Here is a 144,179-nt window from a genome sequence, read left to right on the forward strand (position 1 = left end):
TGAAATCATGTGTTCAGAAAGGTTAATCAATTCAGCTTTAAAAGGTGCTTGGTCAACGCCTGTAGCTATTAGTAAACTTCTTTCATTAATTCTTCTAATCATTTTGGGGTAGTTCAATAAATTCCTAGTTAATGCATCATGTAAATATTACAATGATTATATGTTTCACAGAGTTTTTGTAAAATGGTTTGCGCCCCATATATATTCTTGTAAGGAGAAGGCAGCTCAGCTGATCTTATCAAGTTGGAAAAGGTTAAATTAATGAATGATTCAGTCAGTCTTCCACCCTTCATTAGCACTGAATTAATTTCTTAAAGAAATGAAAGATCTTCAATTGTTTAATGTGTAAATTTCATTTTAAACATGTACAAGTCCTGATCTATTTAGAGAATGACACAGTTATGATGACGTAAAAAACTCAAATGGCTAATCAAGTCTAAATGGCAGAATTTCACTTGACCTTGGCTGTTGTAACAAAGCTATACCCGTGCATAGGCTTGCAAACCTGATTGTCATAGTTCTGAGGGAAGACACTGAGCTTGGACTAAACATTTCATATGTAAATAATGTGTAAATAGGAGCTAGAATTTCATTGTGAATTATGGATAGAATCATAGCGTTTAAGGCCAGAAGGGACAACTAAATCATTGACTCTGACTACGTGTGTAGCACAGACCACCAACAGCACCCAACTTCCATACACTAAACCTGGCAACTAAAATTAGATCAAAGTATTACAGTAAACAGGAGACTAAACTATTATGCTGCAAAGGGAGAGAACAAGAGGGACTGAGGTGCTGCAATTCCTGAACCCTCGCAGTGGTAGTAAAATGATTAAGTGAGATATACTCAGATAATCCTAGCTAGTCACCCACATGCTGCAGAGGAAAACTGCCAGTCTGACCTGGGAGAAAACTCCTTATTGCCCCACATATTGGTTAGTCCCTGAGCATGTGACTGGGAACTAGCCAGCCTGGCCCTTGAGAGAGAGAATGCTTGGTGCCACTTCAAATCCTTGGTTCATCCCATCCAATGGCACATCTCCAGCCATTGCCATCCCTGATGTTTCAGAAGAAGGAGGTGGGGGAAAAACCTTGCAGAATATACTGGGCAGGGGAGTGGGAATCCTTTCTTGACCCCTGCTTGTGGCTGGCTGAAATGCTGATATTTAAAAAGCTTCTAATTTGCAGACTGAATTTGATAGTGGCCAGTTTATATCTGTATGTTTTTTGTGCCAACATTGTCCTTTGGCTTAAACAGCTCTTCATCCTGCCTGGTATTTGCCTCCCTAATATATTTATAGGGAGCAATCATATCCCCTCTCAGCCTTCCTTTTAGTAGGCTAGTCAAGGCAAGTTATTTTAGTATGCTGTCATAAGATAGGCCCTCCATTCCCCCAGATCATCCTAGTGCTCTTCTCTGCACCTATTCCAGTTGAAATTCATTCATGGGTGACAGAATTGTACACAGTATTCAAAATGAAATCTTACCACTCTTTTGTACAATGGCATTCATACTTCTCTGTCTCTACTGGAAATGCCTCACTTAATAGATCCTAGGATCACATTTGCCTTTTTTAAAGCTGCATCACATTTCTGGCTCATAGTCATCCTGCAATCAATCCAAACACTCAGGTCTCTCTCCTGTTCTGTTGCTTCCAACTGATGAGCCCACAGCTTGCAGCAGAAATTCTTATCATTAGACCCTATATGTGTTGCTTTGCATTTTGTACTATTGAATTACATCCCTTTTCTGTCACTCTCGTCTTCGAGACCATCCAGGTCTTCCTGTGTATTAAGACCAATCCTCTATGTCAACCATGCCTCCCAACTTTGTATCATCAGCAGATTTCATTCCACACTCCTATTTTTTGTGCCAAGATGATAAATAAAATATTGAATGTTCCTTGAGGAACTCCACTAGTAACCTTCCTCCAGTATGATAATTGACCTTTCAGCACAACCCTTTGCTTTCTTCCCTTTATCCACCTTATGTGGTTCCCTAATTTAACTAATAGTTTCCCATGTGGAACTGTGTCAAATGCTTTACTGAAGTCCAAGTATTAGATCCACTGCACTTCCCTTATCTAAAAAGTCAGTTATTTTCTCGAAGGAAATCCAGGTTAATATTTCATGATCTACATTGGGTAAATCCATGTTGCATTACATCCCCATTCACCGTTTACCTCTCTGGATTTAATTACTCCACAGTTTGTTCTAAAGTCTTGCATACTTCTGAGGTCAGACTAACAGGTCTGTAATCACCCAGATCACTTTTATTCTGTTTTGTAAATATAGGTATGACATTAGTTATTCTCCAGTCATATGGTACGACCCCTTAATAGATAGATTTATTACAAATCCTTGCTTCTGGACTAGCAATCTCATGTACCAGTTCTTTCCATATTCAGGAATGGAAATTGGCTGTTTCCTCCAATCAGAGTGCATTAAACTCTGTTTTTGGGGTTTTTTTCAACCTCTAATGTGGTAATTTCCATTTCTGACACTCATTTCCATCAGCCATATGCCTTCTTGCACGTCTTCCATGTTATCATCCCTAGCAAAAAGCCGAGGCAAAATATTCAGTTACTTTTTGGGCCATATGAGATTATCTGTAATCTCCTTCCCATCTGCACTGCATAGTGGCCCAACCTGATCTATCCTTATTCTCTTTTTATTCACATAACTAAAAACCTCTTATTTATTTTAATTTCCTTGGCAAAAGCTAATTCAGCTTTACTTTTAGCATTTCTTACTTTATTCCTACATTTTCTAACCTACTTTATGTAGCTTTCTTTGCTTATCAACTCTTTTTTCCATTCCCTATAGGCTCCCTGCTTATTTCTAATAACCCTCTTAAGGTGATTATTTATCCAACTGGGGCTGGAACCTTTCCCTACAAGTTTTTTTCCCCTTGTGCTTGGAAAGCAAATTTCAGATAGCTTGTGTACAGTCGATCTGAAGAAATTCCAAGCCTCCTCTGCATTTAAGTCCTTGAGCTCCTCAGTCCAGCAGACTTCTTTAATGAATTCCCTTAATTTCCCAAAGTCTGGCCTCTTGAAATAAAAAAAATCATAGATGACAACCTCATTGTTTCAATTTTATTTAAACTGAATCAACTCATGATTGCTCAATCCCAGGTTATTTCCTAGAGCCAATTCTTCTGTGATGTTCTCACTACTTACCAAAACCAAGTCTAAAATTGCCTCACCTCTTTTTGGTTTAATGAAGAAAACGGTTATCTATCACATCCAAGTATTACTAGCTGTCATAAAAATAAAGGGAAGGGTACACCCCTTTAAAATCCCTCCTGGCCAGAGGAAAAATCCTCTCACCTGTAAAGGGTTAAGAAGCTAAAGGTAACCTCGCTGGCACCTGACCAAAATGACCAATGAGGAGACAAGATACTTTCAAAAGCTGGGAGGAGGGAGAGAAACAAAGGGTCTCTCTCTGTTGGTATGCTGCTTTTGCCGGGGATAGAACAGGAATGGAGTCTTAGAACTTTTAGTAAGTAATCTAGCTAGATATGCGTTAGATTATGATTTCTTTAAACGGCTGAGAAAAGAATTGTGCTGAATAGAATGACTATTTCTGTCTGTGTGTCTTTTTTGTAACTTAAGGTTTTGCCTAGAGGGATTCTCTGTTTTGAATCTAATTACCCTGTAAGGTATCTACCATCCTGATTTTACAGAGGTGATTTCTTTACTCCTATTTTCTTCTATTTCTATTAAAAGTCTTCTTGTAAGAAAACTGAATGCTTTTTCATTGTTGTCAGACCCAAGACCTATGCAAATTGGTGAGGATTTTTACCAAACCTTTCCCAGGAAGTGGGGTGCAAGGGTTGGGAGGATTTTGGGGGGAAAGACATGTCCAAACTACGTTTCCCAGTAAACCCAGTTAGAGTTTGGTGGTGGCAGTGGATATTCCAAGGACAAAGGATAAAATTAATTTGTACCTTGGGGAAGTTTTAACCTAAGCTGGTAAAAGTAAGCTTAGGAGGTTTTCATGCAGGTCCCCACATCTGTACCCTAGAGTTCAGAGTGGGGGAGGAACCTTGACACTAGCCTTTATTCTCCAATCAATATCTGGGAAGTTGAAGTCTCCCATCATGACAATTCTCATAGCAGGACTAGAATTTCAAAAGAACATTTCTTAAGGAAATATAATTAATACCAAAAAAGGGCATTGCTATATGTCTGAAAAATAGCTTACCTAGTACCAAAGAATAGGGTTGTAATAGGGCTCCTGGGGTGCAACCTGGAGTCTGAGACCACTGAACCCTCCAAACCCACCATCCTGGGCTGTTTCTCTCACCATGATGCTGATGTCAAGCTACAAGCCTCTGATAGGCACTGCTCTTACACAGCCATCCGCAGTAGAGACTCACCCAACTGACTTATATGAGTGATCTCCCAGCCACTCATGAACCATCAACAGAGAGGCTTCAGCCACTTCCCCCTTGTGCCAGCCCTATACCCCAGAATTGTACTGTCTTTTATTGGTCAGAAGCTTGAACAGTGTAAGCCCATTACTTAGTTCACCACTCCGACAAAGGGTCGTGGACGTGCAACAGCCCTTTTTAACCTGAGCTGAGATTCCTCAAGCACTTCAACCAAAAACACACTGTTTTAGATAAAATTTAAAACAGATTTATTAACTACAAAAAGATACGTTTTAAATGATTATAATTAGCAGGCATAGAGATCAAAGTTGGTTACCTAAGAAATAAAAATAAATGTGCAGTCTATATTCTCACTTAAACAGATTAAGCAAGATTTGAATCACTCTCACCTTAACAAATGGTAAAGATAGCTTAGAGTTCCTCAGTACACACACTGGACCCCCTTCCAGCCTGAGACCAATGTCCCTAGTTCAAAATCTTTGTCTTCCAAACAATCTTCCAGGTGTTGAAATGGGGGTGGGGGGAGAGAAGCCAAGTGATATGTCGGTCTTTCTCTTCGTATACCTTCTTCAAGCTGCTAGAAAGTTCCTTTCTGTGACATGTGGGCGAGGCAGACCCCATTGGTCAAGTGGTAGTGGTGAATATGGGGGTTCCAAGTGCTACTTTGAAGTACAGAGTGTAACAAAGGGCTCTCATATATTTTCATTATAAATGTAGAAAATATGTATTTTTATATAGCACATACTAAAAAGTAGCAATATATTTTAAATTATTTAAACAAATGTATTATGCAGTCATACCTCCTCAGGCTGTGATCTTATGAGCAGGGTCAAAACAAATAGTAGGGGAGGGGCTTCCAAGGAAATACACTGATGTTTCATTAAGTGCTATTGATGACTTAGTATGTCATCCCGTTGAATCCGTTCTAAACAAGCAGCCTAGTACAGTGTTAATAAGGAAATGTGCTGCAGAAGAGCTCTTTCAAATGAGACCATATGTGGACATAAAAGATTCCATAGCTTAATTTCATTTTGCCAACTGCACCTAGAAATATCTCCTCTAGTTTCAATTAGAGAGCCCATTATTTGTTCCCATCTAACAAAACAAAATCTTTTGTAGTATTTTCTTATCCTACAACTGCCATGTTGCAGTGTAGAAGTGACTGTGTTTTTGAAGTGAGTGATTCATCCCTATATATCCAGTCTATAAAGTGCTTTTGGTTCCATAAGGATGAAAGGTGCTGCTGTTTTTTACTTGTATCATTCTTAACAATCATATTAAAGTGGAATATATGATAATCTCAGCTTTTTTAACAAAGTTAATATAAAGGTGGGTTTTTTTGTTGTTAATGGAAAAATGCTTCCATACCTATAACTTATCAGGAAGTATTGGAAGATAATAAGGAAACACTGACTCTTAAATCTTTTTATTTTTCTGTGGTAGGATTAAATATGCAAATATTGTACCATTAGGCATCTGAATAGATAAAAATGCTGTCTAATGTCACACTTACCTGGTTAAAATTCAGCTGTTCCATCTATCAGCATATTCTGTTCAACACCATCTGGCAGCTACAAGAAGAAGAAAAAATCCAACTATTTACAGATATTATTCCTGGTATTTCACTAACATAATCCGATATACTATATGTGAAATGCCTTTCACTTTTAATGCATTGCCACTGTACCACTTATGTAATTCATTTGGCATTTGAGATTTAATATTTCTGAGGACCTTGATTTAAAAGCATGTACATGAAAGTGGGGGGGGCACCGTCAAACATATTGTAGTAAAAGAAAAATAAGGTGCTAACGAATAGACATGAACTATATACAGTGTACACATAATTACTTGCAGGCAAAATGCAATTTATAGAAGACTTGGAAGGAGCATTAAAATATACAGAAGAATCAAAAACTTTGGGGCACATCTTAGACCAAATTATGGTGGTAGAATCAGCTGGCAGCTGGAGAAAAAATTCTGTGAATAGTTGCTTGGAGTTTTAAATGTTATGTATGTCAGTCACATTCCACAGTGGAATGTGGGGACTTGTTGAAGTGTGTGAGCATGTAGACTGAACAGCATCCTGTTAACTATTCTTTTTTGATGGGTCAGTTCTGCTTTGATCATTAACACCCATCATGTTGGGTTTTGGTTTTGTCCTATTCTAAGCAAAAAGATGTATACTATTTTGGTTGAACATGGGTTTTTCTTCAAATAGAATTTTGATTGCTTCAAAGGGAAGGACAGTTTCACAGAAAAGCACTCCGAAAGGCACATGGCCAAAATAATTCATAGATCTTTTTTCCTGATTCAGCTATAACATATTTCAGTTGTGACAAACATGTTTTGTATGTACTATAATGTGCATTAAAATAAATGGCCAGTGCTTTGAACTACAAGGTGTAAAGTTGGGCTATATTTAATACTTCCTGCTTCCATTGTTTTTAAAGCCTTTCATCTGTAATTCCTCTCTCCATATTCACCACAACAAGGTGTCTTGGAAAAAACAACAACAAAAAGTATGTGCATGCCTTGTGCTCATTAATGCTAACAGGAAATGGTCCTTGGCACATTACTCTTCCAACACTTGACCCAAAGTGGTCTCAGCCTGGCTTTCCAATTTGTGTTTGTAATTTTGCACACTAAATGGTTTTGATTGCCCAGTCTTTTGTATGAATGCAAACCACAGATTTGTATGCAAACAGAAAACATCAGTGTAGGAAAAATGCATGTGCTTAACTGTGCATTTGCAAAACTTTGACTACTAGTTTGGAGATTGCTGATTTATATAAAAAGCTAGATTCTGTGCTCTCAAGAGGGACAGCATAGAAGAGGGTGTATTTCACAAGGAGGAGCTGGCAGGAGACAAGGGTGGCTTTAAGCCACTCTTGCACCTCTCGGGTGGAGTCCTGGTCCCATTAAAAATCAACTGCAAAACTCCTGTTGATTTCAAAGGGGCTGGGAATTTCACCCCTTGAATCCAGTGCCTGGTGGGGCATAAAGTGCTACTCTACTTTACAGCAGCCTTGTTATGATTGCTAATAGGTTGTTCCACAGACCAAAAATAGTGCTAGTACAAAGCACAACAGTCACTCCCCCAGGCCCTTCCATTTGCCTCATCCCAGCTCACCTCTATACTATGGGCAGTGGGGGAGAGGCAAATGCACAGCCAATGTAAGTCAGCCCAATTACTTACAGCTCCATTATTATATCAGAGGAGGAAGAGCAGCAGAGCATAGGCCAGAATCTGATCCTAAGCCTTTGTTAATTTTTAATTTTTAAAAAGTGAGAGGCAATTTTGTGGTGACTCAGTTCTTACCCCTGGCATCAATAACACCTTCATGTAAGTGAAGATTCCAGTGTGATGATCACTAGTGTAGCTGAAACATCAACATTTTTGTTTGTCTCCTCCTGGATCATAAATATCCATTGACGATGGTTTGAAATCATGAAGTTGTTCTCTGGATTTTAATATGGCATTTAGCAGGAAGTGAGAGAGAACAGAGAAACAACATACCACTATGCACTTTAATCAAAGGCCCTTCTTCCCCTAATGTGGTTGTATAATGCAAGATACTTAATTGGAATGCAATGTTTATATCAAATATTTAATCAGGATTCAATGATTAAATAGGCAAATTTAATTTTTCTGTCATGATTTTTTCCCTAGGTAATCAATGCAGATGTGATTTAATGATACAGGCTAACTGAGTACTTTCGTTTTGTTAAAGTAAAATCAAATGGAGAAAATTTACCTTTTAAATTAGCATTAATGATGAAGGCACAAGACAGTTCCTGGGGATTAATGACTAGCTGAGAAAGTTGATGGCCTAAAGCTTTGCCTTGGGCCATTAACCCGAGGTGGTCATTAATTCTTCAAGTAATGCCCTGAGCCTTCATCATTATTTCAATTGAATATCAAAAGTTCAGTACCAAAATGTTAAAATGTGCATCTGAAGATATGTTTTTCCTCCTCTCCTGTTTTGGTTCCTGTGGCACAGAACAAAGAATGAATCAACCCCTTGCTTATAGCATCCCATCAAATTTTTATTTTTTTTATTTTTTTTCAGTGTTGGACTCTGTCATTTAGGTGAAAATGTGTGGTGTTCTGTTTTTATAGAACTTTTTTGAGTTTTATCTTATTAGGCTCATTTACATTAATGCAAAAGTCAGTGTAATAATAGAATAAATTATTTTCAAATTAATGTGAAACACTAAGGATTCTATTGCAGGTTTGATTAAAGTTGATTATAATAGCTAAATGTTGACAATATAATATATTCTCCAATTATTCCACTGAATTGTAAATCTTACGTTGCAATTCTCTGCTTGTCAGGATGGCATTTTTTATTTTAAAATAGTCTCTATTAAAATATGTATTCATGAGTCATATCTTCTGTAGGTACCACACAGAGGAAGAAATTGGATCCCCACACATTTTGGCAGTCCATCAGAATATCATCAAGTCTATTTATATGAGACATAAACATTAATGGTGGTAGTGCTGAAGAGAGATTGTTGATGAACATAAGAATGGCCGTACTGGGTTAGACCAATTGTTTCTCTAGCCCAGTATCCTGCCTTCCATCAGTGGCCAAAGCTAAATACTTGAGAGGGAGTGAACAGAACAGGGCAATTATTGAGTGATCCATCCCCTGTCGTACACTCCCAGCTTCTGGCAGTTAGAGGTTTAGGGCACCCAGAGTATGGTGTTAGATCTCTGACCATCTTGGCTAATAGCCACAGATAGGTTCATGGAGGATAGGTCCATCTAATTCTTTTTTGAACCCAGTTATAGTTTTGGCCTTGACAACATCCCCTGACAATGAGTTCCAAAGGTTGACTGTGTGTTGTGTGAACTAATGCTTCCCTTTGTTTATTTTAAACCTGCTGCCTATTAATTTCATTGGGTGACCCTGGTTCTTGTGTTGTTTGAAGGGATAAATAACACTTCCTCCACACCATTCATAATTTTATTGACCTCTATCATAACACGCCCCGCTTAATCATCTCTTTTCCAAGCTGAACAATCCCAGTCTCTTTAATCTCTCCTTATATGGAAGCTGTTCCACCCCCAACCATTTTTGTTGCCCTCCTCTGAACCTATTCTATTTCTAAACTATCAGTTTTGAGATGGGCTGCCTGTAGTATTAAGGTGTAGGCATACCATGGATATTTAATGTTACGATATTTTCTGTCTTCTCTATCCCTTTCCTAATGGTTCCTAACATTGTTAACTTTTTTTTTGACTGCTTCTGCACATTGAGTACGTATTTTCAGAGAACTATCCACACTAACTCCAAGATCTCTTTCTTGAGTGGTAACAGCTAATTTACACCCCATCATTTTGTATGTAGAGTTGAGATATGTTTTCCAATGTGCATTACTTTTCATTTATCAACACTGAATTTCATCTGCCATTTTGTTGCCAAGTCACCCAGTTTTGTGAGGTCCCTTTGTAACTCTTTGCAGTCTGCTTTGGACTTAACTATGTTGAGTAGTTTTGTATCTTCTGAAAATTTTGCCACCTCACTGTTTACTCCCTTTTTCCAGATGATTTATGGATATGTTGAACAGCACATGTCTCAGTACAGATCCCTGGGGGACACTCTCTCCATTCTGAAAAATGACCAACACTTTGTTTCCTATCCTTTAACCAGTGTGACAAAACTTCCTCTCCGCCTCGGTGGGTCCTGCTCTTCCATTTAGGCTGAGGTATTCCTCTTTTCCCTCAGGATTCCCCCTGCCCCCCCATGCACCTGGGTTTACTGTCCATAACCTGTAGGAGCAGTGTTCCTCCCGGCCTCCCTGACGGGCCCTGCGTGTGCTAAGAGTACCTGAAGACGATCATGTAGACTTCGTAGAGGAGCACCTCAAGGACCAGGCCAAGACCACAGTAAAGTTCATGGCAGTGGCAGACAAAAAAGATGTGGAAAAGGTATTTGAACTCTTCCGAGAAGTGTATGGAGACAAGGTACCTATTGGAACCCGACTAAAGAAGTTCTTTGAGAGAAAGCAGGAGCCTGGTGAAACTGTCCGGGCATATGTATATGACCTTCAGGAGAGAAAGAGCAAAGTGGAGCGGCGAGACTCTCAACAAGTTCCAGACCCAGATATGGTTCTGAAAGAACAGTTAGTGCTGGGGCTTCAGGATGATTACCTTCGCCGCGAAATGAAAAGAAGGTTTAAGGAAGAGCCCAGTAAGAAGTTTCATGAACTCATGCAGGCTGCCATTATGTGCTCAGAAGAAGAGGAAGTTCCTGTGACAGAGACAGGCAAGCCTAACCCCCGTACACGAAGTAGGGGCCTAGTGAATGCAGCTGCTGGGGAAAGTCCCTGCCCCAAACACAGTTAACACTGGAAAGTTTAAGTGAGGCTGTCCAAAAACTGGCGGTCCAACAGGAGGAGATGATAAAAGGGATGACTGAGTTAATGAAAGAAAAAATCCCATTGGTATGTCAAAGTATCCAAGGGCACCAGGATCCCGAAGAGCCCCACTAAAGGATGAGCTGGGAAGGTACATCTGTTACACTTGTGAAAGGCCAGGGCATACTAGCCGGGAATGTCCACTGAGAAGGAGAACAGAGTCCCAGGCACTGAAAACCAATGGGGCACCAGGAGCGAGTGGTAGAAGGCCAAGCAGTGGCAGAAGGATTCCTAGGCCTCTCCTTGGTGGAAAATCACTCTGCATACAGTGTTGAAAGGAATGTGGGCAATGCCAGCATATCTAGTAACTTCTGTAAGCAAGCATTTGGAGACTGTCTAACCGCTGAAGTTATGTATAGCAGGGGTGAAGACCAGATGTTTGTTAGATACTGGCTCAGAAGTCACCACCATTACTGAGTCACATTTTCAAAATTATTTGAAGGACAAGGAGCTGACCATGCACAGCATGCAGTTTGTACGTCTAATGGACTGGCAATCCCAATGCCTTGAAGCAGATGTAGACTGCATGGGCCACACACTGCCAGGGAAATGCATCTTCATCCTGAAAGACAAAGACTCTGAGGGGAGCCATATGGGAGAAGGAGTCCCAGGGATTCTAGGGATGAACGTCATTAGTGAGCTGAAGGAGCTACAGTTGCCAGTAGAAGGAACCCGGAGTATGAACCGTCATGGGCACTCTAAGAAGAATGCTGTGTTGAGTAGAGTACTGGCTTGAGCCCAGAGACAAAACCATTTATTGGGCCCTGCAGAGCAGATTGGAAATGTTAAAGTGGGCAGAAAACAGAAGACTGTTATTCCTCCTCAGAGAGGGACGATCCTTGATGAACACTGCTGTGTATCGGAAAATACCAATAGATATCGAGCTCTTGTAGAGCTTACATCTGGGGTAAACCTACCTAATGGACTTCAGTCGGCCAATGTACTGACTAGTGCCATCAAAGGAAGAGTACCAGTGAGTCGTCTAAACTCAAGCGTGAAGGCTATGGAGTTGCAGCCTGAGGAGGTGATCCCTCAGGTGAAGGTAACATTTGGGGAGAGGGAGAACAAGTTACCTTTCCTCAGTAAAGATGTGGTGGGAGACTGCCAGTTCCAGTTCAAGCGGCATGCCAAGGGCTAATTCCTGCACAGGTGGCTAACTTAAGAGTGTTGCCAGAGAAGCATCAAGAAGCCTTTTCAAAGGATGAGGTGACCAATTTCGATGACTGGTCAAAGGTGTCCATGACAGGCCAAAGATAGCCAGCGAAGTTGCTCTCAGTACAACTAAAGACACAGCCCACAGTAGGAAAAGGACTTATGATCGCAAGTCCGGTGGGGCTCTCATCAGATCTGGTGACTGTGTACCAGTTCGTAGCCACAGACACCAGAGACGTAATAAAATACAGGACGAATGGGATACAAATCCTCACACTGTGGTCACCCACAACAATCCCAAATTTCCAGTGTACGCTATCCAGCCTGAACAAGGAGGTCCTGAGAGAGTAGTACATAGGGACCAGCTAAAGCATTGGACTTTTAGTCTTACCAGGGCTCGTAGGAGGCATAGAGCAGCATTTCCCGAGGAGACTAAAACCAATGGGGTAAACCCAAAGCAAAACGAGAATGGCCAGATCCCTCAAGCTGCTCCAGTATTACCCCAGGATAGGGAAATAGAAAATATGAGTAACGAACCACCAGTTTTAAAAAGGTCCCAGAGGGCTAATAAGGGTGTACTTCCTGTTAGATTTAGAGATAATTATGTTATTGGTTCTATGTAGTGTTTTAGTGAATATTGTTATGTATAGTATGAAGAAGTAGATGTGGAATGTTAAATGTTCTTTTGATAATTGTTAATGGATTTTTGATATGATGTGGGTATATGTTGTTACTATGGGGCCCGGATGTACTGGTGTGAACATTGTGGCTGTGGCAGAATTTTAGCAAAGGGGAATGTAAGGGGACTGTTGCCCCTTACTAACGTTCAATGGGGGTGTTTTAGTTCCTAGCTCCCAGTACTAAAAGGGGGAAGGGTCGATGGGGAATCAGGACCCTGAGACTGCTAGTCCCTAGGAGCAATGGGAGAGGCCAATGCTCCAGGTCAGCCTGACAGGGCAGGCAGGCTAATCAGAGAGTCAGGAGGCCAGGGGGGTCCCGTCCTCCGTGTGAGCTGGAATTGCCTGGGTCAGACAGAGTGGGGCTGAGCTAAGGAGAAAGCAGGGGACCAAGCTGAGCTGGGGAGCAGAGCTGTGCCAGATCCAGAGGGATCCGAAAAGCAGCCTGCAGAGCAGACGTGTCCTGGGAGGAGAGCTGTAGCAACCAGAGCCAGAGGGGCCAGAGAAGCAGCCCAGGGAGCTGGAGGCAGAGCAGCAGCCGTGCTGAGGCAGAGTGGAGCTGGAGCTGGAGCAGTCCGGAGCCGGGTGTCGTGAGCAGCTGGGGAGAGCAAGTGGGGACCCTGGGCAGTGGGCCCAGCGCAGGGAGATGCCTCAGCCAGGAGGCTCTGCAGGCCAAACTCGGAGGGGGATTGGTAACCCTGACCCGGCTCAGCACCCTGTGCCCAGCTCCAAGGTTCCTGGCCCGGCTCCAGAAGCTGGTTCTGGAGTTCTTTTGGCCAGGGCTGCACTGGGTCTCTGCAGGTTTCTGCATCTTCTTTTGGAGGAGGGAGGACAGGGCCCGGTGTGCCTGCGCACTCAGGTCCATGTCTCCTGCCTCCAGGCCCTACAGAGATGCCTTTATAGTGCAGGTAGCTTGGCGTGGAGTACATTGGCGCATGCCTTCTTCTGCCACTTCTGAGGGCTCCAATATGAGTGGCAGGTCTCTTTTTTTACATCTGAGAGGTCTTCCGCGAGACCTTTCCAAGATGCCAGTCTTCTACCAGGACCTCCTCCGGACCTGGAAGCTGGTCTCAGTGACCAGGTCTGCAGCGGCCACACAGGGGGCAGATATCCTCTCTGAGCCCCTGCTACACAATCTCCTTCATGGAGCCGTGAGCACAGGAGTGTACCTGGCATGGTTCACTCCTATTCCTGAAGCCTGACCTTTTTGCAGCATGAGGGAGACCCTGGTGTATGTCTATCTGCAGTGCGCCGGGTTGCAGCCTCTCTTCCAGCTCCTCCAGAACCTCTTGTTGAGGTTCTGGCTGCGCTTTTCCCCACACCTTTTTATATATGCACACCCCATCCGTGGCCCCACGAAGTCGTGGGACCACCTCATCAACCTCCTCCTAGCCATGGCCAAAGCCATTTACAACACTAGGGAGAAGAGGTTGGCTGAGGGTGGCGCGGGCGACTGAGGGACCTGTTTTCATTCTTTCATCCATTCATGCATCCGGGCAGAGTTCCTCTCGGCAGTGTCCACTGGCTCCTTGATTGCTTTTGAGGAGCAGTGGGCGCTGTTCAGGTTCTCTGCTCGGTGTCCCCTTCCAGTTCCCTAGTTTTAGCACTTTGATCGCCTGCCTGTTCCTGTTTTTTTTCTTCGTTGTCCCTCATACTTAGTTGAGTACTGGGTTCAGTACCTCCTCCCAAGGCTTGCACCCACCCACTTCCCAGCATCCAATATGAGCACTCTCCTGTAGCCATCTGGCCTGACCCCGTAACACCAGTTACTGATCCATGAGAGGATCCCATGTCTGCTCACATTGCTTAAGAGCCTTTGGTGAAGGACCTTTTAAAAGGCTTTCTGAAAGTCCACATATGCTATACTCACTGGATCGCCTTTGTCCATGTTTGTTGATCCCCCTCAAAGAATTCTAATAAATTTCTGTGGTATGATTTCCTTGTAAAAAAGCCAAGTTGACTCTTTCCCAACAAATCGTATTCATCTATGCTTGACAAATTCTGTTCTATACTATAGTTTCAACTAATATGCCTGATACTGAAGTTTGGCTTGCTGGCCTGTAATTACCAGGGTCTCGTCTGGAGCCTTTTTAAAAAATTAATGTCACATTATTTATCATTCAGTCATCTGGTACAGAGGCTGATTTAAGCAATAGGTTACACATCACAGTTAGCAGTTCTGCAATTTCATATGAGTTCCTTCAGAACTCTTGGGTGAATACCATCTGGTCCTGGTGAATTATTACTATTTAGTTTATCAGTGGGTTCCAAAACCTTCTCTATCGACACCTCAATCTGAGACAATTCTTCAAATTTGTCAGCAGAAAAGAATGGCTCAGGTGTGGGAATCTCCCACCCATCCTCTTCAGTGAAGACTACTGCAAAGAATGTATTTAGCTTCTCCACAATTGCTTTGTCTCCACTGAGTGCTCCTTTAGCACCTTAACTGTCCTGTGGCCCCACTGATTGCTTGAAAGGCTTCCTGCTTCTGGTGTACTAAAAAAAAATTTACTATTAGTATTTGTCTTTTGCTAGTTGCTCTTCAGATTCTTTTTTGGACTGCCTAATTATACTTTCACACTTGATTTGCCATAGTTTGTGCTCTTTTCTATTTTCCTCTCTAGGATTTGATTTCCAGTTTTTAAAGATGCCTTTTTGCTTCTAACCACTTCTTTTACTGTTTAGCCATGGTGGCACTTTTTTGGTCCTCTTACTCTTTTTCTTTTTTTTCTTTTTTTTTTAATTTGAGGATGTACATTCAATTTGAGCCTTTTATGATGGTGTTTTTTGTTTTCTTTTTTTTAAAGTTTCTTTGCAGCTTGCAGGCATTTCAGTCTTTGGACTGTATTTTTAATTCCTCATTTTTGAGTAGTTCCCCTTTCTGAAAGTAAATGCTACTGTGTTGGGCTTCTTTGGTATTTTCCCTCCCACAAGGATGTGAAATTTAATTCCATTATGATCATTACTGAGCAGTTCAGATATATTCATCTCTTGAACCAGATCCTGTGCTCCACTAAGGACTAAGTCAAGAATTGCCTCTCCCATTGTGGGTTCCAAGACTAGCTGTTCCAAGAAGCGGTCATTAATGGTGTCTAGAAACTTTATCTCAGCATCCTGTCATGAGGTGACATGTACTCAGTCAATATAGGGATAGTTGAATTCCCCCATTATTATTGAGTTTTCTATTTTTATAGCCTCTCTAATCTCCTAGAGCATTTCACAATCCTGGTCAGGTGGTTGCCAGTATATTCCTACTGCTATACTCCTATTATTCAAGCATGGAATATTATTCTATCCATGGAGATTCTATGATGTAGTTTGATTAATTTAAGCTTACTATACTTGACTCTATGCTTTCTTTTGCATATAGTGACACTCCCTGATCAGCATGACTTGCACTCATTCCATATATTTTGTACCCTGGTATTACCATGTCTCATTGATTACCATCATTCCACCAAGTTTCCTTGATGCCTATTATATCTATATCCCGATTTAATACCAGGCACTAAAGTTCATCTATCTTAGTATTTAGACTTCTAGCATTTGTGTACAAGCACTTTAAAAAGTCACTTTTTAGTTGTCTGTCATTATGTGATGTAATTAAGTGGAACTCTTTTTCATTTGACTGTGACTCTTCATTTCATACCTGTACTCTATCTCTGATGGGTTTGGTCACAGAGACCCCTTTGGCACTGTCACCTGACATGCTGAAATTACCTCTAAGCTCGTTTTCCCTGCCAGCTTGGGACTCCAGAACGCTGCCTTGTTGAGCCAGACATGCTAGCCTGCTGCAACACAGACCCAGGGTCTAGGCCATGCCCCCAAAGCTGCAGACTTTAACCAAAAACTGCTCAGCAGGTCACTTATTTCCAGCACCTATACACCCAGTTCCAAATAAGATCCAAACCCCAGATAAATCCGTTTTACTCTGTATAAAGCTTATAAATTGTTTGCCCTCTATAATACTGAGAAAGAGAGAGAGAAAGATGCACAGCTGTTTGCTCCCCCAGGTCTTAATCACTTACTCTAGGTTCAATAATAAAACAAAAGTGATTTTATTAAGAATAAAAAGTAGGATTTAAGTGGTTTCAAGTAATAACAGACAGAACAAAGTATGTCACCAAGGAAAATGAAGCAAAAATACGCAAGTCTAAGTGTAATACATTAAGAAACTGATTACAGGTAAAATTTCACCCTCAGAGATGTTCCAATAAGCTTCTTTCACAGACTAGACTCCTTCCTAGTCTGGACTCAATCCTTTCCCCTGGTACAGTCCTTGTTAGTTCCATTTTAGGTTAAGCTTGGGCTTTCTCATGACTGGCCCTCTTTGTCCTGCTCCACCTCCTTTTAGAGCTTTGGAACGAGGTGGGAATCTTTTGTCTCTCTGGGTCCCCACCCCTCCTTCTAAATGGAAAAGCACCAGGTTTAAGATGGATTCCAGTATCAGGTGACATGTCCTGTGAGACCCCAGCCTCCATTCTTCCTAGGCTGGCCTGCATGTATGAAGAAAAGTTTGCAAGTAAACCATGCCATTTACAGGTCATTGATTCTGAAGTTCCCTTAATGGCTTCCACTTAATATGTTTACATCAGTAATATGAGTTTATATCTTATACTCCTAACACCAAACATAGAAATAATACCTGCAAACAAATGAGATGAACACGCTCAGTAGATCATAAGCTTTGTAATGATACCTTACAAGAGACCTTTTGCATAAAACATATTCCAGTTACATCATATTCACATTCATAAGCATATTTCCATAAAACGTTATGGAGTGCAACGTCCCACTATCAACTTGTGTTATCTCCTCTTTACTAGGATGTGATCTTCAGTTTTACATACCAGCAATCTGGTTCTGGTTTGGTTTAGGTGGAACCCATCCTTGCTGAATGGTGCCTCCTTTCCCAAAAGGTTCCTCAATTACTAATAAACCTACAACCTTCCTCCCTGCACCATGTCATCCACACATTGAGACTCTGCAGCTTTGCCTGTCTAACGGCCCTGTGCATGCAACTGGAAGCATTTCAGAGAATATCCATGGAGGTCCTGGACTTTCACCTCTTATCTAGTAGCCTAAATTTGGCCTCCAGGACCTCTCTCCTACCTTTCCCTATGTCACTAGTACCGATGTGTAGCATGACTTCCAGATCCTCCCCAGCAAGTCCTCAATGCAATACTTTTTTGGATCAGGTCCTAAACTACCATAAAAATAATGTGCTGATCACTCTTAATTCCAATTGACTTAGCCTTTTAGAGGATGAAACTTTTAATTTGCACATTGACTTATAATAAGATTGTCTGCTATCTCTGATTGTAGCTTAAGGTTCTCACAGTACTTTAGAACTATAGCAGCATGCTGGGATATACCAGACAAGTGCATGATGTGGAAACAATAGACATTTCAAAATAGAATTGTCTAATGTAGAATTGTGACTGGCTGAATTTCACCAGTGGAAGACCAGTTACTCTCTATCACTGAAAAGGTATTTACTCAGTTTAAAAATCAAACACAGCAAAACAGACTTAAATAAATCAGTGTAAGTTTTGATTTTTGTTTTTTATTTTGTCCTGGATTGACAGCCTTTGTAAGTCCTCTCCTCTCTTTCAGCACATAGCAGGTTCAGAATTCCAGGCAAGATTTTCAGAAGTACCTAGTGATTTTTGGGTACCCAACTTGAGAAATCCTAAAGGATCCTACGTTTCAGAAATTGCTGAGCCACCCTCCTCTGAAAATCCAGCCATTCCAAGGTATTTCAATTTGGGCGTCCAAAATCTCTCATCGCTTTTAAAAATATTGTCCCATGACATTTTAGAATTGCTAAAAGAAAAGGAATTCTTCCTCTCTTTTCCATATCCTTCATACCTTGTATGACGTACTTTCTTCATCCATTCCCATCCTGTGAATGCAACTAGCTGGGATGTACCTGATTATAATTTCTAGATAATCACTGACACAGGTCTCATGTAAGTGGGTCTGTATTCTAACCAGATGCTTAGCCATGTATTAATATTTACATACCCACTTTTTCATTGTTCTTACTGCAGTCTTCCAATGAGTTTCAGGAGGAATTAGTTACAGCTCATAGTTATGTGCTGGCACCTCCGGTGAGATTTATCTTCATAAAGGAGATAACAGTTAGACTACATAAGCCTGGCAGGAGGTCTGTATCTGTTCCATGTCATGGATACCTCCCAGCTTCAGAGGAGTTTGCAGAGGGGAGATTATATGCCTATAGAGTATTTTCTTTGCACAGACATTAAAACTCTGTAACAACAAAGAAGAATGTTTAGGTTGTTTTTTACTTGCAGATCCATTTAAATATATGCCTTAAGGCTACTTTCTTTGAAATCAATTAATGTGCTTTTAAGTCTTTCAGAAATCTGTTACCTGCTGAATATATTTGAGGACTGACTTTAGTGAAATTGGCTGACATTGATGATTGGAACCATTTGTTTAGCTGAAGGTAACTTAGAATGACTTCTTGGAAACATGACAACAATATATGGCATAAACTGGAAGTTAAAAGTAGGTGAAAAATTGAAGGGTAAATAATAAATGGAAAACAATTAGTTATAATTCAGTAAATTTACAGAAGGTTTAGGAAAAAAGAGGACAAGATTCTTGCTTTAAATATCTCAGTCCTGCAGAGACTGACCAAAAAAAAAAAAAAAAAACCCCAAAAAACCCCATGGAAACAGTTCAACCATGAGAGGATATGAACACACTCTGCGAGAATTGATCAGTTTAGGAATGATTTGACGAAGACAAAGGGTTCAAGGAGGCATTTGAAGGAGGGTGTATTGTATACAAGAGGTTGGAGATTTCTACCATGGGAGGCAGCATAGAAGAAGGCCAAAAAGAGGTGGGGTAAAGGGTAAGGGGTGGTAAAGAGGGAGGAGTAAGAAGGAGATAAAATTAGGTAGGGTTTTGGAACAGAGGATGGGAAGGTTGTATTTCACATAGTAATACACAGGGAACCAGGCAAGAGGGAGGTCAGGGACACATTGTGATATGGTTAGAGCAGCAGATAAATAAATAGTTCATGCTCAGACTGTATTTAAAACAGCACATCAGAGATCTGATACATCTATAGTGGTGTTGATCCCATTTGTAATGTAACCTGGGTCTTTTTATTTTGTACGTGTTAAAAATGAATTATTATGATGGTGTACAAATGACAGAAAATAAACTAAAGCTTAAAATGAGCTTGCTAATCTACATGGGAAAAGACTAAAGAAAACAAGTTACTCTTCTTAGAGTGATTGTTCATGTCCATTCAACGTTAGGTGTGCACTCGCTGTGTGCACCACCGCCGGAAATTTTTCCCTAAGTGATATCCGTCAGGCCGGCTCTTGTGCCCTCTGCTGCTATGTGGTCATGCGCCAGTATAAGGAGCATGGCTGGCCCTGCACCCTCTCAGTTCCTTCTTATCATCCGTGACAGTCACTGTAACAGTCACTCATGTTTCAGCAAGGCTTTTATTCAGTGTTTACTCTCTAGTTTAGTTATATTTAGTCTTAGTTTTAATAGTAGTATATTTAGCGTATATAGTTAGACCTTCCCACCCTCACCCCCACCCCATTAACTTAGAGGGGCTTCCTTTGCACATGGGGCTGGGCATGCCCTAGTCTCTGGGCTTCAAACCCTGTGCTTCCTGCAGCAAGCCTATGCAGGTGAGTGACCCACACTCAGTTGTCTGAAGTGTCTTGGAGAGGCTCACATACGAGAGCGTTGCCAGATCTGTCGAGACTTCAAGCCTCCTACAAAGAGGCTATACTAAGGGCTATACTAACGAAAGTCACACTTAGACCGGTGTCTGAGTCAAGCCAGTGGGTCTCAACACCCAGGACCGCATGTTTCTCAGCACCATTCTCCATCTTCGGTACTGAGAAAGAAACATAAGAAGCAATGGTCTAAGAGGGAACTGTGATGGGTTGGATCAGAGAAACCCCCTGGGAGCTGCCACCTGATGTGCCAAGACTACTTCTGCCCCTGCTTTCCTGCCCAGTCAGCTTAGGACTTCAGCGCCCTGCCTGGTTTGAGCCAGACCCTCAAGCCTGCTGCAAACCCAGACCCAGGTCTGAACCACATCCCCTAACAGCTGTAGGTTCAATTGAAAGCAGCTTGCAGAAGTGTTCCTGTCTTTAACACTCAGATCCCCAAATCCCAATGGGGCCCAAACCCAGAATAAATCCGTTTTACCCTGTGTAAAGCATGCATGACTCTCAGTTTTTACAGGCAGAAGACATTGCCCACATGGTATCTTGAATGTCTCCAGGAAGACTTCTTATGTGGATTGGAGCATTCCAAGATGCATTGTTCCTTAAGTGCTTCTTGATTGGGTACTTAACTTTGCAAATTCCTTTTTCCAGGAACTGACCAAATGCTCTACTAAGGTTATTTAGAAATCAAGCCAGTACACAGCCAATATTCATAACTTCAAATACAAAAATGATACATGCATATAAATAGGATTAATAGATTCAGTAGGTCATAACCTTTACATAGATATGTTACATGGCATATGTAGCATAGAACATATTCCAGTTATATCATATATATTCATAAGCATGTTTTCATAAAACCCTATGGGGAGGCACCATCACAGGATCACTCCCCCTTACCGAGGAAGGACAAACAAGGGGAGTGGAGTGGAGTGAAACCTGCATCGGGCCACTCCTCTATCCCCTGTCTGATAGTGCACCGTCGACTCTGCTTGTGGTTGCCATTGAGGCCATTGCAGCACCCTCCAATGCCAAGGAGTCATCAAGGCACCAGCAGAATCATGGTGCCTTCCATCCTGAGGCCTTTGTAGTGGCCAGAGACTTACTGACACTCCTTGTATTGCCGACCTCAATGGGTCAACTAGTGCCTTCTATGAGGGTGTCGAGCAGAAAGGAGCATGGGGCCCTGAGCTCAAATTCAGCACCGGGGGCCTTCAGTACAAACCAGAGGCAAACCAGCCCTCCTGTTGTCAATGATGACTTCCCTGATCCAGCACCAGTCCTCAATATGGACCAGCAGGAGTGAGGAGTACCATACCTTCCTCAGAGTTGGAACCCTACACTCAGCCTAAGAGCCGCCACCACTGCCTATCCTACATCCCACCAGATCTTGATGCGGGTCCCATCCCCCGCAGCTGGCCCGAAGGACAGTGGCTGATGCAGGTCCAGCAGCCATTCTGGAATCCATGAGGCTTTTCCCTGGTGCTGTGACCAACATCCAGTCGTTCCTACTTGGTAGTGTCCAATACCGACATGTAATACTTGGGCCAGGGGGACATAATTGGGGCTGAAGAAAAAGAGGAAGGCCACCAGTTCAAGCCTCTTCCTACTCCTCCTCCATGGATGAAGCCCTCTCAGGACCGAGTGGCTCGACGCCACCGGTTGATTTTAGAGCATAGCAGAAACTTCTAAAAGGGATGGCTGCTAACCTGGGCCTGAAGGAGTCCTCATATAGCCTCATTAACATTTTGACCACAGCAGCCCGTCAAAGATTTCCCTACCTCTCAACGAAGCCATGATGGGTCCAGTTAGGGTCTTCCACAGGGACTGATCTCCTCTCCCACTTCAAAGAGGGCAGAGAGGAAGTACTTTGTGCCTGCAAAGGGGAATGACTACTTGTACACACTGGTTGTAAAACAAAAGGTATAAAAGCCCATCACTGAGTGGACTTCACTTATCCAGTTCTCCACACTGACATAGCTGGTCAGCTAATTTCATGAGTAAATATATGAAAAACTTAATGCTGGCGCAGCTGAACAAATCAGTGATATCTGCATGCCAAGCACATCCAAGTGTCTGTCGATTTTGTTGCCTAAACGTAGATTACATGTGTGAAATTCTGGCCCACTGACTTCAGTGAAAACAGAATTTCACCCCATGAGTCTAAACTTCATCATCTGTGACAGAGAACTGGGTCTTATCAACCCCACCTGGTTTGTAAGTAAGCATTGACATGTGACAAATTAAGGTGAAAAGACTTCTAACCCAATAGAAACCTTATCAGTTCTTTATAATGTAGACTTGTAAAATTCTTCTAAGCCACTTACCCCAGGAGAGTAATTATATACTTTTGATGTGAAAATAACTTTAATATTTTCATTTTCATCAACCATTGTGGTAAATGATTGGCAAGTAGATTTTAGATCTTGGCTGCTACATTTTAATGGCAATTTTTCATAGCTGCTTTATTTTTTTGAGGGAACCTAAAGCAGTGAAACTCTCAATACCCCATGTATGAAGGGACCAAATTCCTATTTATTTTAGACCATGACAGATAAAGAGAAGGGGTTGTTCTCACCTGTACCCAGTATCCATTGGTAAAGGGGTGCTTAAAAGGAGCTGGTAAGCTGTAAGATTTTAGTGCAGGGGCTTTTCTACCCTGCACCAACTGCATAGAGTGCCCAATGGGCCAGCTGAGAAAAGCTAGAGCACAAGAGCACCCAGACACATTTTCTAAGCTAGAGGCTGTGCAGGCAGGTGGCATATTACTATTACAGAGCTAATTACTCTGTCTCTAAGTCAACTGGGGATGTTCACATGCAGGAGGAATCCTTAGCTGGGGTGTCCAGCTTCTTAACACCCCTTTTGTATCACCAGAGGTGGGTGCAAAGCGGCTGGGTTGCAGCACAGAATGTGTCCCACTGTGTATAGTTAAACATATCATCAGTGAGCACTGAGTTTGATGGTCTGGGTACTCAAATTTGGACGCTTGAGAAAAGGCAGCCAAATACCACACCAAAAAACTGCATGGGTGTTTCACATTTACAAAGCGAAATCTCTCTGGCAGTGATTCCAGTGCGCACAAATAGCTTCCCGATGTACAGTGTGTGTCATTTTCAACCAGTGTTTTTAGCAGCAGAGGTGTTGGTGACAACGGTGATATAGGAGTGATTCCCACACATTTTAAGATCCTAGTGATCTCCCCCATTTAAAAGAAATCTCTCCTGTGATGTTACCATTTTTCCAACTGGAATATATGCGAAAAATTATTTGATTTTTAAAGCAATTTCTCTCCCTAGGGGCAGCTCTTTTCTTTCATCAAAAACACACCTACACTGAAAAAGTTTTCAGAAGGCAGCCTTTGCTACAACATTGCAAACTTGCCAGGTTTTTTTTTTTTGTTTTTTTAATGAAAGCATTTCTGCACTTTGTATTTTGTTCAGTTTTTAATACTAGCTCTAAAAGGGAAACTGAAAGTGCCTTTTCAGTTTAAATATAAGAAGCATGTTTCAACACTTATCCAAGTAAGTAGACTCCTATTGACTTTAATGGGCTTGAATCAGTCCCAGGTTATTGCTGCATCCACCACAGAAGTGCAGCTTCTGCTGTGGGAGGTATATGTCAGCATGGACATGCCAACAGTTATTACATGGCTAATGTTTACATTTCTAGTGCTGGGAAGTAGAGGATACACAAAAAGAACAGTGTAGCACATAAGCATTAAAATAAAAATAACTGGAACATAAAAATTAGCATAAAAAAGAACCCCCTAGCAATTGTAACCATTCAAGAGCATATTAGCTACGAGAAAGAAAAGACCCAGTTTCTTTAAATTCCTCAGCTGTTCCTGTAAGGTTGTATATAACACTTGCTAGAATCAGTTTCATCATCCTAGTCCACATTCGTTTGATGATTTCCAATTTCTTAAACTGATTCTTTTGACTGCTGCCTCCGCTGTTAATAAAAAATGTTTCAGGTGGTGATTTAAGACCTTTTCTTGCTGCACAGAAGTCAAGGCCTTGAGTAATGACTTTCATATGTTTCAGAATACAAATCCTGTAGTCACCAGGAATATCATTGTTTAAAATCGTGTTACCCCTCCCCTAATCTTTCACATTATTTATTTTGTATTTATACTGTATATATCTACAGGCCCCAATCGTGGACTTGGATCTTATTGTGGTAGGCACTGTATACACATATAATGAAAAGAGAATCTCTGCTTTTAAAAAATGTACAGAAATATCACAATTCCATGCTTGATATGATATAGATTCCCTTTTTTCTTCCCACAGCTTTATCAATTGTGCAGCTCTTGTATCCTACCTATCTTCATTCTGCTTGGAGTCCATTGTAAGTATGATTATTAACCAAAGCTTAATGTTTGGCATTGTTTTACTGATCCTACATCAAATATTTTAACACAATAGTTTTTAGAAGGCAAAGCACAGAAGAACTTATCTAATTTAAACAAAGTGGACAGACTGTAATGACTAGCTCAGTTGACTCTAATTTAGCTGAAATGTAGACCCACAGAATATTCTGTGGAAATTGATGGCTTTGCAAAGTTCAGGTCTTAAACAGCATATCAGCTTTCACACCTACTCGTGAAAATACCAGGAGATTTTAAATTATGAGATCTTGAGTCTTCTCTGTAAGATAAAACAACACAATAAAAATAATTTAAATTGCATAATATTTTTACAGGAATAAAGGTTAAAAATGAAAATAATATTAAAGAGAGATGTGTAGTACATGACATAGATTCCAGAGTAGTAATCAAATCTCCTGTAAAACAAATTTCCTATAAATTTGTTAAACTTCCATAAAACATTTTGAAGCATTGCAAAACAATATAAAAGTAAAAGTTAACATCAGAATACGAAGATCAATCAATAGCATTTTTTGAAAACTGTTGATAGCTTTGAGATATATGTGACGGGTTCAGTCACAGAGACTCCCTTGGGACTGCCACCTGATGTGCTGAAATTACCTCTAAGCCCGTTTTCCGTGCCAGCTTGGGACTCCAGAAACCTGCCTTGTTGAGCCAGACACGCTAGCCTGCTGCAACACAGACCCAGGGTCCGGGCCACACCCCCAAAGCTGCAGACTTTAACCAAAAACAGCTCAGCAGGTTACCTCTCCAGCACCCAGACACCCAGCTCCCAATGGGATTGAAACCCAAAATAAATCAGTTTTACTTTGTATAAAGCTTATACAGGATAAACTCATAAATTGTCCGCCCCCTATAACACTGACAGAGAGTATGCACAGCTGTTTGCTCCCCCAGGTAATAATCACTTACTCTGGGTTCATTAATAAACAAAAGTGATTTTATCAAGTATAAAAAGTAGGATTTAAGTGGTTTCAAGTAATAACAGACAGAACAAAGTAAGTCACCAAGCAAAATAAAGCAAAAACATGCAAGTCAAAGCCTAATACATTAAGAAACTGATTACAGGTAATATCTCACCCTCAGAGATTTTCAATAAGCTGCTTTCACAGAATACACTCCTTCCTAGTCTGGGCCCAATCCTTTTCCCCGGTACAGTCCTTGTTAGTTCCAGCAGACATCTTAGGTTAAGCTTGGGCTTTCTCATGACTGGCCCTCTTTGTCCTGCTCCACCCCCTTTTAGAGCTTTGGAACAAGGTGGGAATCTTTTGTCTCTCTGGGTCCCCACCCCTCCTTCTAAATGGAAAAGCACCAGGTTTAAGATGGATTCCAGTATCAGGTGACATGATCACATGTCCTGTGAGACCCCAGCCTCCATTCTTCCAGGGCTGGCCTGTACATACCCAGGAAGGTTTGCGTGAAAACCATGCCATTTACAGGTCATCGATTCTGAAGTACCCTTAATGGCTTCCACATAATATGTTTATATCAGTAATATAAGTTTCTATCTTATTCACCTAACTCCAGACATAGAAATAATACATGCAAACAAATGGGATGAACACACTTAGTAGATCGCAAAAAGAAAAGGAGTACTTGTGGCACCTTAGAGACTAACCAATTTATTTGAGCATGAGCTTTCGTGAGCTACAGCTCACTTCATCGGATGCATACCGTGGAAACTGCAGCAGACTTTATATATACACAGAGAATATGAAACAATACCTCCTCCCACCCCACTGTCCTGCTGGTAATAGCTTATCTAAAGTGATCATCAGGTGGGCCATTTCCAGCACAAATCCAGGTTTTCTCACCCTCCACCCCCCCACACAAATTCACTCTCCTGCTGGTGCTAGCCCATCCAAAGTGACAACTCTTTACATAATCAAGTCGGGCTATTTCCTGCACAAATCCAGGTTTTCTCACATCCCCCCCACCCCCATACACACACAAACTCACTCTCCTGCTGGTAATAGCTCATCTAAAGCTTTGTAACGATACCTTACAAGAGACCTTTTGCATAAAGCATATTCCAGTTACATCATATTCACACTCATAGCATATTTCCATAAAACATTATGGACTGCAACGTCCCACTATCAACTTGTATTCTCTCCTCTTTACTAGGATTTGACCTTAAATTTTACATACCAACAACGTGGTTCTGTTTTGGTTTAGGTGGAGCCCATCCTTGCTGTATAGGTTTCTACTTTCCCAAAAGGTTCCCCAATTACTAATAAACCTACAAGCTTACAAGATACCTTACAAAAGACCTTTTGCACAAAGCATATTCCAATTACATCATATTCACATTCATAAGTATATTTTCATAAAGCATATGGAGCGTCACAATATAAAATGAAGAATTCCAGCAATAATAACGAACAGAAATAGAATTCCCATCAATTAAGCTGTTTAGAAAGTTGCATCCAGAACATCAGCAAAATGATGGTTAGCCTAGGAACTGCAACTGACATAACTAGATACGCAACTTCAGTAGTACCTAAGATGCTATAGCTGTTAATAATCTCTGGTCTTTAGATACTGCCACAGTATATGTGTTAAAATGTTTATGGTTGCAGATGATAAGAAAAAAAAAGAGGAGGGCCAAGGACTGTAGAGTAGATTTTGGAGTAATTGTGAGATAATGCTGCATTAAAGATTGAGCTAGATTCTAATGTCACACATTGTGTAAATTGAGTCATTCTATTGATTTGATTGAATTAACACCCGTACAATTGAAATCAAAATATGGCTCTAACTGGGATGTGGAGTCTCCCATGTTTGGACTACTGGTTCAAACATGATTCATGTTGATATTGGTAATGGCCATTATTTTAGTTGTCTGTGTAAACTGATTTCAGGCAAGTTCCTAGCACAAGATCCACATCACAGCCATACCTTCACTACTGACACTAATTGTCATCCATATTGATAATCTCACCAGAGAGATCAAGAATGTAATGAGAATGGATTCTACTGACCTCTCTGAGGTTGTCCCACCAGATCAAGATTGGAAAGGCAATAGGAGGAAGATTTGCACTTCTGCTGCCCATCTGGAAAAAGTGGAGTTACATTTACAGTTTGAGATTGTCCTTGAGCCTGAAATTTGCTTTCAAATGCTTGAAGGGCTCAATACAGACACTATATAATTGTTCATAACATTAAAAGCAGATGCATATTCCAAATTTTTTTAAAAGCACTGTTATTTGACTACATTAATACAACACTGCTGACCCTGAGCACTACAAGTATCTGTGATACAAGAAATGAAGAAACAAGTCCGATGAAGTGAGCTGTAGCTCACAAAAGCTTATGCTCAAATAAATTGGTTAGTCTCTAAGGTGCCACAAGTACTCCTTTTCTTTTTAAGTCTGGATATGTTACTGAGACAGATTGTCAGACAAATAGCTACCTCCCTGTATCTCACTTCAGAACACTGGAAAGGAATAAAATCTCAGTTTTCTGGTGATTTTGTAAAGTGCTCACATGATAAATGTTGATGAGTTTCTTAAATAATTTAAGAGTAGGTGTAAGCAGTGTCAGGATGAGCTCCACCCTGACATCTGGTGGTGAGGTGTGGCAAGTTGTGGAAAAGAACTTCAGGGGCCGATCTCATTTGCATAGGCACACCCACCCCGCCTAGAATGAGACCATAGCTGCCCAAATGGTCACTTTGGCTGCTGTGGGATCCCCAGTGTCTCTGTTATTGGGGCAGGAAGAATAAATTGTTATTACCCTGATTATGGGAACTGTGCTTGGAACTGTACGTGGCCTTTTGTTATGATGGAGGGATTCACCATCAACTAAGTAGCACTCGCTAGGCAAGGGTCATGGATTCCAAAACTGTGTGAATGGAGAGAGGCTGGGGACAAGTATTAATACTTGGTGGCATGGGCCCCTTGGTGAGGGCCTTACATGCTAATTGCACTTCCTCCTCTCTCCACTGTGGAATATCAGAGCTAATTTTGATTTCATTAGAAGTCTAGTTATAGGCTGCTGAGTTCACTTTGGGCTGACAGTGCACCAGCACTGGGGCTCCCCTACTACAAGCTGAATTCACCTAAGAGCTGAAATCACTGAGTGTTGTGTTAAGTAGTGGGGGAGCCTGAAGATATATTGTGAAGCAGTTCGACGCGGAGCAGTGTGTGGATGGCAGGAGCTGCTTGTGGGCCGTGGAGCTGAGCGAAGGAGTTTGTGGGGCGGCTGGCGGAGCGGAGTGCAGCTGAGCGAAGGAGTTTGTGGGGCGGCTGGCGGAGCGGAGCGCCGCTATGGGGCGGTCAGCTTCAGATCACGTAAGGTGCCTCTTACCCCCGTCCTGTTTCCACCCAGGTTGGGAGGTAAAGCTCCGCAGATAAACTTTCAAACTCTGGGGCTGCCCTGACCAGGGACAGAGACTTTTGGGGCATTGGACTTTTGGGACTTTGGGTGATTTGGGGTTGCTGGACTCAAGAACCAAAGGGAAAAGGGCATGCCCCAATTTGCCTGGGGTGGGTTTTTTTTGCTCATGGTTTGTGTTATGAATCCTGTTGGTGGTGTTTCCCCAACATAATGCCACATTGTTTCTCTCTGTTATTAAAAGGCTTTTGCTACACTCAGACTATGTGCTTGCGAGAGGGGAAGTATTGCCTCTTGGAGGCGCCCAGCGGGGGTGGTATATATTTGTCCCAGGTCACTGGGTGGGGGCTCGAGCCGGTTTGCATTGTGTTATTGGAATGGAACCCCTAGATATTGAACCCAGCCCTTGTTGCTGCCAACTCTGACGGGCAGAAGGGTTACATAGGTATAAAAACTAAAGAGGAGCTACTTCTAAGGGGAACTCAAAAAAGAAGATTTGCAAACAAAAGGTTCAGTATGTGTTTAGCTGATTGAGATTCAGAAACAATAGATTGAATCTGAGAAAGAGTATAACAAAACAAAATGAAATGACGAAGCAACAACTAAAGGATCAGGATAAATAGGTATGGAAGGATTAAGAGAGACAGATCGAGCACAAGTAAGAAGTGCTGGAATTATATTTTTCTGACAAGAAGTCAGCAAATCCTCTGGCAGTGGTATAACAATACAAAAGGGACCAGCACTTAGGTAATTACTATAGGAAGTTAATTTAAAATGGACAATACCTAGAATTATTTATGTACATGCTAATAATATCTGAATTGTATATAATTAGGGTCAGTATCAAGAGATAATTATTTGACATTTGTGGCCAGATCTTTTGTCAGACTATTAGTTGTGATTTGCTAATGAAGTGGAGGGATTTGGGGGGAGGTATTTATTTTAAAGGGGGGGGTAGCCTGAAGGATCTGTTTATTCATGGGATATAATCATAAAAAAGTAATTTAAAAAACCTACTGAAAGGATTTGACTGAAAAGTGTACTAATGCCATTGGTTACACTAGGCAGTGTTTCTAATGTTTGGAGCAAGGGACTGGGAGTAATTACTCCTGAGTTCTTCTCCTGTCTCTGGCATTGACTGGCTGAGTGACCTTTGGCAAATCACTTCTCTATTCCTTAGCTTACCCCTCTAGAAAAAAAAGATATATGTGGTGTGTTTTGTGTCTTTTCTAGTGTATATAAATCACTTTGCAATAATTGGGTGAAATATGTTTATACATATATTGACTAATTTTTGTTCTGTAATAACATAATAAAGACTAAATTCAGAAAGTGAGAGTCACAGGAATCTACACACCCAAATTTGTTCGTGGTGCGTCCAGAGGCAATTGGCAGAGATACATTTGCTTTAAAACAGCAACAGGAAATGAGTTCCATGGTTAATGATAACATTTGTGTCCAAGAAGGAGCTACTGATGACTTGCTAAATGTAAATGGCAATGGACCGAATGTGGCTTTGAGCCACTACCCATGATATTAAGGGCCCTGATGATGGCTCCCAGAGGTAATGGTCTTCAGGAAGGCATGACTGCTATAGAATGGTGTGGGAGTGCATAGAGCAGCAGACAAAGTTACATCCTTTATCAGGTTTCAGTGTGCTCTTTTCTAGAGCACTCTCAGCCATGTACTACTCCCCATGCCTTATGGGGTTTCTGTCGACACTGTGTGTGCTAGACAGTCTTTGTGCACTGGGGACACAAGAGCTGAGATTGTGAATGGCCTAAGAACAGAATTTAGAACTCTGGAAGAAGGAACTCTGCATCCTTACCCTTCCCCGCCTCCCCCGCTCCATTTCTGTACAGTTGTGCAGAGCTAGGCATTTGACCTTGGAGTCAAGAATAATCCCTGTTGAACTTTTCATCTTGTTGGGTGTTGCTGCTACAGAGCTGATTTGGTGCTGATTTAAGGCAAAATTCATTCTTTGTCAAGAATTAATTTAACCCTTTTTTATTTTAACATATTTTTGTTTAATTAATAAAATCTTAGAACAATCTTGAAGGAATCCAAGACAGTATTTTGCAATTCTTGAATACATAGTACAAATGAGCTCTCCTATCATGAAGTGTTTAATTGCACTGAATCTTTTGTCCCTTCTTGGTTAACACTTGCAAGTGAATTACCCCCTTGCTCAACCTTTGATGGTGGTGTGATGCTTTCTAGTAGTGCCCAGCACTATGACTCACCTTGTTTCCCTCCTCCACCTCCAGTGTTTACCTGACACCACCGCTACCTGACACCACCACTCTGTTAGCCACCCAAACAATCTCCTTTGGGCCATGCTCACTTTGCCTTGCCTTGCAATAGGTGCATTCTAATCCTTAAGCCTTCTTGAAGCGTTCCCTGAGAGTGTCCAGCCCTTAACCAGTGAACACTCACAGAAAATTACCAGATAAGCTGTCCCCAAAGGAACAGTGCGCACACCAGCTGGTTTGGTTCAACTGAGGATCAACTCAAATTTATCAGCACTGAGATATATTTGTAGCAAAACAATCAAAGGTTAATATATAAAAGACAGTGAATACAGATAATGATGGAAACAGACATGGTTATACATGAACAAAGGTATACTACACTTCTTGGAGTCTAAACTTAATTATAATAGGCTAAAAACTTTTGTGTACAGTAGTTTCTCACCTAAAGCACTCTCTCAACATCTCCAACCAACCATCTCCAACTGGGATCCCCAATTCATGAATGCAAAAACCACTGTTCTTTTTGCTTCCTCAGAGAAGGACAAAGAGGTGTGTCATATATTTTTTTCCTTTTATATTCCCTAAAGTCTTTGTTTTGTTGCTAGAGTCAGGATGGCCCCATAATTTATTCCTTGTTGTGCCAGCTCCATGTTGGCTTTACTTTCTCATGTTGAAGTTCTATGCGAAAGGACTTCCATTGTGTTGGCTCACAATGCTTATTTTACATATTCCCCTGTCTACATGGGTTTTATGTATCTCGGTCAAAACCTGGTCATTAACCCAACTTTGATTCAGACTTTAAAACATATTTTCCAGTGTAGATACACACAACTCACTAAATATCATCTGCATATACAACTTGAAATAATTAAGAGGATCAGTATGACATATGCTCGTATTACATACTTCACTTGACACTCTTTGGATAAATACTATGAAAGCAATATGTTGGTGTAGTGAGTTTGTCAATCCTGTCAGGAGTTACTGTTACAGAATAGTTATCCCTTTACCACTTGGCATAGAGTTGCTGTTAGGGTCACAGGGCTGGTTAGGTTGTCAGGTAAATCCATATTATAGCATTATTTATTTTTAAATTTGTTACCTTCTGCCAAGGTTGATTCCTCTCTATATTTTGGAAAACTTTCTGTTCTGCTTCTTATTTTTGTCATCTTGACCCTTTCGGCACCATCTTCAATATTTAAATCTGCATCGACTGACAGTTAAGCTAAGAAGAACTGCAAATCTTTGACTTCATTCTCCTGCAGGGTAATTTATGTAAACTGGATTGTGCAGGAGCCTGACTCTAACAAATATTGATAATGCCATCTAGAAAAATTGTAAAAATGTGTTTTGTCATTTATTTCTGGATAGGAGAGGAAACAGAATGAACTCCTGCAAAGTTAGCATAAATAACATTGGAAGAACCTGAAGTGCAAGAACAACTCTCTATGGTTGTTAGTTGGTTAGATTTCACAAGATAAAGATACGAGGAAGCAGTGATTCATTACTGACCTAGAGGTGGGAAAGAAAAGCAGGTTGACTGTACATTAGGTTGAGTTGTGTTGTGAACAGAAGCAAGAAGAGAGAAATAATAGAAAGGGATCTGGAGAGGTTAGAAACATGAACAGAAAATAGCAAAATTGCATTTTTTTTCAGTTTCCCAAGTTGATAGCTATCTGGTGGGGTGGGAAATAAACCAAGATGCACATACTCCAGGGTGAAGAAGAAATGTTGGAAGTGGTAATGCTGAAAGAGACTTACTGGTGATGGGGCATAGCAAATTATACAAAATGGTTCTGGTCTGACCACATTGCATTCAGTTGCACATTACACATTACTGGAAATATACTGATAAATTGGAGGGAGTTCACAGAAGAGCAACAAAAATTATCAGGAGGTTTAAGGGACTTATTTATGAGGAAAGATTAAAAGCTAAACAGTGGTAGCTTTCCTAAAAGACCACTAAGTCAGGTGTAGCAGCCTATATGTGCTAAAGAAGCAGGAAGATGGCTTATTTAATTTAGTATATGGTGACATAACTAGGCAAAGCAGGAAAGGGAAAATTTGAGGTGAATATCTGCAGAATATCTCATCAATAAATGGTATTAGGCTATGTAATAGTGTGCCAAGGGGAGTGGTTAGAAGTCCCAAGCAAGTGGGCATCTAAACCAGACTGAACAAAAATACTAGCAAATGTACTATTAGGAACAATTCTCCACAAGCAAGAAAATGACTTAAAAATGGAAAAGACCATCTAACTTCTATGTTTCCTCTCAACTTGGCCTTAGGGCTTGTCTACACAGCAAGTTACTGTGCGGCAAACCAGATAGTGAATCTAGAATGCATCAGCTTGCTGTGAGTAATGTCCCATGTGGACACTACTACTGTGCAGTGAAAGTCCCAAAGTGTGGCTTGGCTTACTATGCACTGTAGATTCACACCCTGCTTTGCCATGTAGTAACTTGTCATAGAGACTGGTTTCAGAGTAGCAGCCGTGTTAGTCTGTATCCGCAAAAAGAAAATGAGTACTTGTGGCACCTTAGAGTCTAACAAATTTATTTGCGCATAAGCTTTCGTGAGCTACAGCTCACTTCATCAGATGCATCGAAAGCTTATGCTCAAATAAATCTGTTAGTCTCTAAGGTGCCACAAGTACTCCTTTTCTTTTTGTCATAGAGACAAACCCTTAGAAAATAGTCCAAAAATTGTAGGCATTGATATGACACTTGATCCATTCAGCAATTCCAGAGACAGTGGGAGGGTGTAGAGGAGAAAACACTCTTAATAAGCAGCTGGAATTTTGAACCCGATCCATATATTCCTATTAACTGTTAGGAGCTGCCTCCTTTCTTAAAACCTGCATGGCCATTTGAGGGTTGCTTTTAATACTATAAAATTCTACATGTAGTTATGTTCAGGACCAAGATATTATAGTCAGTGGTGGGCTGTATATACCTAAAAGAGAGAGATGGCTATAAAATTGTCCCAAATGATAGCTAACTCATAGCTGCTTTTAATCCTTTTGCTGCTTTCAAAAAGGCATCTTCAGAAATGCTATCCTCATTTGAATAGGTGTAAGCAGTATATCAGAAAAGGGTTAATTCTGCATGTGAGTGTAATCAACTGTTTTCTCAAAACCTGCCATCATGGCTGATTGACAAAACATTGTGAAACCAGAAGTAACAATTAATTACTTGACTGGGCCATTAAACATCTGCTAAGCCTTTATAACTCCATAAACGTAATCAGTTTCATTAAAAATCAATGGAACATAACAGGGAAAAATCCAAAACTAGTTTTGGCTTATTTTCACTTGTTCTACCTACCTAGCATAGCAGCGATTCACTGATCTTTACATTGTTTACATTTCAGAGTTTGGTATGAAGAAAAGAATCCTTCCCTGCCGCCCCCTCACCCCCATCCCCACCCCCATTTGTTGTTCAGGGTTCAGATGACCAGATTTTCACTGCTTTTCAGGATCCTGATACTTGATGTGATGAAGGCTGGCCTTGTGGTTAGACAGTGGGCTGGGACTCAGAATAACTGGCTTCAGTTCCTAGCTCTAACATAGTTTCAGTGTTCGACCTTGGACAAATCACTTAATTTCTCTGTTCCTCATCTGTTCAATGAGAATACTCATACTTTGTCTTTCATTTATTGAGTCTACAAATTCTTTAAGGCATAGACTGTCCTTATCAACTATATGTACACAGCCTAGCACCCAGTGTCCCTGCTCTTAGTTGCTGTCTCAAAAATGCTACCGTAATACAAATAATTAATAATGGCACTCTGAACCTGTGGCATCTGCTCCAACCATTAAACAGATACCAAGGCAAAAGCTGAGCATTCTTAATCAAAATATTATCATCGTTTTCACTAGTATGTCTCCTGCTGATGGGCTGCCACTTTTACTCATTCATCTGTGGTGTATGCAGCTTTATTTCAAGAAGCCAATAAATTCCTTCCCTAAGGTCATAGAATCATAGAATATAAGGGTTGGAAGGGACCCCAGAAGGTCATCTAGTCCAACCCCCTGCTCGAAGCAGGACCAATTCCCAGTTAAATCATCCCAGCCAGGGCTTTGTCAAGCCTGACCTTAAAAACCTCTAAGGAAGGAGATTCTACCACCTCCCTAGGTAACGCATTCCAGTGTTTCACCACCCTCTTAGTGAAAAAGTTTTTCCTAATATCCAATCTAAACCTCCCCCACTGCAGCTTGAGACCATTACTCCTCGTTCTGTCATCTGATACCATTGAGAACAGTCTAGAGCCATCCTCTTTGGAACCCCCTTTCAGGTAGTTGAAAGCAGCTATCAAATCCCCCCTCATTCTTCTCTTCTGCAGGCTAAACAATCCCAGCTCCCTCAGCCTCTCCTCATAACTCATGTGTTCCAGACCCCTAATCATTTTTGTTGCCCTTCGCTGGACTCTCTCCAATTTATCCACATCCTTCTTGAAGTGTGGGGCCCAAAACTGGACACAGTACTCCAGATGAGGCCTCACTAATGTCGAATAGAGGGGAACGATCACGTCCCTCGATCTGCTGGCTATGCCCCTACTTATACATCCCAAAATGCCATTGGCCTTCTTGGCAACAAGGGCACACTGCTGACTCATATCCAGCTTCTCGTCCACTGTCACCCCTAGGTCCTTTTCTGCAGAACTGCTGCCTAGCCATTCGGTCCCTAGTCTGTAGCTGTGCATTGGGTTCTTCCGTCCTAAGTGCAGGACCCTGCACTTATCCTTATTGAACCTCATCAGATTTCTTTTGGCCCAATCCTCCAATTTGTCTAGGTCCTTCTGTATCCTATCCCTCCCCTCCAGCGTATCTACCACTCCTCCCAGTTTAGTATCATCCGCAAATTTGCTGAGAGTGCAATCCACACCATCCTCCAGATCATTTATGAAGATATTGAACAAAACCGGCCCCAGGACCGACCCTTGGGGCACTCCACTTGATACCGGCTGCCAACTAGACATGGAGCCATTGATAACTACCCGTTGAGCCCGACAATCTAGCCAGCTTTCTACCCACCTTGTAGTGCATTCATCCAGCCCATACTTCCTTAACTTGCTGACAAGAATACTGTGGGAGACCGTGTCAAAAGCTTTGCTAAAGTCAAGAAACAATACATCCACTGCTTTCCCTTCATCCACAGAACCAGTAATCTCATCATAGAAGGCGATTAGATTAGTCAGGCATGACCTTCCCTTGGTGAATCCATGCTGGCTGTTCCTGATCACTTTCCTCTCATGCAAGTGCTTCAGGATTGATTCTTTGAGGACCTACTCCATGATTTTTCCAGGGACTGAAGTGAGGCTGACTGGCCTGTAGTTCCCAGGATCCTCCTTCTTCCCTTTTTTAAAGATTGGCACTACATTAGCCTTTTTCCAGTCATCCGGGACTTCCCCGGTTCGCCACGAGTTTTCAAAGATAATGGCCAATGGCTCTGCAATCACAGCCGCCAGTTCCTTCAGCACTCTCGGATGCAACTCGTCCGGCCCCATGGACTTGTGCACGTCCAGCTTTTCTAAATAGTCCCTAACCACCTCTATCTCCACAGAGGGCTGTCCATCTCTTCCCCATTTTGTGATGCCCAGCGTAGCAGTCTGGGAGCTGACCTTGTTAGTGAAAACAGAGGCAAAAAAAGCATTGAGTACATTAGCTTTTTCCACATCCTCTGTCACTAGTTTGCCTCCCTCATTCAGTAAGGGGCCCACACATTCCTTGGCTTTCTTCTTGTTGCCAACATACCTGAAGAAACCCTTCTTGTTACTCTTGACATCTCTGGCTAGCTGCAGCTCCAGGTGCGATTTGGCCCTCCTGATAACATTCCTACATGCCCGAGCAATATTTTTATACTCTTCCCTGGTCATATGTCCAACCTTCCACTTCTTGTAAGCTTCTTTTTTATGTTTAAGATCCGCTAAGATTTCACCATTAAGCCAAGCTGGTCGCCTGCCATATTTACTATTCTTTCGACTCATTGGGATGGTTTGTCCCTGTAACCTCAACAGGGATTCCTTGAAATACAGCCAGCTCTCCTAGACTCCTTTCCCCTTCAAGTTAGTCCCCCAGGGGATCCTGGCCATCCGTTCCCTGAGGGAGTTGAAGTCTGCTTTCCTGAAGTCCAGGGTCCGTATCGTGCTGCTTACCTTTCTTCCCTGTGTCAGGATCCTGAACTCAACCAACTCAGGTCAGAGATATTGGCAGCTTCTATGAACATATGGATGGTTCCAAAATGGTTTTGAATTATTCTCACCCCTTGTACTATTGCTAATCATAAGAACAGCGGTATAAGTGGTACAAGCAATGAGCAGACCTACAGATTTAAAATGAAGGAGGTGATGTTCCTGCTGCAGAAGTGAAAAGAGGAAGATTAATACCTCTTAAGTGCTCTGTTAGTTTTCTCAATAACACATTGGCACAGCTGCCAAATCAAGCTTTGAGTCAATATATGGTATGGTACATATTAGGCCTGTTTATGCTTAACCAATTTTCCAGGGGTTGAGGAGTTGTTCAGTTAGTGTATCAATTAAGTGCCTAACACTAAATGCCCTTAGATCAGCAATTCCCCAAACATTCATATGAACAAAACCCCAATGTAAAGAGCAAATAAAAATGGGGTCATGGGTGTGGTTGAACTGAACAGCTGTGTGGAATTGAACCAACGTTTGCTCATGTTTTCATAATATTCAACCGGTTATACTACTCACTGGAAAATCCAGATCAAATTTAGTCATGTGCTAACTTTCAAACAGTAAACAGCCTTGCAATTTCTTCTAACATTTGTACAAACGGGGCTTTTATCTACATGTATTAAAGAAATGTCCTTGACTATTTTTACATCAATTACATGTTCTTCGTGAAAAAACATATTAATAAAGCTACCAGTAGTTTTACGTCATCCACAGCTGTGCTCCAGTAACAGAACATACAACACGGTATTCAAAGCTTATCTTTAAACTGGGGAGAATCTCCCCACATTCTCCCTTTGTGGGGGGGGTTCACCCCTCAGTGGAAAAGTCTGGGCTGCCCTCAAACATACTGGACCTCAGGGTCTTGACAGGAGACCAAGGTTCTCCATACTGGTTTGGGACTCCTGTGGGATCCCAACTCACTGGCAAAGCAGCTTCATTAGAGATTTGCTACTAGGAGAGGTTCACAGCTCCCCATCCCCCTTCCCTTTCAAGTCTGTGTTCTCTTTATAATCCTGATTTTGTAGGAATGAACTGTGGGTAGGGAAATAGCAGGCATCATGTGGCTCCATCCCCTCCTTGTTCTTACTCTGCTTGCACCCAAATGGGCAAGGGAGTTGGGATGCAGGCATCTGCAGGGACATGTCTGTGTGCTTTTCGAGAAGAAAGGATCTGAGCCATTATTAGAATTAACCCAACCTTTTTCTTTTGGTTCTATGACCTGATCATTAAAAACAGGAAGTCACGTTTATTTTTTTCCGTAATTACATATAGGATAGAAATTATGAAGCAAATGAAACAAAAATGTATGTAAAAATTAAACATATATTTTTAAAAAAGAGGGATTTTGAAGTGTACTGAGACTCACATAGGAAAAGAGATAATTAATGAGAGAAAACCATCATAAGCCTGCCTAGTAATTACAGTACTTTCAGCCATGCTCTTGTATTTCATCAAAGGCATATTTGGCTGCGTGCTACTTTTTTGTATGCATATTGTGAAAGCTAGAATAACTTGTTTCCTACAATGTGAATATTTGTCTCAGTAAAATATTCATCATGCTATAGGCGTGTTTGATTTTCAATAATCTTATCCAATGGGGCCTATAAAAATAATGCAGAACAGAAGGATTACAGCCAGTGAGCCCAATTCCAACCTCACATTGGAGCTACACCAATGTAAAACCAATCACTTTAGTGGGTTTATTCCAGATTCACAGTGGTGTAAGTGAGCAGAATCAGGCCCCATGTTTCTAATGGCATAAAAGATTTTTGCCACAATTTTAAGGGCTGAACCTGCAGTCTTATGTCGGAAAAACTCTTATTAACTTTGATGTATCAGTTTTGCTTATGTCGGAAATGCAGAATTAAGCCCAGATCTTTTTAAAATTGTTTTCTCTCTCTAGATTATCTACTCTTTAAGGATCTGCTAAAAAAAAGTTTCAAAATAAGATATTTAAATTTTAAAAATGTAAGTGTAGCTTTTAAAACTTTATGAATACTTTGATGCTATAGCAAATACTAAGATGGTTCAGACAGATGGAACAATGAGATTGACATATTTGTTGCCAATCAAGGGGCATACATAGCCTGCCAATGAAACCATATGATATACATTATGTATCCTATATACAGTGTGAAGGCAACTGTTTGGTTTATGAAGAAACAAAATTGAAAAATGTAATTCACTGGTCTTGTCTCAAGCAAAATTTCTTTAAATTGTAAAGAAATGGAAGCAAGGCCAGACCAAAGGCCTGAAAATGATAAGAAAGAATAAAATATGAACTGATAAAAATTCTTCTTGTAAAAGTTAGAAGTTTTTTCTCTAAGTCTGAGTATATTTTAAGACCCAAAAAAGTGTACTTTTAAACTCAAAATCTTTAAGCCCATCCTTGTGACTCAAGGTTAACTTCATGATCTTTTCCTTGTCAATCTCAGATCCAGAAATAAGAAACAAGGTTCTGCAAATTTGATTGGGATCAGATGAAAAGGCCTGAGATGATTTTAGGCCCTGGTTCAGCAAGCTACTTCAGCATCTAGGCCGTGGAACTACTCACATATGTAAAGTTGTCTGTATGCTTAAGTACCATGCGGAATCATGGCCTTAATACATATTATAAAATGTCAATGTAATGTTGACACAAACAGAATTGCCAACCCCAAGAATTCAAAAATCAGAAGTCAGGGTCTCCAAACTTTGTAAAAGGAAATTAATGAATCTTAAGTAATTATGTGGTTTTAGGAGCTGGGACTTGAAACAGCAACTATTGTGAGACTTGCAATAAAATTGTGAACTAATACTTTGTTTTCTTTTATAAACTAAAGAGCAATGGTCACATAGCTTGTGTCCTTCCATTCTTTATGACAACTATAATCTTATTACAGCTGAATTTCCAACACCAGAGAGTAGAGTTGATGTCTGGGGTAGTTGCTAATTAGGGGCAAATAGGTCAAAATCCCTTCAATTAAACTCTTTCTTTTTTTAATTTTCTTTCAACAAATAAAAATCCTTTCTGGCCGATGGTTGGTTTGTCTCTCTCCTCTACAACGGCACAATTGAGAGGGCAGCAAGGGGCAGGTGGGAGAAGAGCAGGAGCAGCTGGCAAATTGTTGCCCCTTTAGTGCAGCTGCGTCCAATTCAGTCAAGGGAAGGAGACACTGGCAGCATCAGTACAACAGCATGAACAAGAGCAATGTGGGAAGGCTTCTAGCCCCTACTGAGTATGTCCATACAACCCGTGGAAGTGAGCCTTCCTGCCTGGGTCAACAGATTTGGCTAACGGCTAGCCCTCTAAAAATAGCTGTGTAGACAGCCCTTTAATGTTTCAGCTTTGGCTTTGAAGCCCACCCTCCTCCCTTGGAGCATGATGGAGGTAAGAAGAGAGTTCAGATCTCCATTGAATGTATAGAACAGGGCTCTGACCAGACATTCTTACTGGCTTCTGTTTTTTGTGCTCTTTGAGGCTAAAATATCTTGCTCCAAAGAATGAGTTGCCTTAGTACAGAGATCTTCTGGAGCAGCACCAGGGGCCCAGTTGGGGTCAGGCATTGGGATTAAGGAGCCTACAAGGCTGCAACTGCAAGGAGGCAGCAAGTAGAAGCCTGGACTAGAAAAAGAGGAAGCAGGGAGAATCCGGGGCCTGGGAAGGGGAGGATTGCCAGGTGGAGTCTGTGGACTGGTGGGACATGAAAGGGGGACTTCACAGGGTCTATGAGCCAAGAATGAGTGGTGCAGATTGTCTGGATCTGCCAGCTTTTTTCAGGGAGGTTGAGAGCAGGGTGGGATGGGGCTGCCTGCTTGTGTTCAAAGGAGCAGTGATGGGAATTACAGCAGAGTCGCTATTGGGGAGAGAAAATGCATTTTTTGTGGATGGGGGCAAAGAGAGCAGTGGAGAAGACACAAGTGCCAATGGGGTGGCTTCTCCAGAAAATGGGAGACAAGGGCAAGGAGGTGCCCCAGCATTAGTCTTCTTAATTTTTACTTGTGTATTTGAACATTATTCAGTTAGGGCTCTTGGGTGGGTCTACTGATAAGAAAGTATAAATGGTATATTGTGGAAATTCCAGAACATTTAGAGGGAATGTGAAGAAAGGCCTAGGGAGAATGCACAGATATTAGGAATATTTGCTAGGTTTTCCAACTTGATCAGCTTTTCTTTACATACTGAAAGAGCTTGCTCACCAGGCAGATATCTTAAAGCTTGCTGAACTAATGAAGACAAATGAAGACTATGTTGTGGCTTTGGGCACAGGAACTGAAAGAAGCAAGAGTCTATCACTAAAAGTTACTGCAATGTCCAACCCCAACCCCCACAACAATAGACACAACCAGGATAATCTATTAAATTCTATGAATTTGGCATGTTAGCTGGATCTGTTTATTGCCCTAGGATGTCAGGAAAATTCTAGCGCTAAATGGAAAATATAGGAATTACAATTCGGATCAAACCCCATAGAAACATAGGACTGGAAGGGACTTCCTGGTTCATAGAGCACAGTCCTCTGCTTTCATAGGCAACCCCATTATGTAATTCTGTTAATAAATGTATCCAGCCATCTAATCCAGTTTCTTGTCTCCTACAGTGACCGCCATCAGACACTTCAGAAGACGGTACAGAGGAATCCTGCAGTAAGTAGATGTGGGATAACCTACCCCCAAGGAAGTTTCTTTCTAAAGTCCAATAGTTGGAGATCATCCTAAATCCTGAAACATGAAATTTATATTTTATACTGCTTGTAAAACTTGTTTTTACTAGAGCAGCTCCAGAATTTCCCATCAAAATGATTTTTCATCTAAAAATGCAGTTTCTGCAAAATCAAATTTTTTTGCAAGCAAATTTTAATTTTGCCCAACTTTTTTTGTTTTTCTGTTGGAAAAAGTGAAACAAAAGATTTTATTTCAATTTTTCAGTGTTAAACTGTATTTGCTTATTGTATCGCATTGCCACATGGGAACTGTAATTCAGGTTCCCATTCTCTCCTGTGGACTGGGCCCTTTGGCCTGACTACATCTACAGTTATGCAATACAATCTCCTTGCTGACCACATGACAAGATATGTCATGGGAATCACATTTCCTATGATGCAACCACAGCCATGTATGTCTGATCAGGTATACTGGCTCATAAGGGAGAATGGGTATATCAGGCAAATTGAATTAAAACTCCCATGAGGCAATGAGGTCTCAATCTGGTATGAAAACACATATTGAAATATACAAATTTTCCACAGAATGGAAATTCTGTTTTCTCTGAGCACTAATTTATACTATTCTAACTCTAGTTATTTTTGTTATCCATATAAATGTACAATTCTTCTTTGAATCCCAGTAGGTTCTTGGCATCAGCAATGTCCTGGGTCAGTGAGCACCGCAGGAGCTATAATGGTGTGATGCACACAAATTAATCCTTGTTTGTCCTGATCCAGTACTCACTAAAGTCAGTAAAAAGACCCATAATAAGATTGTGGCAGTTGCTAAAATAATATAAAAGTTATTGCCTAGCTTAACCCTGGCTTTGACAAAGCTGCTATTTGACTGAAAAGGCAATGGTTTTTAGGATGATGCAGTTTGTTTGATCTTACAATGCAGTAGTGGCACAATATAACTTTACCTATTGATTTTTTTCTTATTTGGTGGGTAGCAAGTAAATACCATCTAGTTCACTATAGGTGGAGTCAAGAGCTCTTCCTGGGATTTTTAGAATACAAATTTTGGGCTTGTCTATCAGAAAGACAGCCTTCTTATAAAAATATTCATGTTTGTTATAGCCTCTACAGGATGAAATTTTGTGGTTTTTTTTATGACCATCTCTAGAAAACAGTATTGTGAATAAATGTTAACCAGCAAATCATATATGGCGAGCTGTTCATGACTCTACTTTTTAGGCTTATGTAAACTAGAAATGAATGGAATCCCAAAGGAAATTGCCCATCCTATTGGCTGGAGGTCTAGAAAATAGTGGTAAACTAAAGATTAGGCATGTGATCAGGCAAATAATACTCAGGAGATAGTATAACTCATTTTTGTGAGGTGAATTTTTTTGTTGTGAATGATAAAAGTGTACAATTCATTCACTGCATAAAAACGCCATAGAAAAATGAAGAGATGTGTATGTAAGCAAAATTCTGATTTAATGTAACTCTTGAAATATATTACAGTATTTTGCTGAAAATTCTTTTGTGCAAGTGAATGTTCTAAAAGTCAGATGATAAACTTGTGATTGACAACGGAAATATTAGGACTTCTGCAGATACTTGTTAGTGGTATTTTGACAAAAAATGTCATTGTGCATAGAAATTAGAGAACATAGCAGAGGCCCACTTTTCTACCTATAGGGGGGCTAATCAGATTACTCTCAGCGTGATTTATGCAGATCCTTTTTAAAAGGAAAATAGTAGAATTTGACTGGCAAGGTACATCCCCACAGCAGTACTTAAGTGGTGTCACACAAGGCTCTTCCCACTTTCCTCCACATATTTTTAGAAGGAAAACACCCCTATTTCACAGTTTTAGAGATGGTATTAAAGATGGCAATAATTGTTCTTTGGGGGTACAGGGGAAGAGAAATAAGTTGAACTGGGCTGGAGCAGCTGTTGTTAAAGTCTGACCCCATTTCCTAAAAGACAAACCAAGACACAAACACACAAAGGGGGAGAGAAAAGAATAGCAAAGACAAAAAATGCAGTTTCTGTCTCTGGTGCTGACTTTCATTTGCAACCTCAGTGCTTGAAAAATACAGGTGTGGCACATGATCTTATTAGCCACTTCAAGACCTGGCAAACTTGTACCACCCTCAGATTATTTAGCATATTGCTTTTAGTGGCTTCTTTGAACACAGGCTTATAGCAATACTGCAAAATATGTGGTCTTGTCCTGCTCAACCAAACCCTTCTTAAACAGAAGGCAAAAGGAAAGAGTTAAGAAGGAGAAGCACATACGAAGTCAGGTGGGGAGAGAAAGTGACATCAGGAACCCAGGTTTTACATTCCAGGTGGTCTTTGGCATTTAGCTAAAATCGGTGTAAAATGGTGTAAAACCCACTTCTTCTGGATCAACCATCTCCCACCAGTAGTTGTTGTCAGCCAGCTTGATTCTCCTTCGAGAATCTTTTTTTTTTTTTAAAGACTCCTAAAAAGGGAGCGATGGATGGAATAGTCCATCCCATCTTTATTTTGTTCACCAGAAAGGCCTGATTTTAACACACCAATTTTGGTTCATTGATTTCCAGTCTCACTCTTCTCTTATTTACTAGGCATTATTGTATCACAGTCCTTGAATTATATTTGTAAGCCTTTTTATTTGAATTAATTCAATCTTTTTTTGTCTTCCTTTTGCACCTTTTCCCAAGAATATTTCTTGTTATAGGTTATTGTGAGATTTTATGGACTTTACTTCTCAGAGTTGAGCTCATAACTAGGGTAAACTTGAAGGGCCAACTATCACAACTCTGCTATAATGAAAATATTTTTGGCTAATGTTCTGTAGATTCACACTTTGGCTTGTCTCACAAGAAGTCACTGTACAAGCCCTATATGTCCAGCCCAGTCTAAACCATGAGGGTATTAGAACTCACACAAGAGATCCTGCTTTCAGACCAGAGGGATTCAACTAAGTGTTTAAATTGAAAATAGGAAATTTTTATGTAAACCCACAACTAGTATGTACTTGTCTCTTCTATGCTTTTAAACTGAACTCTTACTTCATAAGGCACAGGTGATGAAATCCACCTCTCCGAAGATGAATTCAGAATTTGACACCAAATAGCTGGACTGTGACAGCAAGTTTAACCCAATTCTTCACTGTGACTAGTGAGACTTAGCCCTGGTCTACACTGAGGGGGGGGATCGATCTAAGTTACGCAACTTCAGCTACGTGAATAACGTAGTTGAAGTCGACGTACTTAGATCAAATTACCGTGGTGTCTTCACCGTGGTAAGTCAACTGCTGCCTCTCCCCCATTGACTCTGCCTGTGCCTCTCACGGAGCTGGATAACAGAAGTCGATGGGAGAGTGCTCAGGGGTTGTTTTATCACATCTAGATTAGAGACAATAAATCAATCCCTGCTGGATCGATCGCTACCCCGCCGATCCGGCAGGTAGGGTAGACATACCCTTAGAAAGAAAATATAGCCTAAAAAATGGGTCAACTCTAATGTAATTAGGGGCTCTGTGGCCATGCAGATGTTTGGTTTAGAGTGGAATTTATTAAATGAACCCTGCGTTTGGGTTCACAGGAGTGGAAATCAGACATCAAAATAGAGCTTAAATTGGTCTTAAGTGATGCACAGCTTTGTGCTGCCCATCTGCACTGTGGCAGGGTGGTGGATGGGGAAATTTCACCTTAAATAATAGGTTCTATGATTATTTAAGTCTTTTACCACTGACACCACCAGACAATGATAATGGGAACCTATATGCTTTGTAAAACAGGTTCTAAGTATTTTTTTTCTTTATTTCTAATTGGACTTTACTTCCTTCTTGATATTTTTGTTCCACTTACTGGCCTACATTCAGCAGATTAATTCCCTGACCTATATTTTCTATGTACTCTCTTCAATAAAGACTAACAGGTCAGTATAATTCTGAGATTTTTTGGGGGGGATCCTTTAGCTTTCATTCTTTTTTAATGAAGGTAACCATCCAAAGTCCACTAATGTCAATGGGCTTCAAATCATGCCCAAAATCCACTCTGCTTGGAGAGAAAAATAAATCAATCAGAAATTGCAGACTAGAGCTAAAGTACCTCATCAATAGGAGAATAGAGAAGAAAGGAAAATTTAAAGCAACTTGGTGTGAAATACATTCAGGTAAATAACTGAGTTAAAATTCAAACATTATGAAACCAATGACAGGTTTCAGAGTAGCAGCCATGTTAGTCTGTATTCGCAAAAAGAAAAGGAGTACTTGTGGCACCTTAGAGACTAACCAATTTATTTGAGCATAAGCTTTCGTGAGCTACAGCTCACTTCATTGGATGCATTCAGTGGAAAATACAGTGGGGAGATTTGTATACATAGAGAACATGAAACAATGGGTGTTACCATACACACTGTAACCAGAGTGATCACTTAAGGTGAGCTATTACCAGCAGGAGAGTCGGGGGGTGGGGGGGAACCTTTTGTAGTGATAATCAAGGTGGGCTATTTCCAACAGTTGACAAGAACGTCTGAGGAACAGTGGGAGGTGCGGGGGGGGGGGGAATAAACATGAGGAAATAGTTATACTTTGTGTAATGACACATCCACTCCCAGTCTCTATTCAAGCCTAAGTTAATTGTATCCAGTTTGCAAATTAATTCCAGTTCAGTAGTCGCTCATTGGAGTCTGTTTTTGAAGTTCTTTTGTTGAAGAATTGCAACTTTTAAGTCTGTAATCGAGTGACCAAAGAGACTGAAGTGTTCTCCGACTGGTTTTTGAATGTTATAATTCCTGACATCTTGTTTGTGTCCATTTATTCTTTTACGTAGAGACTGTCCAGTTTGACCAATGTACATGGCAGAGGGGCATTGCTGGCACATGATGGCATATATCACATTGGTAGATGTGCAGGTGAACAAGTCTCTGATAGGGCCTAAACACATCAGCCACACTATGATGGTGTCCCCTGAATAGATATGTGGACACAGTTGGCAATGGGCGTTGTTGCAAGGATAGGTTCCTGGGTTAGTGGTTCTGTTGTGTGGTGTGTGGTTGCTGATGAGTATTTGCTTCAGGTTGGGGGGCTGTCGGTAAGCAAGGACTGGCCTGTCTCCCAAGATCTGTGAGAGTGATGGGTCGTCCTTCGGGATAGGTTGTAGATCCTTGATGATGCGTTGGAGAGGTTTTAGTTGGGGGCTGAAGGTGATATGGCTAGTGGCGTTCTGTTATTTTCTTTGTTGGACCTGTCCTGTAGTAGGTGACTTCTGGGTACTCTTCTGGCTCTGTCAGTCTGTTTCTTCACTTCAATAGGTGGGTATTGTAGTTGTAAGAATGCTTGATTGAGATCTTGTAGGTGTTTGTCCCTGTCTGAGGGATTGGAGCAAATGTGGATGTATCGTAGAGCTTGGCTTAGACAATGGATCATGTGGTGTGGTCTGGGTGAAAGCTGGAGGCATGTAGACCACACCACACGATCCATTGTCTACAGCCTTCCCCACCCCCCACTGTTCCTCAGACGTTCTTGTCAACTTCTGGAAATGGCCCTTGATTATCACTACAAAAGGTTTCTCCCTCCCCCCACGCTCCTGCTGGTAATAGCTCATCTTAAATGATCACTCTTGTTACAGTGTGTATGGTAACACCCATTGTTTCATGTTCTCTATGTATATAAATCTCCTCACTGTATTTTCCACTGCGTGCATCCGATGAAGTGAGCTGTAGCTCACAAAAGCTTATGCTCAAATAAATTTGTTAGTCTCTAAGGTGTCACAAGTACTCCTTTTCTTTTTATGAAACCAATGTCTCAGCTGGGTTAGTAACAAAATGTGTGTTTCACTGCCAAATGAAAGAAGTATAGGCATGGACTCATGAGGAAGTTTATGAGCAACATGAAATGGGAGGTAGTGTTAAGATATAGTTTTGCAAAAGACAGATTACAACTCCTCTGCAAAATAAAGTTTAAAAACTGAAATATTTGTGAAATTAAGAAACATGAGTTACAGAAAGAAAAAAGATACTACACCACTTATTTGCTTCTTCCTCCTTTCTTTTCACTTTGAATTCTTTTTTTATGGTGGAATAATATGCTAAAAATAGTTTGGCAAAGATAGATATATTTAAACATAATGCTGCCATTATACCTCTGGCTGTAATATGTGTGCAGAGACAAAGTGACAAACCACGATGATCTGGCTCCAAAACAAAGTCGTCCAATTATCTTGTATCATTTTAAAGCATGGATTATTCCCAATCATGCTGCTACCCATGAGTTAACAGGAAGATAGAGAAACAGATTAATAACAGTTAAAATGAAATGCCTAAGGGAGATCAAAATACAAAATTGCAAGTGGTTTGATAAAAGACCCCCACTTATCAGACACTAGTTGCAGTTATGTGGTAACTTGTGATTGATATAATCTATAGATTATATGCTTATCTGTATCCATATGGGATGCGTGTGTGCACACGTCTATACTGAGGGCTTGAAAAAATTTACCACCGTACTAGCCTAGGGCCTAAGGTTGTTTCTCTATTCAAAGAGAAAAATAGCTGAGTTGCTATGGCACAAAGACCACAGCCCCAAAGCTGTACTCCCACAATTTAAAAGACTAAAACCCTATTTAATTGTAACATTGTAAATCAATTTCCTATCTAAGAAATGTTAAAAAATGTAACATGCATCTGCAACACGGATACAAGTGTGGTCTGATGAATGCCATTGATATTTGTTGAACAATTTAGATCTAAATAATATTTGGTATGCCAAAACATGTGAAAACTGAACATTTCTATTTGACAAGGGCTGTTTACCACATCTTTCTTTTGCTGTACCTTTTCTCTGTTTTTTGCCTTGTCATCCTTTCTCCAATAGTAGATCACAGTATCTATCTTACCTGAGTAGTATTCAGTGTCTGACTGTTTGCGCATATACTGTCTACATATTCTAACTTAAACCATCAATCTCTCCCTCGACTCATCCCCATCCAGGCTCTGAAAAAGGGGTTTGGAAGTTTACCAGTCACTTCAAATCCATAGAACTAAAAGGAAATTATGCACAAGGAATTCCAGAACTAGATGATGGTGGTAGTAGTAGTAAGAAGCTAATCCTCCTCCTTCTACCAGTGAGAAAGAGAGTGGTTCTGGGATTTTTACCATGGTCCATAGATCATGCCCAGAAGCTCCATCTTTTGCATCAGTCCCTGTCTAGTAGGTATCTTGTCCCCAACTTCCTCTGGCCACTGGAATGGAGAAGAATCTCTTTCTCGCTTCCTCTCGAGACTGGGCTACTACAAGAGTAGGATCTCTGCTCTTTTACTGTTCCCACAGTCTCCTGAGTCCTGCTCCTCAGTGACAGACTAGAGATGACAGCACTGCTTCATTTTACACACACTTCATCTGTTGCAGGTTCTTTGCAACCACAAAGATTACGAATGTAATTATTATACATGTATCATTACATGTGTGACACATGTCCTGGGCCAGATTTAGGGGTATGCAACCAGGTGATCACCTGGGGTGCCAGGCTTGGGTGAGGGTGGGGGGCGCTGGGCTTGGAGTGCTATTTTTGTTAGCGACAAAACGGAAAATAAAATATTTGAAGTAAAACGTTTCAGGTATTCTTTATGTGGATTCATTTTTCACTAACCTCCTAGAACATACTGACAGGTTTCAGAGTAACAGCCATGTTACTCTGTATTCACAAAAAGAAAAGGAGTACTTGTGGCACCTTAGAGACTAACCAATTTATTTGAGCATAAGCTTTCATGAGCTACAGCTCACTTCATCGGATGCATACTGTGGAAACTGCAGAAGACATTATATACACAGAGACCATGAAACAATACCTCCTCCCACCCCACTCTCCTGCTGGTAATAGCTTATCTAAAGTGATCACTCTCCTTACAATGTGTATGATAATCAAGTTGGGCCATTTCCAGCACAAATCCAGGTTTTCTCACCCTCCGCCCCCCTCCCCCCCCCCCACACACACAAACTCACTCTCCTGCTGGTAATAGCCCATCCAAAGTGACCACTCTCCCTACAATGTGCATGATAATCAAGGTGGGCCATTTTCAGCACAAATCCAAGTTTAACCAGAACGTCTGGGGCGGTGGGGGGGTAGGAAAAAACAAGGGGAAATAGGCTACCTTGCATAATGACTTAGCCACTCCCAGTCTCTAGTTAAGCCTAAATTAATAGTATCCAATTTGCAAATGAATTCCAATTCAGCAGTTTCTCACTGGAGTCTGGATTTGAAGTTTTTTTGTTGTAAGATAGCGACCTTCATGTCTGTAATTGCGTGACCAGAGAGATTGAAGTGTTCTCCGATTGGTTTATGAATGTTATAATTCTTGACATCTGATTTGTGTCCATTTATTCTTTTACATAGAGACTGTCCAGTTTGACCAATGTACATGGCAGAGGGGCATTGCTGGCACATGATGGTATATATCACATTGGTGGATGTGCAGGTGAACGAGCCTCTGATAGTGTGGCTGATGTTATTAGGCCCTGTGATGGTGCCCCCTGAATAGATATGTGGGCACAGTTGGCAACGGGCTTTGTTGCAAGGATAGGTTCCTGGGTTAGTGGTTCTGTTGTGTGGTATGTGGTTGTTGGTGAGTATTTGCTTCAGGTTGGGGGGCTGTCTGTAGGCAAGGACTGGCCTGTCTCCCAAGATTTGTGAGAGTGTTGGGTCATCCTTCAGGATAGGTTGTAGATCCTTAATAATGCGTTGGAGGGGTTTTAGTTGGGGGCTGAAGGTGACGGCTAGTGGCGTTCTGTTATTTTCTTTATTAGGCCTGTCCTGTAATATACTGGATCTTTTTAGAATCTCATGGAACCTTCCAGACTTTCTTAAAACTACATTTTCCTTGATCCTCCTAGAATGTTGTTAGCCATGCCCTGATGGGTATATAAGGCACTGGCCATTGCCAGTCAGCCAGTGAGATAAGAACAAACAGAAATGAAGTGAGAGCCCAGCTGCGATATTGTGAAACTTTTTTTATTGTGTAATCATGAAAGTGTACTTGTGTTTTCAAATTTGAATATTGTAAATAGTGACTAAAAAGGACATATTTAATGAGACACCAGAGATATCTATTGAATCCCTATCTACGCAATAATAGAAAAGAAATACTGTTATTTCTTTTGCCATGCTTAACACACAATGTTTGACTTTCTAAGACTGCAGAACATAGATTTTGTTCTCCCTAATACTGTCTGTTTTCCCGGTAGAAAATAAAAGATGACCCCAAAGAAGCCTTCAGGAGCTCAGTATAGGAGGCAAAAAGCTCAACTGCAATCTAGTTTACAGCAAGGGGCAAATTTTATGGGGACAATATCAGAAACAGAATAACATAGACCAAGGTAGTGATCATCCCAGTGCAGAAGAAATTGAGGAATGTAGCATAAATAATGGAAGACTATTACTGAGGAATTAGAGAATTTACCTGAAGATAGGCATTGAAAATGTGAGGGAAGGGTGGAGGACAGACATGCCAAATCCTCAAAAAAAAACACAGAAATTGGGCTTGTTTTTGTCTTAATTGGCTTGTGAGTTGCTTGTTGGCTAGTTTTTGGTTTGAAGCTTGTTGCTTGTTTGGCTTGTAGCTTGTTGCTTTTTTTGATCAGCTCCTGGCAAGCAGGGGCAAAGGGTTGGGGGGGGGCACGCAGGGGAAAGGGGGAGAGAGAGTCAGGGGTGCACAGTGGGCCCATCGCAGTCCCAGACTGCATGCCATGGGGATCTAGTCACATAGAGTGTTGGGGTTCTTTATGAAATGGGATTAGCTTGATTTTTTGCTTATTGTGAAAGTTGGGGTGCTTATTTATTGCGTGACAGTTGGCAACTGTGGTGAAGAATCAGTCTCGAATGATGACAAACAGCAGTGATAAAAATTGATACATCAGATCCCGCTTTATAGGTGGTGATCCTAAACTCTGCCAATATTGATTGTACAATATTGGATGGGCCAGGCAAAACTGAGGATAAGTTTCTGATAAAAAGCAGAAGTGACACTCCTTAAAGTCATGCTGCAAAAGCGTTCTTGAGAATTGTGAGAAACTGAATCAGCATTGGCTAGTTTACTCTAAATCAACTGACAGTGTTCTGTTTTTGTTGCAAAATATTTGACAAAAATGCCAAATTGTTGCTTGAGATTTTTGAGTTCAATTACTGGCATAACTTAGCTGATACTTTGAAGCAACATGAAAAGTCACCAGGCCATTTTTTGACCTACTCCAAATGGATGAAGGTCAAGTCCAGGCTCAAGCTCAATAAATGCACAGACGCAGAAAAACAGCGCGTTATTAATGTAGAAACCCAGCATTGAGGTAATGTGATCTCAGTTACCCTCTTCCTTGAAAAGAATAATTTGGGTTTACGGGGCTTGTTGAATAAGTTGTTCACTGAATTTAATGGTCCTTTCCTCAGTTTGGTAAAGCTCCTTGGGAAATCAGACAATGTCATGCATGAGCACGTATGTCGAGTAGTTCGTAAAGAAGCTATGGACCATTCCTGCAGCAAAAGAATTCAAAATAAATTTATTGACCTCATGGCAAGGAAGGTGCTTGATAACATATTGATGCGGCTTGGCAAAGTGAAGTATTATGCCCTCATAATGGACTGCCCTCCTGACATTAGTCACAGTGAAAAGATGTCACTTACAGTAAGATTTATTGACCACCAGGCTGGCTGTATCCAAGTAAAGGAACACTTTGTTTCCCGTTTGTGGATGACTCTACTGGAAAAAGCTTAATGTTAATGAACATTTTGAATGAGAATAAAATAAAGCTTCAGGACTGACGCAGCAAAGGCTATGACAGTGGCATAAACGTGAAGGGAAGATAAGGTGGCATCCAGGCAAGGATCCTTGTGCTGAATCCAAGAGCTTTCTTCAAGCCTTGTGGATACCATTCCCTCAACCTGGTTGTGTCAGATGCAGCATTATCTTCTTTAGATTAAGGCAATGTCTACACTGCACACCTTACAGTGGCACAGCTGTATAGCTACAGCAGTGCCACTGTAAAGTATGAAGTGTAGCGTTTCTTTGTCAGCAGGAGAGAGCTTACCCGTTGACAAAATAAATCACGCACCCCCCAACGAGTGGCAGTAGCTTGTCGGAAGGAGAGTGTCTCCTGTTGACAAAGCGCTATCCACACCGGCGTTTTTCATCAGTGAAACTTTTGTCGGTTGGGGGTGCGTTTTTTTTCACACCCCGACCAACAAAAGTTTTACCAACAAAAGTGCAGCGTATCTCTCTTTGGAGTACTGCAAAGGATAGAAGTACTGTTTTCAGCATCAACTATCTGACAGAAGCTGCTAAGTGAAACTTACTGGAGAGCTGCATTGACAGCATAAGGCCAGTGAGGTTTACAATGCCCTGATGGAACTAGCACAGTCAAGTAAAGCCAAGGGCAGAATCCAACACAAGGCACAAAGCAGATCACTGACTTCAAATTTCTGTCTCAACTGCAGTTTGGCACAATATCCTGTTCCAAGTAAACTTTGTAAGCCAGGCATTATAAACTCAGTCGATGGACATTGACTGCTACTACTTTGTTAAGAAGCTGCTTTGATTTTGTTGTAGCCTACCGAGACAATAGATTTGAAGATACCATCACTGCTGCCAAAGAAATGGCGGAAAACTTAAGAGTTGAGCCAGTCTTCATGGAAACGCTCATATTCATCAAAAGAAGAAATAATTTGGTTACAAGGGCAGAGATGAGGTGATGGGAAACTCGGAAGAAAAATTCAAGAGGGAGTTTTTTTGCCTGCTCGTTGACACTGCTAAAGTGTCCAGTGAAGAGAGATTCAGACAAATGAAGCACCATGAAAAGACCAGGGGGGTTTTGCATGACCTTAGTAAGCTGCCAGAGGACAGGAAAACACTCTTGAACAGTTGTATGGACCTTCACCAGATGCTGACACATGGGGAATGTTTGCACGTCAATGATAAAGACCTCTATGTTGAATTGGACAACGTTCATCACATTTTACCACATGGGAAGCAGTCTCCACTCCAAGTTCTCCAATTCATTCATCAGCAGAGCTGAAGGACCACTTTTCCTAATAGGTGGATAGCTTTGAGGATTCTGCTCACACTGCTGGTCACAGTTGTGAGTGGTAAGTGCAGCTTTTCGAAGTTCAGGCTCATTAAAACATATCTTCGATCAACGATGGCCAACAAGAGACTGACATTGCTTGCTATTTTATTGCTTGAAAATGCCACTGGCCAGTCTTTGGATCTCTCTGATGATGTGCTTCAGTTGACGAAGGCAAAGGTGAGAAAAGACTGAACTAAAGGACTAGGGTTAACATTCTAAGGCTGTCACCTACTGGAACGCTATTTAATACTGGTCCACCCAACATTGGTGCACAGTTCAATTTCTTGATGTTTGTACATTTCAGTTATTCTTAAAATTAAAATTTCTATAAGCTTAGAGGAAATTATTTTTTTATTTGCTTATATATGGCATGAATAAATACAGATTTACAGAGCTTAGCATGCAAATTTATTGCCTTATATGACAGGGATAAATCATGCATGCAAATTGTGCATCAAAGTCATGAAATGGGCTACAAATGCAATAAAAATAAGGTATTCAAAAGTTTAACAAATGGAGGGGGGCGCCAAGGACACTACCTCGGGTGCCATTTGGTCTAGGGCTGGCCTTGCTCTTGTCTTCCTCATATGCTCAGGGTCAAAATGATCACCAAGGATCAGGAAGGAATTTTTGTCTGGGTCAGATTGGCTGGGACCTTAGGTGTTTGCGGCCTGGGGAATGGATTGCCTGCTAGGATCATCTGGGCATATCTCACCTAGTCAAGTCCCTACCATTGTAGAAGCATTGATGGCACTTTGGTCTCTCCTGTTCTCTGTCTGTGACACACAACACTTTAGTCTCCTGAGGACTGAAGTGCTTAAGGTCATTGGGGTATTTGGGTGAAATTTAATGGCCTGTAATATATAGGAGGTCAGACTTGATGATCGAATGGTCTCATCTGACCTCAAATGCTATGAAAACCTATGAAAACTCAGAAGCAAATGGCACTCACCTATGAAAGCTTCTTACTTGCCCTGGATAGGCAATTTCTTCATGTGCATGTGAGAAAAAGAGTGCCTTAGTCTGCCTTTATTAAAATATACTGCAGGTTGCAAAAAAGAGCCTAACTGAAAAAATGGCTATAAATGCCTTGCAGCTAGTAGAAAGAGAGAAGGCTAAAGTCAGCATGGCAGCAAATTCCAGTAAAGTCAACTACCTTAAAACAGGTCAACAGAGCACAATGGGACAAGCAGTAAAATGAGGAAGCTTATTGAAGTCCCCCGTCTGTGATGGTACCGGGGGCATTGGTAATTATTGTTTCTTATTTAGTACCTGATAGGGGCAAGGAAAAAGAGTAAGGTTAAAAAAAAAAAGCACAAACAGTAACAAACTACAGAAAAAGAGTATTTCCTCATGGTTTTTTTTATTTCCTCTCTATAATCCAATAATTGATTTATGTTTTTACAGTTAACTCAGATCTTCAGTATAAATGTTCTGAGATCTAGGTATAGCTAGCAAAAGCAGCAAGCAGTGATTCCTCCACATGTATACTGCCCAACAATATGACTGTTCCATAAAGGCTGGTGGCTGGAGTGAGTAAAAATATAGGAACTTCTAAACAGAAGGTATATGGGGGGAAATTTTTTTATATAAATAAACCTGCCTCCAATTTAACTAATTCTATTAAGATGAATGAAACTCCCTAAATATTTGTTGGTGAGTGATGATGGCAGTCCCACAGCTGAGTCATGAACTGTTCTGGGTCTGGATTTTCTGTCCAAGTTGCCCTCTGTATTGATGTCCCTGTTTCTGCTCAGCAGGAATCTTCATGTGGTCCAGAATATTTTGACAAGAGCTCCTTTTGGAGCACTGCTGTAACCAGTGCAAGAGATAGAGCCCTGTTGCCCTGGGTGTGGGGGCCAAATCCACAGTCCAAGCCCCACCACCCTGGGTGGGGGGGCAAAGCCAAAGCTCCAGGGCTTCGGCTCCAGGCAGGGCTACAGCCCCAGGCCTGTAACCTGACCCCCACTACCCAGAGCTGAAGCCCTGGGCGGTGGGACTCAGGCTTCAGCCCTGGGCCCCAACAAGTCTAAGCCAGCCCTGGTGACCCCATTAAAATGGGAACACGACCCACTTTGAGGTCCCAACCCACAGTTTGAGAACCGCTGCCCTATATGGCCAGGATAACAAAGAGTCTTGGAGAGTGAGATAGCCCTTTAAATATTGTCTCCACAATCCAGGATCTGGTCACAGTTTTCAGCTGCCCCCTTATTGGAGAAGAGCAGCCTATGGCAGGTTTGGTCCTTATGGTTTTGGTCCCAGTGAAAGCTCTTAAAATACGGTGGGTGCCACTTGAGAGGGTACCAATTCTCCCAGCATTTCCTACTTTAAGTTTAGTTGCTAAAATATCTCCCTAGCTGGTAGCTTTCCAAATGGAATGAACTTTAGAAATGCATCCACTGTAGGCATAGGCTTGGCCAAGTTGGCCCCCTCTAGGGTGGGTTTGGAAAGTGATAGTAAAGCCTTGGCTTTAATTTGATCAGTTTAATATGTGTTAAAGGTACACTGCCTTATCCACGCAAGGTCTTAACATGTTAGCTAATATCTTCCAGATCCTTTCAGATATCAGTAGTTTTCAGTGATCTTGTAAATCAGTGCTTTGTTGGTCTAATGGTTAACCTGCACCTGAAGATCAGAGTTAGCACACTCTGTTTAATCTGTATGACATTATACCTCTTCCAGAATCATAGAATCAAAGAATATTAGGGTTGGAAGCGACTTCAGGAGGTCATCTAGTCCAATCCCCAGCTAAATCATCCCAGCCAGCGCTTTGTCAAGCCTGACCTTAAAAACGTCTAAGGAAGGAGATTCCACCACTTCCCTAGGTAACGCATTCCAGTGTTTCACCTCCCTCCTAGTGAAAAAGTTTTTCCTAATATCCAACCTAAACCTCTCCCACTGCAACTTGAGACCATTACTCTTCATTCTGTCATCTGCTACCACTGAGAACAGTCTAGATCCATCCTCTTTGGAATCCCCTTTCAGGTACTTGAAAGCAGCTATCAAATCCCCCCTCATTCTTCTCTTCTGCAGACTAAACAATCCCAGTTCTCTCAGCCTTTCCTCATAAGTCATGTGCTCTAGCCCCCTGATAATTTTTGTTGCCCTCCGCTGGACATTTTCCAATTTTTCCACATCCTTCTTGTAGTGTGGGGCCCAAAACTGGACACAGTACTCCAGATGAGGCCTCACCAATGTCGAATAATGGGGAATGATCACGTCCCTCAATCTCCTGGCAATGCCCCTACTTTTACATCCCAAAATGTCATTGGCCTTCTTGGCAACAGTGGCCCACTGTTGACTCATATCCAGCTTCTCGTCCACTGTAACCCCGTAGGTCCTTTTCTGCAGAACTGCTGCCTAGCCATTCGGTCCCTAGTCTGTAGTGGTGCATGGGATTCTTCCATCCTAAGTGCAGGACTCTGCACTTGTCCTTGTTGAACCTCATCAGATTTCTTTTGGCCCAGTCCTCCAATTTGTCTAGGTCCCTCTGTATCCTATCCCTACCCTCCAGCGTATCTACCTTTCCTCCCAGTTTAGTGTCATCTGCAAAATTGCTGAGGGTGCAATCCACACCATCCTCCAGATCATTAATGAAGATATTGAACAAAACCGGCCCTTGGGGCACTCCACTTGATACTGGCTGCCAGCTAGACATGGAGCCATTGATCACTACCCATTGAGCCCAACAATCTAGCCAGCTTTCTATCCACCATATAGTCCATTCATCCAGTCCATACTTCTTTAGCTTGCTGGCAAAAATACTGTGGGAGACTGTGTCAAAAGCTTGCTAAAGTCAAGGAACAACACGTCCACTGCTTTCCCCTCATCCAGTTATCTTATCATAGAAGGCAGTTAGATTAGTCAGGCATGACTTGCCCTTGGTGAATCCATGCTGACTGTTCCTGATCACTTTCCTCTCCTCTAACTGCTTCAGAATTGATTCCTTGAGGACCTGCTCCATGATTTTTCCAGGGACTGAGGTGCGGCTGACTGGCCTGTAGTTCCCAGGATCCTCCTCCTTCCCTTTTTTAAAGATGGGCACTACATTAGCCTTTTTCCAGTTGTCTGGGACCTCCCCCGGTCGCCATGAGTTTTCAAAGATAATGGCCAATGGCTCTGCAATCACATCTGCCAACTCCTTTAGCACTCTCGGATGCAGCGCATCTGGCCCCGTGGACTTGTGCTCGTCCAGCTTTTCTAAATAGTCCCAAACTACTTCTTTCTTCACAGAGGGCTGGTCACCTCCACCCCATGCTGTGCTGCCCAGAGCAGTAGTCTGGGAGCTGACCTTGTTCGTGAAGACAGAGGGGAAAAAAGCATTGAGTACATTAGCTTTTTCCACATCCTCTGTCACTAGGTTGTCCCCCTCGTTCAGTAAGGGGCCCACACTTTCCTTGACTACTTCTTGTTGCTAACATACCTGAAGAAACCCTTCTTGTTACTCTTAACATCTCCTGCTAGCTGCACCTCTAGGTATGATTTGGCCTTCCTGATTTCACTCCTGCATGCCCAAGCAATATTTTTATACTGTTCCCTGGTCATTTGTCCAATCTTCCACTTCTTGTAGGCTTCTTTTTGTATTTAAGAGCAGCAAGGATTTCACTGTTAAGCCAAGCTGGCCGCCTGCCACATTTACTATTCTTTCTACACATTGGGGTGGTTTGTCCCTGTAACCTCAATAAGGATTCTTTAAAATACAGCCAGCTCTCCTGGACTCCTTTCCCCCTCATGTTATTCTCTCAGGGGATCCTGCCCATCAGTTCCCTGAGGTTGTCAAAGTCTGCTTTTCTGAAGTGCAGGGTCCATATTCTGCTGCTCTCCTTTCTTCCCTGTGTCAGGATCCTGAACTCGACCATCTCATGGTCGCTGCCTCCCAGGTTCCCATCTACTTTTGCTTCCCCTACTAATTCTTCCCAGTTTGTGAGCAGCAGGCCAAGAAGAGCTCTGCCCCTAGTTGGTTCCTCCAGCACTTGCACCAGGAAATTGTCCCCTACACTTCCCAAAAACTTCCTGCATTGTCTGTGCACCACTGTATTGCTCTCCCAGCAGATATCAGGGTGATTGAAATCTCCCATTCATATATGTATTCCATCTGTCTAATCTTGAGTCAGTGGTCTGATCCCTTCTCAAAGAACTATATTTCATAAGCAAATACATGACTGTTCTACAGGAAGTCTTAAATATAATTAGTAACATTTATGTATTGTAAGTCATGTGCATATGTAAAATTTATTCATAACACAATAAAAAAAATTTTGCAGAAGCAAAGGAAGTGGCTTACAGACCAACAAAGCTAAGCTGTGATTATTGTATAGTAGAAAGCATGCTTCTGATTTGCCCACAAAATTCAGTGTGCAAGTCAAAATGAGAAGGTAATCAAATGAAATGGGAAACCAGGAGGAGAAAACAGCTCAAACAAGCTACCAGCACTGTAAGCCACATGGTGGGTGCTTTAGGAAGTCCAGAGGTATTAACTGCCTGAGGAGGCTGTCACAGAACAAGATATTGCTGTTGGAATAATATCTTCCACCACGTAACATCTGAATACTCTTATTGCTAACAAAAGAGAAGTAGATACAAAAGAACAAACTGGTCTTCTTTCACTATAGCATTATATTCACTCATTAAAGCAAATATTATGCACCATTAATCTTCTTTCAAAATAAAAGAGAGAGCTATTGGAGATTCATTTGAAAACAACTGGAAATTTCTCTAAATATGCACTGCACATATGTGTATACACAGAGCCAAAATCAGGATTGGTATAAACTGGTTTAGTTGGCTTGGGAGTAAATGGAGCTGGGCTTGAATGAAAATAGCCTTTGAGTTTGCCTAAATTTGTGTGTGTACGTGCTATACATACAGAGTATAAAAATGCCCAACCTGATATTAATATGCCATTATTGTTCACAAATTTTAGAACTTAAAATTTAGCAGATCACAATATTCAAGTTCTGATAGGACAGTTAACTCTGTCATGTTGCACATACATTGAGCTTTCTATTTTCGATGAATATTTTAATGCTGTTTGTAGTTCTTATAGTAGAGCTGGCCAGAGGATGACCATTCTGTTTAGTAGCAGCTTTTGAGGTTTCAAAGTTTGTTTGCATTCCGCACTGGAATGAAGACAAAATCTTTCAAATATTTTCACAAAAAAGGAATTGTGTCTAAATGGCTGTCTTTGAATCAGAAAGAGGGGTTGAAATGTTAGAGAAAATTTGTGTTCTGCCTGATTCAAAGCAGAGTTTTTCATCCTAGATCACTTTCCAGGCTAATGTGTTAACCACCAGGCTATAGAGTGTGAGCGTCTCCTTTGCTTCCTCCCTTCCTTTTTAAAAGAACTTTTTGAAGTTTTCATCGAAACCAAAATGTCTCTGCAAAATGTTTGTTTTATTAATTTCATTTTGTTCTGACCACCTCTAGTTTATACCATACAATATCCTGGATACTCAGTGTATCTGAGTGTGACAGACAGTCTGTGATTTGTCAATCCATAGTGTGGGGCTGAACCTGCTGAGGATAGACAATTGCTCTTTAAACACAAAAGATTATTTTATTTCCCTTCTATAACTAACCTGATACTGTCTTATCTAATTCAGTTTATGATCAATGTAAAGCTAGAGTTGCTAAGCAAACCATTTATTTTGTTTTTAACTTCGCTTTCTGTCTATTTTCAGTAAAGTATGCCCACCACTGGGTCAGCGGAGAATCTGCCCAAAACATGCCAACCTCCCCCCCGCCGCCCCGCGCCACAACTCGTTTCCCTGAGCTACTTCCTACCCGTTCCCTAATGTTGTGGTCCCGGCATATCCAAGGTCTCTGGGCTCCTTTGTCAGTGCATCTCCCAAAAGCTCTGGCACTCATTGGGCGTCTTCCAGAGTCTCAGCATCCCTGGCTTCTGACGTCAGGGGCTTCTGCGGTTTCTGGGCTAGAGCTCGCAGTGTCCGCCCTCTCTCTTCGGCAGTCAGCCCTGAATGAGCAGAGCGGCTCCCTTTAATACCTAGTCTCCATCCAGAGCGTGCTCAGTGAGGGTGTGGCCTCCTTGGCCCAGAGAGTGGAGTTAACTCTCACATACCAGTGGGGGGCAAGTGCTCCCTGTCACAGGTAGTATTGCTTTAAATAGTGTGTGAGTCCAAGACTGGCATGCTACTGTGTTGTGTGTTTTAGAAGTTCCCAGGCAACAGCCAGAGCAGCATTATGTATGCAGCTAGGCTTTGCATGTTTATGTACCTGGTTATTTGGGACTCCGCTGTGCCCATGTGGCTTCTTCAAAAAAGGTTTAGTGTAAAAAGCAAAAGACTCAACATCAAGTCATTAGGATAATCTGACTTGAGGGGAGAGGGAAGAATGTAAATGAAATGGTTACACAGAGGAGCCCTTGTTGCAACTGATATTGCCTGTACTTGCACTTATTTGCCAGTTTAGAATTTATTGAATATGAGAAGTAAAATACTTGCGTCAAAACTTTGTCCTGTTTTAGTTCCTAGAGATCAAGACTAAAAGAGTTCACACAGGTGGTGGGTGTGTGATTGTGGGGAGAGGAGAGGCATGGGTGGATTTGATCTCTATTAAATGCATGTGCTGCTAATGCTGATATGTAAGTGCCATTGGTCCAAGTTTTAACATCACTTTGCAGTGGATTGATGATAGTAATACCTCATTATTTCAAAATGTCATATACATCTGATTAAGTCAATGCAATGATTGTTAATCTAGCTCTGAGTAGAGTACAGCTTGCCTGTGACGTGATTTATTAAATGTCTCCTTACCTGATTTTAAACTCAGTATTTTTTTTTTAAAAAAGTTAAACTGTATTTAAAAATAACTTCCAGCATGGCAAGTGAATTTGTGTTTGATTAAATGGATTTGAAGATCTGTCCTTCCTCTGTTGGGAGAAAGCATGATCACATGGCTAAGGCACTTGACTGACAATCAAGAGATTCCCAGCCCTACCCTAGACCTTTAGTGTGATCTTGAACAAGTCACTTAATCTCTTGGTACCTCCATTTCCATCAGTGAAATGGGACAGTGCTTCTCTTCCTGAAATGGTGTATTGTAAGAATAAATTCATTAATGTTTGTGTGGCATTAAGATATTACATTAATGGGTGGCTGTATTGGTACCTAGATTTGTTTGAGACGGTATATCTATTTTTATCTGTAGACGTTTCCCAGTAGATTACCCAGTAATATTTCTTTCCAGATACTAGTTAGCAAGACAGTTGCAGCTGATAAAAACATAATTTAAAATGTAACCTAATTAAGAATCTTATTTCAATCTTACTGGAATTAACCAAAAGTCACTGTTTATCTAATGCCCAAAGCATTCAGGAGTCTTGCAGAATGCACCAAAATCCAACTAACCTTGTTCTTAAATGTATATGTTAAGTTTGCAGTTACATTAAAACCCAGTCAATCTCCTCTTTTAGGAAGAAATCTTGCTAGGCTTGAGAGACTTGGGACATGAGAACTTCATCAATGGAATCAACTCCTGCCTGAAAACAACTGTTTTCTTAATGCCAAGTGATTTTTTTTTTTTTTTTTTTTTGGAACACAGTTCATGCTACTGTCTTAGATGCTTAAGTTACACAAACACATTCATACATTGAAATAAGAAGCAGTTTGCACCAGGCTCTGACTCTATGTCATTGAGAATATAGATTGGCAGATCCATGTGAAACTGGGGAGGGGGAGGATGCATCCAGTGGCGACCCATAGGGGACTGTCCTGAGTCTGGTACTATTCAATATTTTCTTTAATTACTTAGATAATGGAATTGAGAGTTTGCTTACAAAAACAATTTGCAGATGACATCACTGTGGATTGCTAGAACTTTGGAGGACAGGATTAGCATTCAAAATAACTTTGAAAAATTTGAGAATTTAATAAAGACAAGTGTGAAGTATTTCCCTTAGGGAAAAAAAGTACAAAATAGGAGATAACTGACTGAGCATTAGTGCTGCAGAAAAGGATTTGGGGTTATGGTGGATCACAAACTGAATGAGTCAACAGTTGCAAAAAACTGTTGACTCATAATTCTTGGGTGTATTAACAGGAGTGTTGTATTTAAAGCACAGGAAATAATTGTCCCTCTTTACCTGGCACTGATGAGGCCTCAGCTGGAGTACTCTGTCCAGTTGTGGGACTACACTTTTAGAAAGATGTGGACAATTGGGGAGAGTCCAGAGGAGAGCACCAAAAATGATAGAAGGCTTTGAAAATCTCACTTGAGAAAAGGTTAAAAAATCTGGGCATATTTAGTCCTAAAAGTACCTGATAACGGTCTTAATATATGTTAAGGGCTTTTAGAGAGGATGGTGACAAATTGCTTTCTATATCCGCTGAAGTTAGGACAAGAAATAATGGACTTAATCTGCAGCAAGGGAGATCTAGATTAGATATCAGGAAAAAACTTTCGAACTATAGGATATTTAAGCAGTGGTATAGGCTTCCACAGGAGGTTTTGGAATCCCCATCATTGGGGGTTTTTAAGAACAGGTTAGAAGTGGTTCCACCACTTGTGCAGGGAAAGCCCCTGGCGCACCGGGCTGGTTTGTTTACCTGCTGCGTCCGCAGGTCCGGCCGATTGCGGCTTCCAGTGGCCGTGGTTCGCTGCTCCAGGCCAATGGGAGCTGCTGGAAGCAACGGCCAGTATGTCCCTTGGCCCTTGCTGCTGGAGCAGCGAACCTCGGCCACAGGGAACTGCGATCAGCCGAACCTGCGGATGCGGCAAGTAAACAAACCAGCCTGGCCCGCCAGGGGCTTTCCCCGCACAAGCAGCGGAACAAGTTTGGGAACCACTGGGTTAGACAAATGCCTGTCAGAGATGATCCTGAGGAGGGTGTGGACTAGATGACCTCTTAAGGTCCCTTCCAGTACTCTATTTCTATTATTCTATGGGCTCTCTTCTCCCCCTCCCCCCACTTCATGTAGTCAAGTGTTTTGGAGTGACTTCTTGGAGCCACTGTCTACTTATTTTCTGTTGTGGACTTGGTCAATGACATTTTCAAGCTTAGAGGGACATGTTCAGCAGAAACTGAAACCTTGTGAAGCAGTTTGCTGCAGGTATGCGTTTCCTATCTCTGTGCCACCATGCTTGAAATGCACCAGTTTATATTTAAGCATGATGCATCCTCAGCAAGTTCGCGGATGACATTAAGTTGGGGGAAGAGGTAGATAGGCTGGCGCGTAGGGATAGGGTCCAGAGTGACCTAGACAAATTGGAGGATTGGACCAAAAGAAATCTGAGGTTCAACAAGAACAAGTGCAGAGTCCTGCACTTAGGATAGAAGATTCCAATCACTGCTACAGGCTGGGGATCAACTGGTTAAGCGACCGTTCTGCAGAAAAGGACCTGGGGATTACTGTGGATGAAAAGCTGGATATGAGTCAACAGTGTTCCCTTGTTGCCAAGAAGGCTAATGGCATATTGGGCTGCATTAGTAGGAGCACTGCCAGCAGATCGAGGGAATTGATTATTCCCCTCTATTCGGCACTGGTGAGGCCACATCTGGAGTATTGTGCCCAATTTGGGGCCTCGCACTACAGAAAGGATATAAACAAATTGCCCTCCGCTGGACTCTCTCCAATGAAAATTAGGGGGCTGGGGCACATGACTTATGTGGAGAGGCTAAGGGAACTGGGCTTCTTTAGTCTACAGAAGAGAAGAGTGAGGGAGGGATTTGATAGCAGCCTTCAACAAGGTTCCAAAGAGGATGGATCTTGGCTGTTCTCAGTGGTGGCAGATGACAGAACAAGGGGTAATGGTCTCAAGTTGCAGTGGGGGAGGTCTAGGTTGGATATTAGGGAAAACTATTTCACTAGGAGGGTGGTGAAGCACTGGAATGCGTTACCTAGGGAGGTGGTATAACCTCCATCCTTAGAGGTTTTTAAGGCCCAGCTTGACAAAGCCCTGGCTGGGATGATATAGTTGGGGTGACCCCTGCTTGAGCAGGGGGTTGGAATAGATGACCTCCTGAGGTCTCGTCAAACCCTAATCTTTTATGATTCTATGATAATGTGAAATAAACAGCTATAACCTCATCTTCTTTTCTCATATCTGTGGGACAAATTCTGCAGTTCTTCATCAAACAAAACTCTGACTGTCCTCAGTGGGATTTCTTTCTTGATGAAGCACTGCTGAATTTATCTCTTTGAGGTTTTTACAGCTTACGCTGTCTGTGCCTTACTACTGACAAATGTACTGCTCTAATATCTTTTTTTGTTCTTTTATTGGAAGCAGAAGCTTGCTTTGCCTGCCTATTCTCACTTCATGAGGATGTCAGACAAATTTACATGGATGATTACTCCTTTAGCATGCTTATCCATCATAATAGCTGGGAGATAGCACCATCAATATAAACCAAAAGGGAAGAGATCATCCAAATTCTGCAACTTATTTAAAGGACACATTAACCTTCAAAATCCGATTTATTCTTTATTTACACATGCATGGAGTCCTACACACTTGTTATGTTTGTGTCACCTCTGCCTAGGAAACAGGTGACAGATAAAACTGCCACATTTTTGTTTTCTTAGCAGGGGATCAACCAAGCACAAGCTTTCACCCATTCCATTACTCATGAGATTCAGAATTTATTTTGGGGAGACAGTGGATTAGAAGTCTTAGGCTGTCTCCTATCATTGCTGTCTTGGCCACATTTGTTCCTCCTATTACCTTTCTAACTCTGCTTCAGCAGCAATTATAACTACAGCATTCACTTTGCACCTGGTAAAAGTAGTCTATTCCAACCAAAGCTGTCAGAGGGGGCAGTGGATCCAAACAGGGACCATACACAAGATCCAGGATTGTCTGGAAGTTCCAGAGCAGCCAAGTTCCAGTTGTGCAATACAAACAGACCTGCTCACACACAAGAAAGAACACCCTTTTGAAGAGTACCATGAATCATTGGTAGACTGCTTACAATAAATACCACTGTTCCAGTAGTGCCCCAGGCCATCCTTGCTCTATTATACCACTCTACAGCCTTTCTGTGTTAACTCCCATCTTTCACTATCTCTCTGGTGTAGGTATCCACTGGTTTGTAGAATTCCAAAGCTGTACTGTAAAACTTTCTGAATATAAGTGGTGGCCAAGTGCCCAATCAGATACAAGTATGGTGAAAATTTATGGTGAAAATTTTACATGTTCACACTGAATACAGCTGTGGCTTATTGCCTATTGAGTGCAAAACTTCCAGGTTGAATTGTTTCCTTCATGCTAGAAGAGTTTTGTTTTTACATTTTTTTTAATACTGAAAGTTCTACATAAGAACATGAAAGAGAGGGAATACAGTTAAATATGGGATATCCTTGACAAATTGCTTTATACAAAGCTTAGAGAAGCTTTTATGGAGGATGCTTTCACAGGCAGTTAAGTGTTTAGCACCCATTTGGGTCTTTGAAAATATCCCACTATATCTTTAAATACCATAATAGTTTTAATAACAAGTTCTCTTCTAGAGCTGGGTAGATAATGGGGTTTATATTATTTTTGTTGACAATTCCAGAAACTCAAAATAATTCACTTTGGGCAGGACCAAAAATGAAAACTTCAGAAACTTCTGGCAAATTGAAAAAGTAAAAAAAAAAAGAAAAAAAAAGGTTTTGGATCAAATTTCAGTTTTGTCAGAACAAAATATTTCATGTTTCATTGTATTTAGAACATTTCCAAAACATTTTTAAATTCATTTTAAAAACACTTCAAACTGAAAAATTAAAATATTTCATTGGGTACACCAAACGAAGTTTCGATTTTTCAGAATTTTGAGGGGTGGAATTTCTTCTAAAAGAACAATTTTGGCAAAACTGACAGGAATTTGTGAAATGTTTCATTGTTGAATCTTCATTTGCAGTGGGAAAAGTTACAGCTGAAATATTTCATCTAGTGCTATGCCCCTCCCACTCCCTTGAGGCACGCAACACAGTGACTGATTTAAATATAATGAAATTGTTATTACAAGCTGACTCGGTCAGTAAGAAGTTTTTCAAACCAGTCCTGACATATTCATTCCAAGTGACGTCAGAAACTAGAAAATCTTATAGCACCATGATATTCATCATGGTAACTACAGCTAGCAAGAGAATGACAATTCCATTTCATAACAACTTTCAAGATTTCAAAATTTGTTTTCATTCAGCATTAGAACAAAATCTTTCAAACATTTTTGTGAAACAGAGAGAGAGACTCAAATTGAAAACCTGTTTTCCATCTGAAAATGAATGCTCCATCACAATTCTAAGTGACCAGAGAGTGCACACTGGACCTCAGAAACCTTTCTGTTAAAATCAATGTCTCTATGAAACTGCATATTTTGATTGGAAAAAATGCTTTGTAAAATAATGTCCTGACTAGCTCTACTGGTGGTAAACATACTAACTATCTAAATGGGAAGCAATTGTTTGATTTGTTTGTTCATTTTGTTTTTGTTTTGTTTGGGGGCGGGGGTTAAAGCTTTTATGTAATGGTGTGAAGAAAACTGTTCCACTCTGATACTCCTTCTACTTCCTTCCCTACCATCATACCTGTAATAAAGACACCAGAAAATGAGGTAATGGTGACTTTAGTTAGGGGATGATGCCAGTAATATGTTCCTTTAATTCTATAAAGAGCTCAGCATTTAGAGTAAGCACAATTTTATTAAGGGCCTAAGTATATTCCATGGACCAAAAGGAACCCTAGTTGACATTCTATTTAATTTAAGTGAGGTGGCAGAGTGTGTAGCTGAGGTTGGCATCGGACCACCTATATAAAACCATTACACAAAAAGATAATTACTCCATTCATCTCCATCCTGCCCCCATGGTTTATCCCTCTTACTTTTCTTGTTATATAATATCCATGAATTCTTTGGGGGATGATAAGTGGCAACTGCTTACATGTGCAACAGTACTAGTTTGTCATATCCCACGGTTTTCATAGAATGGTGGCCTGTTCCTCCTTATCTGATGGTGAGGCTAGAAAAAACTGCTAAGCTACATGGACTTGAAAATTCTATCTAAAATTGTTTCCCTCTCTGGAGTCTGATGGTGCTTTTCACTCAATTGTTCATGAAGACTTTGTTCATCTCCATTCTTGCCATAATTCCAAAGAGAAATTCTGCTGTCAAAGTACTGAGCTGCAAAGTCATTCACTCCCAGATATCTCAACCCACCACCCAGGTTAAAGAATCTGCACAATTTCTCCTCGTCCCAGGAGAGTCGTCATCAAACAAAAGCTGCCAGTCTGTAAGAGTTTAGTGCTAGAAGAGAGATCAGCTTACAAACTTTGCAGCAAAATCATGTTTAAATTCTCCAGCTTTATGGTAGAAGCAGATGCAGAACCTTAAATCATTTGTTTCTGCTTAGTTGAGGAGAAGTTTGTCATCAATTAAATAGGCTACTATTTGATGAGATCCATTTAGCCTAAAGAAAGCAATCTTAAAATTGTCTTTTTAACTGGCCAGGAACAGGTTTGAAAGCATTTCAACATGTTTAAGAAGGGTTTTTGTGATCTTAATAAGCTCTTATTTACATTTTAAGTGTTATACTGAATTCCTCTCTCAGGGCTGAATTTTCTTGCAGTTTGTAATGAAACAGAAAAGAATTATCTGAGTGTTTTCTTGTTCATTTGGTAACTGATCACTAATAATTTTATCTTGTGGAAAAAGTCAAATGAAATTTCAATAGGGTTCTAAAGCAGGGGTTCTCAAACTTCATTGCCCTTTCTTCCTAGGGTTGTGAAGTCCATTTTGTTGTCAGTGGGACTGAAGCCTGAGCCCTCCCAAGCCCTGCTGCCCTGCGTTGGGGGACCAAATCCAAAGCCTGAGCTCCACTCAAGGGGGCGTGTTGTGTGCAAAGCCCAAGGGCTTCAGGCCCAGGTAGGGGACCTGTAACCTGAGCTCCGCCACCCAGGGCTGAAGCCCTCCGGCCCTGGGCAGTGGGACTCGGGATTCAGCCCTGGGCCCCAGTAAGTCTAAGCCAGCCCTGGCAACCCCATTAAAACAGGGACATGACCCACTTTGGGGTCCCGACCCACAGTTTGAGAACTGCTGTTCTAAAGAAATTAAATGGTGTTCTATCATAAATATTTTAAAATGTATAGAATTCGATAGTATCCTTTCTAGAAAACTTTTAAACTATCATATAGAATTATATCCCTACAATAGCATTCAGTAGGTTGATTTATAATGTCTAGAGAGAGAAGTTATAATTATGTACTGCAATCTTCTGGACTCTTCCAGAAGTGCTTCATTTTCAGTATTTCACATGACTACAATAAACCTAGGGTGTGTTTTTAAGATGGATTCCCATCATCTTGTGTGTGACCTCACATCTAGAACCTATGATACTCGATGCTGAACATGTTAACTCTGTTCTATATCAATAAAAATATGGGTTCTGATCCTTCAGTATGACATGTACCTGTGGATCTTGCGCTCATATGTATCCCATTGCAGGTTGTAGGCCCATAATTAAATACACTGATATCAGATCAGCAGTTCAGACACAGTGCTGTTTTAGAGTATACACACAAACTAATGCAAATGTTTGGAAATCTCACAGAAGCAGGAGCTAAGATGTAATTAATCATCATTATGAGGTGAGGTAAATGGAAGAGCAACTACAAGGGCTACGCATAATTAAGGTACAGATTGTTATGAGAAAAAATATATTTTGAGGCTCCACAAGATGATTTTAATGACTATGCCTGGGTTAAAGGCTAAATTTGCTTCTTAACTTTTGCCAGCAAGGCTTTGAGGGTCACTAGCATAGTTGAAATTTTAAAGCTCACAGTTTCATTTTTCCTCTCTAAAACCTGGTTTAGCTCAGATGGTATTTTAAATATTTTTATCTTTAGCTTGCATGAGAATCTAAATACTTTTTACCACATTCTTACCATTTTAAAAGGTAGTGACAAGTGATCATTTTAGTTAGTATGATAGGTAGAGTGAAATCCAAATATATATTTTAACATGTAAAAATGATAGGAAATAATTCTTAAATTTATTATTTGTTTGTGGGTAACATCGTTATGCTGCTGTTACTATTGTGCTGAAAAAAAATTATAGCCGAAGTCTACTTTTTCAAAATGTGTTTTAGCTTAACACATACAAAGTTGACTTGTTGATATTTTGGGTTGTCTCTCATAGTATTTATATTTCTGTAGCTTGGTTAAATCTCCTTTAATTATAGGGAGGCTGTAATGCATGGGGAATTTTACATATTCAATCTTAATTAATGATTTCATCCATATGTATAGTCCCATCTGCTTAAGTGTACTGGACTCAGAGAACAGGGGTAATTTCTTCCCTCCCCCCACAGACTCACCATGAAAAGCATTTGAAAAGAGAAAGATGATTCATTTCATAGAATGGCAGAGCAAAACTGGTGAGTACTGGTGACTGCATCCACTGTACTGCATAACAAAATGCCTGGAACGTGTGCCATTATGATTTAACACATATATTATGTTAGCGTTTAGGGTCACACCAGTTTGGGGCCCCATTTACTAGGCACTGTAGAAACATACAGTAACTGAAACTCCTTGCCAGAAACCTTACAATCCAGTGAAGGTGGATGTGCCTTACATCCAATTCCACACTGCTAACTTTGGTTTAGATGGAAGGTGCTACTAGCAGCAGGTCTCTTTCAGTGATGGGTCTTCAAGTTTTTAATTTACTCCACTAGCCATTGCTCTGGTGCTTTCTAGAGTTGGGTTTTTTATGTTGTTGGGTTTTTTTAGGGCAGAGATGAAGAGCTATTTCTGATGAGGTGGCGTGTTTGGGAATGTAAATGGGATGAGTGGGGGAAAATTTTATTTATAATGATTTGGGAGTTTAGTAGATATTGATCTATTACAATTTTGCATATATCTATTGGAATATAAATAATGTGCTGGCAGTGACTTGGATAGGAGTTTTTTAATAAAAACAAATCAATAAAATAAATTTAAATTACTCAAAATAAAAATACTGTTTTACTGTGGAAATACAAGAATTCTCCTGAAATTAGCATGAACAGTACAAAATGTTCTGCCAATTTTCTATGATTGTTACTGCTAGGACATGCCCTTTATGGTTTCTTAGTTAGAAGGAGTAAGAGGACTAGAAAAAGTACGGTATATCCTCGAAGGTCAAATGAATTGGTAAACAAATTTTAAGCAGCTTATACATTCAAGCACACTTATAGAACTTGAGTAATGAATGCAGTGATTGTCGAAAACATATCTAATGACAGCAGCATGGCATATTGGCAAGACCTGTTTTTCTGTAAGGTGCTTTACCAAAGAAACACAAAACGTACCTGCTGTAAAATATGGGAGAGAAAATGTCAGGTTTAGTAAGCAAGCAAAGTACTGCCTTGACCTATATTCTGAAAACACTGAAGAAGGTGAAGCCATCCCTCAACATATCCACTAACAATAGCATGTGAACCCCAAAATGTTTGGAGGCTCAAGTACCTTAACACTTCGTGAAATATCTGATTTATTTTCCTCATCCTGAGTCTTTTATTCAACTATATCAAAGCATTTCACAAACATTAATAAACATGGTCTACAAGTCCTTGGTTATTGTCCCCATTTTACAGGAGTGGATGCAGAAGCACAGATTATGTAATTTGCCCAAAGTTATTAAGGCAGTTTTAGCATAGCAAGAAATATAACCTAGATCTTCTGACTCTCGATCCTCTTCTCCAGTCATGACAGTTGCCCTCATCAATCTTTTCTTGGATGCTAATATACTCCTTGTTGGTCCTGAAATCAGGGATGAAATTGCACAAGATCAGGCTGTTTTACCAGATTACCAGGATGTTCTGATTTGTACCTGGCTGCAAATATAGGAATGGAATCACTTATGTGTGTTCGTGTCTTTGCCAGTCCCCCTTAAACTAAGACATGCAGCTGAAAATGAAAAACAAAATAAAATTCATCAACATTCTTCAAACTCTGATGAAAAGCTTGGGTTTGGTTTTAATAATGATGAAGTTTCTGGTCAATTCTTACCATGGAGAGGTCCTAGCTTCACAGCTAAGGAAGAGACTTGCTTTTCATTGTAATCATGATTTCTCCATAATCCACAAAAAAAAGGTGGGGGTGTCCCCAACTTCATATTACTGTTAGATATGAAGTGTGTGTGTGTGGGGGGGTGACTAATCAGATTTTGAAAATTCTTCAAATACTCTAGCCACAGTTTTCTTGGGATAGTAAAGACCCTAAAATCTATCCCTTTTTGAGCTTAAGGAGAATACCAACATTGGCATTCTACTAATGTACAGAACCCCACACATCTTGGCTTTCTTCGCAGAAACAAAGATATGTGTATTTCCTGCCTGGCAGTGCAGATCCAAGACTTATAGTTTTGGAAGACTTGTAAGTTCAAACCAACAATACCACTGAGGCAGTGGCTCAGAACCCAGGCCCACAGCAAGGGAGATTATGGGGAGATGAGAAAAAAATTAAATATAGAGTTTCCTGGGCACTTCCCCACAAATGTTGAAATACCAAGCATAACTGCCTTCATTTAATGAGATTTTTTTAGTTCAAGATTTCAAGCAAAAACAAACAAAAAACCTCTCACTTAGGAAGCCTACCTGTTTGTTCAGCATTCTAAATAATTGCCTATGACAATTGTTCCATTAAAAATAACATAGCTTCAAAATCACACTTCTTCCTGGAAATTTGGTTTTACAAATGACACTTAAAATAAACTGAAAATAGAGAAAAATATTTTTCCTTTTATTTACTTTGTACCTCTGACAACACTGCATGAATTGTCAGTTTTCCCTCTTATTTGATTGGGTCATTCATGCAAACAGGAGGAACAAAAACATTGAATGTTTTAAATAGAAAATATGTGACTGTAAAACCACAAAAATATTGTAATGAGGACTCATTGGGAAACTGTGGTGAAAAGGATATGGTGTTCTTGAAATCCAGTCAGGTTAATAAAAGAAAGTTAAAGGTAGTTTAATGTGCTATACCTGCCACTGATTCTCCCTGCGAATATGCAGAAGATTCTATCACCTTAGTCTAGAAAGTGTTTTCTTTCTTCTCCACCAAAGGAATCAGCCTTTCAGGTATTTATGGATCACTGCTGTATGGGTTTGACCCTCAGGTTTCACTTTGTGAGTAAATACTTTTGTATGCCCTAGGGCTCTCGAAAAGGCACACCTGAGTTATTGTAACAGATCCAGATCCCCGTGCTATACATAGATCAATTTATTCTGGGTATGAATTCCTAGGAATTCGGACATCTATTTTTCCTGCAGCATACCCTGGCATACTTGCATACACCATAAAATAATCTTTCTGACCTCCCGGGGATTCATTCTACCCTTTTAATAAGTTTACATAATATTTTCACTCTTATTTATTATGCACAGAAATTACATAATGTACATGCCCTGTACACTTCATTACTTTATATGGTCTCTGCCAGTTTACCTCACCTTATTTTTGCTGCTGGGAAGCTCTTGGCTGCACTTAATTTCCCTGTCCTGCAATACCATACCTTCTGGTTTTTCTGGGCTAGTGTTAGATTCTTTGCCAACTCAATAAGCTGAACAAATTTCTAATTTCCAGAACGTACATTTTTACTGTGAGGTTCTGGCCCTGCTAGTATCCCACTTCCCATTTTTTCCCTAATAATATCCAAGGAATCCCATGGGGTGAAAGCAATATAATAATTCAAAAGGTGAACATGTGCATGCATGAGCTACTGTTGTATATGTAGACATTAGGAGGTCAGTATCACTTTTATTTCAGTTCTTATGATTGTCCTGAGCCGATTTTTAAGCATATTTTTTCAAGGTCTGATTAATATTTTTCCAGCCCATCATCTTGGGAATGGTTTGGCACAGTTTTAAAAATCGCCCCTGTCAAGGTTCCTCCCCCACTCTGAACTCTAGGGTACAGATGTGGGGACCTGCATGAAAACCTCCTAAGCTTACTTTTACCAGCTTAGGTTAAAACTTCCCCAAGGTACAAATTAATTTTATCCTTTGTCCTTGGAATATCCACTGCCACCACCAAACTCTAACTGGGTTTACTGGGAAACGTAGTTTGGACATGTCTTTCCCCCCAAAATCCTCCCAACCCTTGCACCCCACTTCCTGGGAAAGGTTTGGTAAAAATCCTCACCAATTTGCATAGGTGACCACAGACCCAAACCCTTGGATCTGAGAACAATGAAAAAGCATTCAGTTTTCTTACAAGAAGACTTTTAATAGAAATAGAAGTAAATAGAAGTAAAGGAATCACCCCTGTAAAATCAGGATGGTAGATACCTTACAGGGTAATTAGATTCAAAACACAGAGAATCCCTCTAGGCAAAACCTTAAGGTACAAAAAAGACACACAGACAGAAATAGTCATTCTATTCAGCACAGTTCTTTTCTCAGCCATTTAAAGAAATCATAATCTAACGCATCCCTAGCTTGATTACTTACTAAAAGTTCTAAGACTCCATTCCTGGTCTATCCCCGGCAAAAGCAGCATATAGACAGACACAGACCCTTTGTTTCTCTCCCTCCTCCCAGCTTTTGAAAGTATCTTGTCTCCTCATTGGTCATTTTGGTCAGGTGCCAGCGAGGTTACCTTTAGCTTCTTACCCCTTTACAGGTGAGAGGAGTTTTCCTCTGGCCAGGAGGGATTTTAAAGGGGTTTACCCTTCCCTTTATATTTATGACAGCCCCTAACCAAGTCATACACCTCTTAGTAATGTTGAGATGAAGCTGACCTCTGGTCCAATATTATGGTTTCCTTTAGAATATCCACTCTGGGAAGCACTTTCTCTAGTTCTTCAACCACTCCCTAAACTGCTGGGGTATGCATGTGCAGGAATGTGTCCTCTGTGTGTCTAGTAACACAATCAGATTGCCAGAATAAACTGACAATGTCTGGCACTTTTGTCTAAGGACCCAATGATGCCCCTTGCCGAGCACTCAAATAGCTTTTCCATCTGCGACCATCAGAGGTTCCTTGATAAGCCCTGGGCTCGCTTCTTGGCACGCAGGTCATAATTCACAATATTCAGATGCTTCTACATACATTCTTGGTCAGAAGGACTTTCTCATTATTCTAAAGAAGGTTTTCTTATTCTCTAAATATCCTGCTATACTGCACTGCTTCAGTAATTGCCTTTCTGAATTTAATAAACATAAACATTTTTACAGACTACTTTGGTCAGCGGATCTTGTATTACTCTGTATAGGAAATTACCACATAAAACAGCTACTCTGACTTTGATCCCCCTCACTCTTTTCACACCTTTCAATATATTTATTCAAGATATAAAGGTTTGAGAAATAAGCTTCCGTGTGGTTCCACACTTACATCACAGTCCCAAAGTCCTTTAGGTATCTTATCGCAAATTCCTCAGCTGATGGCTTGGCTTGTTCTAGTAATGTCTGCCACCTTTGGCTTCTGGACAGGCTTAATCTTAGCATCCAGTAGGATGCTATGGATAAATCAAAACCTCTTCAAAGGGTTAAATATTTCTAGCTAAGCTTCATAATTGTAAATAATCTTAGCATCTCCAAAGTTCCTTCTCATTTCTCCATTCTTTTTTCACTGAGTTCCTCCTCATTTCTCTGTTCTTTTTTCACTATTTCATAGCTGGAGACAGGTGAAGATGGACAGGCTGTGGCCACTGGAGTGAATAGAACCACCAGGAATTCCACAAAGTCAGACGTTTCCAATCAATACCAGGTCCTCAATCTATAAACTATAGAAAATATCTCTCAAGATCCAGATGGTCAAGGGAATAGAGAGATGTACAATACACACCTGTGGATAGCAGCTTGGACCAACCTGTGAGAAAATCAAGTTTGCCCACAAAGATCTCCTGCTCTCCAAGGAAGCTTATTTGGGATTCAGTACTCAGAAGAATGGAAAGAACATTCTGCAAGGCACAGATAGACTGCAGGAAGCTATGCTGTCTTTCTGCATCCAAGACACAAGATGTCATTCTGTTTGGATAGGCTTCTGAAGTTGAGTGGCAAGGATCTATTGGTGATGCTTCATGGCAACACTAATGACACTGCATTGCAGGACATATCACAGATAATAGATGACTTCAGGGAACTAAGAAGCATGCTGAAGAAGAATGTTCAAGTGATCTTCTCTGAGATTCTTTCTGAAGGCAGAAGATTCTGGAAGTGAATCACTGGCTAGGTAAGTAGTATAGTTTTGTGAAACATTGTCCACCTTTTATGGGGATAAAGGGTTTTGGATGGCATCCACCTTAGTAGAAGGGGAACCCATCTCCTCAGGAATAGGCTGGTAGTCACAAGGGTGTTTACCCTCCCCTTTTGTTATTAGTTTGAGAGACAATATGAGTACTCATTTAGCATAATATTGAGCTGTTGAGAACAAAATTAATTAAGGAACCAAAGGACAAGAGAAGAAATTCTCTAATTGCATATACGCCAATGCTAGGAGCCTAGGTAACAAACAAGAGGAATTGGAATTGCTCATTTATAAGCATCAATTTTATTTAGTTGGTATTACTGAAATCGAGTGGGATGATTCATATTATTGGAATGTTAAAATGACTGGTTATAACCAATTTAGGAAGGATCAAGTGGGCAGAAGGGGAGAGGAAGTGGCACTATGTTAAAAAAAGGCATTTCACTGTTAACTTGAAAGAAAATTATCTTGAATGCTTATTCAGTGTCCTAACAGATAAAGCACATGATGGGGTATACATTGGTGCCTGCTACAGACCACCAAATCATACTAGGGAATGGGATGACCAGCTCCTTACGCACTATCTATAATGTGTAGTAAATAAAGCTGCTTGATCATGAGGTACTTCAATTTGACTAACACATGCTGGAGGTCTCAGGCTATAAATTCTAAGACATCTTTGGAATTTCTAAATATTATAGATAACAATTTCCTAACTCAAAAAATGTTGCATCCAGCAGAGGGGAATTCTATATTACAACTTGTCTTGACAAATAGAGGAATTGATTAGACCTAAAAATTAATGGACTTGATCACATTTATAATGTGCAACAGACTAAAGCCCAGACTAGTAATGTATATATTTGGTGCTTTAAAAGGGCCAATTTCACAAATTTGCAAACAATTGAGCCAAATCAGTTGAGAGAAGAATTTTATCAGAACGATGTGAATAACTAGAAATTGTTTAAGAATCGAGGAAGAAGGCTGTATTGGTTAAAAACCTGATTATACCAATCGAAGAAAGGGGAAGTTGATAGTAATGAATATAAATCAGAAGCTAATACTTGTAGAAAATTGATAAGGGAAGCAAAGGGACACAAGGAGAAATCTATGGCCAGCAGAGGTAAGTGCAGTAAGGAGGAGTTTTAAAAGTATATTAGAAGCAAAAACTCCTAACAATGGTATTGATCGGTTGTAATAATTGGGCCTACAGATTTACCCTAATTGTGAGATTGACTATAAAAATTGAGTAAAAGTTCATAAGTCACAACAATCTATAGTAAATGTTGATGGGAAAAGGTGTAAAAGTGAGACACAGACTGAAATAGTCCAAACAAAAAGGCCTTCTGATATAACTCAAGGACTGTAATAAGATCATGCTTGGTGAACCACCAGCAGGAGAGTGAATTTGTGTGGGGGGGTGGAGGGTGAGAAAACCTGGATTTGTGCTGGAAATGGCCCACCTGCTGATCACTTTAGATAAGCTATTACCAGCAGGACAGTGGGGTGGGAGGAGGTATTGTTTCATGATTTCTGTGTGTATATAAAGTCTGCTGCAGTTTCCACGGTAAACATCTGATGAAGTGAGCTGTAGCTCACGAAAGCTCATGCTCAAATAAATTGGTTAGTCTCTAAGGTGCCACAAGTACTCCTTTTCTTTTTGCGAATACAGACTAACACGGCTGTTCCTCTGATACACGTAAAACCAGAAATCAGTGAGCTAAAATTGATGTGTTGGAAATTAGACCTAAATAATGAGGAGATGGGCTACTCCACACATCTCTCCTTTTTGTCATCCTCAAAAAGAAACTTTGAAAAGACAAAAGGCTACTGGGTGTGGGTCCTCTCCTGCCTCCAACCCAGCCAGGACTAGCAACTGATCCCGGCTCAGGGTAGGTGTCCCCAGCCCTGCAGTGATTTACCTCTCCACCGGCTGCTCCAGGTGCCTGAAATGATTTATCTGCACAGCTAGGGAGTGGAGTGTGAATGCTCTTGCAGCTTCCCTGTCAGAAAGTCATTTTTCTGCGGAGAAGCAAAGAAATCTATGAGGGACATGAATTCTGCATGCATGCAGTGGCGCAGAATTCCTCCAGGAGTGTAAGAATGCAGGCTTGTGATGGGGTGGTTACCCCACTCTATGCTGGAAATGGTTAATGAGGCTCAAAAGAGGCCAGTTAACCTGATAGGCAACATCTGAGGGAAATTAGGTTTCCTAAGCAACCCCTAATTGATGGAGCCTTGCTGAGAAGGAACAGGCAGGGCTTGAACAGTGAATGGCAACAGAAAGTGGCTGTAGTGACAAAGCCTGCAGCCTTTCTGTGGGTAATACAGAGGAAAGAAGGAAAGCTGGGAGGAGAGGAGAAGCCCAGGGATTCAGGCTACAAAAGAAAGGTTTACCTAGAAGAGTGGTGGAACAGAAGCCTGAGAGAGGTGAAATAGGAAAAGGCTCAGGAAAATGGCAGCAATCTTTGGTACGGAGCAAACCTTAGCCGCTGATTTTCAAGGGTCCCTGAGCTAGGGTCTCTGGAGCAGAGGGTGGGCCTGGATTTTCCTACCAGCCACTGGGGAAGTGGCCCAGTGTGGATGGTAGAATTGAAGACTCCATGAGACAGACAGTCCAGTGAAATCACTTAATTATATAAACTTTTCTATTGAAGCTTTACTCGCATGTCTAGTAAAGTAAAATGCTGTGTTGAGCACGACAGTATTTCATTATTTTTCTTAGGCCCTTGAACTGTTTAACCTGTTGCTTAGTGAAAGTATACATTTCTGACGTAAACTGCTCACATCTGAGATTTGTAAGACTTTGTTTTCAGTAATTTTGTGGTGGTTTAAGATGAAAACCCTCTGAGAATCTGACCCCTTCTTGGCCCTAAAGAAAATGGCACTAAGCATCTCTTTTTGTCTTCACACCTAACCTACGGCAAGCACTTGTGATCTGAGGACTTCTAAATTTAGATTTAAATCCTGACTACCTTGAATGTAAAAGCTTTAAGATTTGAACATGATTTCTTTAGCTGTATGTGTAATTTGTTGCATTCCCCCCATATATTGAACTTGATTCACAGCTCCGAAATTTTCAGCAGCATGGCTTACTTACATCTAAATTCGAGTATCTGACAAGAGAGTCTTCACCACATCAACTGTCACTTAATCTGCAAAATGACATTCTAATCCAGAGGTGGCCAAACTGCAGCTCATGAGCTGCATGCTGCTCTTTTATAGTTAGTGTGGCTCGTGGAGCTCCCCCACCCCTTCCCCATTCTCTGCCTACCAGACTTGGGGGAGAGCTCAGGGCTTCTGTCCTATGGCAGTGTGGTGGGGCTAGGGTCTTCTGCTAGAGACAACTGGTGCCTGCTAAGATTTGGGGGACACAATTTAAAGGTTCAGACCCAAAACAGCTGGAGTCACACACACCCCCTCTTACCTTCAGCGGCCCCTCCTGGCAGCTCCCAGGTGATAGCTCTGCATGGAGAGGCCGCAGCAAACAACTGGGAGCTGCTGCTTTAGTTCTGTGGGGAGAAGCAGCCTTAAAAGCAGCCGCTCTCCCTGAAGCTCTCAGCTGTTTGCCGCTGCCTCTGCCCACAGCCGGCCACCACACCCAGCTTGCTGGGCCTGGCAGAATCACATGACTGAGTGGGGCCAGCAAACCCTGGCAAAAATCAGGGGGGGCATGTGACCCCACATGCCTCTTCCCATGTGTCACCTCTGGCAGTGGGGAAGGGGGTCTTGCTGCTTCAGCCCCCTTGCTGCTTCAGCAGAGCATGCCTGCCAGGGCTCAGGGCTGAAATCCTAAGTGCCAGCAGGCGTGCTCCTGCTCTTGAACTTCTGAAGATTGTTGTATGCCCTGTTCTAATCTGTTAGATCTTAGTGTAGAAGTATGTGAATTTAGAAGAAACAAAATCTTCTTTTGCCTGCCTTTTTCCATGAGGACAGTCATTAATTTTTTAAACTATTTTGGCAGAAATGCAAAACTACTTTGCAGTATCCTTCATTTAAGGATTCCAATATATTTAATAAACATTAATTAAGCCTCTGAGTATTCCTGAGAAATAGGAACATATTAATCCACTTTTCCCAAAGGGAAAAAGATTAAAAGAAGGTTGAGTGATTTGTCCAAGGTCAGATGTAAAATAATTCTCAGTGCTAGCAATAGAACCCATCCTGACAATGCTCATGCAAACTTTTATAACGGAGTTCAAAACCAAGTGACACTTAATTTCATTACAAACCACAAAATCATGCCTGCTTTGTTAAATGTTAACCAAAAGCCATGATTCAAACCCTTTTGAACTCAAAAGAAAGATTCCCAGTGACATCAGCTGACGCTGGACCAGAACTCAAGGGTTCCCAAACGTTTCTGGAAACCTGCACCTCGCTCTGAACAAACTTGGGCTGATTTATTATTTTGGATACAGATGGGGCAAGGCATGATGATTTCTTCTGAGTTTTGCTTTGAAGTTTTTGAGTTCATTCCAATGCATAGCAGAAATCGGGTGGTTGCAAACTTCCACTGACCAAAGTGAATTTTTTGCATTTATTCCAATAAATCAAAACCACAGAGATTTGCACTGTTCTTACAAGGTCTAACTACTGCCCAGTAAACGCAATGATCTCTTTCCATTAACTTCTGTGGGCTTTGGATCTAGGTCTCACTCTTGATTTTTTCAACTACTTTCTGTAACAGCTAGAATATAGGAAGATCTATTTTTTTATTTAAGTACAGATTTTATATATATCACATCACTCTATAGACTTTGATCCAAATGCTTTGCTTATTTGTATTTTTATAAAGAGTGACAAGAATTCTCATTTGGATTTATTCTTCTATTATCTGGAGAGTTATATTTCATTGTAGTTTATTAAATGCATAAGTGCAGTGACATCATAGGGGAATCAAAAAAGCAGGCAATGTAGGATAAGATACCCCCAGAAGATTTTTATTTTAAAATATTAGTTCATTAGTAGTAACTCAGTTATTTGAAATGACATAATTTTTGACAGATAAATTTAAACCTTTTGAAGCTTGTGTGTCCCTTCAGTACACTAATAAGGTGTCTTAAAATGTTTGGCAATTTGTTATTACAGTAAGGCGTATGACAGGAAATATGCAAGCCTGTTAGGTTTTGCTGTGCACAAATTTTACTGCACAACACCCAAAATGTTAGGTTATCCATTAATTGGCAACAATTTATTCGCATTCTGGGGCTTCCAATCAAGAGGCAGAAGAATGCAAAATGCTAATGGGTAGAATAAAAGTGTAAAGTTTGACTGTTTTCATTTGTTTATTTAGCTTGGTTACCTTTTTCTTTGTGGGAGAAGGCAGGTGGACGGAGTTATAAAGCGTTCAGGGAACATGCACTGATTAATGCCTTTTATCTAATTGTTTATCTTCTTCCAGTTACTTCAGCCCACATTCTCATGTCCACACTCCTATTCTCCTGGTTTTAGTTTGAGTTAAATGTTTCACACGGCCTACATGTAGTGGAGTGTTCTGCTTTGTTTCCTCAGTATTGTTACTGGAATATAACTTAATATAGAACTTTCTGCATCAGAACCTTACGCAGATGACTGAATTGCCTACAGCAATATCATGCACGGCTGTTGTCTTGTCTGATCTTTTTTATAAGCTAAGCAGGATTTGATTTAGTCAGTAGTGGCATAGGAGTCCTCCAGGGAAAACCCAGGTTCTCTGGAATGAGGAGAGGAGGATTAACTAGGTGCTACTCTGGCAGTTAGTCCCGCACTGAACAAATGCTCCAGCGTATTTCAAGGGAGCACTGTACTTCTACGAGTACTGACTGTTAGTTGACAAGATACAAAGGATAAGCTTGTGGTTAAGATGCTACACTGGAACTCAGGAGATCTGGATTTAGTTCCTGGATCTGCAATGGATTTCTTATGACATTGGACAAATTACTCAATCTTTCTTCCCCATCTCAGTTTGTCATCTCCCTTTCTCCCAACCTTCATCTGTCTCATCTATTTAAGGCTTTGAGCACAGTGACTGCCTCTTACTATGTGCAAGAACCTATCTGGAACAATGGGGCCCCACCCTTATTGTAACCCCAACAGTGGGGCCCCACCTCTAGAAGCTACTGTAGTACAAATAATGTTAAAAATGTTAAGATGAGACCCTTAACTCTAAGAACCAAAATCCAGTGACGTTCTTAGTAAGAATAGGATTGTTACTCTTGCTATCTTGCCTATATGTGACTTAGGTATTGACAATTTCTCAGCATAAGTTCTTCCTTCAGTTTTGTATGGCTAAATTATTCTTTGTTTCTTCTAAAAAATTACTATTGGTGTCACACTCTTAGACCTTTAAGGACGCTGTGGGCTGGATTCTGCAACCCAGTAGCATCCAGGAGAAAGGGAGGAGAAATGAAGGATAATGTATATAGATGAAACTGTATGAAGAATTTTGGCAGATCAAATGCAATTTCTCAGATTTGAATTTGGCGATGACACCAAATCTGAAGTATAAAGTTGTGGTGTTTATGTACTTGTTCCACTTACATTTGGATTTTGTTTTCTAACATTGTCAGATTTTCTGATTACTACTTTTTCTCAGTCAGGGCTTTATGTTGCTTGCACACTTGTGAACTTAATTAACAGATTAACGTTTTCTCAACATCTTGTGAGATAATTTTTTTCCTCTTTGTAGACAGACAAACTGAACTGCAATTGCTATTTTTAATTAAATTGTGTTTTTTCTTGTTTGGGGGATAAGGCTGTGACTCTCACAAGCAGAACAATTTGAAGAATTTCCAGATCCCAAACCTCCCTCCTGCCAAATAAGGAACAAATGACTAAACTTTGATTTATGAGGTGCCCTTCTCTGCCTTCACCTTGATTGGTTCTCTGATATATTTGTTTCTTCTCTATGCTGTCTCCACTCTGGTCCCTTTCCCCTTCCTCCTCCTCTTTTCTCTGTTAGGGGAACTTGATGGTCACAATTTGGAAAATCAGTCATATGATGCTGATAGATTTAATGAAGCACTAAAGAGTGGTATGGTGGATCTTATGTTTCATTGGACTCCTTGAGATCATAGTGATAAGGAGGAAGGAAGTTAGGACTAGAGATTTGTCGAACATTTTCACCAAAACATATCAGTTTCCACACACTTTTTGTCAGGAAGGTTGTTGGGTCAGACTGATTAGGGTGCCAACCTGTGATGTGGAAGACTAGGGTTCAAGACCTTGCTCTATCTGACTTGGGATGAAAATCTCTGTTCTGAATCAGGCAGAGCAGGGACTTGAACCTGTGTCTCCAAAACACGCTTTTTCATGAGAATGTTCAAAAGGTTTTGTTTCTGTTCTAGTCTGGATGAAAGGAAACTTTGTAACCTCAAAAGTCTCAGTAAAACATACTTGTCCTCTGGTCAGCTCTAGTTTAGAACCTTTCTTCCCCTATAGTTAACTTCACTCCAGATTTCCCTAAATCATACTGTAAATGAATCTGGAAGGTGGAAGCTGTACATTCAAATATCAGAATGTGAACACACGGTGTGACTTTGAACCAGAGTCGCTTAGTGGCTACATAATTTTACAAGTTAAAACAACATGCTAGTACTCATTTCATACACAAATAGAGTACAGTACAGGGTAGGTAAATCATTTGTCCTCTTAAATATCATTTTCAGGAGTTGTTACTTTATTTAGATTCTTTTGCACAGAAGTTTGCACTGAAACTGTGCTATAAATCACAGAAATGTAGGGCTGGAAAGGGAGCTTAAAGTTATCCAGTCCAGCCTCTTGCACTGAGGCAGGACTAAGTAAACCCAGATCACCCCGACTTAGGATTTTGTAACCTGTTCTTAACCACCAAATGATGGGGATTCCACTCCTTTGGAAGGCTATTCCAGAGTTTAAATATCCTGGTAGTTAGAAAGATTTTTCTAATATCTAACCCATTTCTTGTTGTATCTAACCTATTTCTTGTTGTACCTTCAGTGGACATAGAGAACAATTGTTTCTCATCCTCTTTATAACAGCCCTCAACATATTTGAAGATAGTTAGCAGGTCCCTGTTCAGTCTTCTTTTCCCAAGACTAAACATGCCCAGTTCTTTCAACCTTTCCTCATAGGTCAGGATTTTTAAACCTTTTATCATTTTTATTGCTCTCCTCTGGACTCTCTCCAATTTCTTCATCTTTCCTAAAGCGTGGCACCCAAATTGGATACTCTGGCTGAGGCCTCACCACTGCCTAGCAGAGTGGTAGGTTTGCATCCTGTGTCTTCCATGTGACTCTTCTGTTAATACACCCCAGAATGATAGCCTTCTTTTGCAACTGCACTGAGTCATTTCAGCAGTTTAGTCTCATATTAAAGATTAATTTAATTTCTATGTATAGGGAATGCTCTGCAGCAATTTTTAGATAATTGTCCTAGTTCAAATAAGACTTAATATACAGAGCATAGTTTGCATGTTTAAGGGTTTGTTTACACTTCCTGAAAGTTGACTGAAAACCAATTAACTCAAACTACTGTAGAAAAGACCCCCTTAAATTGTGAACCACAAGGAATATACTTTAAGAAGTTTGGATTGTATAAGTTCACTTTTATATGTGAATCATATAGTATCTTCTACAATATATAATTTTCCTTTTTTATTTGAACTTAGTGACACGTTTTCATTTTTATAAAAAGAAAAGGAGTACTTGTGGCACCTTAGAGACTAACCAATTTATTTGAGCATGAGCTTTCGTGAGCTACAGCTCACTTCATCGGATGCATACTGTGGAAACTGTTTCCACGGTATGCATCCCCACGGTATGCATCCGATGAAGTGAGCTGTAGCTGACGAAAGCTCATGCTCAAATAAATTGGTTAGTCTCTAAGGTGCCACAAGTACTCCTTTTCTTTTTGCGAATACAGACTAACACGGCTGTTACTCTGAAACCTTTCATTTTTATGTTCATTAAACATTTAGCACATATGAGGTGGCATCAAAGGGAGAAAAAAACTATTAGTCTGTGTTCTATGTTGAGTTGTATGGTAAACCTACTATTATGAATTGTAAACATGATAAAGAATGCTATCACTGTGTCTACTGGAACAGAGACAATTCTAGGTTTAAAAGAATACATACATGAGGAATAAGGACAGATGTATCTACAACATCCATGACTTAGATTAAAGTGTTTGAGGATTTTACTAGGGGTATTGTATGAAATGAGTCTTCACTCGACTCGCTTGTCCTTGTACCATTCTCTAAGCAAGTGAAATTTTCCAATTCATTATTTCCATGCATTCTGATTATAATACTTAAATCATGTGGCCTAATCTTAAAATAATAACTAAAAAAAATTGTGACTACTAGTAATAAGATGGTATTCAGCTAAAATGCAGCACTGTCCACTAGGAAACTGAAATTAGGGACTATGTGTAGATGACATCAATGGTAGTGGATAAGTATCTGACCTATCCTGCAGGCAGGGGAGACCAGTATTGGAGACATTTTCTTCTGACTTACATAAGCGTGAGCGAAAATAGCTTTCTCTCCTCCTCCAACCACCACTTTAATAATAATCTTGACCATTTTCAATCAGGGGGTTCTTTGGCCACAACAGAGAATTCACTCCTCTTCATGTTGCTAATAGCTCTCACCAGAAGAAAGGGGAAGACTTTCTCCCTCCTCATTTTCTGACCTCAGTGCAGTGCAAGCATGAAAGAGGGTAACTTTTTTTTTAAAACAAATTTGCCCAGGTCTCAATTAGATTTTTAAAGGTGAAATCTAACAAACTAGGCTTGCCAAATGGATAAGCGTAAGACTCCATTCTATACTGGCTATAATTAAGACTATGATTCTGTCATGGAGGTCACAGATTCAGTGGTTTTAAGAGATGTCCATGTGTCTGGGCTTCACCCAGCCTGTGGGTCAGTGTCAATGCCTCTGCATTACACTGTAATACTTTTAACTTGTTACACATTTTTGTTGTCGTGACCATACCCTGATTTTGTACATTTTTAACATGACTGTTCTGTGAATTTTTTCTCATTTTACTGTAACAAAATCATATCCATAATGATTAGGGTTGAGCCTCAGCAGTTACATCGAGGAGAAATGTAAATCACCAAGATTCCTCATTACATATCATTTTTTTTTAGTACCTAACACATTTATCACCCTTCCAGTGCTTCTCTAAGGAGGAAGGAGGTACTTGTCTTTAAAGCATTTTTGAGTATTCGGTCCCTGAGATATGAATGGATTAATCCAAAAAGAAACAAGTTTAGATTATCAAAATGCAATTGTTTAAAATTATGGTTGAAATCTTTGGCCAATTTGCTTGGATTTCTAAAGGAGTTAAAATCTAAAATATGGTTACTTGATGTCTCACTAGATCGTGCAGACTTAGCAAGACAATCTACCGTTACTTATATTTAAAGAATAGAAGGGGAAAAATAATCTTTGAAAGGAAATCTCACCACTTTTTATCCTGGAATGTGGGAATATTCTTTCCACATGGTTGGTCCAGGCAACAGTTGCACTTCTTCAGCTTCCTATTGGGTTCACTAAACTCTGAGGTCCCATGTGGTGACCTCAGTTTTATGTACACTGATTTCAGGGCTTGTTGTAGGGGTCTGTCTTCTGATTTCTATTGGACATGTCAATTTATTGCTCAGATTTCAGCTCTCTGTTTCTCTGCTGCTTCCATCTGTATCCACAAGTGGATGGCATTTGTAAATAAATTTCTTCAATACTTTTCTTATCTAAGTCTTTTTTTTGTTTTGATTCATTTCAAGAATTGTATTTTAGCATTAGTCCATGTTAATTGGTTCCCACATTTTAAGAAATTTATTTTAATAATCCAAAATTATACCATGGCTTTTATCTTTCAACATTCCATCTTCTTTGTGCCATACAATCCTATTACTCTTTAGAGTGCCACAATTGTTACAATGAAAACCAACAAAATCCCTTATTTTCCAAACTTGATGGACATACTTCATACATTTTTTGATTCTACATAAGTATTTCATGTTGTTTACGCTTGCAACAGAACAAGAGATACTATACACAGCGAGAGAGACAGAAATGACTTACCAGGAAAGCAAATGTGCAGCTTCTAATTTGGGGTGAAAGACATACTAATAGGACAAAACAGACCATCTGTGGTATATTGATTTACAAGGCAGACAAATGTGTAGTTTATAAGTTCGGATGAAAACATGTGGCTTGGATACCTTAGGGGTAACAGGCAATTTGCCCTATTTGACCTTCAATTTCACGCCAAGTTATTTCTAGTTTGATTAATTCACAGCTTCCCCAACCAAATCTCGATGTAGGCAATGGGCAAGTTTGCATAGGAAAGCAGGGTGTTTCTCTGCTTGGAAACTGGAGTTCTTTCTAGGCAAGTTGGGAGGGAGAAAAGTTTTTATCAATACACAAATTGAGAGGTTCCTGGCTTGCTGATTAATGATACTTTTAGCCATTTTAATTTCTATTCTTGGGAAATAGAACTCCCAGCCTTGGCCGAGCTATGGGTCCTTAGACAAACTGCCTCACTTGTATGAGCCATTTTCTTATTGTCTTTACTTTCTAGATGGCTCCTATTTGGGGATAAACAGAGGTGAATAGCTTTTCTAATTTTTGAGGGCCAGGAAGAATAAATAATTACTAATCATTCAAGGCATATGTCTTTGTACACTCCATACAGCAGCCTTTTGCACCCTGGACCTCTCCCGCCATCTCACCTCCTTGTTCTGATTCCATTCTTGTCTATCAACCTGTTCTTATTGTGTCTGTGCTTCCATCTCTATACCAAGATCCTCCTACCTATTGAGTCTCTCAAGATTTGTATCTTGGCCTTCTTCACTAACCTGTTCATCTTTTGTACTCTGTCATCTTTTTAACCTTAACCTTAACCTCCACTTTTCCAGAGATGGTAATCAACCTACACAGGTCTCAAGCCTCAGCGTTTGGAAATGATTCCGAACTTTCTCAGAATTGTATTCAGATTCAGGGCTTATTTTTAGACCACTGAGTGCAGATCTCGAGGAAAACAATAGCCAACATTCAGGGTTGAGATTTTCAGAGACAACTAGGGGATTTAGCTATGCAAATCCCATTTGAAATTAATGTAAGTCATGTCACTAAATCACCTACTTGGTTTTGACAATCTCATCTGGAGTGTTCAGATCAATTTATTGGCTGTCATTCTTTTCTGTACAATTTCTGCTTGTCTTGACTTGCTAAATTGTTACTTTCATTCAGATTCCTTTAGCTAAATGTCTCAGAGGCAGAAGTGGTTCTCTTGAGCAAGAGGAGCAGGTCTTATCTGTCTACAACTTTGGTATTATCCTTGAACTTATTTTTTCTTGCCTCCTTTATATGCTATTTTGATACTTTTGAGTCACCATCTACGGCCCTGCCTGTGTATATTATTGCCCCATTTCATATCTTCTGAGCCATTTCTCCTCTTGTTTTGACTACTGCAATTGCCATTCTCCTCTTTTTTTAAGCCATCCTCTGCTCTCCAGACTCCAGCAGAATCCTCCTGCTTGCCTTGTCATAAACATCACCTGATTTACATATATATATATAATATAAAAATCATCAACAGTTCCACGTTGACTTTAGGATCTTGACTAGCTTTTAAAGCACTTCATAATATCCTTCCATCCATGGCACATCAGACCTTGTCTTTCTCTGCTCCTCTCCCTGTTTTCTCTGCTCATCTAATACTGGTCTCTTTCCCATCCTCTACCCTTTACAGTCTTGCAATTGTTGGTATGAGAGTGGTCTCCTCTGCAGTTCTTGGAACAGCCTCTTTGTATTGCTCCACCTCATCAAATCTCCTCCTCTTTTCAAAGCTTATCTGAAAACATGTGTCTCTTGAAGGGTTCTCTTTTTCTGCCTCCAATGGTTATTTTAACGTTGCAACTGTATGGTTTAGTCCAAAGCATTTTGGTAAACAGTTTGTACATTGTTAAAAGAAATATGGTTTTACTGTACTTTATTAAGAGGTCACAGTTCTTCACTTGTAGCCCTTATGAATGAAATCACAAGTGGGTTAGATTTAGCCATCAAAGTGTCACTACTAATTGACAAAGTAAAGAATAGATAAATGTAAAAGAATATTAATGATGGATTATTTAACTAAACCTTTCTCTGTGATTGGAGAGAGTTGACAACTCCTTTTTATTATTTCTCTTCCCTTCTTATGAGGCATAAAAAGAAAAGAATATTGCCACCTGAGATGAAAATGACTTTCTATTGAGCAATATATAAAAACCATTTAAATGCAATCATCCCACTACTGAAACATAATTTAAACACAAATGGAGGGACTTGTTTTGGGGAGTAATCTGTGCCATAGGAATAAAGGTGAATATAGAATATTATATGTAATATTGTAGTATTTGCATAAACATTTTAACTATATCAGGAGTTGAATATTTCAGGCCAAATTCTTATCTTAATTTCTATGGAGGTACTCTGGCTCATGAGCCCCATCAGTAACTTAAAGGGACAGCTCCTCAGATGCTGTAAACCAGTGTTCCCATCGGAAGAGGAATGACTGTGGATGACAGCTGTACAGCAACCTGGGAGGATAGAAGAATTATAGGGCACCTGACTAAGAGACTACAGAAGTGAAAACATGGGCTGCAGAATGAGAACATGAAATCCAGAAAGTAAACGGGATTGGATGGAATGAAATAGGACAATTTTTAAAAGAGAACGTTTGCTTTGGTTGAAACTTGGAGGGTCTGTACTTATTTATATATTACATGTACTGGAGTGAAGTATGGTAGCAAGTAGATACAGAATAGCTGTTGGCTAGAGTTCAGTTTTGAGCCTGAATCAGGACTAGGGCTCATGTTCAACTTCATATGCATCAAAATCTCTTGAGCTTATGACAGAATGTCTACCCTTTTGGATGCCTTTGTTTTATTTTTAGCAGCTACAAATTATCCCCTTCTGCTTTCAGATCTGATGTGGAATCAGTCTTACAGCTAGGCGTGGTCTACAGTACAGAAGTTAGGTCGGTGCAAGGCATCTTATGTCGACTTAGCTCTGTCTACACTAAAATGTTGCTACTGATGACATAACTTGCCCACTACACCGACTACTTAACTCCACCTCTGCAAGAGGCATAGCACTTAGGGATACACAGTGTCGGTGTAGATGCTGCATTACTTATGTTGACTTTAGTGGCCTCCAGGAGATATCCCACAATGCTACATCATGACTGCACTGGTCAGGGTTTAGAACTCAGCTGCCCAGCAGCCAGGTTTACAGGAACATGCCCCCTCTCCTTTTGAAGCCCTGAAAATTTTTGAAATTCCATTTCCTGTTTGCTCAGCATGGAGATCTCACCTAGCAACTGCCCAGCTGACCATGCCAGCTTCATGCTGCAGACACGCTCCTGTCTATGCCTCAGGATGAGGATGACATCTGCCAGGGGAGAAAGTCATTGATGAGACTTAAGATGGCTGAAGAGTCCAATTCATGCTTTACAGGTTTTTCTGCATATGTGACAGGTGGTTGCCTGGAAAGAGCACAACTGCTCCTGCCTGGAATAGAAAGGGAACTCCTGGAGCTGAGGGGAAAAGAGGCCATAAAAGCACAGCTCTAATCTAGCCATAGAAACATTGATATCTACAAGGCAATCACTGGGGCCATGGGGGAGAAGAGCTACATGAGGGACCACTGCAGTGTTGCATGAAAGGCAAGGAGCTGCAGCAGACATACTAGTAGAAGGCAAGGGAGGCTAACAGTCGCTCTGGTGTGGAGCCAGAGAATACCACTTTTACAAAAAGCCGCATATGATCCTCAGCGGCAACCTCACCACCACGGGCCCCATAGATACTTTGGAGGAATTGGTCATGAGCCCCCAGCGTGAACCCTGAGGACAAAATGTTGGCTGAGAAAGAGGAGGCGGCAATGGGAGAATGCAGTGAGCCAGGACCTCTTTCTGGTGCTTGAGCAGTCGAGCCAGTCCCTACGAGTAAGTCTGATACAGGGGAAGGAACCTCTGGTAAATATGCAGTTTGCTTTGATATTGCAGGGACTTGTGTTCATTTACTCTTCTTTTTTCCTTCATGCAAGAAGAGGTCGTGAAATAATCAATAGAGGTATATATGCTATCTGCTTCTTATTCCCCTGTACAGTTAGGCAGAGGTGGCCCTGCAGAACACTTTGTTTATGTACCCTGGGATGTCCTGTGAATTCTCTATAAGAGATCTTGAGGAAGCTTTCCTGAAGAGAGTCTGCAAACCTCAGCCAAAGGTTTTGGGGAAAGCTGCCTTATTTTGTCCACTGAGGTAGGACACTTTCCCATGCCAATCAGCAGTCACCATTGCAGCATATGTACTAGCAGCATACAGACCCGGTCTGCAGCCAGACACGTGCAGGAGCTGTTCCCTTTCAGCTTCTGTTACCCTCAGGAGTCAGATAACAGCTAAAATCACCACTGCCTGTGGAAAACAGCCAATATTCAGTTTGTTCAATTGCCCTATCTGCATATACTCATGCCTGAGAGTCTCCCACCTTTATTGTCCAACTCGCCCCTCCCTACCTCCCAGGCCATACTCATCATGGCTTGAACTGTCACTGTTCTCTATCCGATGAAGTGAACTGTAGCTCACGAAAGCTTATGCTCTAATAAATTGGTTAGTCTCTAAGGTGCCACAAGTCCTCCTTTTCTTTTTGCAAATACAGACTAACACGGCTGCTACTCTGAAAACTGTTCTCTATGAATCCCCCGGAGAAGTGAGAATGTAGTGCTTGTAACTTTGTGTGGATCAAAGGAAGTGAATACACTCACAATAGTACCTCTGTGCATTTGCAACTGGAAATGTGGCCTTGAGGTTCTCTCCATCCACACCAGCAAAGTGGCTCAGCCAGATAAGGAGCAGAAAGAAAAGGATGTAGGACAATATGCTCCAAGAGATCCTGCAAGCCTCTGGTGCTGTGGATACCAAGCACAGGACTTGGAGAATCACCCTTATGGATAGGGATAATATGGAGAGGAGAAAAGTGCAGGAAAAAGAGTGACATGCAGCAGGAAATGATAGTGCTTCTCAAGCAGCAAACAGATATGCTGGAGTCTCTTATTGACCTTTAGGTTCAACAGACCCATGCTTGTCTCCTTCTGTAGCCCATAGAGAACTACATTCTGGGACCTCCTTACACACACATTACTTGTTGTGTCCAAGACAGCTGCCCTACCCTACCGCTCCATCTCAGGGGAGAGTGCAGACAATCACAGCTGCACATACACAGACCTGTGAGAGACATGGTTGGTGTATGTGTTTGTGAAATCAAAATGATTGCTCTTTGACCCTGAAAAGTTCTTTTTCCTGTACTTATAAAGTTTCATTCAGTTACAAATATGTCTGTTTGCATGGGTTTAGAATAAAAGTCTGTGAATGGAAACTTAATTCATCTTCATTAGTTCTCAACACATGGTGGCTGGGGCTGAAATCATTCACAGATAATAGCAATAGATGCATTTGCAGTTTTATACCACCCCACAGACAGCACTCCTCATATGGTTCAAACGAGGGTACAAAAAAACAATACCAGGCACACCACAGTATAGCAAAACACATTACTGTGGCTCATTATTAAAATGGCCTTTTGAAGCCTCCCTGAGCGCTCTGAGCTCTTATAGCCCTGGTAGCTGGGCAGCTCAAAGTCAGCAGACAACAATTGTTCCTGCACCCTAGCAAAAACTTCTCCCCCTTGGCTTCACAGTTGTTATGAAGTGCATAACAGTCAGCAATAGCCATGGGGATAATTTTTTTTCCCCACTGATGTCTAATCCTCATTCTGCAGCTGCTGAGCCTTTAGTTGAAGCGCTCTTTGCTGCTCTCAAGATGGTTGGTGTATGACTTCATGAGCCATGGGAGGCAGGGGTAAGCTGGATCTCCCAGGATCAATACTGGCATTTCAACATCCCCAATGGTAACCCTCTGGAAAGAAAGTCTCTGCTTGCAACTTTCTGAACAGGCCTCCGCTCTTAAAAATGCATGCATCATGTACCCTCCCTGACCATCCCACATTGATGTCAGTAAAACGTCCTTGGTGACGCTTGCAATATCATAGAAAAGTAACCCTTTATTTTGCTGTACTCTGTGTAAGGCAAGGTAGTCTGTTGCTGAACTAGAGATCTGCATGCCATCTATTGCCCCTCTTTGGGAACCCCATTGCTGCAAAACCATCCACATTGCCCAGAGTCACAATCTTTCAAAGCAGGATGCGATTATTGGCCCTTCACACTTGCATCACAGCAACCCCCACCGTGAATTTCCCAACTCCAAATTGATTCCTGATTGATCGGAATCAATCTGGCATTGAAAGCTTCCACACAGCAATCACCACTCGCTTCTCCACTGTAAGTGCAGCTCTTGTTTTGCTGTAATTGTGCTGGATGGCTGTAGCCAGCTCTGTGTACAGTCCCAGGAATCTGGCCTTGCACATCCAAATGTTCTGCAGCCACTGCTAGTCATGTCATACCTGCATAATGATAAAAAGAAAAGGAGTACTTGTGGCACCTTAGAGACTAACAAATTTATTAGAGCATAAGCTTTCGTGAGCTACAGCTCACTTCATCAGGTGCTCAAGTACTCCTTTTTCTTTTTATGGATACAGACTAACGCGGCTGCTACTCTGAAACCTGCATAATGATGTGATCCAACCAGTCAATGTTTGTTTCTTGGGCCCAGAACCAGTGATCCACCATCTGCAGCTGTTCCACAACCGCCACCAACAACCTTGAATTGTTTCTTTCCATGTCACACAGCAAGTTAGTCTGTAAGGAATCCTATTTCCTGAAGCTTCTCTGGTGTGCCTGGAAATACTGCAGGATCAGGTGCATTGAGTTCATCGCACTCATCACAGTAGTGCAGAGCTGTGCAGGATTCAGGCGTCTCACAGAGATGGCGGACACGCAGGCTTCTGAGGCTTGTTGAAAAGAGGTGTGAAACATTATGGGATGTAGATAAAATTATGAGATGGAGAAAACTACATCACGGGAGATTGAAATCATATTCCCAGTCAACCCTGTATGACTCAGCTGGTCCCATGAGGCATTGCAAATCCTTTCCCAAAACACTCTGCGATAGATGGTGGCATGTTGCACAGTTGGATACCTATCCACAGTGCACAGCTCCCTGCATTGATGCAAGAGCTGCTAGTGAGAATATGCACCACCAACAGAGTAGTGTGGACATGCACAAATAATTTAATTACTGTGTCAGCTGTACATCGACATAACTTAGGTCAATTTAATTTTCTAGTGTAGACAAGCCCCTAGAATCTACCGACCCAATTTTAAAAGCTCGTTGTGTTTTTTCTTTTTTATCAAAATCAGGTTTTGTCCAGCTTCTAAACTTTTATCTGTTGAACCATCTGGATCAATACCTGGGAGGGAGGGAGAACAAGAATGAAAATGTCAAGATCAAACTGTTGTCCATCTCTCCACTACCTCCCCCTGAATTCTGGTTGGATGGACACAGCCAAATTGTTGAGTAGGCTTAAATCCCAGATGAATCCTTCAAAACTGCAGAATATGCATCTGCTTCTACACATATGGGACTTCATAATGTTTAATTTTAATTCAAGTATCTGATCGAACTTTTATCAGGTTCAGGAATATTAAAGGCTAAACTAAATCACTTCTAATATTTTTAAAGTAACTTAAAATAACTCAGTAGATAACTCAGTTTTTAATGGCAATAACAAAAATTAAATTAGTTTTAGTCATGGAACTGCAGCAAGATTTAACTCATGGTAACACTTTCTGTCCAGTGTGAATCCAGTTTTAGATCAGAATTAATTACTGTATTATCCTCTAATACGGCAAGCGCTAAAAGGCCAAAATCTTCCATAATTTAGACCTTTGACACATCTTCAATTTCTGCTGTCTGTTGCACTGGTGTAACTGAGGGAGGAATTTGGTCCCTTGAACTAACAAGACCCCTTTATATGCATTCTTAGCATGCACTAGATAAAGGACCATCCTGCAAGATGCTGTGCACCCTCAATGCTTACTGAAGTCATTCGGACAGATCTCTGTCTGAAGTAAATGGGAATAACTCTTTTCACTTCCATGAAGCTATGTCAGTTTATACCATTTGAGGACCTGACTCAGTGAGAGGGTAGGGAGCTCAGTATCTTACAGGATCAGGTCTATAATGCAATTTATATCAATGTTGTCATTTATATTATTTCCACATTCATGTCTCTTACAAAAAATGATAAAGAAAAAATGTGTGACTATGAACACACACTGGGTTACAGAATTAACTGTACAGTCGATAGAAAGCATCTTGCTGTTAAAGCACATCATATTGTATATAATAAATATCAAATTATGTTTTAAACAATATAGTGTCTAGAGTTCAAACCAACAAAAGCAAAGGCTAGCATATTTAAGGCTGACACTGCATCTCCTACCTTCAGCATAGAGTGATTATTACAGAACATAAAGTATGTAAACTCACTCATGCATTGGAATCCTGTCTATCTATTTACTAGAGATTGGGTTTCTTCACTTCAATAGCATCTTCCTAGACCGTTGAGAGAACTTGTTGCTCACTGCCTAAAAGTTTACTGTATTTAAGGCTAATATAAGCATATTAAGGATTGGCTCAATGGATAGTGAAGGATTTTAAAGGCATATATATATACCCATTTAAGCACATGTTTAAACATGTGGTATTTTTCACAATAGCCTGCAATGGTTCCTAAAGAGCTGTTGAGCCAGTCATCCATAAACTAAGAACTGTTTCATTTGGAGGCATTGCTTGTGCTGTTTATACACTTTCCAACCAAAATTTCAGAAGGACTTTTTAAAACACTTTAGGGAGTCCTTTAAAAAGACATGTAGAATAGCCTCTTTGAAGTATTACATTATGTTCTCCTTCTCTTTTATAGTGGAAGGATGTTTTACTTGAGGTACCTTGAAATGAATGTTTCCCGGAGGTATTTACCTGCAAGTTTAGGACTTGTCTACACTGATATCCCTCTCATCTAACATGTCAGGGTTGCAGGAAATTTTGCAAAGAAATTCTTTTTGCAAAGAAATTCAAAAAGATTTTTAAAATTTATGAAAACAACTTTTGGGTAATCTTCCTGGACTGATGTAGTATACAAAAGCCCTGTACAGAATAAATCCTAACCTGCAGAAAATGATTTGTAAAACCTTAAATAATATAAATGTCCTGGCTGGGTATTCTGACAAAGAGAAGGATACTTCTGAATATGGGACACACAATTCCATGCGATTAAGCTGATGTTGTACTTTAATGGGAATATTTTAATTGTATAGTGAAACCTGCATGTTTTTGATGTTCCTTCCAGAACTGGTACCATGTGCATAAGATAGTAATTTCAGATATGGAGTGACAAATAAGCAGTTGCCAGATTACTAATATGACAATTCTTAGCTGCTCGGATAATGATGAGTAACAGTCACCTGTCCTTACCCCTTGCCAAAAATCTGTGTTTGGCAGTACATTTCATCTTGATTCTTTGGCTTTATGTGTTTCTTGAACTAATTCAGAGGTTCTCACTCCAAGGTGCAGGGCTCCTGATGGAGTACCAGATGAGATTAGGTGGGATGTAGGACAATGAGGAGCTATGTGCAGATAGAGGAGAGCAACATTTGGGGTGAGGGAGGAGGCGGAGAATGCTTCAAGTTGTGGAATCCACTGACTCCTTCATGTAAATGTGCTGCTATAGGTGAATGATGGGTACCTCTTCCATACTGCTATGGGTGATCCCTCTAGCCTTGCTCCTAGTTTACACACACTAGTAAAGATAAGCATGAGTATACGTTCAGGATTGGAGCCTAATATAGTTGGCAACAGGTGCAGCTCAGGCATATCGTGTTTTAAGGCTTAGGAAGCAACTTCCTGACCTAAGCTTTTTTTTGCCTCTCCTCTAACATGCTGCCCAGCTGTAAAAGCATGTATCCCTGCTTCACAGAACTATCAATGGATGCCTTGAACAACATGTGGGCTTCTGGTGAGCTGAAGAAACAAGCAGGGGGAGAGGAACATATGAGTGAAACAAAATGGAAAGTAGCAGGGGGAAATCCAGGGCCTTGTGAAGAATGGAGATGGAAAAAGAGGCAAGAACAAGAGAGAATGAAGAGAAACACACAGAAATGGAGCAACTAACTCATTCGTATTGCAAAGGAAAATAGGTGTGTCTGAGAAGAGAGGGTAGAGAGATCTGTCCATCACACGGTTAGGAACTACAGCTTTAACCTTTAACATCATGACGATCGTGCAATGCGCTTTCAGTTTGTCACAAATTGTATAGTGCTCCAGTTTATGTTTAAAGACAATAATTCAAAACTCTACATTCTCATTCTTTACAAAAAATCCTGTGGCGAAGTTACCAGGATTTATTAAAGCCAATAGGTGATAGGGATTTTCTCAGTATGCCACTATTAGATTCCTGCAGAGACTAACCATGCTCAGTCAAAGCCATAATACATTTGCTCTTTAAAGACATGGTTTTTCTTTTTATATTATTCTACCTGTGAAATCCATGTCAAAAACAAGAATTTTTGATTCCTCTCTCCTTATACCATTTTATTTGGTAGGTTAAAGTAAAGTAGATGGTCAATTTGTAGCTATTTTAAACCAATGGGACACTGAATGGAACTATTTTGCTTTTGTAGGTCTAGAGTTTACCAGTTGGACTGTTCATGCACCCCAGGCGACTGCTTTGTGTAATTTTCAGCTTGTTTTTATTTTATTTTTGTTTTTTTCCAAGATGCTTTTGCATAAACCTAGGCCAAAGTGATGGACTGATCCTGGAGGATAAGACTTTGTATTTTTTATGTCAGAGTTTTGCGGTTACAAAAGAGCTCTGAAAAATGTTGCAGCAACAATGACATATTCAATTCGCTGCTTTCTGGTCTCTTTGGTAGAATCTATAGGAGAGATGCTTTTTTGAAAAACTCGTATTTCCTTTCTGACCGTCACATTCCTATCACAAATTGGGCTTTCCTACAGGGACAGAACAAAAGCATTCTGTCACATTTTCTCTTTCTGTTGCCATGTATTGTTCACCCAAGCTTCTACTTTAGGGGCAAATCTCCCACCCTTAGTTCTGAGAGTACCTTGACTAGGTGCTTTGCATTGCTGTGCTAAGGAATCCTCCCCCTCAAGCAGTGTTGTGGAAGCGGAGGTGCTAGATGGAGGTAACTCCTTGCTAATGGATGGAGTAGGCTCTGTCTTAGTACCTTCCCGCAGTGGTATGGAAAGGACAAAAGAATCCATGTAGTGGCAGATCTTCCGGCCCCACCAATGCATTCCCAACCTCCCTAACATGCTGTAGTACAGGGAAAACCTCAGAGTATGGTATTTGCCTCGCTGAGGGCATGCAGCCTCTTTCTTTCCCTCCTCTGTTGTCCAGGAGAACCTAACTGATGCCACTGCCGGCATCACTAAGGAAGAAGAAACAAGATTTTTAGCTTAATGTGGGTCCTTCTAAACTGTGGCTCACAGCATCCTGAAACATGACCAGTGACTGTTCTGTTCTATCAGTATGATGCTAAAGCGTGTTTTTATTGTTGATAATGATAAATTACTTGCTATTTAGCTTTATCTGTCATGATAGATATAAGGAGAAGCCAGTAGAAAGGCTGCGATCATCCATTTTTAAAATTTATGCAAGTATCTAAATGTAGATGCCAATATAAGGTATAGCCTCAAGCATGTGGCCTAGGTATCATCACAGCCTTCTTTGTTCTAAAGTCTGGACACCCAGGCCTTAGAAACTCACCTCATTTTCCTTTCCCTTTGATACTTCTCTCCCCTGGCAGGGCTGGCCTTACCATGAGGTGAACTGAGAAGGCCGCCTCAGGTGCCAGACTGTGTGTGGGGGGACGGGGGCACCACTAGAGTGTAGAAAATTGTGTCTGCTGCTGGTGCATATGTATTCTCTCTGCTCTAGACGCACAGAGATGGTGGAGTGCTGTGCTGGAGGAAGGAGGGCACAAGAGACATAACAGGCAGGCAGGAGAAAAGGAATAACAGAAAGCAGCAGGAGCTGCAGGGAGAGAGGAGGAGGAGCAGCAGCCTCTTATACACCTCTCCAGCACCTCCAGGAGCCTGGACTGATTAACACCAGCTTCTCAGGGAGCTTCCTGTTTCCTGCTGCTTACCTGAACCCACTTGAGGAGAACAGGCAGTCAACTGAAGTAGTAGGATCCAGTTAAGCCCTTAAGATGCTGATATCTTCGCTCACTCAGGCCCTGCTTCCAGCCTGCTTATTTGTCCCCTTCAATTGAGTGTTGAGAGCCCCTCTAGCTGGCACAGAACAGCAGTCATGAGTGAAAGAAGAAAATGCCCCTCTGGGGCAGCATTAAGAAAAAGAAAGAAAGCAAAGGAAGATTTTCTATCTAAGTAGGAAGGAGCTCTCCTGAGATATAGAGACACAAATGTTCACGGTGAGCCTTCTGGCCAGTGAGGATGTCAGTGGTGAGGAGATGCCTGATCAGTCAGACTGCAGGTGACCTGGCAGCTACTGCAGCATCCATATCTCCATCTCAAATGGATGTAACCATGCACATTCCTGAAGAAAAGTGTAGATCAGAGAAGAGTATGGAGGAGGCACAAGAAACAGCTGCTGCTGAAATTAGTTCCTTAAGTCTAGATGATCTGGGGTTGTGGACCCACTTGAGCAGTAGCCTGAGGGACTTCCTTGTACTGCATGGGCCAGAGCAAGAGAAACTTCATGTTCCCCAAAGACAATGAAAATAGAAGTTTCCATCCAACACATTACTGGCGTGAAATCCCCAATGATAACAAAGTGGCGAGGCCGTGGCTTATGTACTCAAAAACCCAGAATGCTGCATACTGTTTTTGTTGCAAACTCTTCCAGTCTAATGTTCCAGCCACATTGAGTTCTACAGGAACAAAGGACTGGAAAGATCTGGCTAGAAATCTGGCATGCCATGAGAAGGCAGCAAATCACCAGAGAGCATTCCATAGGTGGAAAGAGCTTGAGATGAGACTAAGATTAAAGGTCACCGTAGGTGATCAGTATCAAGAGAAGATTGCATCAGAGTCTTTTTACTGGCAAATGTTCTGAAAAGGCTCATTTGCCACTGTGAGAATGCTTGCTCCCCAAAACCTAGCACTGCGTGGCACTTCAGATCAGCTGTATGTGCCAAACAATGGAAACTTCCTTAAAATTGTGTTGCTGATGGCTGAGTTTGATGCTGTACTCCAGGAGCATCTAAGAGTCACCACCCAAGAAATGTACACACACTACTACCTTGGAAGAACAATTCAAAATGAGATCATACAGTTATGGCAACAAAAGTCAAACAGAAGATTGTGGCAGATCTGAAGTCAGCAAGATACTCTCTGTTGTTCTGGACTGCACACCTGACATTAGCCATATGGAACAAATGACTTTAATGGTGTGTTTTGTAACAACAACAGAGCCTAGTGCAAATGTCCTTGCAATGGTGACTGTCAGAGCATTTTCTAGAATTTATTGACGATACTACAGGAGCTGGTATGACAAATGTGCTGCTTAAAAAGCTTGAAGATATGGGAATTGCGATAGCTGACATGAGAGGTCAGGGCTATGATTATTGTGCCAACGTGAGAGGAAAGAACATAGGAATGCAGACATGGATCCGAGAGTTAAACCCTCAAGCTTTTTTTGTCCCATGCAGTTCTCATTCATTGAACTTCGTGGTCAGTGATGCAGCATCGGCCTCTAGTGAGGCTGCTGAATTTTTTTAATGTAATTCAAAGCATCTATGTATTTTTCACTCATCGGTGGCAAATTTTGAAGCAACATCCGGGAACATCCTCTCTGACACTGAAACCACTGAGTGCCACATGATGGGAGGCAATAAAGTTGCCATTTATTGAGGCAATAAAGCCTATCAAACACCAAATTGGGAAGATAGATGATGCCGTAGTTGCCATTATGGAGGATAATGCTAGGACAGGAACTGTTCGTGGGAGAACAGTGGTAGAGGAAAATGGAATCACCAGAAACCTACATAATTTCAAATTTCTGTGTGTTTTAGTGTTGTGGCATGACATACTGTTTGAAATAAATGTTGTAAGCAAGAGACTCCAAGGTGTTGACCTTGATATATCTGGAGCAATGGAACAACTGGACAAAGCAAAGTCATACCTACAGTCTTACCGGTCAGATGAGGGATTTCAAAACCTTCTGAAGAGTGCCCAGAAGTTGGCAGAAGAACTTCACACTGAAGCTATTTTCCCACCCATTCAAGAATACAAGAGTCACCGAAGAAGAAGACATTTTGATTATGAGGCACAGGATAATCCCATAAGAGACTCCAAACAACAATTCAAAGTTGAATTCTTTAACCAGGTGCTAGATTGGGCAACACTCAGCTGAAGAACATTTCATGCAGCTCGGGGAACACAGCAGTATATTTGGGATGTTGTATGATATTCCAAAACTCCTCACTATACCTGAAGAAGACCTACACCAGCAATTCAGGGCACTAGGGACAGTGTTGACACATAACATGCGCGATATTGATGCGAGTGATTTAGGTGATGAACTGAAAGCCCTTTCAAGATACATTTCAGCAGGATCAACTCCAAAGGCTGTTCTGGAATATATGTGCACAAATAAGATGACCACACTCTTTCCAAATGCTTTTGTTGCTCAGCGCATACTTCTAATGCTTCCTGTAACGGTTGCCAGTGGAGAACACAGCTTCTCCAAGCTGAAGTTAATAAAAACACATCTACGCTCCACAACGACACAGGAGAGGCTGGTCGGCCTTGCAACCATCTCAGTAGAGCATGAGCTGGCCCAGACTGTGGACCTTCAGCAGGAAGCAGTTCAAATCTTTGCAACCAAGAAGGTACGGAAAGCACCACTTTGATTATTCAAACAGATAAAAATGCCAGTGTTTACTATGCAGAGAAGAAAAGTTACATTTGCTGTTCAGGCATTTCATAGAATCATAGAATATAAGGGTTGGAAGGGACCCCAGAAGGTCATCTAGTCCAACCCCCTGCTCGAAGCAGGACCAATTCCCAGTTAAATCATCCCAGCCAGGGCTTTGTCAAGCCTGACCTTAAAAACCTCTAAGGAAGGAGATTCTACCACCTCCCTAGGTAACGCATTCCAGTGTTTCACCACCCTCTTAGTGAAAAAGTTTTTCCTAATATCCAGTCTAAACCTCCCCCACTGCAACTTGAGACCATTACTCCTCGTCCTGTCATCTGATACCATTGAGAACAGTCTAGAGCCATCCTCTTTGGAACCCCCTTTCAGGTAGTTGAAAGCAGCTATCAAATCCCCCCTCATTCCTCTCTTCTGCAGGCTAAACAATCCCAGCTCCCTCAGCCTCTCCTCATAACTCATGTGTTCCAGACCCCTAATCATTTTTGTTGCCCTTCGCTGGACTCTCTCCAATTTATCCACATCCTTCTTGAAGTGTGGGGCCCAAAACTCACACAGTACTCCAGATGAGGCCTCACCAATGTCGAATAGAGGGGAACGATCACGTCCCTCGATCTGCTCGCTATGCCCCTACTTATACATCCCAAAATGCCATTGGCCTTCTTGGCAACAAGGGCACACTGCTGATTCATATCCAGCTTCTCGTCCACTGTCACCCCTAGGTCCTTTTCCGCAGAACTGCTGCCTAGCCATTCGGTCCCTAGTCTGTAGCTGTGCATTGGGTTCTTCCGTCCTAAGTGCAGGACCCTGCACTTATCTTTATTGAACCTCATCAGATTTCTTTTGGCCCAATCCTCCAATTTGTCTAGGTCCTTCTGTATCCTATCCCTCCCCTCCAGCGTATCTACCACTCCTCCCAGTTTAGTATCATCCGCAAATTTGCTGAGAGTGCAATCCACACCATCCTCCAGATCATTTATGAAGATATTGAACAAAACCGGCCCCAGGACCGACCCTTGGGGCACTCCACTTGATACCGGCTGCCAACTAGACAGCCGGTATCATTTGAAAGTGAAGTGTTACTTTAAAATTTTTGAATAAGGCATTTTACTTTGTTAGTTCTCCTTTATTGGGGTAGGTAGCAGAGTGGTACCATGAGAGGAATAGAACAGGAAGAAGGCAGAACTGAGACCTTTCAAAGTTTTGGCCCAAGCGAGGGGGAATGGGGGCGTCACTTGAGCTCCCTGCCTCAAGTGCCAAAATGATGTGGGCTGGCCCTGTCCCTGGTAATACTTTGACTCAATCTTTTGTTTATACTGTATTATAGGAAAGTAGACAATGGCCAGAAACCTTGAGTTGTGGTCTCTTTTATGTTATGGAACATAACACAAAATTTCATCATCATAGAGCCTGGCCTAAAAACACCAACTTTAGAAAGAGAAAATGGACAAACAGCCTTCTGCTAATTTGGTTTGGTACTTTTGGTTCATATTGGCCTAAGTAGAAGCTCCTTTTCCCTGTTGCAGTTAGCAACTCTCATGGACTCAAAAATGTTTTAGTTAATTTTGATTATCTAATAACAGTATTTAAGGAATTTTGGATAGTGCATAAGGATGTTATGGTCTCATTCTTCATTGCATTACTCCACTTTTATGCTGGTGCAACTGCATTGAAATTAATGGGTCAGATCCTCAACTGATATAAATCAATGTGATTCCATTTATTTCTGTGGAGCTGCACCAATTTATCCATCCCAGGATCTGAAGAGTTATGCTATATAAAGCAGTATAGAAATTGGACCTTCTGGAGTGAAATTGTGGCCTTTGGGAGTTCTGCCATTGACTTCATTGGGGCCAGGATTTCACCCCATCTCTGTTAGGCATGCTTAACTTTCTCCCACTATTATTGTTTCACTTGGTATTGTAGCTGGAGAAAGATTAATGAGGTGGCTATGGGGGTCGCGGGGCGGAACTAACACTTCTCATAAAAATCACTGATTTCATATTTTCCTTGGTATATCCATGGCTACACAAATCTCCAAGGGGAAAGTTATTGCTTCTGCAAGCCAAGTTTGACACTCCAGGTTTCTCTATCCATCATATTCCTAGCAAAACTAGGAACATATGTTCTACGTTCTTTTATTCCAATGATCTTTTAGGTTTCCTAGACTCCCAGTAAAGGATCTTTGTCTGGAAAAGTGTAATGTATCCCAGATGCAGATCTGTTTATTTTAGTGTTGGCAATAGGTTTGCTCTCTCTTATTTTATTTGTACAAGGTATTTGAATGACTGCCCTTGATTGTAGTATTATTCATTATAGTAATATTAATATTCATATTTAGGTTCATATGGAAGCTTCTCTTTATGCAGAAGCTCAACATGGGTATGTGAACAGATTATTTTCTAGGATGTATTGAAGCCTCTTCATTTTAGGATTAGCTTTTGATTGCTGTGATGGTGGTATAAGCATTTCCTGTCTTTTTTCTTGTTCTGATATTGTAGCATTGCTGCATTGACTCCCCCCCCAGTGTTTAACAAACTGTGTTGGGGGGTGTAGTGGGTGGTCACCCTACTCTGGCCCTGAAGGGGCTAAAGGCAGCCCTGGAGAGGGCTGCAGCTGGGAAAAGCTGAGTGAGTAGCTGACCTCAGCTGTGGCCAGCTCAATCAGGGCCCAGCTGGCCCTTACAAGAGGGCTGTGGGCCAGAAGCAGGGAAGTTTCACTCTAGCCCTGGAGTGGGAAGGGCTAGCTGCCTAAGAGGAAGGTACCTGAAGTGGAGCAGTGCTGCGGAAGGGCCAAAGGGAGTTGGGGAGCTCCAGCCTGGTAAACCCCCAAGCTGAAGGCCTTGTTTAAGGCCAAAAGGTACTGGGCCTGTAGAGGGGCAGCCTGGGGATAGGCAGAGGCAGCTGGTCCTAACCCCTTGCCAATGATGAGTGGCCATTACACTGCAGTCTGCCCCAGTGAGCGGGGGCTAAATGATGACTGGCAGTAGCCACTGAGGCAAGGTGGGTTTAGAGGGTTGGGAGTTCCCCTGGGGGGGTTCCTCATAATCATTCAGACATTGTTAACGTACTTGTTTCTCAGAGAGTTTCCTCTGGGGGTCTGTCATGTGGAAAATACACCTAATGTTAATCAAATGTATCAAAACTTTGTTACATTTCAGGTTTTAGACAAATGTTCAGGTCAGTTTTAAGTTCTGGTACCTAGATATTATGATGATCGCATTTGAAATATCTAAGACAGGTAGGTAATTTGGGGCAGATTCTTGGATGGTGTAAATTCGCATATCTGCATTGAAGTCTACAGAGCTATCCTGAGTATCTGACCCTTCACATTTGATCCCAGCCATTTCACCAATCCCTAGAGAAAATATCAGTTTTCCCACACTAATACTATACCAAAATTTTTATTTATACCTAGCCCCACGGAATAATGACTCTTCTATATACAGTGTTGTCATAAATATAAAGGGAAGGGTAAACCCCTTTAAAATCCCTCCTGGCCAGAGGAAAAATCCTCTCACCTGTAAAGGGTTAAGAAACTAAAGGTAACCTCGCTGGCACCTGACCAAAATGACCAATGAGGAGACAAGATACTTTCAAAAGCTGGGAGGAGGGAGAAAAGCAAAGGGTCTGTGTCTCTGTATGCTGCTTTTGCCAGGGACAGAACAGGAATGGAGTCTTAAAACCTTTTAGTAAGTAAGCTAGCTAGGTATGTGTTAGATTATGATTTCTTTAAATGGCTGAGAAAAGAACTGTGCTCAATAGATTGACTATCCCTGTCTGTGTGTCTTTTTTGTACCTTAAGGTTTTGCCTAGAGGGATTCTCTGTTTTGAATCTAATTACCCTGTAAGGTATCTACCATCCTGATTTTACAGGGGTGATTCCTTTACTTCTATTAAAAGTCTTCTTGTAAGAAAACTGAATGCTTTTTCATTGTTCTCAGATCCAAGGGTTTGGGTCTGTGGTCACCTATGCAAATTGGTGAGGATTTTTACCAAACCTTCCCCAGGAAGTGGGGTGCAAGGGTTGCAAGGATTTTTGGGGGAAAGACGTGTCCAAACTACATTTCCCAGTAAACCCAGTTAAAGTTTGGTGGTGGCAGTGGAAATCCAGGGGCAAAGGATAAAATTAATTTGTACCTTGGGGAAGTTTTAACCTAAGCTGGTAAAAGTAAGCTTAGGAGGTTTTCGTGCAGGTCCCCACATCTGTACCCTAGAGTTCAGAGTGGGGAAGGAACCTTGACAAGTGTGATTTAGAATACAGAAGTAAAACACAGCAATGTTGTACAAGAAAGTTGTATTCATTTGGGTTTGCTACTAATTTTGTCTTAATTTGAACATTCTGAAAAGTTAGTATCACACATGGATCCATTTCTCTAAAGGTCTGCGTGTGTATTTGTTTGTCTCTTAACATTTGTCCAGGGTAGAGAATTTGCCTATAGCATTGTATTTCAATCAAACTCTGGAAATCATGACTCCAGAGCAGCGTTTCCCAAACTGTGTTCCATGGAACACTGGTGTTCCGCACGATGTGAATAGGTGTTCCGTGAAAAAATCGTAATTTTAAAAAAGGGTCTTTAAATTTTTTTTTATTTTAAATTTGGCATATTTGAAGCATAGGTTACAACTCTCTTTGAATGACTATAATTTAACATAAAACTTTTTCCGTCATTATTCCTAATATTAAGTGAATTTGTGATAGAAAAATACAGAAACACCAATCCCATTAAATCCAAATTTGTATTTCTGTTTATAAAATAGATTTTCCTAGTAAAAATCTAATTTGTTTGGTATTTGTGTATATATAAAAACAGTTTTTTTTTAAAGTAGAACACTGTTTGTTTTTAATTTTGACTCTTGCACTTGATTTTTGTACTACTTTATACGCGCTTTCCAGTTAGAAATTGTTAGTTCAAGTTATTTTAAATTTGTATTTTTGCTTTGTTTTATAAAATAAAATATATTTGAGCATAAATAATGCAATTTTTTTATTTGAAAACCAAATTACTACAAAATAATATAAGTGTTCCGTAATAGGCTAAAAAGTGTTCCATGGCCAAAAAAGTTTGGGAAATACTGCTCTAGAGAATGCTTTCTCCTTTTACATCCAGCTCCATGCCATTTAGATGAGGCCTGCCCAACTTTATAGTGGTTCTGGGATGTACAACAAGATGGCTTGGTTCTTAATCTAAAATCATCTAAATCGGTGCATTTTAGATTGCATCACAAGCCATCTGTTCAGAAAAGTTTTAATCTGTCAATGAAAGGTATTGAAATCAAGAGTATTTTTTAATAGCCAGTTGTTAAGCAGAACAGTGAAACCTTCAACTATTTTATTTCATAAATGACTATTTTAAATAGCCTATTATGTTTCTGGTGACTTACCCCAGAAAAAAGAAATGAGGATAAGTTGCTTTAATTTGACAGGTATGTATTATGAATTCACAAACCTGGCTCTAAAGAAAAGCCCTGCACTATACAATCTGGCCTGACTAGGCTGTGGGTGCAGTAAAATGTGTTGATTCTAATTTGTCAAAACTGTCTGTACTGTCTTAGGCGCCTGGCTCACTTGTCACTGGACTTCAATGTTGGTGTTTAACAAAGCATTTGTCAGTACCATAGCTCTGGATTTTCTTTAAACCAATTACACAATGATGTTCCTGGAGATGGAATACATAATGTTGCATGCATGAAGGCTCTACTAAGCAAACAGGATTGATATGGAATAGCTAATCCATAAGAATATCTCTACAAAAGGGCACAAGAGCTTTTCTTTTCTTTTTCCTACTAATGCATAACACAGCACACTTCAAAGGTATAATGAGCGTGTGAGTGCTTTTTCCATGGAGCAACTTTTCACATCTTAAAAGTGGTTTACAAACCTATGGACCAAATGTGCAATTATTAGAATTTAATGAAGCAGCAAATAATTGCTATGTAAATATCAAACATTGTACTGCAGCTTTTAAGAATGAACAGGGAAGTAATAAATACAAATCTATTTCACCATTATTTAACCTCAAATATTCAGTTGGCCTACATCTAACAAACTGTATGCTCTTTTAAATTCAAAACACTTCTACTGAAGCAATGCATACTTTTATCACATTCTGATCCGTGATATTAAGTTGCATATATCACTGCATATATTGTTTAATCAGCTAATGTATATGTGTATGCATGAGCAGCAGTGGCTTTTGAAGATACAACGGGATGCAACTATACATCTCCAAGAGTGTAACTGGGAGGGAGAATACAAAGGAATGCTCCCACAGACCTTGTGTGATAACTTTCTCGACACATTTAGATTTTAAAAAGTATACTGGTGCATCTTCTTTTCCAGGTGTGGTAGGCTTGTTAAACTTCCCATCTCTAGTGGTGCTTTCCTGTCATCCACCCTGGATTTGTCTTCTTCAGCTGTGCTGGAAAGAATTGTTTTCTTTGAGGAAGCAGGGCTGTATTTAGATTTATAAAGGAAGGGTATATGTCATTCCCTTGCTAATGTCACTCAAACAACCCTTACCTTGTTGGGGAGGAGGGGAGAAATTGTACTGCGATACCAAAAAAAAAAATAAAAAATCCTCTCTATCAAATCAAGTCCATTCTGTAATATGTTGCATAAATGTCTATTGGTAAGTAAAACTGTATGAACATATGTATTTAAGTTGGGGGGGGGGGGGACTTTCCTTTATCACATGAAATTCCATTCAGGTTTAGCTGAGGTATATACAATTAAAAATTACAACTTTTCTTCTCTCACTTGCATTTCTCAGAAAAAGTATGGTATCCTGCCTGTAAATGTTCTTATACAGTCTTTAATTACATGACATTATTTTTTTCCCCACAGGCCTACTGCTTTATGCACAAATTGGACACAAGATAGCTATTATAAATCTACCATTTCTTAATTTTTGAGTGCCTGACTTTATAACCCAAATAACTTTCTTTGTTTGTATTTTTAGTGTGTGTACACACACACACACACACACACACACACACACACACTCTATCTCTACTTATAGTACAAATGATCCTTGCCAAATATAGTAATAGAATGGGAATTAACATACTCATTTGAATTAGCTTGTTGAAGACGTCATTCATTGTATTTTGGAAAGCTTTACTTTAGCAAAACACTGCAGGGAACAGAAGAAACAAGTTTATTTTTAATATCAAGAATTTCCTTCTACCTTGTTGGCGTATCACCTGCTAAAATGACAGAACAGAACATTTTCTGCCAGCTAACAACAGGTTTTTGAAGCTTGTTGCCATTCTCTGTGCAGTACACAAATTGGTCCCTTTCTCCAGCTGTCAGTTTTTATTAGGCATTTCAATTCACTTTGCTTGCTCAGGGTCTTTTTTTTTTTTCCCCATTTTAGTTTTGACACTGGTCTGATTGTATTTTAAAATCACACCAAACTGTGAACTGTAGTTGCCAGTTACACTTGAAAGAAAAGATGTTAACTGTACAATGTGTGATACTCATTTACACTGTGATGGACTACAAATGGGTATATGAGTTTTTTCAAAACATGCCTTCTGTTTTATGATGCACAGAATTTCAGAAAAAAGTTCTCTGAACATTCGTTTCACAGTGAATTCCAGCTCACCTAAAACTAAAATAAATAAAAAGGAAGCAAATTGCAAAGAAATATGCGAGAGGTATAATAATGCTGGCAGGCAACACTACAAAAACCAACTTAATGAATGTTCTTTTGAACATAGTAATAGGTGTCAGTTACACCTCTCTTCAGGAAAATTCTTCCTTCATTGTTCATGTGTAACACTTGTTAATATAATAATTTTCCAAATTCAAAGCAGAATCTCTGATGCCAGAGGTTTCCTATGTTTCATTCTTGCACTATCAGCCATACTGAGTGAGTTACATGTTGTGATTTAGGTAACTAAAATTTGACTGGGCAGGTAATTTAATTAACTCTATCTCCCTTTATTAACCAGAGCCAGCAGCTTGCAAAAGATCCCTGGGTGCAGTTTTTCACAGCCATAGCTATGCTGCATGCTATGACCTCTCAGACTTCACATTCAGCGATTGATAAAACGCCTGATCCTTCAGTTCCAAAATCACAGGCCCGTACTGTGTTAGAGCCTACTGCCCACAGCTGAGGGGTTCTCATTCCAGCCAAAAGAGGATAGTCTGCTCATGGTATTAAGGCACTGAACTAGGATGTGGGAGAGTGATTTCAGTTCCCACATCTACCACAGACTTCCCAGGTGTCCTGAGATAACTAGTAAATCTCTCCGTGCCTCAGTTCCCCTTCTGTAAAATAGAGATTAAATACTGCCTAACTTCCATAGTCAGTCTGCTTTGTTTATTTAGATTATAAATTCTTTAGATTGTAAATTTTCTGACTAAGTATATGTACAGCACCTTAGCACAGTAGAACTTTGTTCTTGGTTGAGGCACTACTGTAATATAAATACTAATAATATACACACAGGCCAGTACAGTAGAAGCTGATTCAGCAATCTTCAGTGGTGTCTTCATTTGGAATCCGCTATTCATCTCCATGCTAGTTTCCAAGATCCCACCTTCAGTATAAGCCCACTCTTGCAATTTTATTGCCTGTCTTGTAATTGGTGCTTTTCTTAAAGCTCCTGGAGATGTGATCCTGTGAGAATCACCTTTCATTTTAAAAAGTACATTTCTAGTCCTCATGGTTGTGAAGAAAAGCTTGAAAATAGGAGCTGAGTGCACCCAAAAGACTCAAATTCAAATGCGAATAAAAAGCACCCAAAATGTATTATTTTTTTAATATCATTTTCAAGTATGTCTCGTGATTAGGGAGGAGAGTTTGCAGAGGTAGAGTTATGTAATAACTTTTTAAAATGCTCAGTTAACAACTGCTGACTTACTCCTCTTATATGGCCTGATCTCTACTCCAGTCTGATCACTCACCTTCTTTTCGTCACCCATCCCATCCTTCCAAAGCGTTGCCATAGAACGCACACATTTGAAACAACTTTCTTGAATCTCTGCATTTGAGTCCATGTTAGTCTCACCACCTCAAGGCTCATCTCCTTTCTCTGACCTGTGACTCTTAATTCTCTCCCTAGTAAGGCAATCATAGGCCACCCTATTTCTAGGGGTTCAGTTGTTTTTACCAGATGTTCTTCTTAAATTTTATTTTTCTGTTATCATATTTACAGGGGCAGATGTAAGAATGAAAGGTCCAGGACAGCAAATGTAGGCAAGTCCTCTGTGTGGAAGAGGAGAGCCGAGAAGCAGATGGGAACTAGGTGAGTAATGGAGCAGAACCTTGATACCTGTTTCAGCTGGCTTGCTGTTCCAGGTGAGAAACTGGAACCCCATGTGCATGTTGCAATTTAGCAAGAAAGTCTCCTCTTCACCTGCATTGAAGAGAGACTTCAAGGACTCCACACACAGACACAGAATCTAGGAGTGGATGCACGTATAGCCTGGAAAACATTGTTCTTTTCACCACAGTGGTTCCAGGGGAGGAAAGGAGAGAAAGAAGCTGCTGTAACTCTCTTCCCAACCATACAGTTGGGAAGGAGGCAGGAAGAGGATTTGCAGAAGCAACACGTTCTCTTTAGCAGTCTGTTACAGCCCCCAGAAGGGGTTGAAGAGCTGCCTTGGAACAAGGGAATTTGGTAGTTGCTCATGCGATGGAGGGGACTGGAGAGGTTTGGGAGTAGGGAGGAGTAGCATGAGCAGCACGGCTTCAGAGAGGAGGTGCTCTATGTTCAAGAGACTGTAGCTTTGCAGGAATGCTCAACTTTATTTTACCCAGAGGGAGTGGGTCTGGCTGGCAAATGTCAACCTTGCTACTTGTTAGATCTGCCAGAAAGTGTGTGGGGGGAGGGGGGTGGTGAACTGAGTAACTTAGAGGTGCTGGTGAAACATAAAATCTAGGAATGCTGGTAGCTACAACTGGGAATCACTATATACAAACCTTCTGACTAAGAACTTTTCAGGACTTTTTGAAACTTCTTTGTTTCCCTGAGGAGATGTTGGAACAAGAGGTGCACACACTCCCACTCATCCAGACGTATGCTGTACACTCATACTTACCCAGGAACCTGCAATGAAAGTCTGGCATATGCATACAGGTGTTCTGGGAAGAAATCTGTCTTCATGTCCAGGTTCCAGTCAGTTGACATGGGCCAGGGTTACAAAACATTAAATCCCTGCCATGCTGACCCAAATGGCAATTAAGCATCCACAGTAACACTGACTTGTGTGTACAAAGTACCGAGCACAGTGGGGCCCTGATCAATGACTGGGGCTCCTAGGCTTTACCCAGCCACCCACACGTTCAAGGTGTGTGTACCCTCCCCTGCCCTCCCACTTAAGCAGCCTTGAATAGCACTCAGAATAAACGGGAAGAATATTGCACGATTTATCTATGTATAAACAGTAGATGGCGCTCTACCATTTATTCCAAGAACTTACTCTCTTGTTTTTTCATGAGAGGGTGGATTCAACTTCCTTTTTACAGTGGGCAGGCTAGTGTAATGATAAACAACATAATCAATTATCTGCTCAGTTCCTTACATCTTTCGTTTAGATTTCTGCATGCTGACTAGATAATGGTCTGCTGAACCACTTTCCACCTTTTCCATGCTGTAAGGGGGGGGAAGACCAGAAAAAAAGACTTTGTTGCGGTTAGAACAAGGTTCTGAATTTTATTTTCATTTATGGTTTCCAAAACCAATAAAACTAGTATTGCAGACTACTGAGTCGAGCTTTCAAGAGAAAAGAAATTAGTGTCTGTTTTCTTCAAGATTTAAACAACCAAAGAAATGCTGATTAGGCTTTGTTTCTGTGGTGTTTAGCAACAGTAGTATCCGGTGACTGGTTATAGTAGTTCAATTATCCATTCAGGATATGTTCGCTATGGGTTCTGTTTCATAGTGTGGCCTTTTTTCATACTGAATGTGTTCGTGTGAACTGCAACTGCACAAGATTTAAATAAACTGAAGAGTAGCAATCACAGCCCTGTTAAGTAGGTATGTACGTAAGTGTGCTTAGACTTCCACTTAAAATCTATTGCTTTGCTTTAGCTATGGAATAGAATAGAAAACTGTAATTAGTGATTCATACGATTTGGAAGTTTTCAAAGCTTTGGATAAACATTCAGTACTTCCCATACATGTATCCAACTTCATAATAAAATTGTGCAGATGTTTTGGTTTGCACAAATGGGGTGCAAACCTCATGAAAAACTTCTGAAACACTTGCAGTTTCCATTTGGACTGGGAATACTTTACAGTATCATGGCCTTCCCATTTCCATTTCCTGCCACAACTAGACAGTTCAGAGGCTTGTGAAAATGAAGGAAAAGGAAAACCAAATATTTTAGAAATCTTAGCAAAGGTCTAGCTACTTACTTACTTACTTACTTTATCCAAATGGATTCTCCTACACGAAGATAATTAGTAAAATGATAGTCCAGTCATCTAATTCCCAATTCTTACCTATATTAGAAGCTGACATTAATATACTTTTTTAGGATTAGAGGGAATCCCAACTGAGTTCTTTCCCTGCTTTGTGCTAGAAGTTTTCGTCCACAATATTTTTCTCTAAATAATCATTTTACTATCTAGCTTTGATTTCCTTACTGCTGCATGGGCTAATTCCTGTGGTCCTTACTTAGTCATTCTTTAGATCTCTTGTTGTTAATATTTGATATTTGTATTATGCTACACGTTGAGGTCTGATTGTGCTAGATCTTTCAGGACAGACCAAGAGAGGTAGATTTAAAAATGTAAATAATTTTCCTGGAAGGTTACAGTGTAACATTACGTCATTGCTTCGAATCCAGACTACACATGAACCCAAAAGAAGAGAGAAAAAACCAGCCTGTTCCCTAAAACAGAGCCACAACTCACCCCATCTAACTCAGGCTAGTTGGCTGGCTGTGCAGACATACTCTGAGTCTGCTTGCAAGCTTTTCTACAGAGCCCCCTATTCTTCAGGTAGAACCAGGGAACCCACTACCCTTAGAGCAATGGCTTGCAGACCTAACAATCCTCAATACACCACATTAGACATATATTATAGTTTAAGGGTTGACTTGATCAGTCTAAGTACATACTTTAGAGAACACACATTTAATAAAGGGCTCTTCAATCTAGCAGAAAAAAGGTGTTACATGATCCAATGGCTGTAAGTTGAAGCTAGACAAATTCACACTGAAAATAGGGTATACATTTTTGAGAGGGTAGCTAACCATTGGAACAATTGACCAAGGGTTCTGGTGGATTCTCCATCACTGACAAGTTTTAAATCAAGATTGGATGTTTTTCTAAACAATTCTAGGAATTTTGGTGAAGTTCTATGGCCTGTGTTAAACACGAGATCAGATTAGATGATCAAGTGATCCCTTCTTGCCTTGGAATCTATGAATATAGGCTGTACCTACCTGCAATGTAAATCAAGTTCGCTGCTTTCCCCCATCAATTCTTTATTACTTCCTTTAAAAAAAAAATCTGATGTGTCAGTTCTGAAACACTTGTTAATTCACACTTATGATCCTTACTGCAACGTAACTTTCCAGCTTTTCCTCATATTTCATTGGATCTTCCTGATAAGCCTTCTGAAACAGATGTCACATTGGCTTTCTTTGGTCCATCATTTATTTTGTTGTTTCCAGTGAGTTTTTAAACTTTAAAATGAGAGACAAAGATGTAATGCTAACCAGCAATTACTGCTTCAAACCACACTTGACAAGTGATAATTCAATTTCTTAGTCAACACAGCGTGTTCATGTTATTGAGAGAGAGATCCTTATTTTAATGAAGGGAATTTTAACTATGTATATCATTCGTGTTATGGCATGTGGGATATTTGTGCCAGAACTTCAACCCATCAAATTGAGAATATATTGAATACTGTAAATGGGTGTCTGTTGTTGGGAAAACTGTAGCAGTAAGCCTTTAAAATTGAATTATCACATTGCTTTCACATTCTTTTTTTCATTTAGTATTGTTTGCTTATTTTGCTTCATGTTCAGAGATGTGCCAACATAAACAATACAACCCCTCCTTCACCACTGAAAAATCAGGTTTATGATGAAATTATCTCCGATTTTTCATGAAGTGAAAAGATTTTTTTTCCCCAGACAGGAAATGAAAACATTGAAAATTCCCTGTGATATTGCAAGTGCATGGAAATTCAGGCCTGTGCTCAGGAGGTGGAATTTCACAACTCTTGCAATGAATAATTGCTTTTTCTGACAGAAATGGCAAATGTTTCACCCTGGAGCAACTTCACAAATGCCCATGGAAAATATCAGTTTTCACACATGAGTACTCTCAAAGTAAAAACTGGCAGATTAGTTTCAGAGAGTGCTAGTGGGCTGATGAACCAAACTGAAGACACATATGGAAACATAATATGTTTTGTTGTTGGGTGGGTAGAGAGGAGAATCTTTTAGACCACATTATTTTTCCAACTATCTGAATTGTAGATCAAGCCTCGATTTAAAGTGAATAACATAATTTATCTGCAACAGTCTTTAAATAATTCAGTACCTAGAGTGAATGATGCTAATTGTTTCAACTGTGCCTGGGCTAAAAGTACAGCTTTACATCCAAAGTTCCATTGTTGTTAAACATGTCAGGAATGAAACCCTTATGTTTCACAATCAAAAGGGGATGGGGGATGAGAAAGCAATCTTTTCCTGTGTGAAGTATTGGGCTGCAATGTTTCAAACTGGAAAATGATCTTCACCAAAGTAGGAAAAAAGTCTTGGCTTGAAACCCTGTTCTCTCTAAAGTCACTGGGAGTCCTGTTGTTATGTCCAGTAGGGCTAAGATTTTACACTGGGGCCTGAGCCTTCGCCTAGAGCTGGGTGGAGAAAGGTAATTCCACTTTGTGGAGAAATTAAATATTTCAAAATTTGGTTTTATTTTAATTTGTAACAAAATCTTTTTGATTTGTAACATTTTGACATTCTCTGCAAAAGGGAATGGAATCCTGGCTCCAGGGCAGTTCACCTGTTGGGCTGCCCCAGAGCTGTGGATTCTTAAAGCCCTGGTTCCCTGACTCCAATGCAGTCTGTGTGGCAACCATGCAGGTTTCTGATGGAACCCTGGCTGGGTTCAGTCTGAATGTGGTTGAAATTGAACCATTTCTGCAAAATATTTGGATTTTTTTTTAAATCTTGATTGACTAGAAACCATTTGATCAAGATTTTGTTCAGCTGGATGTTTTCTCTTATTCAGAAAACAAATATTCTCTGAAGAGTCTCTCTTACTCTGATGTGCACAAGCCTTTCTGACCGATCCAGTCACATGCAAACAGACACCTACATGCACATGCCTGTCAAGATCAAGAGTGACAGTAGCTTCCTTAAAGGTTGTTTTCTGTGAGATGGATGAGCATTTTTAAGAAGCTATCTGGCTACTCAGAGGGCTGCGTAGAGATGTGCTAGTCCATCCCTCCAATAGATTTAAGGGTTTATCTCTCTTCTTTCTATTTTGTATTGACTCACACACCCCCCCACAAGAATCACAAGTGCTCCCCATTCTCTCCTTGCATTGCTCACTGTAGATCAGATTCATTTCTGAGAGCTTTTATATAGTTATATTATGCTGCTATACAAGGTTTTCTCTTCCCCCAAATTGCCAATACTTAATTACCCGCCACTGCCTCTGATGTGCTTCAAGTGGCTTTTGTTTAACATAAAGCAGTTGAAAATCTTAGTGTGCCTGTCCTTTTCAACAGTAATAATGTCATCAAGCAAAAGCTATTGATTAAAAGTATCATTAGGGCCCAATTCTGCTCCCAATGAAATTATTTTAAAATTACGTTCACTACACTATATATGGTTGGTCTGAAAAATAAAACTGTGTCTGTTTTTAGACTGTCACAGTTCTCGCTGAGAAAGCAAGTCCGGTATTTATGAGGCTCCCAGTTCCCTAGTCAAGATTTATGAAAGTATGATACTGGGGGGAAAAAACACGTAGCAAGAGTAAAAATTATGACTTTAACTTCAGTTTTCCAAAAGACTGAGCAAAAGAAACTATTGGATCTGATTCTCCTCTCTCATCAATCTTATACTAGTGTGATTCCTTTGGCTTCAGTAGAATTACTCTTGATTTACACCAGTGTTACTGAGAGGCGAACTCTACTCCCTGTCTGACAACAGTGATGTAGTGCATAATGTTGTCATAATTATTGTTTATTTTATAGTTGTGCCTAGAAGCCCCACAAAGATGGGTATCACATTCTGCTAGGCATTATATATAATACAGTCCTGACTCTGATGAGTTTATAATCCAGGTAGACAAGTTTGTTTGTTTTTTAATAAAAGGGGAGAAGGACTTATTACTCCCCCTTTTTACACCTGTGGCTCTGAGGCACAAAGATTAAAGAGTTGTGCTCAAACTCAAATAGCAATGCTGTGCCAGAGCTCAGAATGGAACTCAAATTTCTTAATTCCTTGTCCAATGCCTCAACAATAAGCCATCTTCCTCCCATTTTGTGCTTAAGTGCTCTCCTCCTTCAGGAAAATCTGTGGAGTGGGGGTGGGGAAAACCAGGGAGAACTCTGGGAGAGCCCATAAGGTACCCTTGTGGTGGGAGGGGTGTTTACCTGATTGTGAGGGGAGCAGTAAGTCCATTTCTGAAGACACTAGGGAACTGGCAGAAAGGGACACCATCCCCCAGTGCCAATTTCAAGATGGTGGTTTCCCTGGGAAGGCCATTGACTGGCACTCTGCATTGTCTTTCCAAGCAGGCAGCAGTTGCAGGGGGGAATTGATACATCTTCTAGTAGCATTAACTGAAGTACCTGGATTTCCACTGCAAATCTGCCACTGTTTGTTGTATTTGAAGGGAGTATATTCATCTAAAGCAGTTATTTCCTGTCATCATCACCAGAAGGTCAGCTCATCCTTCCCAAAACTCACAAAGGCCCATCCAACCATTGTTGAGAGCATGACACTCCTATGGATTTGGGAGGAGAAAGCATGTCTGTGAGCTGCAATTCTCGCCTCTCCTGTGGATTTCCAGGTATTCCTGTCTGTTCCTTACTCTTGGCCTTACATTCATGTCCTGGTTTTTGTTTGTTTTGGTTTTCTTTTTGCCCCATAACATTTCCCATACAATATCTTATGGGGATGAGATGTCAGATGAATATAAAGATGAAACTGAGTCAACTGATTTAAACTGAAGAGCCATCTCTAAAATAAAATCTAAAATCAGAGCTTCACCTCAGATGGCTTATCTTGCCCCTTGAGCTCCTTGTGTATATCTCTAATTTTTTATCAAAAAATATAATTGGGTCCAAGTAAATAAATAAAGCCCAGGTCCAAATACAATATTAGGTGGTTTAAATCAACTTTCTTCAAAGCCCTAACTTGGCCTGAACACTATCAGTGGGATTTTCTAAAACACGAAGTATTGGCCCACCTCTGCTCAATGGTCACTGACTTCAGTGCTTCTGTGGAGGCAAAGTTAGGCTAATGCCCAGTGTTCTAAAAAATAAATATATATATATATATATATATATACCAACCTACTACACCATCCTAAAGGTAAAACAGAGCCTTAGCTGGCGTCTTGTACCATAAGAACTGTACTGATTTACACCTGCTAAGGAACTAGCCCTAAATCTTCCTAAATCCATCTGTGAGATACATGATAGAAATGGAGATTTCTCTCCATTTCCATGTAAAAATGGTTCTTCCATGTTCATGAAAGGGGTATGAAATAGTTACACTTCCCATGCACACAAAGTGCAAAGTTTCTGGAGAAGAAAACATTATTTGGTCAAAACGAAGGGTATGTTTCATCATTACACCTCTTCTCTAGATTTTTTTGATTGTAAAGCTAAGCAAAATATAGGTGATGTAAAGGTGCTAAAGTGATGAATGGAACATATGAATATATAGCCACAGACATCTATCGGAACAAAGGTTACAAAACTAATAGTGATGGAGAACTTTAAGTGGGTGCTATCTAGTTCAAAGGAGTCAATCTTATTCTGTAAAAAGGGCCACCTTGTGAGCTAAATCCTCACCTAGGTTAAATCCGCTTATCTCCATTGAAGTCAGCGGACTGGTTTACATCAGCTGAGCATCTGGCTCAGTATTTTAAAGTATTGTATGCAGTGTTTGTGTTTGGTTCCAGGATATTAGACAAGGTGGATAATGTAATGTTTTTTATTGGACCAGCTTCTGCTACTGAAAGAGACAAGGTTTCACGCTTACATAGGTCTGAAGAGCTCAGTGTAATCTTGAAAGTTTGTCTCTCTCACCAACAAAAGCTGGTCCAATAAAAGATATTACTTCACCCACCTTGTCTCTCTATGTTAAATTAGGGTATGTGGGCTAAATCTACAAGGTTAGGGCCACAGATGTCCTTCTAAACAATGGTATTTACACTAATAATAATGGGAGGCTTGCACAAAGGTGGATAGAGAGTAGAATATGACCATTATATAGTTTCTAAACTGAATGGGGGGGGACGGGAGAAGGGTGGAAATATCCTGACACTTCCAGTACAAAGGCTATTTATGACCACTTGTGCATCGTTACTCAGTTTTTCACACAGATGCAGTAATCTTATGCACAAATGAGGCATACAGTTGCACTTCAAAAGATATGTAAAATCTGTGATCAATTATGACCATTTAAACATCAGTTGAGATGGAATGGAAGGCAAGTCACACCTCACAGAACAATTGTTTATCTGCATGCTTCAGAAAGATGGTTCACATTTGGAAACCCAAAGGAATTAAAAAAAAAGAAACACAAAAACCTGTGCATGCTGCAAAGTCTGAGGGGTGGTCTACACAGTGCCATAGTCCACACTGGTTGCAAACTAACTGGTATGTGTGGACCCTGCTTCCACACCCTAAAAGTTTTCTAATTCATGTTAATATAGTCCCATTTGAAACAGTACAACATTAACGTGCACCAGAAAACTTTTAGCCTGTGCCATCAGAGTCCACACAAGTCCATTAGAATTACACCCCAGCCAGAGTGAGCTAAGGCATCAAGTAGACAATCCCTCAATCTACAACAAATTAGTACCTTAAACCTGCCGGGTAAGTGTTAATACCACTTTTAATACCACTGGAGGTTGTCTCCCTACATCTCACAAACTTGTGTTGGTAACCTGTAAGGGATAACTGTTCAGATTCCATAAGTGTGCTACAAAAACTGCAGAAAAATGTATCCATTGGCTCCATATCAATATGATGGAATATTTAAAAAATGCCTCTCTCAGGATAGAGGGGGGAAAATCCTGGACAACTACATCAGAAGTGTACTTGGCATCATCCCTTGAAAAAGCACACCTCACTGAAGACCCACATGGGGAAATAGTCTGTTAGTCACTGTCAACTGTGTGATGGAGCTTTCCCCATTCCAAATATTACAAGTTTCTTCTGCATTCTGGTACGTGTGAGTGCATGGTTAAGCATGGTGACAGCTGGAGGGATTCTGAATAGGCCTAACTGATTGCAACATCATTGTGCTCTCAGCTCATTATTCTGGCTTGTTTTGTTAGAATTATAGTGTTGGACGAAGGAATCACAAGCCTATGTGCTGATGAAATAAATGTTTGTCATAAATCTCTTGCAAGATAGAAGGCACTGTCTAGACGTAAAATTGTTAGCCATAGTTCCACACAGCTATATATCTGGATTATTACAAGGACATTTATCTTTATTGTTGAGCAGCTTGATTACAATTACAGGTCTAAATCCTGTGCTGCTGGTCCACAGGGAGAAAAAAAAGGGTGGTTGTGCAAGTGTACAACAGAATGTGTGGGCTACTGGCCTGCAGACGGAATCATGCCATGGCTCTCAAGATGGTGTTGGCAGACATGTCTGTTTAATGTGCTAGATTGTGTTAGATGACCACAAGTGGTTTGAAAGTAAATGGGTATAGCTGGTCGAAAAATTGGCAAGCCTGTATTCTGCTGTCCTTCAAATGTAAGCCAGCATAACAACAGCAAACACATGGATCCCGTGGAAAAGAGGAGCAAATTCTGCAGTATTTCATTATGTAGCACCCCTTCCAATGATGGCAGGATTTAGATCTTCTATACTATCTACACACTGTAGCATATCTGGACACTGAATTGCTATTGCATTGATGTCCAGTGTGCTAACATTTAGATGTACAGGGCCCAGCTCAGCAAACAATGAGGCATTTGCAGAACTTTAGGCACATATGTCTGTACCTATTCAGGAAAGCACTCAAGCGTGAGCTTACCTTTTCACAGAGGACTACAGGACTAGTGCCATTGAAGTCCAGTGGAACTAGTCACATGTTTACATTGAGGTCACTTCCAGCATTTGACCCATTGAACGCAAATAAATTGTTCAGTAATACAGTTGGGGACACTATGGTGGATTTGACTTAGTGCATTGACCATTCAAGACTATATCTATTGATTTGTTTGGTTAGCATTTACAGCTCTCATTTTGTAAGTACCTTGACAGAAAGGAAATTATATTTTATAATGTCAGATTGGGGAAATAATGTCACAATATTTAGACAAAGTCATCAGCTAAGGGTCAAGGCTCTGGGTCCATTCTCTGTTTCTAACCATGTTGCAAGCATCACGTAATACTATGTGTTAAAAAGATCAGAATTAAAATTGAAGGAGTCTGATTTAAATATACATAGTTTGATTTATGTTCTTCTCCTCTGGAAAAAGTGTGGAACAATGTAACTTATTATTTTGGTAAAGTGACACTTGGAGCCAAGGAATGGCTTGGAATTAATTTAACTTCTGCTTTGAAACCACATATCTGCAAAATAGGAAACCTCAAAAAATCTCTGATCAATTTTTCTGTAACTAGGGTATAGTTAGTCAAAAAATTATTTTTTTTCTAACACATGGATCTGCAATTTTTCATCATGCTGACAATAAACCTAATTACTTTAGGTGTTGTAAATCATGTGACAATTTCTTTTTAACATGATTATGTGTATATATGTACTCTATTTTGAACATATCACCTTAGGGTGTTCTCCTGATAGATACACTTAACTGTTTTTAAATTCAGTGAGAGATATAGATGCATCCCCTATGCATTCAATTAATTTATGCACAGGTATGTTTTACAATATATGCTTTTTTTCAGTCATTCAGCATTCCTTTAAGAGGTTCTGTAAAAATAAATAAATAAAAGTGGAGTTTTAATAGATCAGAGCTAACCATTTGTGGTCCTTTACATATTTATTCTTTGGGAATTCATTTAAATGGATTTTGCTACGGGTTTTTTTTTCCCAGCTCAGTCATTGCTTTATAAAACATTTCTTCATAGTTTTTAGATTCTGCAGCCTTCTGCAGTAAAAATCATGATATGACTGGTTAATAGGCTAAACATTTAGAAATTTTGATTGAGTATACATAAGTTTAGCAAGAGAGCTCAACTGGATTTATATATACATGCTGCGAGTAACGGTATGATGCAGGAGTCCACTCAGCTCGACTTAACAGGCTGTAAGCAATGGTGCTATGCGGGTGTCCTCTGAATCCTATACCCTATAATCGCCACTCTGATTGCAATATTTGTCATACCATTAATGTGCTTTGTGGTTTGTGCTGAGTTTGAATGGAAAAACAAGCAAATAAATAGCTAGATAAAAGTGTAAACTCAGAAGATTGCCTACTCTTTATGCTTCCATCATGCCCTCTTACACCCCATCTCCCTTCCTTCCACCAACTCCCATATTTTTCCAAATATTCCACATTTAAATCCATTTCAAAATCAAAATTCATTGTTTCCCTCATAGATTTTAAGGCAAGAAGGGATCATACTAATCATCTAGTCTGACTTTCTACATAACACAGGTCACAATATTTCACCCACTAATTCATCCTTTTAATTTGAGTCTACTCACTTTATTCTATAATGTTTAATGAATGTTTATGCAAGTTGATTAAATGTGATTGGTTTTGAATTGCTGGTCTAGCATTCCAGGTAACTTGGTAGAAGGCAGATGGGCAACTTTATAAATACAAATCCTGGATGAGTGATTAGCACTTTCTGAAAATCAAGCCTTTCCAAGGCATCTGAAATTCGGCAGTTAAAAACTGAGGCTCCCAAAATCACTAGTCATTTTCTGAAAATGTAGGCTGGGGTGGCCAACCTGTGGCTCTTCAGAAGTAAATATGCGGTTCCTTGTCTAGCACCGACTCCAGGGCTGGAGCTACAGGCGCCAACTTTCCAATGCGTTGGGAGGGTGCTCACAGCTCAACCCCTGGCTCTGCCACAGGCCCTGCCCCCACTCCACCCCTTTCTGCCCCCTCTCCTGAGCCTGCCGTGCCCTCGCTCCTTCCCCTCCCCCCCCCCCGAGCCTCCTGCACGCCATGGAAACAGCTGATCGGGAGGAGTGGGGAGGGAAGGGGCGGTGCTGATCGGTGGGGCTGCTGGTGGGTGGGAGGCACTGGGAGTGGGGGGGGGGAGCTGATGTGGGGGCTGCTGACGCATTACTGTGGCTCATTGGCAATGTACATTGGTACATTCTGGCTCCTTCTCAGGCTCAGGTTGGCCACTCCTGATGTAAGCCAATGAGACTATTTCTGATCTAGGGTGCCACTCAAGATAAGTAAGGCTGTCCATAAAATAAGTCTGCCTTTTATCCTTTTGAATGTATTTAAAAAAAACTTGTAAACTTTATAGAATCTATCAAAAATGTGTTGTTTTCAATCAGAAGCTTCCAAAACAAATGACTGTTTTCTCATACATTCCATGTGTTCTATATTTGAGCATCAGCTTCTCATAAAATTACTAAGGATTGTTTTTGTTTATTCTAAGCTTGGAATATTCATGGGGTTGGGGTTGTTTGTTTGTTTGTTTTATTTTTTTTAATCGCAAAGAAGACCCAGTGGCAAAGACATCTGTTGCAGAGCTCACTCTCATAGGTGGCTTCCAGGCCAAAAATCCTCTTATAATGAGTAAATATGACAGCACAAGAAGGATATGTTTTATTTAGTGATGATTCCCTTAATTTTAATGACTATTTTATGAAGAAAATGACTTCCAATTAAAAACCACTTTGATTTGATAAATATTGGTACGGCATATTGTGGAGACAGAAATGTGCTACCACTCAGAGAAACATGCACTGCATTAGGGGACACTTTCTGCAGTGTGTATTGGGCTAGATTGAGATTTGGACTGTGTGTATCCTCATGAAAGTAAGAGGGAGAAACCTTCTACCCCTTTTACCTCAGCACATTTACCTGGATCTTGGGTATAGCGGTGAAATGGTAAGTAATGCTATTCTCCAACTTATGCCTTCCTTGGATCAAGAGGGCGGATGATGGATGGAGAAAAAATTCACCTCTCCATAATAACTGGCCAGAGTACCTGAGTCAGTGTGTGGTGAGCCGTAGTTCACTGCTGGTGTAGTCCAGCAGTAGATTACTTTCCTTCAAGAGCAAGGAAGATGCAAAGGAAGGCACTGTGACTCCAATAGTGTCTCTGAGGGCTTGACTGCTTGGCAGGGTTTAGTTTGCGCTAATTCAAGTGGGTGCACATTGAAAATGCCTCTGTACACACACCGCAAACCATTAAGGTGGGCTGACTTCCTATTTGCTGAAAATTCTGTACTCTGTTCTCAAAGAGGAGTAAATTCACTTTGAATTGAGTTAGTGTGGATTATTGTTCATGCACATGCAATGCTTCTGCATATTACTTTGGCAGTCCTCCCACTGCTATCCCATGCTGCTTTGTGTCTGTGACCAAACTGTTTGCCTGTGTGCCTGCCGTTGCTCTGGAGTCAAACTGACTGAATGTCCCCTCTCACTCTTAAAACCAGGCATGGGGCCTGGACTGTTCTGTTTGTTCCTGAATTTGACACATCAGCATTGCAGTGATATTATTGCAACAGTGTTATACCATGCCTCAAGCAGCCACTTGGAGCTGTGCAGAGATCCTTGATCTCCTGACCACCTGAGGAGAGGCAACAGTATAGCAATCTCTTGCAATGAGCCACTGTGATAAGAAACTTTTTGAGAACATTGCTAAGCAGATGGCTGAGAAGGGTCACAGCCAGGACACAGACCGGTTTCATATAAAGAGCTCAAGAACTTACAAGAAAACCAGGAAAGCAGAAACTAGTCTGGTGGTGCCCACTTGTCCTGTCCAGTCGATGAGATGCTGAACAGGATTTTTGGTGGCATGGCACTACAGAACCCAACACCCCCATGGACAGTGCTTCTCCTGTTACCACCAAGCAGATGTGGTATCCAAGGATGATGATGATGATTCACTGGAGGAGTAGGACAGAAAAGAGATCTCTTCGGAACGCAAAACCCTAAAGGCAGTCATGTAAGAAGCCAACTTGATTTCAGCCCCAAACCCAGACTGTGACACTAGAAGAATATCTGCTCAAAGGACCCTCGGCATGAGAGTACCTTTATAATTTTATTATGCTTTACAACTATGTTAATTTCTGTCTCAGGTGCCCAATGTGTACTGCTATTTTGGGAAGATGTGAGCCATTCCAAGTCTCCAGACTCTGCCTGCCTCTCTCACTCACCAAGTGTTATCAGTCTTTTTACCAACCTTCTGGACATGTTTTTAAAATGGCAGCCAGGCTGAGTAATCAGCTTCTATCTTGAGCTGATACTCAGACCACTGACTGTTTTCAAACCCATGCCACTTAGGGCACATACCCATCTTCTTATTTCCTTTTCCCTTTCTGTATCTCTCTTGCCCACTGAACACTGTCCACCTCTGTCCCATTTTCATGCTTAAAATGGCACTCACATGGGGCAGCCTCAGCCTCATTCTTCCGCCCCCCGATGCAGCAGATTCAAATAACGAAACTATGTATTTATGCAAAATTAATAAGTTTACTGAAAAAAGAACAGGAGTACTTGTGGCACCTTGGAGACTAACAAACTTATTAGAGCATAAGCTTTCGTGAGCTACAGCTCACTTCATTGATGAAATGAGCTGTAGCTCACGAAAGCTTATGCTCTAATAAATTTGTTAGTCTTCGAGGTGCCACAAGTACTCCTTTTCTTTTTACGGATACAGCCTATCATGGCTGCTACTCTGAAACCTAAGTTTACTGAGAGAGCTGTTACTGGAAAAGAAAAGTTGTGGCTTGTTTTCATGTTTTACCTGAGCTAATATGGCGGCATAGGAATGGCATGTTCATGCAGACAATAAGGCTAATGCTCCCAGATGAGGTGTATATATACCCTGTAATAGTGTTGTAAACAGAGTTTCATACAGGAAAAGAAGATTAGGTTCAGGATTGCATAACTGCACAGCTCTAAATTACTCAGCTTATGCATATCAACTACCATTCCATCATTATTGCAGTCAAGTAGAGAAAGGTGGCATAATGCCTTTTCATAGGCTTACATATTTCACAGAAAAAGACTGGGAGCCATTAAGGCTTCAAACAATCAGTGCATTCTATTTTTCTCTTCACTTTCTGCATATCTACAGGAGAGTTAAAGCAGAATCTAAGGCTCAGAGATGGCTCAGTTTTAGTATGGACACTGAGTTGCACAGGTGTACTCCTACAGCACTTCTGAAGGGGAGGGAGAGAGCACCTTGATGAATAACATCAGAGCATATTTTGCTGGTCTGGCTTTTGCCCTTTTAAATAAGCCCCTTCTCTACCTTGCAGTCACCCACCTCGGCGTAATGTAGTCAAGCATTTGTACAGCCTAAAGGGATGCCGAGGGGATTACTATTCAGGTAACCATCTAACTCCTATCTCAGCCCACCGCCACATTCCAATTGAGAACAGCCTGCACCCCTACAAGCACCAGGAAGGCACAGCATAAACTGCAACCTCACGCTAAGAACACAAGACCCCAGCATCCCAACCTAACCCCATGCACACACTATTTACTGTCTCCCAAGACTGGAATGATTCTCAAGCGATGAAATTCAGAAATAAAGGCTTAAAAATGCTACCATTGTTTCTATGGACACTGTGCTAATATGAACAATAACTGCTTATTTTTTTCTCTACTACCCCAGTCTCTGCACCTGTACTGGTGAGACCCTCAAGGAGAGGGCTTTTATCTAAGTCAGAGTGGCTGGCTAACCTGAGGGGGAGAAACAGAGATCCAAAGAAGGGATGTTTCGAGCCCTGCTTACAGACTCTCAGAAAAAATGGCAAACTACTAAGCAGAGAAGGGTGGTTTTGAAGTCGGGGGAAGACAGACAGGAATGCAGAGACAACATGGAACTGCTCCAGGATAGCACTGGCATGACCAAAGACACTATGAAGAAAGACAGGAACCTGCAGAAGCAGCTTCTGGAGGCAATGAACAGGCAGAAAGCATGCACTCCAGCAGCGGCTGTTGGACCAGTAAACAATACAGCACTCTCAACCAGGATCCAGCCATATTCATTAGCCCCTGGATAATACAGCAAACTGAGAATATCAACAGATATTCCCCACTGTAACCCCACAATTTTGCTCCCAGATGCTTTCCCCTCCTCAGCCCTGGCACAAGGCACTGAGAAGCGGGAGCCGAGCATATTTGAACCCTCCAATGCACCTGGCAACTTTGACCCTGACACTCAACCACAGAAGGACAAGAAGCAGAGGCAAGATCTACACTCCCTGTGAAGAGGAGCCCCTCCCGCTCCTTGTTGTGTGCTGCCTCCTCCATGTGGAGATCTCACTTCTTCACTTTAAAGCTGTTTCATGTTTTAATCACTTTGAGCAAAGTTTGTAATATTTTCTAAGGGTTTTTTGTTGTATAATTTGTGCAATAAAATTAGTCAAAAAGCATTTGCAATGTATGGTACCCAAAACCCACCAATTTTCAACTTAACAGCAGTGTCATAGGTTTTTACGGAGTTATAAAAGCATACACAACATAACATACAGACTACCACAACATGCTGTTCTAACACCCATGACATCAACTCCCGTGTTCAAAAACCAATCTGCTCCATGGGATAGCAGCTGTGTGTGCAGCTGTACATTTTCAGACACCAGCCTCAAAGTAAAAACAAAACCATGCCTGACAGTATTGCCCCAGCAGTTTACACGTTGCAGTGGACACCTTGTTGACTGGTCTCAGAGTAGCAGCCGTGTTAGTCTGTATTCGCAAAAAGAAAAGGAGTACTTGTGGCACCTTAGAGACTAACAAATTTATTTGAGCATAAGCTTTCGTGGGCTACAGCTCACTTCATCGGATACTGTAGCTCACGAAAGCTTATGCTCAAATAAATTTGTTAGTCTCTAAGGTGCCACAAGTCCTCCTGTTTTTTTTGCGGATACAGACTAACACGGCTGCTACTCTGAAACCAGAAAATATCATGTAGGTTACTGACATTGTTAAAGTCACAAGCAAGTCAGGAAATGTGAAAGTTAAGGTCAATGCTTATAGACTTGGGTGACTAAAGTGAGACAGTTAAATTCATGCTCAGTCTGTACAATTGACCATTAACTTCAATGGGAGCTGAAGGTGTTCAGGACCTCTGAAACCAGGTGATTTATTTAAGTGCCACACTTCAGGCACACAAATTTTGAAAAAAATCCGGTTCCAACAGCAAATTGGCTGCATTGTGCATCCTAGCTTTTATTAATATATTTTACAACATAATGTAGGTGCCAGAAAGCTAGGAACTGAAGAGATGACAGCAGAATCTCAATTATCCAAAGGTCTTGTGGGACACTCAGGCTCTTTAAATGATTGGAGCTTTGGATGCTAAGGGAAGCCAGCTCAGCAAACTTTGAAGTCTGCACTTCAGCTCTTCTGGTCCTGAATACAGATTTCACTACTTTGCTGAGCCAGATTCCCAGATTATAGACAGCTTGACGGGAGAGGTTTCCCTTTAAAAATAGGTTCTGTTCCCCAGTGGAGATGGAGGGATATATGGGTAGTGAACCAGCTTCACAAAAGTTATCCAATTCAACAGGATTTCAGGGATGGCTGCATGTGAAAGAATTAAACCTGCTTTTAAAAAGAAATCTCTATTTTGTTCAAGCGAGGGATGCAAAACCCCAGATCGCACCCCACGTTAGGGAAGTTTGCTTTACTTTGCTAACACAGCTTTGCCTTAGAGCTATTTTGTCTGGGGATTCTTCTAACACGGGGGACCCTTCAGTGACCCCTGCACCCTCACTTCCATTACAGTTGATTTAGCCAGTGGATTGGCCAGGCTCCCTTATAGCCCCGTGATAGCCAGAATAGCCCTTTCAGCCATAGGCAACTAATGTAAATTGGCACAACTCTTAAGAATACAATTATATTCAGTGGTTTTTGGTTTTTCATTATTACCTTTGCTATTTTGGGAGGGGAAAATTGAGGATTTTTTATATACTTTTTTTTATATTTTGTATATACTTAAGATTTATTTCATCATAGATTTAGCATAACAGATTGTGTATCAAATAAAAACACGGTGTCCAAATGAATCAGAATACAATTTAGTTTGGTTTTCATCAGAACCATAAATCTGATCTGATTATACCAGAAGACAGGGCATCTACTGGGCCAAATTTTGCACTTAGTTCTACTACCATAAATTCAAAGTAGCTCCACTGACAGGAATTATTCTCTGTGTATTCCTGAGAACAAATTTTGGCTCATTTAATGCCTGCTCTTTAGTTTGCATTGGGATTTCTATCATATCAATGCTCTATTTTTTTCTATAACTCTATTATATAGATATGTAGAGAGAGCCTGTAGTGGTTATTTATAGTGGAGACATGTTCAGTGAAAAAAAATGACCCATGCTAAAAGCCGGGGGCATGTGAATCTCTGCTATCAGTGCAGTTTGAAATATAGTATTGAAATTACATCTTTATCCACGGTGTCTAACATTCACAGCCATATACATTATCTTCCCTCATGTCTTTGTGGTGAAGATTAATATGAAAGATTGCATAGACTTTAAGAAATTAGAAATAGTTATATTTTTGAAATAAAGTGTTTAAAAAATTATGCCCTTCTTTTATTTGCTAGATCCTGAGCTGTGGGTTATATATTTTCCCTGAAAGAGTTGGTGCAAATAGATCAGAAAAATACAAATATATATATACATTCTTTCCTTTTTCTAAAGCAAAAATTTAAAGAATTTGCTTACAAGCTATGGATCATTAAGAGGCAAAAAGGGAGGATGGTATTGTGATAAAGGAACTGGAATGGGAAGCATGAGGCTTGAATCCAGTTCTCAGCAGTGTGTCAGACTTCCTGGATGAGTAATTTTAAACTTTCTGTGCTCAGTTCCCATTCTGAAAAACGAAGATGGGGCTACCCCTTTCTTAGAATCATAGGAATGGAAGGGACTTTGAGACATCTTCTAGTCCAGTATCCTGCACTCAAAGCAGGACTAAATACTATATAGACCATCCCTGACAGGTGTTTATCCAACCTGATTTGAAAAATTTCCAGTGACTGAGACTCCACAACCTCCCTAGGCAATTTATTCCAGTGCTTAACCACCCTGACAGTTAGGAAGCTTTTCCTAATGTCCAATCTAATCTGCCTTTGCTGCAATTTAACCCCGTAGCTGCTTCTCTTGTCCTCAAGGAGAAAATTTTTCTCCCTACTCCTTTTAACAACCTTCCATGTACATAAGAACAGCCATACTGGGTCAAACACAATGTCTATGTAGCCTGGTATCCTGTCTTCCAACAGTGGCCAATGCCAGGTGCCCCAGAGGGAATGAACAGAACAGGTAATCATCGAGTGAGCCATTCCCTGTCGCTCATTCCCAGCTTCTGGAAAACAGAGGCTAGGGACACCATCCCTTCCCACCCTGGCTAATAGCCATTGATGCACATATCCTCCATGAATTTATCTAGTTCTTTTTTGAACCTTGTTATAGTCTTGTTGTTCACAACATCCTCTGGCAAAGAGTTCCACAGGTTGACTGTGCATTATTTGAAGAAATACTTCCTTTTGTTTGTTTTAAACCTGCTGCCTATTAATTTCATTTGGTGACCCCTAGTTCTTGTGTTATGAGAAGGAGTAAATAATACTTTACTTTCCTCACAGCAGTCATGACTTTATAGACCTCAGTCATATTCCCCCTTAGACATCTCTTTTCCAAGCTGAAAAGTCCCAGTCTTATTAATCTCTCCTCATATGGAAGCCGTTCCATATCCTAATAATTTTTGTTGCCCTTTTCTGAACCTTTTCCAATTCCAGTATATATTTTATGAGATGGGACAACCATATCTGCGCTTAGTATTCAAGATATGGGCATACCATGGATTTATATAGAGGCAATATATTTTCTGTCCTATTATCTATCCCTTTCTTAATGATTCTCAACATTCTGTTTGCCTTTTTGACTGCCACTGCACATTGAGTGGATGTTTTCAGAGAACTATCCACAATAACTCCAAGATCTCTTTCTTGAGTGATAACAGCTAATTTAGACCCCATCATTTTATATGTATAGTTGGGATTATGTTTTCAGTGTGCATTAGTTTGCATTTATCAACACTGAATTTCATCTGCCATTTTGTTGCCCAGTCTGCTAGTTTTGAGAGATCATTCTGTAGCTCTTCGCAGTCTGCCTGAGACTTAACTATCTTGAGTAGTTTTGTGTCCTCTGCAATTTTTGCCACCTCATTGTTTACCCCATTTTTCAGATCATTTATGAATATGTTGAATAGGACTGATCCCAGTACAGACCCCTGGGGAACACCACTATTTACCTCTCTCCATTCTGAAAACTGACCATTTATTCCTACCCTTTGTTTCCTATCTTTTAACCAGTTACCAATCCATGAGAGGACCTTCCCTCTCATCCCATGACAGCTTACTTTGCATAAGAGCCTTTGGTGAGTGACCTTGTCAAAGGCTTTCTGAAAATCTAAGAACACTCTATCCACTGGATCCCCCTTGTCCATATGCTTGTTGACCCCCTCAAAGAATTCTAGTAGATTGGTGAGGCATGATTTCCCTTTACAAAAACAATGTTGACTCTTCCCCATCTATACGTCTGACCATTTTCTTCTTGAAAACTGTTATCATGTCCCCCCTCAGTCTTCTCTCCAGAATAAAAAAACCCAAATTTTTCAATCTTCTCTCATAGATCATGTTTTCTATACCTTTAATCATTTTTGTTGCTCTCCCCTGGACTTTATCCAAATTGTCCACATTTTTTTGAAACATGTTGCCCAGAACTGGACACAATACTCCAGTTGAGGACTAATCAGTATGGAGTAGAGGAGAAGAATTACTTCTTGTGTCTTACTTACAATACCTCAGCTAATACATCCCAGAATTATGTTTGCTTTTTTTGCAAAAATGTTACACTGTTGACTCATATTTAGCTTGTGATCCACTATGACCCCTAGATCCCTTTTCGCAGTGCTCCTTCCGAGGCAGTGATTTCTGATTTTGTATCTGTGCAACTGATTTTTCCTTCCTAAGTGCAGTATTTGTATTTATCCTTATTGTCTACCTTGTCTGAACAAGGTAATCAGACTGTCACAGCTAAATATGAGATGGAACAGATTGTTAAGCATAAGGAGTTTATGCATGTTGCAAGAAACTAATCAAAATGAAGTGGACAATTAACAACTCTGTAGTCAAAGGATAAAGGAGAGTAAGTGGATTTCAGATTGTTGTAATGAGACATGATAATCAGTCTCTACTGAGTCCATAATTTTTGTTGTCTAGCAGAGTTATAAATTTAAGTTCCCAGGCTCATCTTTTGGAAGTATTGTGCAAATTTCCTGTGAGGATGAGGACTGAAAGGCTGGATGTGGAGCGATGGTTTTGTGAAAAGCATTTGCCCAGAGGTGAAAAGGGTGTTTTTGTCTTTTATCATTGTTCTGTGTGAGTTTGGGAGCATAGTGATTATCCAGTTTCACCCACATAGATGGTGTTGGGGCATTTGATGCACTCTGAGGTACACCACATGGGATAGACATCTATTGGACCCATGGACCTTGAAAGGTGTGTTGAGGGGTATTGATAATCGTTGCGGTGGAGATATGGCTGTAAGTTTTGCATCTGTTGTTCTGGCAGTGTCTGGTGCTGCTTTGAGTTGGTGCATCCTGATCTGTGGAGAGCTGCCTCCTGGTGGTGAGGTTGGTGAGGTTTGGTGTTGTGTGAAGGCAGAAGAGGGGGTTCAGGAAAGATTTTTTTTCAGTATATAGTCCCCATCGAGTATGAGTTTAAAGATAACCTGTATGGCTTCCAGTGTGGGGTGATAGGCAACAACCAGGGGTGCACAGTCAATTTTTTCTTTTTTTCTACTGAAGCAGATTCTCTTGGGGGAACTAGGATGGCCTATTTCATGATGTGATCTACTTCTTCCATGGAGCGCCCTTGTTTGGTGAAGGTTATTTTAAGTCTGTTTAAGGTGTGTATCCTGGACTTTCCCCTCAGAGCATATTCTCTGGTATCTCTGAGCCTGGCTGTAGAGAACAGATTTCTTGGTGTGCCTATGGTAGATGCTGGATCAGTGGAGATAAGTGTGGTGATCCGTGAATTTCTTGTATATAGTCATCTGTAGGGTTCCATCGTTGAAGATGATCATGGTGTCCAGGAAGCTGATGCTGGTGTGAGAGTATTCTAGACAGAGTTTGGATGGGTGAAAGTTGCTGAAGTTCATCTGTCTAGAGGCTGAAAATACCTTCTCTGGTATATCATCGTTTTCATGTTGCATTTTTTCCAGAAACTTTTCATTGCAATGGCTTATGAAGAAGTTGGCATATTGGGGAACCAGTCTAGCTGATAAATTTTTATCAAAGCAAAGTAATGCACACTGGAAAACATAATTCCACCTACCGGTACAAAATTATTGGATCTAAATTAACTGTTACCATTCAAGAAACAGAACTTGGGGTCATCATGAATAATGCTCCAAAAAACATCAGCTCAGTATGCAGCAGCATTCATAAAAGCTAACAATGTTAGGGAACATTAGGAAAGAGATAGATAATAAGACTCAAAATATCATAACACCTCTATATAAATCCACGGTACGCCAACACCTTGAATACTACATGCAGTTCTGGTCACCGCATTCCAAAAAAGATATATTAGAATTGGAAAAGTACAGAGAAGGGAAACAAAAGTGATTTAGGGGTATGGAACAGTTTCTGTATGAGGAGAGAATAAAAGACTGGGACTGTTCAGTTTGGAAAAGAGATGACTGAGAGGGGATGTGACAGAGGTCTATAAAATCATGAATGGTATGGAGAAAGTGAATAAGGAAATGTTGTTTACTCCTTCACATAATACAAGAACCAGGCGCCACCCAATGAAATTAAAAGGTGGCATGTTTAAAACTAACATGAGGAAGTACTACTTCACGTAGTGCACAGTCAACCTGTGGAATTCATTGCCGGGGATGCTGTAAAGGCCAAAAGTATAACTGGGTTCAAAAGTAATTAAATAAGTTCAGGGAAGATGTGTCCATCAATGACTATTAGCCAAGATACTCAGGAATGCAACCCCATGCTCTGGGTTTCCCTAAGCTTCTAACTGCTAGAAGCTGGGACTAGACCACAGGGGATGAATCATTTGATAAATTGCCCCATTCTGTTCATTTGCTCTGGTACCAGTCACTGTCAAAAGACAGGATACTGGGCTAGATGGACCATTGATCTGACCCAGTATGGTCATTTTAATGTTCTTACCCCTGGCTGTTCCCATAGTTTGAGCAAAATGTTCATTGTTGAATGTAAAGTTGTTATGGGGTCAGGATGAAATGGATGAGTTTGGTGATGTGTTTGAGGTGGATATCTGAGTGTTGTCCATTTTCTTGTAGGTATTTGAGGCAGGCAGTGCTGCAATCACTGAGGAATATTGGTGTATAAGTGACATCCATGGTATAAAGTATGGTGTTTTAAGGGAGGGTGTTACAGAGTTTCTGGAGAAAGTTGTTTGTGAGCTGGAGAAACTTGCCCTTTGTATGGAGAGTGATTTGAGGATGGTTTCTATGAGTCCTAATATTTCTTCAGTAAGAGTGCTTTGGTCAGCTATGATGAGCCTGCTGCGTGCCCTTGTTTGTGTCTTAGGAGGCATGTAGAAGGTTTCTGGGGTGGGTTCATGGGGAATGAGGTTGCAGAGGAAACAAACAATAGGGCTGATAGTTGCTTGCTGTAATATTGAATCTTAATGAAAACATCCCAGTTTTCTGGGGCACTTCTCCATCTTTAAATCTTGGGGTTGGGAAGCAGATCTGCAGATTGACTTCAATGAAGCAAATCGATTTACACTGGCTGAAGATCTGCCCCTGAAGCTTTTATAAATGTTGTCTTCCTCTTCCTCCTTCTCAACGCAGCTATAATATGTATTATTTATATTGCATATACTAGGAAGGCAATCCCTGCCCCCAAAGACTTTGCAGCTACAGCTCAGTTTTATGAAACGATGCAATAAATGGCTGAGCTAGACATTTTTGGGTGAAGATAAGGTAACAGTAAAACATAAGCACTTTTTCACAGTAGGTTCTATAGACATAAGAGAAGGTTTACACAGGCCACTTAGTTGACCAACTCTCTTGAAAACTCAAAGTTGGTCACTTTTGTAAATCTCCTGCATGGGCATTAGGTGGGTAGCCATCTAACTACAATCTTGCAAGAACTGCCCCTCAGCATTCTTTCAGAGTAACAGCCGTGTTAGTCTGTATTCACAAAAAGAAAAGGAGTACTTGTGGCACCTTAGAGACTAACCAATTTATTTGAGCATAAGCTTTCGTGAGCTACAGCTCACTTCATCGGATGCATACTGTGGAAACTGCAGAAGACATTATATACACGGAGACCATGAAACAATACCTCCTCCCATCCCACTCTCCTGCTGGTAATAGCTTATCTAAAGTGATCACTCTCCTTACAATGTGTATGATAATCAAGGTGGGCCATTTCCAGCACAAATCCAGGTTTTCTCACCCCCCCCCCCAAAAAAAAAACCACACATACACACAAACTCACTCTCCTGCTGGTAATAGCTTATCCAAAGTGACCACTCTCCCTACAATGTGCATGATAATCAAGGTGGGCCATTTCCAGCACAAATCCAGGTCTTCTCACCTCCCCCCCCACACACACACAAACTCACTCTCCTGCTGGCAATCGTTCATCCAAACTGACCACTCTCCTTACAATGTGTATGATAATCAAGGTGGGCCATTTCCAGCATAAATCCAAGTTTAACCAGAATGTCTGGGGGGGGGGGGCAGGAAAAAACAAGGGGAAATAGGCTACCTTGCATAATAACTTAGCCACTCCCAGTCTCTATTTAAGCCTAAATTAATAGTATCCAATTTGCAAATGAATTCCAATTCAGCAGTTTCTCGCTGGAGTCTGGATTTGAAGTTTTTTTGTTGTAGGATAGCGACCTTCATGTCTGTAATTGTGTGACCAGAGAGATTGAAGTGTTCTCCGACTGGTTTATGAATGTTATAATTCTTGACATCTGATTTGTGTCCATTTATTCTTTTACGTAGAGACTGTCCAGTTTGACCAATGTACATGGCAGAGGGGCATTGCTGGCACATGATGGCATATATCACATTGGTGGATGTGCAGGTGAACGAGCCTCTGATAGTGCGGCTGATGTTATTAGGCCCTGTGATGGTGTCCCCTGAATAGATATGTGGGCACTGTTGGCAACGGCCTTTGTTGCAAGGATAGGTTCCTGGGTTAGTGGTTCTGTTGTGTGGTATGTTGTTGGTGGTGAGTATTTGCTTCAGGTTGTGGGGCTGTCTGTAGGCAAGGACTGGCCTGTCTCCCAAGATTTGTGAGAGTGTTGGGTCATCCTTCAGGATAGGTTGTAGATCCTTAATAATGCGTTGGAGGGGGTTTTAGTTGGGGGCTGAAGGTGATGGGTAGTGGCGTTCTGTTATTTTCTTTGTTAGGCCTGTCCTGTAGTAGGTGACTTCTGAGAACTCTTCTGGCTCTATCAATCTGTTTCTTCACTTCCACAGGTGGGTATTGTAGTTGTAAGAATGCTTGATAGAGATCTTGTAGGTGTTTGTCTCTGTCTGAGGGGTTGGAGCAAATGCGGTTGTATCGCAGAGCTTGGCTGTAGACGATGGATCGTGTGGTGTGGTCAGGGTGAAAGCTGGAGGCATATAGGTAGGAATAGCGGTCATTAGGTTTCCGGTATAGGGTGGTGTTTATGTGACCATTGTTTATGAGCACTGTAGTGTCCAGGAAGTGGATCTCTTGTGTGGACTGGACCAGGCTGAGGTTGATGGTGGGATGGAAATTGTTGAAATCATGGTGGAATTCCTCAAGGGCTTCTTTTCCATGGGTCCAGATGATGAAGATGTCATCAATATAGCGCAAGTAGAGTAGGGACGTTAGGGGACGAGAGCTGAGGAAGCGTTGTTCTAAATCAGCCATAAAAATGTTAGCATACTGTGGGGTCATGCAGGTACCCATAGCAGTGCCGCTGATCTGAAGGTATACATTGTCCCCAAATGTAAAATAGTTATGGGTAAGGACAAAGTCACAAAGTTCAGCCACCAGGTTAGCCGTGACATTATCAGGGATACTGTTCCTGATGGCTTGTAGTCCATCTTTGTGTGGAATGTTGGTGTAGAGGGCTTCTACATCCATAGTGGCCAGGATGGTGTTATCAGGAAGATCAGAACACTGATAACACTATCAGAACACTATCAGAGGCTCGTTCACCTGCACATTCACCAATGTGATATATGCCATCATGTGCCAGGAATGCCCCTCTGCCATGAAAAATTGGTCAAACTGGACAGTCTCTACGTAAAAGAATAAATGGACACAAATCAGATGTCAAGAATTATAACATTCATAAACCAGTTGGAGAACACTTCAATCTCTCTGGTCACACAATTACAGACATGAAGGTCGCTATCCTACAACAAAAAAACTTCAAATCCAGACTCCAGCGAGAAACTGCTGAATTGGAATTCATTTGCAAATTGGATACTATTAATTTAGGCTTAAATAGAGACTGGGAGTGGCTAAGTCATTATGCAAGGTAGCCTATTTCCCCTTGTTTTTTCCTACCCCCCCCCCACCCCCAGACGTTCTGGTTAAATTTGGATTTATGCTGGAAATGGCCCACCTTGATTATCATGCACATTGTAAGGAGAGTGGTCAGTTTGGATGAGCGATTGCCAACAGGAGAGTGAGTTTGTGTGTGGGGGAGGGGAGGTGAGAAGACCTGGATTTGTGCTGGAAATGGCCCACCTTGATTATCGTGCACATTGTGGGAAGAGTGGTCGCTTTGGATGGGCTGTTACCGGCAGGAGAGTGAGTATGGGGGTGGGGGGGTGAGAAAACCTGGATTTGTGCTGGAAATGGCCCAACTTGATTATCATACACATTGTAAGGAGAGTGATCACTTTAGATAAGCTATTACCAGCAGGAGAGTGGGGTGGGAGGAGGTATTGTTTCATGGTCTCTGTGTATATAATGTCTTCTGCAGTTTCCACAGTATGCATCCGATGAAGTGAGCTGTAGCTCACGAAAGCTTATGCTCAAATAAATTGGTTAGTCTCTAAGGTGCCACAAGTACTCCTTTTCTTTCAGCATTCTTTATGAACTAACGAGTACTTTTTGAATATCACTTTAAGAGGCCTCTCTTGGTGTCTGTAAATTGAGGTTTTATCTGTACATTTACTGTCCCATGTCACTGTAGGAAGCTTAAGAACCCATTGGATTTGTAGGACTCTAGAAATCTAATATTTGTCACATGAATTGGTAAGTGTATTGCTCTCTTGCATGCAGGCCCCACTAACCTTCTGTTGCTTCATATGAACATAAATATGAGAAGATACAGTTGTACATGCCATAGACAGAGATAATCTAAAATGCCTGTCAGCTGTGTCAAACATTCATTTGTGAATGATAGTGATTTTTGTGGCAAAAAAAGCTATTAGGAATATGTTCCTGTGATGGCTATGGGGCAACCAACACTGTGATCTCTCCCCTAGTATCTCCCATGGCATTCTTTCCGTGCAATAGGCCTCTATCTGCACTTATCCCAGAGTGGACCCCACTTTAGACTGGATCACCAGGCTACAACACTACCTATTCCTGCCATGGTTACATGGTGATGAATATTTTATACTCCTTTGCAGGGCCTCACATGCACCTCTCAGGCGCCAGGTTCTGTATCTCCACCTCTCTCAGGGTAAAACCCCATGATTCTGCCACTCTTAGACTGAATCACAGTGGCAGCTCTTCTGTTTCCACCTGTGTTTACTCAACAGGACCAAATGTAATTGGAATCTGTAAGATGCTCCTCTATGGAAGAGGCTGTTCTGAGTCACTTTAATCAGCCGTTGGTTACATGCTCCCAAACAGATATATTGTCCATTCACACAAAGGTACATAGCAAGCAGATAAAACAGATAAGGCCACAAAAGTTTTGCCTGCCTTCCTCTTGCCAAAAGCTGATCATCTCTCTCAAAGGTTACACAAGCCCAGCTGCCTCAGATACATCCTGCCAAGCCCCTACTTCAGCTCCACAGCCCTGCTACATTTTCTGACAGCATCTCTCTCTTGAGCAGTTGCTGACCACCCACTTCCCCTTCCTGTCTTAGGCAGGGATTTTTCAACCGTTCACTATCCTTTTGATCTCCAGCCAACCCAGGAAAGTATGCCTGTTACCCTGGCTGGAACCAGGTAGACAGGCACTTTCCAATTAATAGCCCGACCATTGTTCCCCTAGGGATCCTTTGAAGTCTCTCCCCAAGAAGCTATCTTCTCTCTAGTAATTGTTTCATGTCCTGCTTTCTGTCCCTAACAGTCTCGTCTAACGTCATTCCATTTAGACAGACAGAATAGTATCAAGCAGGTAAACTGAGAAACACAAGTCATTAAAAAACTAGTAGCCATCTCTCTTCTTTTCTCTGCAGTCCCTTTGTGCTGTTCCTCCACAGCCAGATCAGCTGGGTGTTCTAAATTGACAAACCCATAAAAGGCATGCAGGCAGCAAGCCAACCTAAGGAATAGACAGATTCCCCATATCCACCTGTAGTTGAACTTTCCACAAACATCCCAAACTCTCTTGTTTAACAAGTGCTGTTTTTTTGTACACTTGAGAGGCACCAAGAGGTGAACAGCTTGGGGAATTTGAATGACAATAAAGATGTCTCTAAGCTTTAAAGATGAAAGGTCTAACTTCCCCCCCCAATTAGACTGTAAGAATGATGGGATCATGTGGACTATTACTTCAAAAGGGTCATTCAAACATAACTTTCAGAGGAGATGGCATAAAACTATTTTTATGAAGTATGATACGGTACGCTTCTTTCATGTTCTAAGAAAGGCTAAATACATCCTCAGATCAGTCCATCTTTGCTATTCTCCTGGTCTTTTAGGACCACTTCTAAAAGCTTATCTCTAAGGACATATAGCAGCAAAACCTCACACAGAACTGTATTCTGACACTTTACTCACTTTGAGTGACACCTTCTTCTCAAAGTACTGCCATTGAAATCAATAGGCTACTTGGAGAGTAAGGTATTGCTCAACATGAGTAAGGGAATGAAAATCTGGCCCATTATGCGCCAAGTTTTGCCTTCAGCTGTACGGGATCAGCTCCAGGTGTCTGCAGTAAGAATTACCCCTTCACATCAGAGAAAAAACTTGGGTAAGTGTATTCAAGATTGCTACCTTGGAGCAATTCTAGGTTGCAAATATGACATCTCCAAACTCAGTGTGTATACATGGATTTCGATTTTGATCAATGATTCTGTCACTTTGTTTAAAGTGTTCTTTAAAACTCTCATCATCAAATAAAAAAAGTGCTGTTTTAGGTTTGAATCCAGCCCAGTTTTGAAATGACAAAACAAAATGATAGTGATACTTATAACGCATTTAGTGCTTTGCGTTTTAGAAACATTAACGAATTCTCACAACACCCTGAATAGGCAAGTAAGTATCATTTTACATATAGGGAAATGAAGGCAAATCAGGTAGACCAGGACCACACACTAAGTCAGTGGCTGAGCTGGCTTGATTGCTCAGGAATTCTTGGCTTCTAGTCTGTAGTTCGCTGGAATAGGCTGGTAAAATAAAATTATTGGGTTAATGGTAAGAAAAAGTCATTACCATTTAACATTTCTGCAGGGGCCTATGTGATGGTATCAGTCCTGTTCTCATTGGATTGTTATCTACATGACAAAATCAGCAGCATAGTTTGGTATGAACTGACACTTCTATTAGGTTTCAGAGTAGCAGCCGTGTTAGTCTGTATCCGCAAAAAGAAAAGGAGTACTTGTGGCACCTTAGAGACGAACAAATTTATTTGAGCATAAGCTTTCGTGAGCTACAGCTACATCAGAATGCATCCGATGAAGTGAGCTGTAAGCTCGGCAAGCTCACGAAAGCTCATGCTTAAATAAATTTGTTCGTCTCTAAGGTGCCACAAGTACTCCTTTTCTTTTTGACACTTTTGTTATCATTCTCAGCAGAGGAGCCAGTTCCTTCCTGAAGAAAGATTTAATTAGAGGAGCTGGTGAGGATGTTTGCACTCTGCCTCTCCTGTTGTCAACCTGGAACTTTTCAAGAGCATTAAATACATTCTTAAACACTATTTCAGATTACACCATTGCTACTCTCGTCCTCTCTATAACATCTTTTTTTTATTTTCAACATATACATTTAGCTCTGTTGGCTTCCTCTGTCACCTGGCCTCTCTGATGACTTGTAAGAGAGAATACAGCCCTTATACTACTTATTTTGTGCCTATCTCCCTTTTCAACACAATTGCTAAAATCACTGTGCTGTGAGACTATGACCAAGGCCAAAGGAAGTTGCCACCCAAAATTGGTGAAAACTATAGAGAAATATTTCTATTTAAGCAAATATTTGTGAGAAATGTTCCAGTGTGGGGGAAATATACCTAATTTACAGTCAAATCCTAGGTTCTGTCGACTGGATAGTGCAAAGCTTTCTGAAGCTGCACAGCTTGCCCTGTATTTATATTGTGTTCATCACTATACTATCTAAACATTTGTGTACCATGAAGGCTCTTTCCTTCTAGGCATATTTAGAACCTGATCCAACTCCCACTGACATTTAGGACCTGATCCAACTCCGCCTGAAGTTCATGCAGAGACTTCCATAAACTTCAGTGGAAGTTGGGTTTGGGATCCTCGTGCCTGCCAGACTGTCCAACCTTCTTTCTCCTTAGTAACTCTGACACACCCATATGTTTTGAGTGATTTCCTGGAGAAACTGAGCATGGAAAGTTTCCCTCACAGTGGATGCTGAATTCACCAACCTAATGACAACAGGGATCTCCGGCCTGACATCTCTGAAATGGAGCTGTTGTCACAGAGCAAAACTCTGGGGCCCACTGGCATAAAAAGGCTGGTGCCATGGCAGTCTGGGTAGGGAAGGTCACAGACCCACGGCAAACCTACCCATCTGTCTTCCAGCATGGCACACTTTGAGATTTCGTTTAATTGTGAGGGACCCTATTTCTGATCTCTCTCCCCCATGATAGCAATATGTGAATTACTGCAACATCAGTAACTTCTTCAGCTCCACCAGAGAGACCAAGATCCCCCAGCGCTTCACAGAAATGATCTTTCATTCCCTCTCACATCTGTGCAACTTGTTCCCATGTAGCCGGTGCAGATCCCCTCTGCCCTCTTTTTGCACAAGACCCAGCCACCCCCAGAACCTTATGACCTCATGCTAAACCTGTTTTGTCAGCAGCATAGCTCTCATGTATCCCTTACAAACAGGATCCTGGATTTTGCCCATAATGTGTAACTGGTTTTCTTTTAAACAATTTTATGCTTTAAAATTCAAAATTAGTCTGGAACTGCATGACCAACAGAAATCTGCTGAACATTTTGGCAAATTCTTGTGAGATTTTTCCTCATACGCAGTGGTGTTCCTTAGATCATTAACTTCACATCACCCTCAGCTTTAAGACTCCTACCCTTTTCAAGCCTATGTTGCAGAGGGATAGAACATGCAAATGACAGTATGTGTAAAACACTGCAGATTTATTGATCCAGCAATACTTAAACTAAATATTTATGCAATAATTCAAAGAATGCAACAGTATGCAGCCAGCAGAACTGGAGATATTTAAATCTAGACTCAGATTTCCCTTCTCCAGACCTGGAAGAGGTCTAGGCATTCTCAAGGTGTATTTGTTGTGTATTCAGGTCTTGCCACTGCACAATATCCTATGCCAGGTCATTTGTGTAGTAGCAAAGGACAGGAGGCACTTATTCATTTTCAGTACTAGACATAAAGCATCATACAGTAGTTACTGCCAGGTAGATTAGGAAATAAAAAGAAATTATGCCAAGGACTAAAGGAATGGGACAACCACAATTTCCGTTGAGTCTTGAAAGTCTAGGAAGAAAGCCTTGTTCTGGAAAACAGTCTTCCTGGAAAAACTGGCCGTAAAGTGATTCATGATGCTAAATAATTTAAAATGTCTTGGCTGCAGATGAGTGGTTATTTCATAGACTTCCTCACTTAGCACTATCATCAAAAGGTCTCAATGCTTGGAAATATTTGAATTTTGGCTTAGGGCCCAATCCAAAGCAGATTGCAGTCAATAGAAAGACTTACTTCCATTGATTGCATTGTACTTTGGATCAGCCCTTTTTGGTTAAGATTTTCAACAGTTATTTTATCCCTCCCTCTTCCCCATCTCTCACACACTCTCTAAGCAGGGCATTCACAATTCTCACAGAGAGCTCGGGGCTCATAAAGTTTTGGGTAGTGTATGCATTTTAGTATGGGCTGTTGCCAAGGCTGTAGTACACACCAAGGGAATAGTTAAAAGTATTCACTATGGACCCCCATCCTGAAATCCTTATTGAGCTTTTCTGTAGGGGCCAGTCCTGCACCACCGAAATCAATATCAAACATCTCTTTAACTTCGATATTAAAGGAAAAGGGCGTTAGTCCTTA

General features: G+C 40.8%; 1 long non-coding RNA gene across 1 annotated transcript; it reads left to right on the plus strand.

Moving 5' to 3' along the window:
- The first annotated feature begins 24,685 nt into the window (after positions 1–24,685).
- On the plus strand, positions 24,686–76,461 carry LOC142072889 (uncharacterized). The gene is made up of 4 exons (XR_012669497.1): positions 24,686–24,745; positions 42,157–42,202; positions 70,620–70,685; positions 75,913–76,461. It is a non-coding gene; the product is annotated as an uncharacterized LOC142072889 (long non-coding RNA).
- The last annotated feature ends 67,718 nt before the right edge of the window (positions 76,462–144,179 follow it).

Source organism: Caretta caretta, chromosome 7 (genome assembly GCF_965140235.1).
Source record: "Caretta caretta isolate rCarCar2 chromosome 7, rCarCar1.hap1, whole genome shotgun sequence".
Lineage (NCBI taxonomy): Eukaryota > Metazoa > Chordata > Testudines > Cheloniidae > Caretta > Caretta caretta.